The sequence below is a fragment of the Mesoplodon densirostris genome, chromosome 16 (assembly GCF_025265405.1).
Source record: "Mesoplodon densirostris isolate mMesDen1 chromosome 16, mMesDen1 primary haplotype, whole genome shotgun sequence".
NCBI lineage: Eukaryota > Metazoa > Chordata > Mammalia > Artiodactyla > Ziphiidae > Mesoplodon > Mesoplodon densirostris.
This window is the reverse complement of record NC_082676.1, coordinates 44,528,459-44,630,348: the sequence shown is the minus strand read 5'-3', so window position 1 is coordinate 44,630,348 and position 101,890 is coordinate 44,528,459. Positions and strand designations below refer to the sequence as shown.

Below are 101,890 nucleotides of genomic sequence, written 5' to 3'. Positions count from 1 at the left end.
ACTAAGGAGCCCACATGCTACAACTAAAGAGCCCACGAGCCACAACTAAGGAGCCAGTGAGCCGCAGCTAAGACCTGGTACACCCCCCCCAAAAGCCAAATCAAAATGATTGTGCCCATGTACACTCCTCCTGCAGCATGTGAGTGCCTGTCTTCACACCCTTCCTAGAACTGGGCATCATGATTTTAGTTTCCCTCTTTTAATGCTGGGGATACTTTTGATTGTTGTGCTAACTTAAGATGTGCTGGAATCAACCCATAAAGTCTCTGTGCTTGGCTGTGTTCTCACAAGTTCCCAGTCCTCCCAGAGATGAGAGAGGTATTCTAGCAGCTTGCCACCCTCTCCTAGGCTCCTGGGACCTCACCCACTGCAGAGCTGACTTCTGGACGCCCCTCTGGGAGGTCCCCTGGAGGAATTATTTATTAAATCTGGCAACCCTATCCCTGGGTTCCCATTCTACTTAAACATTTTGGTGTCCATCACCTCTCACCTAGGCTACAGCAGTTGCCTTCTAATCTCACCTCTATAATCCATTCTCAACACTGGCTTCTGCTCAGAGCCCCCCCTGCTACACTTATAATTCCATCTAAACTCCTTCAAAACACTACTAGATCCAAACCTGACCCCCCTCTCCGGCCTCATCTCCTACTGTTCTCCTGTCCCCTGCAGGCTCCTGAGCCTTCTGGTTGTTTCCTGTCAGGATAAGCTGGGCAGCCTCTTTGTACTAACTTACCTTCACTTAGAATGTTCTTCCCCCAAAGCATTCTCTGTTCAAATGTCAGCACACCAGAGATGCCTTACCAGACCGCCTTGCCCAAAAAAGCACTACCCGTGCCCCTCACTCCCTCTCCCCAGCCCCGCTTTATTTTTTCATAACACATATTACCTACCGTTATTTTATACTTTTACTTGCTTATAAATTTGTTTTTTGTTTTTCTCCATCAGGAATATCAGCTCAATAAAAACCTGAATGTTGAGTTTTTTACTGGTTTGTTTTTCCAATACTATCTTCCTGGTGCCTAGAATAATACTTGGAGCTTCATAGACCTGGATTTGTCAGGCTGTGTTGCACAGCAGTTAAGGGCACACACGTGAGCTAGTCTCTCTGGGTTCGAGTCCCTGCTCTGCTGCTTCCCAGCTCTGTCACTTGGGGCAAGTTAGTTAACCATCTTTTTTTACCATCTGTAAAAACAAAAATGACAATCTACTCAATAAGGTTTTGTGAGAATTAAGTGAATTAATTTGTGTAAAAACACAGGTGGTGCTTACAGTGTTTGTCACTGTTATAATTTTTGAGTGAATGTCACATATGTGGGTCATAGAGACAACAACCGGGCTTCCCTGGTGGTGCAGCGGTTGAGAATCCGCCTGCCAATGCAGGGGACAGCGGTTCGAGCCCTGGTCCTGGAAGATCCCACATGCCGTGGAGCAACTAAGCTTGTGTGCCACAACTACTGAGCCTGCGCTCTAGAACCCATGAGCCACAACTACTGAGCCCACGTGCCACAACTACTGAAGCCCACGCGCCAAGAGCCCATGCTCCGCAACAAGAGAAGCTACCGCAATGAGAAGCCCACGCACCGCAACGAAAAGTAGCCCCCACTCGCCACAACTAGAGAAAGCCTGCGCGCAGCAACGAAGACCCAACCCGGCCAAAAAAAATAAAAGAGTAAATAAAAAACATAGAGGGCTTCCCTTGTGGTGCAGTGGTTGAGAGTCCGCCTGCCGATGCAGGGGACGCGGGTTCGTGTCCCGGTCCGGGAAGATCCCACATGCCGCGGAGCGGCTGGGCCCATGAGCCATGGCCGCTGAGCCTGTGCATCCGGAGCCTGTGCTCCGCAACGGGAGAGGCCACAATAGTGAGAGGCCCGCGTACCGCAAAAAAAAAAAAAAACACGTAGAGTCAACAACCAACCCCTATCCATTGATATTTAGCATGTGCCTGTCACTCTTCCAGACAATGGGTATAGACATGTGCACATAAGTGAACAAGACAGATGTGACCCCTCTCTCGCCATGAGCTTTCAGGAAGTCGAGTAATTATTTCCAGTGTTAAAGTGCTGAGAGGAAAAAAAAAAAAGCACAGAATGTTATAGGAGATATAATGTAGTCTGAGAACCAGGGAAGGATTCTGGAGGCAGTGATGTTACTCTGTAAGCTTTGACTGGGTGGGAAGAAAGAGAACCATGTGTGAGAAAGCCCAGTGTAGAGAAAGAGCCTATAAAGGGACACGAGTGGGAAGACCAGCGTGGCTGGAGTGTGGAGGGCTGGGAGAGATGAGGCTGGAGGATTTGGCAAAGGCCACCAAGCAGGGCTTTGTGGGTCTCAGACAGGAGTTTCATGGGAACCATGAAAGGACTTGAAGTCGAGTGACTTTATCAGCTTTGAAGTTAGAGAGGTTTTCCCTGGCTGCTGTGTGGAGGAGAAACCTTCAAGTCTCTGTTCAACTGCCACCTCACCAGAGACTACCTCGTCTAAAATGGCATCTCCCAGACACCCCATCTCTGCCCCTCTCCACCTGCTTTACCACATTATGAGGCCCTGACATTGTACTACACTCTCTCATGCCTGTTCTCTGTTTACCCCCATTGGAATGGAAACCCTGCCAGAGCTGGGACTTTAGCGGGAGGAGAGACTGGCCACAGGGAGACCACTCAGAAGGCTGGTGCAGACAGCCCAAGCCCTAGGAGGGTTAGGAACAGCTGTCTGGCTCGTAGAGAGCAGAAGGCTAGAGGACTAGACTCCCCTAGATGCTTCATTTGCATATCACTTTACATAAGACTGAGAAAACAGTCATTGTCCATATCAAAGAATGGGGTGGGGAGGCAGTTAGAGATACTGGTAGTGGGGCAGGGGAGGACTAAGGTCCCTGCAGTTCCCAACAAGCCAGTTCTTGGTACTGTCACTGGTTATAAGTCATCAAGGGCTAAGAATTGGGTGTGGGACTGGAGGGAAATGGATAGAAATATCCATTGGAGAGAAATATTTCAGATGTAATGGAAAAGACTCGGTGGCTTGATGTGAGGTGTGAGGGAAAGGGAAGGTGTTGCCTTCCATTCTGGTTTGAACTGGGTGGATAGTGGTGGACTGCAGAGCGGATTTGTGGTTCAGATCATGAGTTCAGTTTAATTAATTAATTAATTAATTAATTAATTTTTGGCCGCGCCATGAGGCATGCAGGAGCTTAGTTCCCCAACCAGGGTTCGAACCCGCACCGCCTGCAGTGGAAGCCTGGAGTCTTAACCACTGGACCACCAGAGTTAGCTTTAAATGTATGTGTCCAAAGTGCCTGGGATGCCTGCAGGAGGAATCCACGAGTTAGATGGGAAACCAAGTTCCAAGCTGGGAATAGTCCTTGCGAGTCCTTGGCTTAAGAGGTGGTCATTGGACTGCATGATGAAATCATGACAAATTACTGGAGCCTTAGGGATTAGTGTCTTTTTCTTCTCTTTAGGCAAATTATCAGAAATGCTTACGTGCAAATGCTTTCGGGTTGCAACCTGGCTTTCCCACCTCACTTAGACTGTTCTATAACCCCCAGATACTTCGAGTAATGAAGGGTCCCTGTAAGGGAGGGGTCCTGAAGCTTTGGGGTACCTGCCTCTGCCCTTGAGAACGTGCTGGATGAGAGAAGGCAATTGAGGGAAGTATGCTGAGGACCCCCTACAATTGATGGAGGTGTCCAGGAGAAGTGGCCTGTAAGCAAGACTGAGAAGGAGCGTCCAGGGAGGTAGGAGGTAGGAGGAGACTGGGAAAGGCTAGCTTCACAGAAGGCAAGAGGAACTGCTGTTTAGAGGATCGTTATCACTAGCAATCAACTGTCTGCCAAATCCTGCTAATTCTTCCTCTGCAGTGTCTCTCCCTCCATCTCCACTGCCACCTGCTGGCCAGTAGCCCCCATTACAACTGGGTAACAGCTCTGGCTTCTCTTATCTCCAGCCTTACAGCTATCTCTACAGCCACCCCATTCATTCTGTTAGATTCTCCTTTGGAAAGTGGAGTCTGGACCATTCCAATTCCTGCTCAACAACTTTCAATAGCTCCCTGTAACCTCTGAACGAATCCCTTACTACCTAGCGTGGCATGCTGGGCCTTTGGCAGCCTGGCTCCAGGTGACCTATCTGTCTCAATCTGTTCCCTTATAAAGAAAATAAGCTGATCTACTCACTGTCCCCCACAACCCTCAGCTTCACTGAGGCCATGTCGTCTTCTTGAAGTGCCTACCCTTCATGCCTAAATTTTTCAAGGTCAGACTCAAACGACAACTTCCCTTGGAAGTCCTCCCCACTGGATCTGACACGACCTTTGACCACCGTGGCATCAAAACACTCTGCCCTGACTTTTTACCAAGTTCACAGCTCATTCCGCAATGAGATTAAATTCTTGAGAGCAAGGACTGTGTCATCTTTGCTCCCGTCTCTCCCACTCACGTGTAGGAACAAGAAGTTGCAGATTCAACTGCCTTCAGGAGCCAGGCAGATATGACGAATGTGTGAGGTCGCCCAGTAAAAGACAATTAGAAATGGTGGGGCTTATGGCAAGTAAGAACCTTCATTCTCCTGCCTAAAGTATTAATAATACTCAGAATATCAAAACATTATGTAAAGCACATCTGAAGGCTAAACTTGACCTAAAGATCATTGAGTTTGAGACTCTGAAATAGAGGTTCAAAATACACCCCTGCATTTAGCTGGTTCTTTAGAGCTTTCAAGCAATTTTACATCAGCAACTCTATCCCCACTTTACAGATGAGGAGAGAGAGGCTCAGAGAGGTGAGGTGAATTGCTCAAGGTCACATAGTAAGGAATTAGTACAAGGCTATGTTCAATCCATTCAGACTCTGGCTTGGCCTCGACTTCTAAGGATGATGGGAGGAGGGTCTAAAAAGATGGGCATCATTCACATTTTTTTAATTAAGACTTTATTTTATTTATTTATCACGCTTGCGGGATCTTAGTTCCCCAACCAGGGACAGAACCCAGGCCCCTGCAGTGGAAGCACCAAGTCCTAACCACTGGACCGCCAGGGAATTCCCCACTTTATTTTTTAGAACAGTTTTAGGTTCACAGCATTGAGGGGAAGGTACAGAGATTTCCTATATAGCCCCTGCCCCCACACATGCATAGTGTAGCCCCATTTTCAACATCTCCCATGAGAGTGGTATATTTGTTATAACTGACGAAACTACACTGACATGCTATCACCCGAAGTCCATAGTTTACATTATGGTTCACCCCTGGTGTGCATTTTATGGGTTTGGACAAATGTATAATGACATGTACCCACCAGTAAGTATCATACAGAGTATTCTTTGCCCTAAAAATCCTCTGTGCTCCTATTCGTCCCATCTCCCCGCCCCCAATCCCTGACAACCACTGATCTTTTTACTATCTCCATAGTGTTGCCTTTTCCAGAATGTCATATAGTTGGAATCATACAGTATGCAGTCTTTTTTTTAATTTTTAAAATTCATTTATTTATTGGCTGCATTGGGTCTTCGTTGCTGAGTGGGTTTTCTCTAGTTGCGGCGAGCGGGGGCTGCTCTTCATCGTGGTGCGCAGGCTTCTCATTGCGGTGGCTTTTCTTGTTGCGGAGCACGGGCTCTAGGTGCGTGCACTCCAGTAGTTGTGTCGCGCAGGCTCAGTAGCTGTGGCGCGCGGGCATGTGGGATCTTCCCCGACCAGGGCTCGAACTCATGTCCCCTGAACTGGCAGGCAGATTCTTAACCACTGCACCACCAGGGATGTCCCAGTATGCAGTCTTTTCAGATTTATTTTTTTCAGTTAGTAATGTGTTTAAGATTCCACCATGTCTTTTCATAGCTTGATAGCTCACTTCCTTTTAGCGTTGAATGATAGCCCATTGTCTGAATGTACCACAGCTTATTTAACCATTCACCCATTGAAGGACATTTTGGTTGCTTCTAAGTTCTGGCAGTTCTACATAAAACTGCTGTAGACATCCAGGTGCAGGTTTTGTGTGGACATAAATTTTCAACTCCTTTGGGTGTTTAAAAGGAGTGATTACCGGTTTGTATGGTAAGAGTACATTTACTTTTGTAAAAAACCACCAAATTGTCTTCCACAGTGGCTGTACCATTTTGCATTCCCACCAGCAACGCATGAGAGTTCCCACTGCTCCACATTCTCATCAGCATTTGATGTTGTCAGTGTTCTGGATTTGGAGCATTCTAATAGATGTGTAGTGGTATGTCATTTTTGTTTCAATTTGCATTTCCCTGATGACATATGATGTGGAGCATCTTTTCATATGCTTATTTGCTGTCTGTGTATCTTTTTTGGTGAGGTGTCTGTTAAGGTCTTTGACCCATTTTTGTTTTAATCGGGTTGTTTTCTTATTTTTCAGTTTTAAGAGTTCTTTGTATATTTTGGATAACAGTCCTTTATCAGATGGGTCTTTTGCAAATATTTTCCCTCTGTCTGTGGCTTATCTTCTCATTCCCTTGACATTGTCTTTCACAGAGCAGTTTTTCATTTCAGTGAAATCCGGTTTATCAATTATTTCTTTCATGAATCATACCTTTGTTGTTGCATCTAAAAAGTCATCATTGGACTTCCCTGGTGGCACAGTGGTTAAGAACCCGCCTGCCAAAGCAGGGGACACACAGTTCAAGCCCTGGTCCGGGAAGATCCCACATGCCGTAGAGCAACTAAGCCCGTGTGCCACAACTACTGAGCCTGCGCTCTAGAAGCCTGCAAACCACACCTACTGAGACCACGTGCCACAACTACTGAAGCCCACGCACCTGGAGCCAGTGCGCCGCAACAAGAGAAGCCACCGCAAGAAGCCCGCGAACCACAACGAAGAGTAGCCCCTGTTCACTGCAACTAGAGAAAGCCTGTACACAGCAACGAAGACCCAACACAGCCAAAAATAAATAAATAAATAAAAAATTTAAAAAAAGCCCGAGCACCGCAACGAAGAGTAGCCCCCACTCACCACAATTAGAGAAAGCGTGTGCACAGAAACGAAGACCCAACGCAGCAAAAAAAAAAAAAAAAAAAAAAAAAAAATCATCATTGCCACAGGCAAGGTCATCTAGATTTTCTCCTGTGTTATCTTGTAGGAATTTTATAGTTTTATGCTTTACATTTAAGTGTGTGATCCATTGAGTTAATTTTTGTGAAGGGTATAAGATCTGTGTCTAGATTAAATTTTTGCATGTGGATGTCCAGTCATTCCAGCGCCATTTGTTGAAAAGACTACCTTTGTTCTATTGTATCGCCTTTGCTCCTTTGTCAAAGATCAGACTATATTTATGTGGGTCTACTTCTGGGCTCTCTATTCTGTTCCATTGATCTATTCTTTTGCCAATATCACACTGTCTTGATTACTGCAGCTTTATAGTAAGGCTTGAAGTCTGGTAGTGTCAGTCTTGCAACTTGGTTCTCCTTCAATACTGTTTTGGCTATTCTGATCTTTTGCCTCTCCATACAAACTTTAGAATCAGCTTGTTGATATCCACAAAGTAGCTTGCTGGGATTTTGATTGGATTGCATTGAATCTATAGATCAAGTTGGGAAGAACTGACATCTTGACAATATTGAGTCTTCATTATTCACTTTTCATTCAACCAAAATTTCATTTGTCTAATGAACAATCTCTTCTTCACAGGGTTGTTTGAAATGTTTTTCATATAATAATTATCTAGAGATACTGTGAACGCTGTGACAATGTACCTGCTCTCAAGGAGTTTATCTTTTAGTGGGAAGGGGGCAGACAATAAACAAACATACAAATAAATTAATAACTTCAAGTAAGGGTTGTGAAAAAGGCATGTGATAAAGAGTGACAGGCAGTGAAAGGGTTATTTAATGTCAGGGAACTTCTCTGAGGAGGCAACATTTGAACTAAGACCTTCATGAAAAGGGAGAGTTGGCCATGAGAAAAATTTTTATTATTATTATTATTGTTATTTTTGGGGATCTGAGTTCCCCGACCAGGGACTGAACCCAGGACCACGCAGTGAAAGCGTTGAGTTTTAACCACTGGACCGCCAGGGAATTCCAAGAAAAATTTTTAGACGGAGGGAACAATGGAGATGAAGACTCTGGAAGCAGAAGTGAATTGGATGGATGGTTTGGAGAAGGGCATGGTGGCTGTAGTATAGTGAACAAGAGGTAAATGAGGTTAAAAAAAATAGGGATCATATCCTGTAGGGTTATTTTATTGAAAAAAATTAAGTATAAAATACACGTTGTGAGATAAAGTGTACAAATTTTACGTGCACATTTCAGTGAATGTTTATATCTGTATACACCCATGGATGTGACCTCATCCAGATCAAGATATAGAAGAGGAGTCAGCAAACTTTTTTTGGTAAGATGCCAGATAGAAAATAGTTTAGGCTTTGTGGGCTATGGTCTCTGCTGCAACTACTCAGCTCTGCTACTATAGCAGGAAAGCAGCCATAGTTGCTATGTAATGAAGAGGCATGGTCAGATTCCCATAAACCTTTAGTTGCGGACACTGAAATTTGAATTACTTGTAATTTTAACATATCACAAAATATTTTTTCTTCTTTTGATTTTTTCCTCAACCATTTGAAAATGTAAAAACCATTCTTAGCTTGCCAGCTGTACAAAAACAGGTGGTGGGCAGGACTTGCCCTTTGGGCCATAGTTTACCAACCTCTGATACATTTCTAGTATCCCTCTTGTGCATCTTTCCAGTTAAAACCTTTCTCTCCCAATGGTTATTGTTCTGATTTTTATCACCATCAATTAACTTTGTCTGCTCTTGAACTTTATATAATTGGAATCATATGCATTTACTCTCGTGTCTGGCTTCTTCAGCTCAACATAATGTCTGTCCTATGGGAATTTTAAACCATGATACATAATTTTCATTTAAGAGAACTAAGATGATCTTAAGTGTGAGAGCATCATGGTCTGATTTATATGAAAACGTCACTCTGGTTGCTGTGTGGAGAACGGAGTAAAGGGAAACAGAAGTGGGAGTGGGAGGCCCAGTCAGGAGTAATCCAAGCCAAAAGATGATGGTGGCTGGATTATAGTCAACGAAAATGGAAGACAGACTTTAGACTTGAGTTTGAGCTCACATATCCAATACCAGTTATTTCTGTGTTTCATAAGGTGTGAAAATACTAGTAAATTTCCTGAATAATCTTTCTGAGACTGGCATAGTGAATTGTCAGGTATAAACCATGTCTTTACCCTCAAGGGGTTAACAACAGTTTTGGGCGTGGGGTGGACAGACCATGAATCCAGATACAATGCAATCAGTTCTTTATGAAGCCCAGGAGGCTATGGGAGCCAGAAGGGGTATTAAACCAGCCTAAGGGTAGTCAAGAGAGATCGTCTGGGGGTTGTGGCCCTTGAGCTAAATTCTGAAGGAAAAATATTGAAAAAGGATAAAAAAGTATACGGGAAAGCCAAGAAATGTGAGATCTCTTGGGAGTTCAGTGTGGTTCTATGGAGTCTCAGAAATATGTAAGCTTGGCCTGGAAAGAAAGATTTTGAACTGGGCCTAAATGGATGGGCACTTACTCACTTTTTCAATCAAACAATCCATCCTGGATGCTTCTGTGTGCCCTGCGGCTCCAGCATAGGACAGAGGTAGCAAACTGACAGCCTGTGGCTGAATCTGATGTATTTTGCCCCTCTTTGCTTTATTTACACTACCTTCCTGGTCCTCCTAGGTTTTTGAGTTTTCAACTCCTGGTCTTTGCTGTAACAAAAACAGTACTTCAAATCAACGACACAGACAGAGAATCAACTCTTTGAGTAGAATGGGGAGGAGCTCAACTGAGTGGATGAAGAGGAGCTGAATGAGAGCTTTATCTGGGATTCTGTACCTGGCTCCTAGGGTGGGCTTTAGGTGGTAAATTTTGTAAGTGTTTGTATCCTTGTGACTTAGACTGCTTGGTTATGAATCTTCGTTCTGGACTCTGTCACTAGTTAATCTATGAGCCTCAAATCATCTGTAAAATGGAGCACTGCTGGGATTAAAAGAGATAATCAGTGCACAAAGTGGCCTCAGTAGAAGGTATCTGTTATTATTATTATTCGATTCCGGGGTGAGGGTATCATATTCTCAAAGGGGTTCTTAACCTAAAAAGTTGGCTAACAGATGGCATTAAGTGCTTAGGAGTTACTGGGAATACCACCCTTGCGTAAAACGAAGCAGCTCTACATAAGTGGACTGTCGTGGGAATCCAGAGGCCCAGGTTCCACTACTAATTTGCTGAAAGTACCTGAGAAATCGCTTCAGCTTTCTGGGTGATCTATTAAAAAAAAAAAAGTGGGGTGGATCGATCCGAGTTGGCAGCCGCAAAGCAGCCCCAGCGGCAGGTTCCATGGTGGAGGGTAAAAGCTTTCCGCCGCGGAGCAAGCGGCGAGCCTACGGGAGGACTACATCTCCCAGGCTGCCTTGCGCTTCGGACAGCGCCCTACGCTAGCACGCGAACCTCTCCGCTCCCCGAACCTCCAGTTACTGTCTCTCGCGAGAGGACGGGCCGCGCCGGCGGTAGCGATAGTGAGCTGTGGTGGTGGCGGTGGTGTTGGTGGTGGCGGCCGAGACGGCGGCGGCCATTTTGGTGAGGCCTCGGAAGCGGCGGTGGCGGTTCGCTGCGAGTAGCGTCTCCCATTTTTCCCACCCACCGCCCGCATCTCTGTGCCGCGAGAGGAAGCAGTGGAAGCAAGGCGGTGGCAGTAACCGCGGGCCCCAGGGGAATTTAAAGGCCGCGAAGGCGGCGGCCAAGAGGGGGCCCTCCCCCCTCCTCGGCGGGAGGGGGGGTGGTGCGCACGCCCCCGAGGACGCAGGTAAGGAGAGGGAGACAAGATGGCGGACGCCCCAAAGCTCCCCCTCCCCTTACGGGTGGCTGCGCGCGCATCTTTCCGCCACCGCCTCCCCTCCCACCTTCCCGGGGTGCTGCGCGCGCACCTTCGGCCGGGGCCCCGGGGCCGGTGCGCGAGGCTGTCGGCGCGCGCCCATAGCGACAGGCTGAGGGGGGCCAAGCCGGCCGGCTCTGGGCCCGGGCGCGTCTTCTCTCTCCTCCCGCCCGTCTGCGCACGCGTGCCTGAGCGAGCGAGCGAGCCCTGAGAGGACGGACCCAGGTGCGCTCCTGCCCGCCCACCAACCCCAGTCCCCCCTAAGGGGCGCGCGGGAAGAGGAAGGGGGGCGTGGGACGAGTAGTCGGGGCCCGCGCCCACCATATCCAGTCAGGAGCCAGAACCTGGCGGCACAAGCCCTCCCTTATCTCAGCCTTTCGCGGTCTGGTGGTGGGGGCTCCCTGATGGGCAGGGATGAGAGGCTTCCTAGTCCTGCGACCCTTGGGTGCGTGGGTTTGGGTTCTGGCGGGAGCCCCCGGGCGGTGCGCGCAGCCGGCTCTCTCCGCCTCCAGGCGCGCACGCGCGGGCCCCTCCCCCAGTCGCGCACGTTGGGTGGGGTGGGAGTCTAGGAGGGGGCGGGGCTATCTTAGGGCTAGTGGCAAGTTGGGGCAGAGGTCAGGGGTCACGGTGGGTCAGGCTGTGGGGCCGGCTGGGAGACGGTAATGAAGCCGGGGGTCGAGAGTTCAAGCTTCTTGGATTCTGGTTAGCTCGATTCCAGTGACTCTGTTGTGGAAGGTGGAGTGAATCGAAGGCTGCACCGTGGTTAAAGAATTTCCTTAAACACTGGGGAAACACTTCCGGGCCTTGTGTGGGTTTACCCTGCCTATTTCCGGAGTATGGTTCTTTGCTGTTCGGGCTTCCTTACCTCTGCTCCTCTAAGGTCTCCTGCTCTAGTTCTGGTGTTTGGGGAAGTGTCATATGGCGCAGGTATAGGAGTCGCAGGGCCTGCCCTGAGGAAGGGTGGATCCTCCTATGTTTAGCCCTCACTGGAAAGGAGAGCCGGCTGCCAGGCAGCCAGCACCTTTTGAGCTTCTGGACGTGACAGCTTTTTTGGCTTTGTTAATTTGTCCTCCATTCAGAAGTTGGAGCCTTTTACCCTTAAGCTTTTTAAACTTGTTTGCGGGGCTTCACTTCCCTGCATCTCCTCCGCAGCCAGAATCTCATGTTACTAGGGAATTCTGTTTTCACAAAACATGGTTTGTTTTTATTTTTCTGAAATGTGATTTTTTTTTTTTTACTACCGTTATTCTCTGCCGCCTTTGAACTGATTTGGGTGTATTTAAAAGCCTCAAAAGTTGGTGTAAAGAAGGCTTTGATGGGTGTTGGTAAATGTGGATTAGTTCCTCACTGCTGTTTTCCTCCCTGTTTGTTTCAGGCGTGATTCCCCTCAGTACGGCGGCACCGTGGAAGTACAGACTTTCACAGGGGGTGTGGTCTCAGCTCACACAGGTGAGGGCTCAAATACCATTTCATGTGCTGATGCTAATGGGAAAGATGTTTGAGATAATGATTGTGGTGCAATAACAGATCTGGGACTATGGAGAGAGAAAGATCTGATCACCCTGACTCTACCAAGGAGAGTAGCACGTTCTCTTGGTTTGGCATCAGACTGTCTAGGTTTGTCTTCCTCCTCCTACTTCCTTACTGTGACCTTATGTAACTCTTTTGGTCTCTTTGTATTCTGACTTCCTAACTTATAAAACAGAGGAAATATTAGAATGTAAACTACATTTATGTCAGCGGTCTTTTCTGCATAGCTGTGTTTTTGGTATGTAGAAGGAACTAAATAAGCATTTATCATAGCGTGAAAAGTATCTGGTTTATAAGGTAGATGTGGGGATTATAGAACACATCAAGTAAGTACTCAGTAAAGTATTTGACACATAGTAGATGCTCAAGAAATGTAAGCTATAATCACTGTGTTCAGTTATCTTTGTTAGTGTTATCCCTGTTTTTTAAGAAGATTCTTTAATCTTTCTAAATCCCATTTCCACTCTTTTCTACCTATTTTAGGTGCTCCAGAGGCCGGTGAACCTGAGTGGAGGCTGGGACGCCCTAGTGGGCCCCGGGCCCTGGAAGGCGGGTCCCGGTGGCCGGTGGCCCAGAATGAGGCCAGCTCCCAGCATGCCCTGCAGCCGGACGCCAGCCCCTCGGCCAGCAGCAGTGGTGACAACGACCCAGTCGTTCTTCAGGCATCCAAAGAGGAGCCTGGGAGTGGGACCATGCAGAGCAGCCCCTCCCCTGCTCACCCTCAGCTCCCAATCTTGCAAACACAGGTTTGAAAGTGGGGAGGGTTCCTTCTCTGCTTCTGCTTTGTGGGCTGCTGGCTTTGAGGCAGAAGAAATGTGGCAGGTCTTAGCCGTGTTTCCATGATCCTAGCTACCTGGGTAGCTGAGTTTGGAGAATCTTTGATGCTCAGGTGGGCTGTCAAGCCTGTTGGATACTCATATTCTACTTGACATTAGTGTAATGTTGATCTCTAAGAGCATGGAAATTCCTCGTTACCTGAAAAAAGTTGAATTAAGTCAGGTTGGAAATGGGGTTTGTGACAAAATGCTTTTAAGACTGCGTACTTTGAGAATAGCTTGGTTTCTTTTGGAGCTGGAATGAGGTAAGCCTTATGGATGGTGTGTAGTATTCACTCTTTTCTCATACTGAGGGAGTGCTGGAGGTAGGAGAAGAAAATCATGACTTTTAAAAAACTGGACAGACCTAGGTTTCCCGTACAGTAGGCTTTTGATGGTTATGGGTTTGATATTATTTTCCTGAGCAGCTGGGAAATTATGCGACATAATGTCTTTCTTCCTTTAGTTGAGGTAGGAATTTGAGTGGCACATTGTGAGGCTTGTGTGCCAGAGTGAATTTCACGAGTTCCCTCACTATCCACATTTAAGTAGGACTTTGTTCTCTACTTATTATTGCTTATGCGGTACCTTGTAATGGGTGGTATTTGAGAACAGTGACTAATCCTCCCTTTCCCCTCCTGCCTCTCCAGTAAAGGAAACTACCAAGACTGGTGATGAACATAAAGAGGTTTAGGTAATCTGGGACTTTTTGATGCTTTTTTTTTTTTTTTTGCGGTACGCGGGCCTCTCACTGTTGTGGCCTCTCCCATTGTGGAGCACAGGCTCCGGACGCGCAGGCTCATTGCATAGCTCACGGGCCCAGCCCCTCCGTGGCATGTGGGATCTTCCCGGACCGGGGCACGAGACTGTGTCCCCTGCATTGGCAGGCGGACTCTCAACCACTGCGCCACCAGGGAAGCCCTTTTGATGCTTTTTGAATTTGGTGGTAGCTCAGATTTATTCGCATGGGTGAATCTGCCATACTTGCTGTGAAAAGGAGGGGAAAATAGGGAGTTGTTTATGTGAGTGAAATCATTGAGGTTCTGAAAAGATCATGAAAATTTGAGGTCATGTGCTATAGTAGTAGTCTTGAATTCGGGAATTGTGTAAATGTCAGGCTCTAATTCCTCTTGCATGCCAAGTGTTGACTGGAAACTTGGCTTTGCCGTCTTGAGTACCTTATTAAAACTTTATCCCAAATGTTGTGTTTATAAAAATGAGGTTGATACCTTACTCCAGAGCTTTTTCTTGTGGAGATAGAATGAAGTAATGTACTTAAAACCCATGGTAGAGTGCCACTAAGCATTCATCTTATCTATCATTTCTCCCTTTTCTAGATGGTGTCGGACGGCATGACAGGCAGCAATCCTGTGTCCCCTGCCTCATCCAGTTCCCCAGCCTCTAGTGGGGCAGGTGGCATCTCCCCCCAGCATATAGCTCAAGATTCCTCTTTGGATGGACCTCCAGGGCCTCCAGATGGTGCCACAGTGCCCCTGGAGGGGCTCAGCTTACCCCAGGCTGCTGACCTGGCTAACAAGGGCCCAAAGTGGGAGAAGAGCCATGCTGAGATTGCAGAGCAGGCCAAGCATGTATGTATTGGGAAGGCCCATGAGGCTTCTTGGGAGTCTTCCTCCCTGAACTCCTATGTCCCGTGGGTATTTTACATTTCTTTCCTTATCTTTGATTTACAATACAGGCTCTGCTTTGATCTTGAGCAAGTTGCTTGAACGCTGAGCCTCATTTTCTTTTTTTTAAATAAGGATGGTGTAGTAGTGAATAGGCTATTAAAAGGTTTAAGTTAAAGGAGAAAATAGACACAAAAGTGCTTTGTAAGCTATGAGTCTCCTAAGATTTACTGGTTTCTACTTCACATTTTTCTCCTGTAGTCTCTGTTACACTTACCAGAGATAAACGTCGTCTCTGGGCCAGCAACATCAGCATTACCTGGGAACTTACTAGAAATGCAAATTTTTCATACCCTTCTTCTACCTACCCATTTAAAACTCTAGTCATGGGGTCCAGCACTGTCTTAAAAAGCACTACAGATGACTCTGATGCATGCTCGAACTTGAGAGCCATTGTTTAATATCCATGTCTTTCTTGGTGTTTCCTTGGTGACCATCAGGCCATTTAGTTCCTTGTCTCATCTGTGGCTGTTAGTTCCTTTGATTTAGTTTTTGTCAGGAGAGGACAAAAATAATGAGGGCAGTTGTCCTGAGTTTATAAGTCACCTCTGTTAAATAAAAATTTCAAGTGCTTTCATTTTTCTTTTTATGAGATACAATCAATGTAGAAACAGTGTTACCTTTTTGTAATACTAATCACTGTTAATCTTTTTGTGTATAACTGTTCAGTATTTTCCACAAAAAAGTACATTTTTATAAAAATAATATTTTTAAAAAACAGAAACAGGATTATGTAAATTGGATTTTATAGCATATTTCTAAGTACGAACATATACTCTTGTGTAAGTAGAATTCTGCGGCAGTGAAGGTCCCTTCAATGTATCTAGAGTCAGTAAGGAAGCATGCTTTCCTTGTTCTCTGGGAAGCTTCCCTTGGATATGTTTTCCTAAGTTTTGCCTATATTCATAAGGTATGGAGTGTGAAAAAGTGGAAAAAGCATGAAATCTGGTGTGTGGAGTCAGACCTATTTTTAATTCCCAGTACTTATCACCTCCTATCTGTGTAATCTCAAGTAAATCACTCAATCTCCCTGATCTTTTTTTTGCTCATCTGAAGAGCGTATAATATCAACTCGTAGGATTGGTATGTGGACTCAAGACAAGCATATAACACTCAGTCCAGTCAGTGCCTGTACGTAGTCAGAGCTCAGGGATTCAGCCGTGGTCATGAGGTGAAGTATATGTTAAGTAACTTGATTGACCTAGCTCTTCCTCATTAGGAGGCTGAGATTGAGACTCGGATTGCTGAGCTGCGGAAGGAGGGTTTCTGGTCACTGAAGAGACTGGCTAAAGTGCCTGAGCCTCCCCGCCCCAAGGGCCACTGGGACTATCTGTGTGAGGAGATGCAGTGGCTCTCTGCCGACTTTGCTCAGGAGCGCCGTTGGAAACGGGGTGTGGCCCGTAAGGTATGTCCTCAACTGGACCTACCACCTTCCATTTTGTTTTCAGGTTTGCTTTTTCGTGATGGGTGGGTTGGTTGGAAGGGAACCAAACATAATGGTATACAGTGCTTGTAAATGCTTCTAGTTTCGAGAGGCAAGCTCTGACTTCCCAGGTTTCTTGGCTTTGACTTTTCTCTTTACCCTGGACTTGGGGACGGGCCAAGGGTCGGCCTTGGAGTGTTTTCACCTCATTCCCACAGGTGGTGCGAATGGTAATCCGGCACCACGAGGAGCAGCGGCAGAAAGAGGAACGGGCCCGGAGGGAGGAGCAGGCCAAGCTGCGCCGAATCGCCTCCACCATGGCCAAGGATGTTAGGCAGTTTTGGAGCAATGTGGAGAAGGTAGGCAGCAGAGGTTGGGAAAGGGAAATGCCTTGGGGTTGACTGGTGGGTAGCATGGTAGCAGGAATGATCAAAAGTTCTCGAGAGAGAGTGGATAATTATTTCACGCAACTCTGATGACATTTCTTTTGTGTGCTGGATCTTTCAAGCATTGAGTTCTACGAGGAAGAGAGAAGTACAGTGGAAAAATATGGGCCCTGCATTTGGGGATTGCTAATAGGACTTCTTGACTCCCCTTGGCCATCTGTCCTTTGCAGCCCATTCAGCATACTTTTTCATGTGTGTGCCATTTACCTGCTTAAATACCATCAAAGTTCTCATTAACTGAATTGTTCTCATATATTAAGTTGTAATTGTTTCTTTTTTTAAAATATTAGTTTATTTTCTTTTATCTTTTTGGGCTGTGTCAGGGTCTTCTTTGTGGTGCACAGGCTTCTCTCTAGTTGCAGTGTGTGGGCTTCTCTCTAGTTGTGACGTGTGGGTTTTCTCTCTCTAGTTGTGGCGCCTGGGCTCCAGGGCACATGGGCTCTGTAGTTTGCAGCACGTGGGCTCTCTCATTGAGGCATGCGAGCTCAGTAGTCCTGGTGCGTGGACTTAGTTGAACCACGGCATGTGGGATCTTAGTTCCCTGACCAGGGATCAAACCCATGTCCCCTGCATTGTAAGGGGGATTCTTTACCACTGAACCACCAGGGAAGTCCCTGTAATTGTTTCTTAAGTATTACCTGGTTTCTGTCTATATTTTCATTCTTTTTTTTTTTTTTTGGCGGTACGCGGGCCTCTCACTGTTGTGGCCTCTCCCGTTGCGGAGCACAGGCTCCGGACGCGCAGGCTCAGTGGCCATGGCTCACGGGCCCAGCCGCTCCGTGGCATGTGGGATCTTCCCAGACCGGGGCACGAACCCGTGTCCCCTGCATCGGCAGGCGGACTCTCAACCACTGCGCCACCAGGGAAGCCCTATATTTTCATTCTTGTATTCTGCCAGTTCCTTTTCTTCTTTCCACTTCAAACATTCTTTTGTATGTCCGTGGCCATTTACACATGCTTTTTCTGCTGCAGGGGATGCCTTTTTCCTCATTTCACTTAGGGAATACCTATTTAATCTTTAAGATTCAGCTCCAGATACATTTGTAAGTCTTTCCCCACTGCCTGAGACTAAGCTGGCTCTTCTCTATCCTGTACTTCCTTTCTGCTTTCCTCAGAAGCACCCTTAAGGTCATTTAGCTCTTCCCTCGTGAAAAGCCAGCCCAGGGCCTAGCATAGAGGAGGCTTCCCTAAATGTTGAGTAAGAATACATGAGTAAAAGATTATCTTGGTGATCCCTCCATTTCATGCTTGTGTCAGGTGGTGCAATTCAAACAACAGTCCCGGCTTGAGGAAAAGCGGAAAAAAGCCCTGGACCTGCACCTGGATTTCATCGTGGGGCAAACTGAAAAGTACTCAGACCTTCTGTCTCAGAGCCTCAACCAGCCACTAACCTCCAGCAAAGCTGGTTCTTCCCCTTGCCTTGGCTCTTCCTCAGCTGCCTCTAGTCCTCCACCCCCAGTTTCCCGGATGGATGATGAAGGTGTGTGTCCTCTTTAGCTCTGTTACTCTTCCTCATGTACCCTTTCCAGAGCTGAAAACCCACCCTGTGGCTTGCAGGGCCCCGTGGACTTTGTGACCTTGTTCTCCTGCTATAGATGGGGACTTCCAACCCCAAGAGGAGGAGGAAGAGGATGATGAGGAGACGATTGAGGTTGAAGAACAACAGGAAGGCAATGATGCAGAGACCCAGAGGCGTGAGATTGAGCTACTGCGACGTGAGGGAGAACTGCCACTGGAAGAGCTGCTCCGTTCCCTCCCCCCTCAGCTGCTAGGAGGGCCTTCCAGCCCCTCAAGAACCCCCTCATCTCATGATAGTGACACCCGAGATGGGCCTGAAGAAGGTGGTGAAGAAGAGTCCTCTCAGGTGTTGAAGGTATGGGCAGACGGGGATAGAAGGTGGGTTCAGAGTGGGAGCAGAGGGAGAGCCTTAAGGACTGAGTTCTTCCAGTCTATAAGGTTGGTTGTGGTTTTTAGGAGTCCTCCCTGGTCTGAGCAGTTGGGCTCTCATTTGAGAATGGATAGGAAAGAACCTGGGTTTGGGGCAAGTTACAGTCTGAGATGGGCAGATTTCTGATGCGTGGAAGAGTGTACTATACTCTTAGAAGTGCTGTGTGAGCTTGAAAAAAAAGTTACTTTGGTCTTTTTCGCTTCTGTGAAATGGCCCTAATACTCACTTGCTGGTTTGTAGGTTCGGAGCTGAGACGGTAACCTTGAAGTCTCTTCTGGACCTAAGCTTTCTGTTTTCCCATGTGTCCGAGTGCATGGGGTTGGTGTTGGGGGCCTGTGTTTCTCTTCTAGCACTTTCACAGGTCCTCCCCCGGGCAGTGGGGCCAGGATTTGGTAGCTGGTACTGAAATTGAAAACCCTTGATTGTATCCTTGCCCTGGGACTGTGTCAGTGGCAACTGTCATTCAGTGGGACAGAGAGACTATTCTGTGACATCTTATTCAACGTTTTGTCTTTCTCTTGCTGCTCTAACCATAGGCCTTCTCCTTTTTCATCCTCTGCCAAACAGGTAAAGCCCCCAGCCTCCTCTGTCACACAGCGCAACAAACAGCCTTGGCATCCAGATGAGGATGATGAAGAGTTTGCTGCCAATGAAGATGAAGGTCAGGCCTGTTCTCAGTCCTGTTGCCTCTTACCCCTTGAATTGTCTGGACCTAATATTTCAGACTTTCTCACCTCTTCCACTTGGACTGTGTTCTGAGCCTCTGTCCCCGTTGATCTTGGTTCATTCTCTTTCCTAGCGGAGGATGAAGAGGATACCATAGCAGCTGAGGAGCAGTTGGAAGGGGAGGTGGATCATGCCATGGAGCTGAGCGAGTTGGCTCGAGAAGGTGACACCAGACATTTTACTGAGTACCCACTTGGTGTCTCTGTGCAGAATGCCAGAGATAAAGAAATGAATAAGATACAGATTTATAGATGGTTATAAGTAGAAAATTATGATTGGTTATGATGGAAGTTTGAACGAAGTGATGTGAGAGCTGAGTAGAGGGAAGAACTATTGGAAGAGGATAGTGGCCATGTTTGATCTGAACCTTAAAGGGGAGGTTCCTCAGATTGATAACTGTCCTTCCCAGTGGAAGGCAGGGCCATTCACAGTTCTGGCCCATGTTATAGGGCTTGGCTGAAAATAGCTGCTGCCGAAAGTAAACTCTTTTGCCTCCCCTCAGACCTGGGCCTAGCAGTGTCTGTAGAAGCTGAGGTAAAATGAACTGGCACCACTCAGACCTCCCCTTCTTCCCCATGAAGCATGTAAAGGCTTATCCTTCACTTCTCTTCTAGGTGAGCTGTCTGTGGAGGAGCTACTGCAGCAGTATGCAGGAGCCTATGCCTCTGATGCCTCTGCCCCAGGTTCTGGGAGTAGTGAAGAGGAAGATGAAGATGAAGCTGAGGCTAACAGCTCTGACTGTGAACCAGAGGGGGCCACAGAAGCTGAAGAGGCTACTCAAGAGGATAGTAGCAGTCAGTCAGGTGAATGTGTGGTCATGAGGCAAGAGCTGGGGAGGGCAAGACTGGAGGAGTAGGTATGGTGAACACTAAGCCTTGATCTTGTGCTTTAGACTCTGCTGAGGAACAGAGTGAGGATGAGGAAGATGAGCATTCAGAAGAGGAAGAAACAAGCAGGAGTTCGGAATCAGAGGAATCTGAGTCTGAGGAATCTGAGGAGTCCCAGTCACAGAGCCAAGCAGATGAGGAAGAGGAGGAAGATGATGACTTTGGGGTGGAGTACTTGCTTGCCAGGGACGAAGAGCAGAGTGAGGCAGATGGGGGCAGTGGACCTCCCACCCCAGGGCCCACCACCACTCTAGGCCCTAAGAAAGAAATTACTGACATCGCTGCAGCAGCTGAAAGTCTCCAGCCCAAGGGTTACACCTTGGCCACTACCCAGGTATTTCCAGGTCCAAGCTTCTGCTTTTTCATATCTTTTTTCTTTTTTTAAAAATAAACTTACTTATTTATTTTTGGCTGCCTAGGGTCTTCGTTGCTGCGTGCGGGCTTCTCATTGCGGTGGCTTCTCTCGTTGTGGAGCATGGGCTCCAGGCATGCGGGCTTCAGTGGTTGTGGCACTCGGGCTCAGTAGTTGTGGCTGGCGGGCTCTAGAGTGCAGGCTCAGTAGTTGTGGCACACAGGCTTTGTTGCTCCATGGCATGTGGGATCCTCCCGGACCAGGGCTCGAACCCATGTCCCCTGCATTGGCAGGTGGATTCTTAACCACTGCGCCACCAGGGAAGCCCCTGCTTTCTCATATCTTGACTCTCCTGTTTCTCAGTGACAGATTCCTCAATTCCATTGTGTTACCTCTCCTCCTACCTACTAGGTGAAGACACCCATCCCCCTGCTCCTACGGGGCCAGCTCCGGGAGTACCAACACATTGGGCTGGACTGGCTGGTTACTATGTATGAGAAGAAGCTTAATGGCATTCTTGCTGATGAGATGGGGCTAGGCAAGACGATCCAGACCATTTCCCTGCTTGCGCACTTGGCCTGTGAGAAAGGTAACTAGGCCGGGCCCTTCTTCTTGGGTCTCCTTTGGCCAATATCCTGGGAAGCTTATTTAATGACTTCAGCTGTAGCACGGTGAAACAGTCTCTTGCTGCTAAGTAGCTTCATTGACTCTGGTCAATAACTGTATAGAGAGGTCATTGTAGGCACTAGGATTCCCCAACCCCCCCACCCCCAAATTTTGACTTAGTTGATTTACAATTTTTGGTTAGTTTCAGGGGGTACAGCAAAGTGATTTGGTTATATGTATGTATGTATATGTTCTTTTTCAGATTCTTTTCCTTTTAGGTTATTGTAAGATATTGAATGTAATTCCCTGTGCTATGTAGTAAATTTTTTTAATCTATTTTACATGTAGTAGTGTGTATCTGTCAATCCCATACTCCTAATTTATCCCTTCTCCCCTTTCCCTTTGGGTAACCATAATTTTGTTTCCTGTGTCTGTAGGTCTGTTTCTGTTTTGTAAATATGTTCATTTGTATCATGGTGCTAGGATTCTTAGGAAGGGCCATTAGGACAGAATTGTCAGGGTTTTATACCTGAGTTCCAGAACCCCAAAGTTTGTATTTCCTTGCCATCTCTCATCATTTTTAAAATTCCTCTGCCCCAGATCTCTACGAATCTTACTTTATTTTTTAAAACTGAGGTATAATTAACATTTAACACTATATTTCAGATGTACAATATAATGATTTGGTATGTGTATACACTGCAGAACGATCATCATAGTAAGACTAGTTAAGGTCCATCATCATACATAGTTACAAAACATTTTGTTTTTTCCTGTGGTGAGAACTTTTAAGATTTACTGTTAGCAATTTCACATGTGCAATACAGTATTATTAACTGCAGTCACCGTGTTGTACATCTCTCATTCTTTTGCTAAACAGGTAACTGGGGTCCCCATTTGATCATTGTCCCCACCAGCGTGATGTTGAACTGGGAGATGGAGCTGAAACGTTGGTGCCCCAGCTTTAAAATCCTTACTTACTATGGAGCCCAGAAAGAGAGGAAGCTCAAGCGGCAGGTTTGCTTCCCCATGTGATTGCTCCCTTCCCCTATTGTTTCCTATACTTTTAGGCCCTTTCCTCAAATGAGTTCCTTTCCCTTCCCTTTCTGTTACCCCATTCTGCTCCTGGGACTTTTCTCCTTTCTCCCAACATGATTTCTGTCCCTTGAAGATCTTAGGATGTCTTCTTTTTGCTTTTTCTTTTCACCCCACTTTCTGTTACTTTCTCCTGATACTGCAGGGCTGGACCAAGCCCAATGCCTTCCATGTGTGTATCACATCTTACAAGCTGGTGCTGCAGGACCACCAGGCCTTCCGCCGCAAGAACTGGCGCTATCTCATTCTGGATGAGGCTCAGAACATCAAGAACTTCAAGTCTCAGCGCTGGCAGTCATTGCTCAACTTCAACAGGTGGAGATGGAGATGTCTGAGATTCATGGGAGGGTTGACTTGGCCTGCGGGTGGGATGCTTGGACAGTTGGGACTTTGCTGACCATCCTCCCTGTAATTCCCTGTCTCTTTGCAGCCAGAGACGCCTGCTCCTGACAGGAACACCCTTGCAGAACAGCCTCATGGAACTGTGGTCCTTGATGCACTTTTTGATGCCCCATGTCTTCCAGTCTCATCGCGAGTTCAAAGAATGGTTCTCTAATCCCCTAACTGGCATGATTGAGGGCAGCCAAGAGTACAATGAAGGTCTAGTCAAACGCCTTCACAAGGTAGGGCCTGTACCAGTTTGTCAAGGGCATTGGGAATGGCAAGGAACTAAGGGCAATACCCAGAAAACCCTTAGGAAGAGGGAAGTCAGTGCTAGGCTGAATTTACCCAGTTGTCAAGCTGCAGTGTTCCAGTAGCTAACTCATTGCCAGATTGGGTGACCTCATCTTAGTCATCATTCTGCTTGTTTTCTTTAATGGTAGCATTTCTGTTTTTATTCTTTGAGTAGAATGATAACGCTGATCAGTTTCTGGCTTGGGTTTCTCTTTACCTGACTTTCCACAACTACGTATTTTTGTTGTGTTCTCTTTTTCTTTTCTTCTTTTATTTATTTTTTTATTTTTGGTCTTCTCTGGCTCCTCTTCCTTTGTCCAGTGTCCAACTTTTAAATAACATCTCTCAGCATTCTGATCTTTACTTTTTTTTTGTCACCCAGTTTACTTATCTCATCGGCATACTGATTTATATAATTCCTTGACTCTGTAGACCACTCAACCTGTATTTAAATTTCTGGTAATGTCTTTAATTGAAAGTTCCTCTTTTTAAAAAAATTTTATTTATTTATTTATTTTTGTTATCTGCCCCCAACCCCTTTGACCCCCATCTGATGGACATTTTTATACAGAAAACAATAAAAATTTCCCTCTCAGGGCTTCCCTGGTGGCGCAGTGGTTGAGAGTCCACCTGCCGATGCAGGGGACACGGGTTCGTGCCCCGGTCCAGGAAGATCCCATATGCCGCGGAGCGGCTGGGCCCGTGAGCCATGGCTGCTGGGCCTGTGTGTCCAGAGCCTGTGCTCCGCAATGGGAGAGGCCACAACAGTGAGAGGCCCGCGTACCGCAAAAAAAAAAAAAATTCCCTTGAACTCACTCTGTTATAAGCCAAACATCTCAAGCCTTATAGCTTATTATTTCTACTCCATTTTGGTCAATCACACCATCATTTTGGTAAATCAAACTATCAGTAGAAACCAAGAAGTCTTCCTTAACTCTACTTCCTCCTTTTTAAAATTTTAAAGTGTTTTTAATATTATTTGTTCCCATTTTATTGAGATATAATTGACATATAGCACTGTATAAGTTTAAGGTGTACAACATAATGATTTGACTTATATACATCATGAAATGATTACCACACTAGATTTAGTGAAACTGTACCTTTATTTTCTCTTTTTTCACTTCTTCCATGTCAACTTGGTGACTGTGTCATATCAGATTTTATCTCCTGAGATCTCAGATTTGCCTTTGGTTTTCTATGCTGCTGTCAGTGCCACAGATTAGTTCTCAGCTTCTTGGCTGGATTTACTTTCACAATGTTGTAAATTTACAGTTACTCCTTGGAACTGTAGTTTGACTCATCCCTTCTGCTTAGTTAGTTGCTCTGTCCTCAGTGCTTTCTTTATCACTTCTTGTGTTGTGGTAATATCTTTTTGTTCCTCTCTTTTCATTATAGTAAATTACTTGAGAGGAGGGCTTGCATCTGATTCACCTTTGTGTGATTGGTTCCCGGCATGCTGCATGGCTCCATGAGTGTTTACTGATGGGCTAAGCCAGCGCTCTGCTGGTCATCAGGCCAAGACCCAGGTAGAGGGTCTAGGCCGGGGCATAGTGCCCGCTGTTCTCCTGTCAGCCTCCTGCTTATTTGCTTTTAGGTTTTGCGGCCTTTTTTGCTGCGCCGAGTTAAGGTGGATGTTGAGAAGCAGATGCCCAAAAAATATGAGCATGTTATCCGCTGCCGGCTCTCCAAGCGCCAGCGCTGTCTCTATGATGACTTCATGGCACAGACCACGTAAGGGAGGACTGAGGGTGGGCCTGGGACCCTACAGTGGAGCGGAGGTGACTATCAAGATGTCCCATTTATTTCTCCTTTTTCCCAGAACTAAGGAGACACTAGCCACGGGCCATTTCATGAGCGTCATCAACATTTTGATGCAGCTGCGAAAAGTCTGCAATCATCCAAACCTGTTTGACCCTCGACCCGTTACCTCCCCCTTCATCACTCCAGGCATCTGTTTCAGCACCGCCTCTCTGGTGCTAAGGGCCACTGATGTCCACCCTCTCCAGGTAAGCAGTTGCCTCCAAGGTTATTGGCCCTACTCAACCCTGCACCTCTTTTCTTTATGCTGGAGTCTGACCTTTTGCATCCTTACTTGCCCTGTCACCTCAGCACTATTGGCAGTTTCATCGTTTTCTAACTGTGTCACTTTGGGCAAGCTGATTATTAACCTTTAACCCTAAATTTGCTTGCCCTTCAAAACTGGGGTTATAAGGCCTATTTTGCAGTATGTTTGTGAGAATTGTGTTAATATTTTTAGAATTGCCTGGCATATTAATAATGCTTAAATATTTTAACCATTTCTAAGCATATGGTACAGTGGCACTAAGTACATTCACATAGTTGTACAGCCATCACTATCATCCATCTTCAGAAATTTTTTCATTTTTCTAAACTGAAACTCCATACCCATTAAATAATAACTCCCCATTCTCCCTCTATTCCTAGCACCTGGCAGCAACCATTCTACTTTCTGTCTCTGTAAACTTACTCTTCTAGGTACTTCGTGTACGTGTGATCATACAGTATTTGTCCTTTTGTGACTGGCATATTTACTTAGTAGAATGTCTTCAAGCATGTGTAAGGATTTCCTTGGGTTGGGTAATATTTTATTGTACATGTTTTTGTGTATGTGTATACATGTATGTGAGTATGCACATGTATACATTTACATACATAGAGACAAATACCACGTTTTGTTTATCTGTTCATCAATGGACACTGCAGTTGTTTCCACCTTTTGGCTACTGTGAATAATGCTGCTGTGAGTATAGGTGTACAAATATGTGTTTAAGTCCCTGCTTTCAATTCTTCTGGGTATATATACCCAGAAATGGAATTGCTGCATCATATGATTATTCTATTTTTAATTTTTTGAGGAACCGCTATACTGTTTTCCATGGCAGCTGCACTATTTTACATTCCTACTAGCATTTTGCAAAGGTTCTGAGTTCTCTACATCATTGCCAACACCTGTTCTCTGTTTTTTTTGATAACGGCTGTCTCAGTAAGTGAGGTGGTATCTCATTGTGATTCTGATTTCCCTAATGATTAGTGATGTTGAACATCTTTTCACGTGCTTATTGTATATTTTCTCTGGAGAAATGTCTGTTCAAGACCTTTGCCAATTTTTAATTTTTTTGGCCACGCCTTGGGGCCTGTGGGATCTTAGTTCCCCGAGCAGGGCTCGAACCTGGTCCCTCAGCAGTGAAAGTGCAGAGTCCTAACCACTGGACTGCCAGGAAATTCCTGCCAGTTTTTAAATTGGATTTTTTGTTTTTTTTGTTGAGTTGTAGGACTTTGTGTGTTCTGAATGTTAGCCTCTTACCAGATACATGATTTGCAAATAATTTTGGTCCTAGTCTATGGGTTGCCTTTTCAGTTTATTAATAGTGTCTTTTGATGCAGTCTGATTTATCAGTTTTTTTCTTTTATTGTCTGTGCTTTTGGTGTGATATCCAAGAAATCATTGCCAAATTGGCTCCTTTGACACTATGCTCTTGTGTTCCTTCTTATGTCAGCGGATAGACATGGGTCGATTTGATCTCATTGGCCTGGAGGGTCGTGTCTCTAGATATGAGGCTGACACATTTCTACCCCAGCACCGCCTTTCCCGCCGGGTTCTGCTAGAGGTGGCTACTGCTCCTGACCCCCCACCGCGGCCCAAGCCAGTCAAGATGAAGGTCAACAGGTACCAGGGCCAAGGAATAAGGAAGTGGGTTCCTAGAAAAAAGTGCCTGCAGCCAATTCCCGGGGGGGATTTGGGGTGGAAAGGAAAGAGTTGGAGGCTAGGCTGGAATGTTCATATGGATGGATGAAAAATACTTGGAGGGATAGGGGGATAGAATAACCAGAAGATGGTTTGTGGAGAGGCCCTTGTGTTTGTCACTGATTTTTTTTTTCCCTCCTCTCTCTGCTTTGTGCTTTTTCTTTCTTTTTTTTTTTTTTTTTCTTTGTGCTTTTTGATTATCGGATTTCTTTCCCTCTTTCTCCATTGGGTCTTACCTTTCCCTCCTTTGCTTTTATAATCTTTCTGTTTTTCTGCCTCATCTTCCTTATTAATTTCTTTTCCTACTCTTCACTCTCTCTCCTTCCCTACCCGTCCCCTTGTTTTTTCCTCGTAGGATGCTGCAGCCAATACCCAAGCAAGAAGGCCGGACAGTGGTGGTGGTGAACAGTCCACGGACTCCCCTGGGCCCTGTCCCAGTCCGACCCCCTCCAGGCCCTGAGCTCTCAGCCCAGCCCACCCCTGGCCCAACCCCCCCAGTGCTGCCAGCACCACTGATGGTGTCGGCCTCGCCTTCTGGGCCCCCACTCATTCCAGCATCCCGGCCCCCTGGCCCTGTTCTTTTGCCCCCACTGCAGCCAAATGGTGGGCCTCTCCCCCAGGGTGAGTTCCAAGGGAGCCAGGATGCTGGGGGGTACTTCAGGCAGATTGTTCGGATTTGGGGAGAAGTAATGAAATTAGTGTTTGAGGAGCTGGATTGGAGACAGGGGTGTGGTGTTTGATGGGCTACAAGGGATTATGTATGGAGGTTTCTAGGACCAGGCTGAGGCTTTAGTCAAGGTATATCTGACAGGTGTTTGCCTTGTGTTTACAGTGATGCCATCCCCTCTGGGGGTCTTGAGTGGGACCTCACGACCTCCCACGCCAACCCTATCCTTGAAGCCGGCCCCACCTGCTCCTGTTCGTCTGAGCCCTGCCCCGCCCCCAGGCTCCTCCAGCCTGTTGAAGCCCCTTACAGTGCCACCAGGCTATACCTTCCCTTCTGCTGCTGTCACCACCACCTCTACCACCACAGCCACGGCTCCCACTACGGCAGTACCAGCTCCTACTCCTGCTCCACAGCGCCTCATCCTGTCTCCCGATATGCAAGCTCGCCTGCCCTGTAAGTTCCCAGGGCTCTGTGAGGGTGAAGGACTTGAGGTGGGAGGAAAGCCTATATGCCATGGAGCTGGAGAAGAAAAGCTCAGGACCATGAGTGTGTCATGGTAGCTAACATATGTTAGGTATTTTGCCAGGCATTGGTAATTCATAATCAAGTAAGAGCCCTCAAGTAGTTCACAGTCTCTAGTGGGGGAGATGACCCATAGATGAATAAATAGTGGTAAGCCTCGCAGTAGAAAATTATTTGGGGTAAAAGGGCAGCGTAGAGGAGGCAGGTGGTGATTAGCTCAGTATGGTGGAAAGCTGTTAGAGGATGTAAAGGAGATTGCAAAGCAAACAGGTGGGATTGGAAGGAGTAGCATGTCAAAAGCTCAAAGGCTGTAGGTGGAGGCTAAGGTTATTGGAACATGGTAAGTTGAGGGGGAGGGTTGGAGAAACTGGAGACTTGTGCCTCATGAAGGTCTGTGAAGTGAGTTTGAACAGAGTGAGCCCCATGTGCATTAAGCCTCTTCTTTATTCATAGCAGGTGAAGTGGTCAGCATCGGGCAGTTAGCCTCACTGGCACAACGGCCAGTGGCTAGTACAGGGGGAAGCAAACCTCTCACCTTCCAAATCCAGGGCAACAAGCTGACTTTGACTGGTGCGCAGGTGCGCCAGCTTGCTGTGGGGCAGCCCCGCCCGCTGCAAAGTAGGTAAAACCCACCCCCTGTCCTGCCTTTTTCCTCCTCTTCTTTGTCCCTTTGTTTTTGTGGCTCTTTTCAGATGTCAGCCTTTATGTTTCTTTCCCTGCCTTTTGGTGGGTGGGGCCAAGGGGAATGGTTGGAGGGGGTCTTTTGATCAAGATAGGTATGAGTTTATTCTGGAGAAGTTATTCCCTCTTCGTTCTTTCTCTCTTCTCTTGCCTCTGCTCTCCTCCGGCTGATAGCTGCTTCTTTCTTTCTTTCTCTCTTCCCTTAACCCAGGGAATGTGGTGCACCTGGTGTCAGCAGGGGGGCAGCACCACCTCATCAGCCAGCCTGCCCATGTGGCCCTCATCCAGGCCGTGGCCCCGACCCCTGGCCCTACCCCTGTCTCTGTGCTGCCTTCTTCGACCCCCAGCACCACCCCTGCCCCCACTGGCCTCAGCCTTCCGCTTGCTGCTAACCAGGGTGAGGCTTCTGGCCTTCCTACTTACTTAGCCCTGCTGGCCTTGGTCCTTCCAGGCATGCCCTGGGCTACTGTCTGTCTAGCCTTCCCTCAGTGTTGTTTTCTTTTGCCAGTATCTCTGATATCTGTCTGCTACCCTCTCCTGCCCTTGGACTTCTTCCATCCTTTGGGTCTCTTGTTTCTTTTCTACCTTCCCCTCAATCTAGCTTCCTCTTGCAGTGCCACCAACCATGGTGAATAATACAGGCGTGGTGAAGATTGTAGTGAGACAGGCCCCTCGGGATGGACTGACTCCTGTTCCTCCGTTGGCCCCAGCACCCCGGCCTCCGAGCTCTGGGCTTCCAGCTGTGTTGACTCCACGCCCCACATTAACCCCTGGCCGGCTACCCACACCTGCTCTGGGTACTGCCCGGGCCCCCATACCCACGTCCACTCTGGTGAGGCCACTTCTCAAGCTGGTCCACAGTCCTACGCCTGAAGTCAGTGGTGAGTTCAGGTGGCTGAGGCCAAAAATTTTTTGTCACGAATGGAGATAGGGTGGCCCAGAGGGTTTCTAAGTCACAGTAGATCCTTTTGTTATCAGTATACTGATTTGCATTAGCCCCCAAAATGGTCTGCTGAGCCCTTGCCTAATTCCAAGATACGTAAGTTGGAACTTTGGAGGGAAAGGAAATGTTAAATTGTTAGATTCCTTGAATCTTTGATCTCATGGTGTGGGAGTGAAGGTCTTCTGGGAAACAGGTGAAGCTTGGGGGTAAGGGAAGAGGTGGGACAGGGTAATAGAAGGAGCAAGAAGAACTTGGGGGCTAACTTATCCTCTGTCTCCACAGCTTCAGCACCCGGAGCTGCTCCCTTGACCATCTCTTCTCCTCTCCCCGTGCCATCCTCACTCCCTGGGCCAGCCTCTTCTCCAATGCCAGTTCCCAACTCCTCTCCCCTTGCTAGTCCTGTGTCTTCTACAGTCCCAGTTCCAGTATCATCTTCACTCCCCATCTCTGTCTGCACAACGCTTCCGTCCCCAGCCTCAGCTCCACTCACCATCCCCATCTCAGCCCCCTTGCCTGTTTCGGCTTCGGGCCCAGCTTTGTTGACTAATGTGACTCCAACACTGGCACCTGTTGTCTCAGCGGCTCCTGGACCTCCCTCTTTGGCACCAGTTGGGGCTTCTCCATCAGCGTCAGCCTTGACTCTAGGTTTGGCCACAACTCCATCCCTGTCCCCATCTCAGGCACCTGGTCACCCTCTGTTGTTGGCTCCAGCCTCTTCACATGTTCCAGGGTTGAACTCAGCCGTGGCCCCAGCATGTTCACCTGTCCTGGTGCCAGCTTCCGCTCTGGCCAGTCCTTTTCCAGCAGCATCAAATCCAGCTCCAGCTCAGGCTTCCCTTTTGGCTCCAGCACCTACTGCATCTCAGGCTCTAGCCACCTCTCTTTCTCCCATGGTGGCTCCACAGACAGCAATCCTGGCTCCTTCTCCAGCTCCTTCTCTGGCTCCTCTTCCAGTCCTGGCTCCATCACTAGGTCCTACTCCTGTCCTGGCTCCATCGCAGACTTCGGTTCCACTTCTGGCTTCATCATCTACTCCAGGAACTCCTTTAGCCTCAGCTTCCTCACTGGTGCCAGCCTCAGCTCCTGTGTTGGCTCCATCGTCAGCTCAAACTCTGGTACCAGCCCCGGTTCCGTCACCTCTCCCGAGTCCAGCTTCTACGCAGACACTGGCTTTACCCCCAGCTTTAGCATCCACTCTTGGCGGATCGTCTCCATCTCAGACACTCTCTTTGGGAACTGGGAACCCCCAAGGTTCTTTTCCAGCTCAGACATTGTCATTGACTCCAGCAGCATCCCTAGTACCAGCTCCAGCCCAGACACTGTCTTTGGCACCGGGACCACCACTGTGTCCATCTCAGACGCTGTCTTTGGCTCCAGCACCCCCTCTGGCTCCAGTTTCTCCGATGGGCCCAGCCCCAGCTCACACACTGACTTTGGCTACGGTGTCGTCATCTGCTTCACTCCTGGCCCCAGCTTCAGTGCAAACACTGACCTTGAGCCCTGCCCCAGTGCCGGTGCCCACCTTGGGCCCAGCGGCAGCTCAGACTCTGGCACTGGCCCCAGCCTCAACACAGGCCCCAGCTTCCCAGGCATCTTCCCTCGTCGTTTCGGCAACCGGTGCCGCTCCCTTGCCTGTCACCATGGTATCCCGGCTGCCTGTTTCCAAGGATGAGTCTGAGACACTGACATTACGCTCTGGTCCCCCCAGCCCTCCCTCCACTGCTACCTCGTTCAGTGGTCCCCGACCTCGACGCCAGCCCCCACCACCACCTCGTTCCCCTTTCTATCTGGTAAGTTTTACTGCCTCAAAGGAGAGGGAACAGGAAATTGAATTTCTTTGGAGTGTTGCTACAGAGTGGATGGAACAAAATAATGTCACCTTTATCTTGGTAAATTACAAAGCCTAGTTTTGTGGACCTAATACTTGAATGTCACTGGACAAAGCCCTTCCCTGGGCCTTTACTCTTATCTGTAAAATGGGAAGAATAATCCATGTCCTACTTTTCACAGAGGAAGTAATTGAGGACATAATGTGCTTTTAAAACTAATAATCACTGATGTGTTCAAGGCTTTCTTGTTACATTTGGTCTCTTTGGTTCTTGCTTACTCTTGAGTTAGTGTTGGCATCTAATTGCCCCATTTTACAGATGAAACTAGCCTACCAAATGATGTTTTAAAATTTATACAACTTGTGAGAACACAGATGTGCTGACTCCATTGCTTTCTCTTCTTCCCCACAAGAGGCAGTCCTCAGAGACAGGAGGATTTTTCTCAGTTGCTAAAACTGTCACCGTTAAGTATTTGAACTTCTAGGGGAGAAAGGACACCACGGAATACAGTTCCCTAAAGATCATGAGCGTTTGACTTTGACGGTCATTTGCTGTAGTTTTTTACCTCCATGGTGATTAAGTGGGAAATAAAAAGAACTCTGTCCCTTCATGAACTTTCTGGTAGCCATTTTTTTCTATCATATATATAGTTGTATATATATTTGGTTAAATAAAAATTGCAACTCAGAGTAAGTAACCCAGGACCTAATAATGAGAAAGATGTAGTGAGTCCTTCCAGGCCCTCTTGTCTTTTTCTCACTCTGATAATAGAGCTGCTTCTTATTCTCGGCCCCAGTCCCCCACCCTCCATCTTTGCCACTTGCCTCCACCTTTGGTCTTTCTCTAATGCTGCCAGGTTGGTCTGGCTTTTTGGAAGTAGAGAGAGGAGAGCCTAGATCCTAGCCCAAGGGTGCAACCCCATGGTCTGTGTTAAATTTTTATTGCTCTGCAAGTAGGAAGCAGCTTCTTGATACTTTTTCTTTAAACAGTTTGAGATATAAATCACATACCATACAGTTCACCTATTTAAACCATACAATTCATTGGCTTTTAGTATATTCACAGAGTTATGCAACCATGACAACAGTCAACTTTAGAACATTTTCATTGCCCTAAAAAAAAAGAAACCGCACACCCTTAACCATCATCCCTGACCTTTCCATCCCTCCTAGCTCTAAGTAACTTGTATCTGTAGATTTACTTATGGAGTCGTATAATATACGGTTTTTTGTGACTGGCTTCTTTTACTTAATATTTTTGAGGTTCATCCATGTTATGCTATAATTGACATATATATATGTATATATATCAGTACTTCATTTTTTAAAAATTGTTGAATAATATGCCATTGTATGAATATACCACATTTTATATATCTATTCATCAGTTGATTGGGGGACATTTGGTTTGTTTCTTCTTTTTGGCTGTTACGAATAATGCTGCTGTGAACATTCATGTATAAGATTTTGTATCTTTTCATATGTTTTCGGTTATATTGGATGTAAATTTAGGAGTGGAATTAACTGGGTTATGGTTAACTATGTTTGACTGTTTGAGGAACTGACAAACTGTTTTCCAAAGTGGCTGTACCATTTTACATTCCCACCAGCGCTTGTGAGGGTTCCAGGTTCTCTACATCTTTGCCAAAAACTTGTTATTATTTGTCTTTTTTGATTATAGCCATCCTAGTGGGTTTGAAGTGGTATCTTGTGGTTTTTAAATATTTATTTATTTGGTTGCGCCGGGCCTTAGTTGCAGCAGGGGGGCTCCTTAGTTGCGGCTCCAGGGCACTGCAGTTGCAGCTTGCCGGCTCCTTAATTGTGGCATGCAAACCTTTAGTTGAGGTATGCATGTGGGATTTAGTTCCCTGACCAGGGATTGAACCTGGGCCCCCTGTATTGGGAGCGCAGAGTAGTCTTATCCACTGCACCACCAGGGAAGTCCCTTTTGTGGTTTTGATTTGTATTTTCCTGGTGGCTAATGATGTTGAGCATCTTTTCAGTGGTTGTTAGCCATTTGTATATCTCCTTTGAAGAAATGTCTATTCAAATCCTTTCCCTTTTTTAATTGGGTTATTTTATTCTTTTCCTTTTTGTTATTGAGTTGTAAGAGTTCTTTATATATTCTGGATACAAGTCCTTTTTCAGGTAGATGATTTGCAAATATTGTCTCCTTTGCTGCTACTTAATGATTTTTCCCTCTGCTAGGATGCTTTCCTTCCTCACTTAGACCACCAGGAGCCAAGAGGTCAAGCTTAAGGTAGCAGTCAGGAAGGGAGATTTGGGACACTGCTCTTTTTCAGGACTATCTTGTAGGGTCCAGTCTCCTTCATTATTTGTTCCTTCTGATAACATTTATTGAGAGCCTACTTTGTGCCAGATACTGAGTTGGATACTGGATGATTACAGTGAGGGGCTTACAGTTTAGTGGGTAGAAGATGTTAATCAAAGAATCCTATACATGTAAAACTACAAGTGTGATAAGTGCTACAAAAGAGTTAGGTGATTTTATAGCCTGTGAAACTGGAAGCACAAAGATGGGAAAGGATTGGGTCAAAGTCATACAGGTATCCTGTCAGCCAGGGCACTCCCCTTTTCTCTCTTGGGGTTACCTAGATGTCTGGTTAGCTGTTCCCATCCCACCCCATTCCAGTCTGACCTTTGACAAAAACCTGCCATGGATTTGATTAGCCTCTCTGTATCCTGGTCAGTGATTTGAGGAGGGATTTTAATAATTGTTTTGGATCTACTGCAAGAAGATGAATTAACTTGGATATTCCGGATTTAAGTGTTATATGGGAAAACTGACACAAATCATCCATTCTATAAGTTTGTCAGACATGGATCTTAATTTTGAATATTCAGGCATCTGCTTTGGTACCATACAGGGAAGATCAGTTTTTTTTTTGCGGAGAAGTTATTTCATTTAACATTGGGAAAAGAATAACTCCCATTATTGACAATTTGGAAGAACTAAAATAGTGTATTGTTGAATCTTATGGTTTCCACAGATTATGTTTAATTCTGGGAGGAGCTGCCAGGTTTTCTATAAGGACGCTGATCACATTTTCTGTGTTTTTCTCCTCTTATCCTCAGGACTCTCTGGAGGAAAAGCGGAAGCAGCAGCGGTCTGAACGCCTGGAACGGATTTTCCAACTTAGTGAGGCTCATGGGGCCCTGGCACCCGTGTATGGGACTGAAGTCTTGGATTTCTGTACCCTGCCCCAACCTGTTGCCAGCCCCATCGGCCCTCGTTCTCCTGGCCCCAGCCACCCCACCTTTTGGACTTATACCGAGGCTGCCCGCCAGGCTGTACTGTTTCCCCAGCAACGACTAGACCAGCTGTCAGAAATCATTGAGAGGTTGGCAGGGCTAAGTGCTAATGGGAAGTGGGTCTTGGGGCCTCTGAGTGGATATAGTGGTTAGGGCTGGTAAAGGTGCTAACTTCTGGGGCCATTCAGAGTTCCATATTTTATACTGCTTGCCTTCTTTTTACAGGTTCATCTTTGTCATGCCTCCTGTGGAGGCACCTCCCCCTTCCTTGCACGCCTGCCACCCACCTCCTTGGCTGGCCCCACGTCAGGCAGCCTTCCAGGAGCAATTGGCTCGTGAGCTCTGGCCCCGGGCTCGTCCTTTGCACCGTATTGTGTGTAACATGCGTACCCAGTTTCCTGACCTGAGGCTTATCCAGTATGATTGTGGTGAGTTCATTGGCCAGTGGGGGTCTCTTGACCTCTTTTCTTGTCTTAGCCTGAGGACTGTTACATCAAAGGGATGCTGTACATAAGGTCTCTGTGGATTTCATTAAACATTAGATAGTCTTTTAGGTTATGCTTCTGGGTGAGATGAAGAAATGTAGGCCTCATGATAGATTCTTGGCATTCATGAATTTGACTTTGATGAAAGTTGAAAATGTTTGCTAACTCATTTATTCAGTGATTATTTTGTGAACATGTTACATCATTTGGGATACAATGGCAAATGACATAGCACAGCGTGGAGTTTTCAGATTTATGGGGAAAGGTTTGTGGTGGTATAAGACTGCACAATAAATAGTAGATATTGGGTAATTCCCTGGTGGTCCAGTGGTAGGACTCCACGCTTTCACTGCTGAGGGCACAGGTTCCATCCCTGGCTGGCGAATTAAGATCTCGTAAGCCACGTGGCCAAAAAAAAAAAAGTTAATAGTAGATTTTGTTTTGGGGAAAGATTTGAACAAGGATGCTTGTCTTTTGAATAGAATCTTATTGGTTAGAAGAAATTTGGCTGCAGGTAACAGAAAACCAACCAACGGTGGCTTAAACCACAAGATCATTTATTGTTTACTAAATGAGAAATGCCGAGAATGGTGGTATATGGCTGGTTCAGCAGCAGCTTAGTGGTGTCTTCATGGACCCAGGACTTTACCTACTATCCTTAGCTTTTATCTTTTTATTCTCATGGTCATGGTCTTAAGATGGCTGCTATAACTCCAGGGAGCACACCAGTGCTCCAAGCAGGAAGCAAGGGGTTGAAACAAAACACTTCTCGCAAGTCTTTCATTTTTTTCTGGGAAAGAAAGCCCTCCCAGTCGACTTTGATTCAAAATTCATTGGCTCAGATTGGGCCATATGCCCATCCTTAGAGTAATCACTGACAGAGGGAAAAAGGAACTGTGGCTTATTTAGAACAATTAATGATTCATTTTCTGGGGTTGGTTTGGGGTGCACCTTCCGTGGGAATCAAGGGATCTCTGCCAGGTGTCCATAGGATTAATCGGGTTCTGTTAACCGAGAATGGCTGTTGGACAGTAGTGAATAGTTTCTGCCACAACTGTGCACAGGTATTTCCATAGTAATATGTTTGCAGATTTCTTAAATGTCTTAGAACATAAAGTCAGCAGAATTTTTATTAATATGTGTTCAATAAATATTTTGGTAAAAAAATAATTTTATAACATTTGAAACCATTCAGAATAGGTGAATTGAAAGTCTTTGTTAAAAGTGTTCAAACTGATTGAATCACTATTTTCGTGTTTGATGGGAGGTTAAACTAGATAACCTCATAAGATCCTGCCTTTCTGGTTCTTATCTCAGTGACCTTCCATCCAAGTGAGCTATGACATCAATGGATTTGTTGATGTTTATCTTGTGAATGGCTTGTGCTGCAGCTGGTATAACTCAGTGTAGTACTTGAAGGTCTTTTCTTGCTCATACACCATTGAGGATTTCTTTTTTCCCCCTGAGGGTCTGTATTACCCTACCCCTAGTTAGACTGAAAGAAGTCAGATCCAAGACAGGAGTAGACTGAAGAGGAAGAAACCTTAAGGGAAGAAAATATATAAAGTTAAATATTTTTGATTCCCCTGGGTTGATCGAAACCCTGGCGTAAAACTTGATCTTTCAACTACACAGGCTTCCAGTGCTGTGTTTTTCCCAGTCCAGTTTATAGCTAGCTCCCTGTACCCCTTCATATCTCTTTAGGAAAGTTGCAAACGTTGGCGGTGCTGTTGCGACAGCTCAAGGCGGAGGGCCACCGGGTGCTCATATTCACCCAGATGACCCGAATGCTGGATGTGTTGGAGCAGTTTCTCACCTACCATGGCCACCTCTACTTGCGTCTGGATGGGTCTACTAGAGTTGAACAGAGACAGGTAACCCAGGCATCTCCGACCCTTAGAGGCTCACCTCAGCTCTGTCTCCTTTTTCCAGGGCTCAGAGTCCCAGGAGGGGCCCCCACTAAGCCTTGGTCTGTTTTTGGGGATATGTCTCCCAATACTATCTTTTTTTCCTTTTCCTCTAGGCCTTGATGGAACGATTCAATGCAGACAAACGCATATTCTGCTTCATCCTTTCAACTCGGAGTGGGGGTGTGGGCGTGAACCTGACGGGGGCAGACACTGTTGTTTTTTATGACAGCGACTGGAATCCTACCATGGATGCTCAGGCCCAGGATCGCTGTCACCGAATTGGCCAGACCCGAGATGTCCACATATATAGGTACTGCCTAGTCTCCCCTTACCTTACTTCCCCTTTGCTAATAGGGTTTTTTTTTTTTTTTTTTTTTTTTTGCGGTACACGGGCCTCTCACTGTTGTGGCCTCCCCCGTTGCGGAGCACAGGCTCCGGACGCACAGGCCCAGCGGCCATGGCTCACGGGCCCAGCCGCCCTGCGGCATGTGGGATCTTCCCGGACCGGGACACAAACCCGTGTCTCCTGCATTGGCAGGCGGACTCTCAACCACTGCGCCACCAGGGAAGCCCGCTAATAGGGTTTTATTGATGTATTTGGCTGTTTATACATGTCCTTTATCACCCCCTAGGCTTATCAGTGAACGGACAGTGGAAGAGAACATCCTAAAAAAGGCAAACCAGAAGAGAATGTTGGGAGACATGGCAATTGAGGGAGGCAACTTCACCACAGCCTATTTTAAACAGGTACTAAGATCTTCCAGTTTGTGCAAGAGAGAACTGCTATGCCTGTAGGAGTTACTACTGCTTATTAAAAAGGATGCTTTGGCCTCCACAGATCTGCCTCTTCAACTAGTGGTGCTTCTGATACTACTAAGAGCTATCAGCTTCATAGCTATAGACCTGGGACCAACATTCTGTTGGTTCTGACACTTTTCATATGTTCTTTCCAAAGCAGACCATCCGAGAGCTGTTTGATATGCCTCTGGAGGAACCATCTGGCTCATCTATACCCTCTGCCCCTGAAGATGAGGAAGAGACTGTGGCCAGCAAGCAGACCCATATCCTGGAGCAGGTGAAAAAAGAGTGGGCAGGGACTTCACCGGCTGTCCAGTGGTTAAGACTCTGTGCTTCCACTGCAGGGGGCACGGGTTCGATCCCTGGTCGGGGAACAAAGATTCTGCTGCAGAAAAAGAGTGGGCAGTCCCTAGAGTAGAGCTAATGGTTGCAGTGTGTGTTGTCTCTCAGTCTTTTGAGTTTGTCCAAGGGGAAAGAACTATTTCTGCTGCTTCCCAGATTACAGTTGGCCTTTGATAGTTGTGAGTAGGTTGCTTATTGGTTCACATGATTTCATAGATAGAACACAGGATATGGAGTCCACGGTTCTAGGTTTGAACTCCAACAGTGCTTCTTAATAGTGTTCGTTAAGCCACATCCATTTAATCTTCTGAGCTTCACTTCCCACTTTTCTGAAATGCTAAATTAGAAGGAAGTAACCGAAGGTTAAATAGCATAGTGGATGTAAGAAGTGCTTTGTATATGGTGTAAAACTCTCATTTCCCAAACATTAATGCATACTAGAATCACTTGGAAGGCTTTGAAAAAGATTGATTCCTGGGTCCCATCTCACAGTCTACTTAAATCATGATTTTGAGTGGTGAGGTCTGGGCATTTGTATTTTTTCAGACGTAGACAGATGTTTAGGAACTGAAGGTGTGGATTATCATGGAGAAATTTTCCTCTACCAAGTGCCTTCCTCTCATGCTCTAGGCTACTTCCCTCAGTGACTTTGGTGTGATCTCCCTGGATATTCATCTCAGGGGAATGATCATATATTAATCTGTTGTCATGAGGCATCTCAGTGCAAAAAAGAATTGTGGATTATTTTGTATGCAAAACTTCTGGGATTGCTTTTTTAAAGAGATTTGAGGCTTACTTGAATGGAAAGTAAGTGGAACTAGAGGTCTCTAAAACAGTTATTTTGTCCCTGGTGGCACTCCTGGTTGAATCTGTTCCATTCTGTGTGGACCACTGTGTTGCTTTGGTAATTTTGGGGGCCCAGAAGAGAGTTGAGTTCTGATGTAAATCTGGTTTGGTGTAAACGTGGCCTCAAACATTTGCCAGAATCAAATCACAGGATGTAAAGTTCTTTAATTCTCATGGTTATTCTTCCCCACACCCTCATAGGCATTGTGTCGGGCAGAGGATGAAGAGGATATCCGTGCGGCCACCCAAGCCAAGGCTGAACAGGTGGCTGAGCTTGCAGAATTCAATGAGAATGATGGGTTTCCTGCTGCTGATGGAGAGGAGGCTGGTCGGCCTGGGGCTGAAGATGAGGAGATGTCCCGGGCTGAGCAGGAAATTGCTGCCCTTGTAGAACAGGTCAGTGTTGGATCCACTAGTTCTCAACCTCACCCTCCACAACTCCTTCCTCTGGACTCTGCAACCTTCTTTCTGTCTTCTCTGGTGAAAATAATCAAGGGTGATGGGCCCTGGGCACCAGGTCCCTATGTTCATCATTGCTGCTCTTCCCCACAGCTGACTCCCATTGAGCGCTATGCCATGAAATTCCTGGAAGCCTCATTGGAGGAGGTGAGCCGAGAGGAGCTCAAGCAGGCAGAAGTGAGTATGGGGGTGGGGACAGAAGTGGAAAGTGGCTGCTTTCCACCCACTCCCCATGCCTCCCTCTGACCACTCCTTGGGCTCTGTTTTTGGTAGGAGCAAGTGGAAGCTGCCCGCAAGGACCTGGACCAAGCGAAGGAGGAGGTGTTCCGCCTACCCCAGGAGGAGGAGGAGGGGCCAGGGGCTGGGGATGAGGTTTCCTGTGGGACTGGTGGAGGCAGCCACCGGCGCAGTAAGAAGGCCAAGGCCCCCGAAAGGCCAGGGACTCGCGTCAGTGAGCGTCTTCGTGGAGCCCGGGCTGAAACTCAAGGGGCAAACCACACTCCTGTCACATCCACGCATCATCCCCGCAGCACCTCCACACCCCCCCGCTGCAGCCCTGCCAGGGACCGAATTCCCCGGCCAGCGCCTAGGCCTCGACCCACTCCAGCTTCAGCTCCTGCTGCAATTCCTACCCCAGTCCCTGCCCCAATCTCTGCCCCAATCCCCATTTCAGCCCCAAATCCAATAACCATGCTTCCTGTCCATATCTTGCCTTCTCCTCCTCTTCCTTCTGCACAGATTCCTCCCTCTTGTTCTTCTGCCTGTACCCCTCCTCCTGCCTGTACCCCTCCACCAGCTCATACCCCACCTCCGGCCCAAACTTCTCTCTTAACTCCTTCCTCCCCTCTCTTGCTTGGTCTACCTTCTGTGCCCATTTCCCCACCAGTCACCAACCTCCCCTTGGGCATGGGGCCTGAGGCAGAGCTGTGTGCACAAGCAATGGCATCTACTGAGTCCCTGGAGCTGGCTGATATGGCCAGTTCCGAGACTTCCCCAATTACTCTTGTGCCCCCTAAGGATCTGTTGCCAGTTGCTGTTGAGATCCTGCCTATGTCAGAGAAGAACCTTTCTCTCACCTCTTCTGCACCTAGCCCAAACCTGGCAGCTGGCAGCGTCCCCAACGGTCAAGAGCAGGAGGTGCCCGAGCCTGCCGAGGCGACCATCCTCTCAGTGCTGCCTGATGGTGAGGAAGTGGCCACGTGTCTGAGTGAGAGCAATAGGCTGGAGCTCCCACCCTCAGCAGCATCTGAAGAGCTACTTCAGGAGCCACTGGAGGCTGACAAGAACTCAGAAGAGCTGGTGGAGGCCCAGACCCCAACGTCTACCCCAGAGAAACCCCAGGAACTTGTTTCAGCTGAGGTCGCAGCCCCATCAACCTCATCCTCGGCCACCTCCACACCTGAGGGTCCTTCGCCTGCCCGGCCCCCTCGGCGTCGCACCAGTGCCGATGTAGAAATTAGGGGTCAGGGGGCTGGTCGGCCAGGGCAGCCTCCAGGTCCCAAAGTGCTTCGCAAGCTGCCAGGACGGCTAGTGACTGTGGTAGAGGAAAAGGAACTGGTGAGGCGACGGCGACAGCAGCGGGGAACTGCCAGCACCCTAGTGCCTGGGGTCTCTGAGACTGGTGCCAGCCCGGGAAGCCCATCTACCCGCAGCATGTCGGGGCCAGAATCCTCACCTCCCACCAGTGGTCCCTGTGAAGCTGCTCCCCCATCCACACTGCCCACCCCAACCCAGCAGCCCTTCATAGCTCGCCGTCGCATTGAGCTGGGGCTAACTGGTGGGGGCAGCCCAGAAAATGGAGAAGGGGCACTACTTGCCATCACCCCTCCTGCTGTGAAACGTCGCAGGGGGAGGCCCCCCAAGAAGAACAGGTCTCCAGCAGATGCTGGGCGAGGGGTGGATGAGGCACCTTCATCCACCTCTAAGGGAAAAACCAGTGGGGCTGACTCAGTCCCTGGGGCTGAGACCCTTGTTGTTGCGGAGCCTGTCCTGGCACCCCAGCTTATTCCTGGGCCCCAGCCTCTTGGACCCCAGCCAGTTCATAGACCCGAGCCTGTCATCCTATCACCTGTGGAGAAAAGAAGGCGTGGGCGGCCCCCTAAGGCCCGAGATTTGCCCATTCCTGGGACCATTTCCTCTCCAGGGGATGGCAGCTTAGAGAGCCGGACACAGCCACTCCCGATACCGCCACCCCTGCCACCACTCCCACCACTCCTAGCCTGTCCCACTGCTACTGTCGCCAACACTGTCACCACTCTCACCATTTCAACATCCCCACCCAAGCGGAAGCGGGGCCGACCTCCCAAGAATCCACCATCACCTCGGCCCAGCCAGCTCCCTGTCTTGGACCGCGACAGCTCTCCTGTCCTTGAGAGCTGTGGATTGGGGAAGCAGCGGCAACCCCAGGGCCAGGGGGAGAGTGAGGGTAGTTCATCTGATGAGGATGGAAGCCGCCCCCTCACCCGCCTGGCCCGCTTACGTCTTGAAGCAGAAGGAATGAGGGGACGAAAGAGTGAAGGGTCCATGGTAGTGGCTGTAATTCAGGATGATCTGGATTTAGCGGATAGTGGGCCAGGGGGGTTAGAATTGACACCTCCCGTGGTCTCATTGGCTCCAAAACTGCGCTCGACCCGGCTGCGTCCAGGGTCTCTAGTTCCCCCACTAGAGACTGAGAAGGTGCCTCGCAAACGGGCAGGGGCCCCAGTTGGCTGTGGTCCTGGGCTGGCAAAGCGGAGCCGCCTTCAGCCCCCAAGTCCCCTGGGGCCTGAGGGTTCAGTAGAGGAGTCTGAGGCTGAAGCCTCAGGTGAGGAGGAGGAAGGGGATGGGACCCCACGGCGCCGGCCTGGCCCCCGCCGGCTTGGTGGGACCACCAACCAAGGGGACCAGCGTATCTTGCGCAGCAGCGCCCCTTCCCACTTGGCTGGCCCTACCATTAGTCACAGAGGCCGTAAAGCCAAGACGTGAGTGGGCTGCCCCCCTTCACCTAGGCTTTCTGCCATGGCCCCTCTCTCTCCATGACCAGGCCTGACTCTGTTAACCACTACTTGAAGTCTTTTGAGGGGGGAATCCTCCAGGGAGACATAGGGGCCTTCTCCCTTCTTTCCACCAAAGTAGGGGATAGGCAACTGGTTGTCATGGAAACGGGGCTCTTCACATATCCCCTTCCCTTCCACCCCACATGGCTGGGCAGTGTTAAGGGTGGCAAGATAGTCTTTGTCCCCACCCCCTTGTACTTGATTTCCCCAGCTATCTTTCTCAGCCCCCCACCCTTAGGGGAAGGGGGAGGGGCTTCTCTACAATGAGTTTTTTTCTTTTTTTCTTTTTTTTTTTTTTTTTTTTTTTTTTTAAGAAGAAAAAAATAATAAACTTAGTTTCTGTATGAGCATCCGCGTAAGGAGGCTTCTGATTTTCTGGTCTGGTGGAGGGTTGGGTGGGAACTTGGGTATCATTTTTCTCTTCTCTCTTGCTCTTGCTAAGACCCTAGTACCTGATCTCTAACTCAGAATTATGTATCTTTGAGGCAGAAATCTCCATGCAAGAAGAGGGAAGAATGGCAAATCTTATCTGGTAGGGTACCTTTCCCTAAAGTTTCAATTTTAAGTCATTCAGACTCATACTTTTCCTCTCCTCCCTTCTATTCCCTTGGTTGCTGGACTTTCCTTGGGAGCTATCTGATGCCTCAGACTTTTCCCTGCTTTAATCCCTCTTGCTCAGGTGCTTTCACTCCCTTTCCAGAAGGCAGGCATTCTACCTCCAGTTACTCCATCTAGCCAGACTGGTTTGAATCAGCCACACCCCCTTCCGAGCTTCTGGGGCTCTTCGGATGGTGGCTGGCCACCCAACCCCACCCCTGGGCTTGCCTTGGAGCCCTGAGTCAGCTCCATCTCCACCCAAGCCAAATCAAACCTGAGGCAGGAGCCGAAACTCACAGTTCCTCAAGGCCTATAGCCAGGTAAGAGTCCCCATTTGTTTTTAACATTTTCTCTGATCTCAATTCCCTGGACCCTCTCCTTGTGTTCTCCCCTGGTGACTGTACTGTGTTTACCTCATCTCAGTTCTTTCCTCACATCCATTCTCCTGCAGCTTTGTGGCACATATCATTCTTGGCTCTTGCCTCTTCTCTTTAACCTTTCCTATCCTTTGTTACCTGTGTTCTGAGAACTGCAAATGTTTTCATTTTGTCTAGGGTGAAGGGGAATGGTTGGGGATGAAGGTAGAAAGGCAGTTTGATGCCAGGGCTCTGAGGGCTTGGGAAACAGGGAGATGAGAAATGATTAAGTAGGGCATCATTATGCAGGTTTCTGTGTGGCTTATGAGGTCATTTGGACTCAGTGTTAATCTGGTTGTGTTGTATGACCTGGGTGAAATGGAGAGAGGAGGTGGAAGGGAGTCAGCATAGCAAGGGAGGCTCTGATTTGGGGAGGGTGAGGTGTTTCTGAAGTTGAGTTTCCTCAGCTACAAAGAGAGCTTAGATGGGTACTTTTCCTCTCCTTTCCCCCATCCCCAGGACTGTGTTTTCACATGAAATGGCTGATTTCCTTAAAGTGGAGTACAGGACCTAGGGTGCCATTCTCTGATTCCTCCTTAATATTTGAGGGCAGCCTCTAAGGAACTTGAGGGCCCTTTGAAATGCAGTTTAACATCACTGCATTGGGTAGTCTCAGACTCCTAGCAGGTTTTGAGATTCTGTGTTTTTCTACTGCCTCTTAGCATGCACCTGTCATTTTGCTTTTCCCCACTTGCCAAAACAGTAAGTAATACAGATAATGCTCCATTCACACCAGCTTGCCTTCAAAGAGTGGGAACCTTAGGCTGAGGAAAAAGGATTCCAGACACACATTTCCTCTCAGTCTATGAGCCACTAGGGGAATTCCCCAGGTAAGGCAGCATTCCAGAGAGTTCGACTAGGCCATAACATGATCAGAGAGACGGGCAGAGTCTGAGCAAGACTCTACCAGGGGTTCAGTTGTTGGGCTTACAAGTATCTTGACTGTATCGCCCACAGGTGATGGAGGACGAGGAGAAGGCAGTGGAGAGCTTGGTGAGCAACACAGAAGCTGCTCGTTCTCCATCCCCCATTCGCTGCTGCTCGCTCCGCCTCCGCTACTTGGCAGCTACTAGCATTATATGTGGCTGCTCTTGCCTGGGAGTCGTGGCCCTTGTGTTTGCCATCAAGGTGAGGAAAGCAATTCCTATGGGAGCAGGGGTGTGGGTGTAGTAAGGCAGTGGTTCTGTATACCTGATCTATCTACATTGATCAAACAGTTAAGAAGTACCTGCCAGAGCCTGGCTGTGGGCCTGGTGCCAGAAATAGGAATAAGACATGGTTCCTGCCGTCAAAGGGCCCACAGTCTAGCAAAAGAGATGGCTGTGAAAATAGGTAATTATTAATGGAATACAGCTCATCAGTACTATGATAGAGGAAGCACAGGGTATTCCAGGAGCTATGGATGTGTATATATATGTATGTAAGTACATGTATGTGTATAATAGAGTAGGTGACAGGAAAGGCATCCTAAGGGAGTAAAAAGAAGGTAATCTTAAAGGATGAGTGAATAAGGGTAAAAACGCATTCCAGGAGAAGGGAGCACAGGCAGCCTATACAAAGGTAACCTGGACTATTAGTTCAGCGTAAATGAACCAGTAAGGAATAGTGAGAGATGAAGCCAGAGGATCCAGATTCCCAAGAGCCTCCAGTGCTGTGCTTAGGAGTTTCAGCTTTATCTGGGAAGTACTGGGGAGCCTTTCAAGGATTTTTGCAAAGGAGAATGACATGGTCAGATTTGTGTTGCAGTAAGGTCCACTCTCAAGCCCTATAAAGAGGATGAATGGGAAGGGGCAAGACTCAGGGCAGCCGAGCAGTAACTAGAACAATCTATAGGAGTTCGGAAGAAACTCTGAAGTTTTTGAGAGGGCTTCACCGTTTCAAAACGTCTAACAGAAACCGCACGTGTACCTTTTGGAATTTCCTCGACCCTAGCTGTATTTTTATCAGAAACTGTTTTCTTATCATCATAATTTCTGGATTTCATTAGGGCAAGATCATAAAAAGAATCCTTAGTGAAAAAGATGAGGCCCATTGGGCTAACGAGAATGGAGTGTTGTTTGGTTGGACATGAGTGAAATACTCCAAGATTGCTCACCGTTTCTTGCCAAGAATTCCAAATTCTGAATGAATATGAAATGAGTAGAAAAGGATGGGGAATAAAATGAAAAGTATTTTCCCATATGTGATCTGAGCAAACAACAGCCGTCCTGAAAAGGAGGCAGAGCAGAGTGGGCACCTTACTTTGCAGTTGAGACATGAGAGTTAGAAACTGGAAAGGGAGGTGGAGGGGTTGGGTGTGAGATTTTGAGCCAAGACGAGGATGTAGGATTGGAGTGGGGCAGAGGGCATTTTGGGGCAGAAGCAGGGGGAGAACCTAACCAAAAACCTGCCCCCACAGGCGGAAGAGCGGCATAAGGCAGGCCGGTTGGAGGAGGCAGTGCACTGGGGGGCCCGGGCCCGGAGGTTCATCCTGGCCAGCTTTGCCGTCTGGCTTGCTGTCCTTGTTCTGGGCCCGCTGCTTCTATGGCTGCTCTCCTACGCCATCGCCCAGGCTGAGTGACCCTAGCTGGCCTTTGCTGAGAGTCAGCCGAGACATCCTGAATCCTGCAATGCGGCATTGCTAGGGTCTGGTGCCAACAATGGTACTTCCTGGCTGGAAGGATGGTGCCTCTCTCAAAGGGCTTTGGAAGAGAGAGGCAGCAGCTGAGACTGATGAGGGGAGGTCAGCCTGCTCTGTTCTTTCAGTGCCCACCATCCCCTATTCCCCCCAATCTCCTTCATCCTAGGGGCCTCTAGGAGGTGGGGTTGAAGCCCAGGCCTGATTTTATTAGTATTTGTTTTGTAATAAAAATCTTTTTTAGTGGCGCAATGCTCCTGTCTAATTGTTCTTCCCCTGCTTTTCCCTGGGCCCTTAGTGAGAGCCAGACTGGACATCTGACTGATGGCAGAAGCCTGCATCTCCCCTTACCTAGGAGCTTCAAGAGGAGGAAAGGATTTTTTTCCCCCTTTTCCTTCTTCTTCTGGAAGTTTCCCTCCTTGGAAAGACCCAAGCTTCTCCCTTACCTATCAACAGAGATCCTTAGGCCACAGAGGAAAAGTCGTAGCAGCTACTAGTTATTGAGTGCTTACTATATTCCAGGCTGTGTGCTAAGCATTTTATATTTCTTAACTTCTTCAGTCCTCAAAATCACTCAGTAGTAGGTACTACTGTTTTTATTTTATAGTTGAGGAAACAGGCACAGATTATGCAAGGTCACACAGCTAGTAAGTGGCAGAGCTGGAATTCAACCTAGACAGTTAGTTCCAGAGCTGAGAGAGGAGTGAAAGGATTGGATAATAGCAACCACCACCCTGTATGTAGAAACTTGTATGATTATAATGAATTTTCATATCTTTTATCTTGGGCCTTGTGATAATATTTTAAACATTTTTAGAATTGTGAGGTACATAAAGCAAAATATCCAAAACAGAATATACAGCTCAATAAGTTAACACAAAGAAAACATCTGAAAAACCACCATTTAGTCAGTTTAACCAATTTAACATTGCCAGCACTCCAAAGCCTCCTTTATACCCCTCCCAACACTACACCTTCGTTTCTTCCCACAGGTAACTTTCTGTTTGTTACCCACAAGTATTCTGACTTCTAACAATGTAGTTTAGTTTTGCCTGCATTTGAACACTATATAAATGGAATCATATGTATTCTTTTTATGTCTTGCTTCTTAACATTGCTTGTGAGATTGATCAATATTTGGTGTAGCTGTAGTTTTCATTACTGTATAGTATTCCATTATATGACTACATTACAATTTACCGATTTTCTGTTAGTGGATTTTTGGAATGTTTCCCATTGGGATATTATGAATCATGCTGCTTTGGACATTCTTGTATATGTTTTTTGAAGTACATGTACCCTGGGAATGAAATTTTGGGGTTATTTCACCAGCAGAGAGACCAACAGAGCACCTAAAGGAATTAGAGATGTTGCACACTGAAAATTAAAGGGGAAGGAGGGGCACATGATGGTTGTTTTCAGTGTTCCGAAGTGTTTCAGGAAGGAAAAGTGAAGGGAATCCATTGTTGGTCCAGAGGTTAGAACTACAACAATGGGTAGAAGCCATATAAACAGCAGTGGTTCTGAACCTTGACTTCACAATGGAACCTCCTGGGGAGCCTTAAAAAGTAACTTATGCCTGAGCTTTACCCCACCAGAGATTCTGATTTAATTTGTGTGAGGTGCTGCCTGGGCATCAGGATAAATCATGTTAGAGAGATTTTTTACAAAAAATTTTTAAAGCTAGTATTTGATTAATTAGCAGCTTCAGTTTACTAGAATATCCCATTTCCCCAAACTGATTACATGAGGTCTTGCTATTTTTTAACTCTTTATTTTGAAAAAATTTCAAATCTATAGAACAATAACATTACAATGAACTCATGTGTACTCTTACCTAGATTTATAATGTTTAACACTTCACCACATTTGCTTTATATCTTTCTAAATAAACATGATTGTTACTGCTGAATCATTTGAGGGTAAGTTGAAGGCCCTTCATCTCTAAATACCTCATGATCTATATCTCCTAAGAACAAGGATATTCTCTCACATAACTACAGTACAATTATATAATTCAGAGAAGTTAACATCAGTACAATATTATCTTCTAATATATAGTCCATATTCAAGCTTGCCAGTTGTCCCAATAATGTCCTGTATAGCAATTTCTGCTTTAGGGTCCAGTGTGGGAACACTTACTGCATTTAGTTTGTCATACCTCTTTAGCATTCTTCAATTTTTAGCAGGTCCTCACCCTTTCTTTTTTTGTCTTTCATGACATTTTTGAGGTGAGGCCATTTGTAGAATGTCTCTCAATTTGGGTTCTTATGACTGAATTCAGGTTATGCATTTTTGGCTGAAATATTACATAAGCTGTATGTCCTCAATACATCACATCGAGAGGCATATGTCAATTTGCCCTTTTATTGGTGGAGGTAACATTGACTTACTTGATTTTAAGGTAGTGTCTGTCAGATTTCTGCAGAGGTAAAGATACTTTTTTTCCTTTGTAATTAAAAAGTTATCTGTATAGGGACTTCCCTGGTGGCGCAGTGGTTAAGAATCCGCCTGCCAATGCAGGGGACATGGGTTCAAGCCATGGTCCGGGAAGATCCCACATGCCGCGGAGCAACTAAGCCTGTGCGCCACAACTACTGAGCCTGCGTGCTGCAACTACTGAAGCCCGTGAGCCTACAGTCCATGCTCTGCAACAAGAGAAGCCACCACAGTGTGAAGCCCACGCACCGCAATGAAGAGTAGCCCCTGCTCACCGCAACCAGAGAAAGCCCGCGCGCAGCAACAAAGACCCAACACAGACATAAATAAATTTACCAAAAAAAAAAAAAGTTACCTGTATAAATACCTCAGCAAATTTTTACCAGTAACTTTTTTTTACCATTTTGCCCAAGTCAGTTATTCTGAGGCTTACAAAATGTTGTTGTTTTAACTTTATCATTCTTTCTATATTTATTAGTTGGCATTCTACTATAAAGAAGGTCTTTTTCATTTATTTATTTACAATTTTTAGTGTCAGTATGGTCTCAGATTGTTTTTAAATTCAATTTGTTATACCCATTACTGTTATTAGCCTTCTTAAATTGTTTTGTTGAGGTATAATTTACCTACAGTAAAGTACACAGATCTTATGTGTGCCAAATGGTGAATGTTTTTACACGAACACACCTGTGTAATCACCACCTAGGTGAATAGAACATTTCTAGTACATCAGAAGGCTCCCTCATAGCCCTCTCAGTCTCATTATCCTTTTTGTCCCTGATTTCAACCTGGTTCTTGTGTCTAAGTCCCCATCTTTCTTCACTTGCTTTCTGGCACAAATTATTCCAGGCTCATCTTGTACTTTCTCTGCTCCAGCCTGGGAATTGGCCATTTCTCCCAAGGAGCCCTGGTTTCTTTTATTGAGGACTGTTACTTTGAAGTCAGTATCTAGACACTAGCTATGCTCACTCTACTGGGACATTATTGCTTCTAGGCCCTTTCAGAGGTTAGAGCTAGAAAATAATTTTATCTATCTTAAGTCATTTCTTAAAATCATACCTCCAATTTCAATCAATCATAAGGTGCTCTCCTTTCCCAATCCCAAATTCCATATTCCCACAGTAAGAATCTAGGCTGCCAACTACATCAATGTTTATTCACTTGCTCAATTTCAAAATAACTATCCCATTATGCTACCAAACAACAAGTCTACTAAGTAAAGTACAAGATTTCTTTGCAACTATTTTGTCTTTAGATTAGTGGTATAAGGTCAAAGTACTCTGTTAAAAAGTTACTTGGATTCGTTTTTCTCCTCTTACATGCTTGCAATCCCAAAGTGACATTTCTAAGATAGAAGATTAAATGAATTCATTCTCTGCCTCCTGGAACACAACCTCCACAAGGGTAGGGAGCTTATTTTTTTTCATTGCTATTAGTCTAACTCTTAGACGCTCAACAAATATTTGTTGAATGAGTAAGTGAATGCCAGGGTTGAGCTGTGCAGAGAAGATTTATGAAGTGAGTCGCTTCTGGCAGAATCTCATAACCTGGTAGGCTTCGAACAAAGTGTGATATTCCCCAAGGCTTTCGGGAGGTGGTGGTGAAAGACTGGGAAAATGCATAACCCAGATGGTGAGCACTAGGGCTTTGGAGGTATTAAAAAGTCGGAGCAGGGGCTTCCCTGGTGGCACAGTGGTTGAGAATCTGCCTGCTAATGCAGGGGACACGGGTTCGAGCCCTGGTCTGGGAGGATCCCACATGACACGGAGCAACTAGGCCCGTGAGCCACAACTACTGAGCCTGCGCGTCTGGAGCCTGTGCTCTGCAACAAGAGAGGCCCGCGCACCGCGATGAAGAGTGGCCCCCACTTGCCACAACTAGAGAAAGCCCTCGCACAGAAACGAAGACCCAACACAGCAAAAATTAATTAATTAATTAATAAAACTCCTACCCCCAACATCTAAAAAAAAAAAGAGTTGGAGCAGCCACAGGACGAGAAAGCCTCTTCTGGCTGACGGGCCGTAGCTCGTACAAGTTCGTACCAAGTAGCCAAGTTGAGGTCCAAGCTGCATACTCTGCCCCTCAAAGCAGGCGCTTTGGACTAGGCTGCTAATATTTTTAAAAGCCGAATTCAGATAGGGATTCTGAGAGACTGAGGGGACCATGCCCAAGTCCGGGAGTTGGAGGCGCAGCAAGTCAGGCGTCCCCGCTTCCCTGCGGTCACGCTTACCGGTAAATCTAACTTCCGGTTCCCGTTCCAGGCCTCCAGCCCCACTTGTCAATAAGCTCCGCCCCCTGCTGGCCCCAGCAGATGCCGTGTCCTGATTGGCCGTCTCTGAAGGCCCGCCCTAGCGTCTCAACCTCAGGTAACTCCGAGCTCCAACTCCCGCGCCAGCCTCGGGACTCTCGGCTTCTTATTGGACTACCAGTTTCCAATCGGAAGGGTTTTTGAACCTCAGTCTTCGGGTGGCGCTGGCCATTGGCGGACAGAATGGGGGCGGGGCCTGAGGTCGTCGCCGGCACTGCCTGTGGATAAGGTAAGGGACTAGAGGCGAACCCGGCGACAGAGCGGCTTCGCGTCGACTCTGACTTCTCTCCCCGCCCCCGCGGGTGAGCCCGCGCGAGACCCCGCGCCCCCTCCCAGCGCCCGCCCAAGTGCGCCTGCGCAGCAACAGCCACCATCCCGACTGCCCCTTCCCCTCTTGCTCCACACCTTTTCCCTTCCTTTCCCCCGCCCCCCTCCCTACCTTGTCATCCCGTCCCGACCCCTAAGGCCCTTTCGTGGGGTCTCCCTAGTCCCTGTCCTTCCCCCACCCCGTCCGCATCCCACAGGATCCTGGCTCCCCAGCCGCAAGGGCTGCGCCTCCGCGAGCCGCGATGTTCATCCTCTCAGAGCCTGTGGGCCTCCCTGCGTTCACTTCCCTCCATTTCCTCCACACAGGCCCCCACCTACTTCAAAATGACGCTGGACGTGGGGCCGGAGGACGAGCTGCCCGACTGGGCTGCGGCCAAGGAGTTTTACCAGAAGTACGACCCTAAGGACGTCATTGGCAGGTGAGCCCACGGCAGGGAAACAGAGGTCCAGAGAGGTCAGATCCTAGACAGGGTACACAGTTCCCTCTGAGAGCTGAAGAGTTCTAATTGGGAAGGGTCAGTGGTGAGTGGAGGATCATTTGGTGACTAGACTCTTTTTCTGGGTCAACCCCCATTTTTTCACGAATTCATTCATTTATGTGTTCAACAAACATAATTCAAGCACCTACTGGGTGCCAGACACAAAGATAAACATGGGGAGTGTAGAAGAGATGTTTATGCCTTGGAGGTACTCCAAGTGATGTGACTGAAGGAGACACATGAACATATAAAAAGTATCAGGCTGTGTAAAAAGTGCTGCTGGGTCTCAGAAAACCACAGCTTCCCAGAAGGGATATTTGGGTCTTGAAGGATGAGTAGGAGTTCAGCACACACCAAACAGAAGGAAGCCGTCACCTGTAGAGGCAGTGGCCGATACATTTATTCATCAAGGTTTCCTAAGCATGTACAATGTGCTGGGTGCAACTGTGCTAGGCACTGGAGATGTAAGACCCACACCTTAACATCTTACAGTATTTCTGTTCTCCTGGAGTTTATGTTCTAGTGGTAGAGAGAGACAATAAACACGAAAACAAGTTAAAGTTCATTGTAAGTGCTAGGGAGAAAATAAATAGGCTTATGGAACAAGAGTAATTAATGGAGCTGAGACTTGGACAATGAGAATGAACAGGTCATGAGCTGAGGCAGGATATATTCCGGGCAGAGGGAACTGCTGTGTTCGAAGGCTCAACATAGGAAAGGGCCTATTCAAGCAACAGATAGAAGATCGTAGTGACTAGAATGTTGTAAGAGTGGGAAAAGGTGGAGGAAATTAAGTTGGAGAGGTAAATAGAGGTTGGATTATGTAGAGCCTTGGGCCAGGATAAGGAATTTTTTTTTAAATGAATTTATTTATTATTTATTTTTGGCTGTGTTGGGTCTTCGTTGCTGCCTCGGGCTTTTCTCTAGTTGTGGCGAGTGGGGTACTCTTCGTTGCGGTGCACGGGCTTCTCATCGCGGTGGCTTCCCTTGTTGCGGAGTATGGGCCGTAGGCGCGTGGGCTTCAGTAGTTGTGGCTCGTGGGCTGTAGAGTGCAGGCTCAGTAGTTGTGGTGCACGGGCTCAGTTGCTCCACGGCATGTGGGGTCTTCCCTGACCAGGGCTCGAACCCATGTCCCTTGCATTGGCAGGCGGATTCTTAACCACTGCGTCACCAGGGAAGTTCCAGGAATTTTTTTTTAAGATTTTTTTTGATGCGGACCATCTTAAAAGTCTTTACTGATTGTTACAATATTGCTTCTGTTTTATGTTTTGGTTTTTTGGCCGCAAGGCACGTGGGATCCTAGCTCCCCAGGGATCGAACCCACACCCCCTGCATTGGAAGGCAAAGTCTTAACCACTGGACTGCCAGGGAATTCCCTAGGATAAGGAATGTAAAGTTTATTCTGATGATACTGGTGGTTTCCAGTAGGGTAGTAATATCATCTGATTTACATTTCTGTGACTTGGGGCCTAGGAACTTAACCTTTCTATGCCTCAAAGTTTCTCCATTGTAAATGGGAGAATTAAAAAAAGAGCCTACCTTGTAGGTTGCTGTGAGGACGGAAAGAGTTAATATGATACTCTTAGGACACATCCTGGCACATGGTGAGTGCTCAATACAGGTGTGTTATTACATTTTAAAAAGATCATTCTGGCTCTTATGTGGAGAGTGGATAGGAGAGGGGCAAGAATGGAAGTATAGAGACCAGCTAGGAAGCTATTGATTCATTCAGGCTAGAGATGGTGATGATTTAGACTAGAGTGGTAGTGGTAGAGATGGAGAGAAGTGGATAATTTAGGTGATGGCTTGAAGGAAGACTTGATACAATTTCCTGAAGGATTGGATATGGACCACAAGGGAAAGGGAAGAAAACAAGAATAAATTCTAAGGTTTGGATTTGAGTGCTTGAGTACCATTTACTGAAATGAAGAAGACTGGGGAAGATCAGTCTGGAGGGAGGTGTGAGCAAATCAAGAGTTCCACCAACTGGAGCTGTCCAATGGGCATGTGAGTCTGGAACTCAAGCAAGAGTGCTGGGCTAGAGCTGTTAACTTGGGAGGCATCAGCATATAGATAGTAGTTGGCAAGAGAAATGTAAAGTAGTGAAAGAAGCCTAGGCTCAGACCTTGGGGCATGTCACCATTAAGGAGTTAGAGAAGGAGGAGCCAAAAAGGGAAACTATAGAGATGCCATCTGTGAGTTAGAAAGAAAAACACAAGAGTGTGTTTGGGACTTCCCTGGTGGCGCAGTGGTTAAGAATCTACCTGCCAATGCAGGGGACATGGGTTTGGTCCCTGGTCCAGGAAGATCCCATATGCCGCAGAGCAACGAAACCCATGCGCCACAACTACTGAGCCTGCATTCTAGAGCCCGTGAGCCACAACTGCTGAGCCCACATGCCACAACTACTGAAGCCCGTGCGCCTAGAGCCCATGCTCTACAACAAGAGAAGCCACGGCAGTGAAAAGCCCGCGCACTGCAGCGAAGAGTAGCACCCCCGCTTGCTGCAATTAGAGAAAGCCCGTGCACAGCAACGAAGACCCAATGCAGCCAAAAATAAATAAATAAATAAATAAATAAATAAATATTTTAAAAAACCCACTAACTTTAAAAAAGGAAGGAAGAGTATGTTTCTGGAAGGTTGGTGTGGTCTGCTGTGACACATGCTGCTGAGGCCAGGAAATCCAATGGTGGTGTGACCGTTAGATTTGTTCAGACTCCTTTTAGATAGCACATGGAGATGTCAAAAAGGTTGTTGGAATCAGGAATTCTGGAGAGAAATCAAGGCTTGAGACAGCGTAGCAGGAAGCATTTGCACATAGTTGGTATTTAAAGCCCCTGGGGGGAGTTCCCTGTGGTCTAGTGGTTAGGACTCTGTGTTTCCACTGAAGGGGGCATGGGTTTGATCCCTGGTCAGGGAACTAAGATCCCACATGCCGCACGTGGCGTGACCAAAATTAAAAAAAAAAAAAAAAGCTCCTGGGGCTGGGTGGAGGTCACAGGGAAGAGAGAATACAGGGAAAAGAAGAGAGCTGAGATCCAAGTCCTGAGATGCTGCAAGGTTTCAGGACCAGGTGAAGGAAGATGCACTGAGGCTAGGAAGAGCCCTTAGGTAAAAACAGTGGTTCCACTGCCAAGGGCACAGAAGGACCAGTTTTGAAGAAGGCAGATCAGAGAGTAGGGTCCTTATCATTTCATTCCAAGATTACTGTGGTAGCATCATCCCTCCTCTCTCTCTTCTACCTTTTCCCTCTTGTTTTTCCTGCACAGTAAATTACCTGCACACTTAATTAAATTACTTTTTCCAGAGTACCAATTTCAGACTTGAAGCTTTAAAAGAGCTTGACGCATTCTGGAAATTGGTGATAAGTTATAAGTCACTGAAACAAAGGTTGAAGAGCAGGATTATAGCCAGGGATGAGGCTGAAAAGAGACTAAGAAGTTGGTGAAGGTCTTGAGTGACAGATGAAGGAATTCAGATTTGATTTTTATCTTGTAAGTAATAGGGAGGCAGTATGGAAAGAAAACAAGAATTTTGAATGCATTCCACAGGTAACTAAGGTTGAAAGTATTAGGTATCATTTAAAAAGAGGACAGGGGCTTCCCTGGTGGCGCAGTGGTTGAGAGTCCGCCTGCCGATTCAGGGTACACGGGTTCGTGCCCCGGTCCGGGAAGATCCCACATGCCATGGAGCAGCTGGGCCCGTGAGCCATGGCCATTGAGCCTGCACGTCCAGAGCCTGTGCTCCGCAACGGGAGAGGCCACAACAGTGAGAGGCCCACATACCACAAAAAAAAAAAAAAAGACTGAGCTAAAAAGAGGACAGTTGCTTTAGGGGTACTGCTGAGGAATGAGGGGACACAGAACTTAGTAAAGAATTTAAACAGGGAAGTTTTTAAGCAGCGAATGACACGATTGGGGCTGTTTTAAGAAGCTAGTTCTCAAAGCAGTGTGGCAGATGGGTGGCAGTGGTTGAGATTAGCAGCAGGGAGATCAGTTAGGAGGGCATTGTGGTGGTGGGGATGGAGTACTAGGAAACAGATTTGAGAGAGAATACAGGATGGGCTGGACTGGTTGGATGTTGTAGATTGTGAAGGAGAGGGCGAAGCCAAGAATGGCACCAGGGTTTCTAGTTTGGGAGTCGGATTGAATGGCATTGCTATTAATTGAGATCAGGAATTGAGGAGCTAGTGTCGGGAAGATGAAGTGTTCAGTGGTCATGATGACAGTGAGAGGTCTCTAGGACCCTTGGGAAGCAATTCATTCAGTAAGGTGTGTTGGCCTGACATCTGGGGGAGTTCCCTGGTTGCCTAGTGGTTAGGTTTACGGGCTTTCACTGCCATGGCCCGATTTCAATCCCTGGTTGAGGAACTGAGATCCCGCAAGCTGTGTGGTGCGGCCAAAAATAAAAAAAAAATTGGCGGGGGGGTGGGGTAGACATCTTGGCATGAATGTTGAAGTCATAGAGGTGGATAAGATTACTGAGAGTGTATATAGCCTGAGAACAGGGCCAAGGATGGGATCCTGGGGAAGTCTTAACATTTAAGGCGTGGGCAGAGAACAAGGTACTGGGGTGCATCAGTAGGAAGAGTTTGGACTTTGAGTCTGAAGACCCAGGTTTCCCATGTAGATAGTCATGACACATAGTAGGAAGGCTTAATTAAAAGGGAATGCTCCTACAGGTAGGAGCTTCCCTGGTGGCACAGTGGTTGAGAATCCGCCTGCCAATGCAGGGGACATGGGTTTGAGCCCTGGTCCAGGAAGATCCCATGTGCCAAGGAGCAATTAAGCCCATGTGCCACAACTACTGAGCCTGTTCTCTAGAGCCCGCGAGCCACAACTACTGAAGCCCACCTGCCTAGAGCCCATGCTCCACAACAAGAGAAGCCACTGCAGTGAGAAGCCCACGCACCGCAATGAAGAGTAGCCCCTGCTCACCTCAACTAGAGAAAGCCCGTGCGTAGCAACGATGACCCAATGCAGCCAAAAAAAAAGAATAAATAAAATAAATAAATTAAGAAAAAAAAAGGGGGAATGCTCCTACAGGTAAAATGCCATAGGATACCAGCGAAGGGAGTGGTCCCTCCCTCCTGGAGAATAAACAAAGAATTGGTAGACGCAGCATTCATTTTGGGCCTTAAAGCGGGGATTCTTTGCTCTATGGCTCCAAAGGATCTTTGACCACCCCCGCCCCGCCCCAAAATAATAAAAATGTTGGATATATGTGGCACAGGTCTCCAGCTTTCCACAAATTCTCAGAGGTTCATTAAAAGATGAGTAATAATTAGACCAGGGACCTCAAACTCAGGTGCCCTTGGTAGTTGGGCAGAAAATGAAAACTGTGAAGTGGCCAAGAGTAAAAGTAGGAAGTGGTGAGCATTGTGGCAGCTGGAGCGTTCTTGTTCCAACTAAGGTTTGTGAATTCAGATTTGTACATAACAGTGCACTGGCCACAGTGTAATATATCTGTGGGCTTTGTTTGCCTGGAGGGTCAATAGTTTGCATCCACTGATTGAACCAGAGATGTGGGTGACAAGCATTTCAAGCAAAAGGAGTTACATAAAGGCAAGGAGGCCCTGGGAGCACAGCAGTGAGGTTATGTGAATGGCAGCCAGGGAACCAGCATGCGAAATGTAGTATGAGGTCAGATCCTGGAGAGATTTGCACCTTAGCCTTAAATACCTGTAGGGTCACACGGAGTTGGTGACAGAGCCCAAGTAAGGAAATCCCTCTCTAGGACTTCGTCTTTTTTTCTTTTTTTTGGCCGTGCCATGCGGCTTGTGTGATCTTAGTTCCCCGACCAGGGATCGAACCCAAGCCCTCTGCAGTAGAAGAGTGGAGTCCTAACCACTGGACCACATGGAATTCCCTAGGACTTTGTCTTTACAAAGCCAAATGGGCTTTCCTGTCTCTACCTCAGTAACGCCTTTCAGCATCCCTTCAAGATATTGTTGGCTACGTTTCAGAGCAGGTGAAGTGGAAGCCCAGCGACCTTATGTCAGTGGGTCACTTGGAGGTTAGGCTAGGCTCGCCCATGGAGGGAGTGGCAGAGACTGGAACCCAGGACCCCTTCCTGCCTGCCCTGTGAGCTTTCTGTTGCACATTGCTGGGTGCCCAGGTTGCTTGCTGATGCTGCTGTGAAGCTCCTGCAGGCCAGGGTGAGCTCCTTGGGAGTTCGCCCTGTTGTCTAGATGGGTTTCCAGAGTCTGGCGTAGTGGGTGTGAGGCTGCCGAGGCTCTACTCTGCGTGGAAATGAGAGAGCAGGAGGCCCTGACTTGTGCGTTGTCTGACTCTGGCAGAGGAGTGAGCTCTGTAGTCCGCCGTTGCGTTCATCGAGTTACTGGCCGTGAGTTTGCGGTGAAGATCATGGAGGTGACAGCTGAGCAGCTGAGTCCTGAGCAGCTGGAGGAGGTGCGAGAAGCCACGCGGCGAGAGACACACATCCTTCGCCAGGTCGCCGGCCACCCCCACATCAGTGAGGCTGCATTCCCTGCTCCTGTTAGCCCTGCCCACAGCCCACTTCCCCCAGCACTGCCTCCACGCCTCTGCTCCCTTAGTCCTGGCTCCGCTGCACCTCAAAAGTGTGGCCAGCCTTTGGGTCCCTACTGCATCCTTTGGTTCTCCTTCCTACCCAGTAACAGCCCACTGCTGCCTCAGGGTGGAAAAGGCCCTTTAATGTGCATCTGCTCCTTTCCATCTCTGTCTCTCTGCCTTTCTGCCTCTTTCCCCAGTCACTCTCATCGATTCCTACGAGTCTTCTAGCTTCATGTTCCTGGTGTTTGACCTGTGAGTATCTCCCAGCCCCAATCGAGAAGCCTCCTCCTCACCTCCATGTATGGCCCCAGCCTTACAGCACAGTGGGCTGAAGACTACCCTGCTCACACCTTCCTCTGCTCCCGCTCAGGCCTGCCTGCCAGCTTAGGGCTCTGGCCCTTCTCCCTAGGTGCCCAGATTGAGGCAAGTTCTTCAAGAGTCATAGTGACCATCTAAGTACAAAGGGTCTTCATGAGACCGTTTTAGGAGGAGAGTGTTTATCCATGAGCTGACCATGTATAAATAGACTCTCCCTCACCAGTCTCCCGGTGTTTAACACCCTCCACTGGAGTCTCTCTCTGCCCATCAGTTCTTTTTCTGGTCGGTCTAAAGCTGAATGTCAGATATTATACCGTGCTATAATGCAAACCAGTTGCAAAGGTACTTCAAAAGAGAATGGTTTGGATACCAGATGTGTAAGAGAAGCCCTTGGAAGAAATTTACAAAGTCTTCAGACAGAAATGACCCTCTGCAAAAGTCGAGGGGAAGTGGGAAGTGTCCGTTACACCACCATGCAACTTTGCAGAACCTGATGTGTTCTTTATTTCAAGGATTGGCGCAGAGTTGCAATTATAACCTGTTTTTAAAGACAAGATAAAATAAGCAAAATTCAAAATAAAGTCCCATGCAACTTTCTTGCTACTATTAACTGTAAAATTTTGGTCCGTGGTCTAAATAGATTCACTTCAGAAGGCGTTTTGTGAGTGTATTCTCAGATAACACAGACTTCCTGTAAATGATTCTTATCACAAGGCATTTATTCTTGCTAAAATAGCCCCCTTGTGGCACAGTGCAGATATTTAGGCGGCCACCCCATTGGGCCAAAGTGCCCCCCGACATCCGGTTCACTCTTGGAGTGCTCTGTCTCGAGACCCTTTCATTTGTCTACAGAGGGATCTCTGTACTGGCCTCTTCCGTGGTATTTTCTGTGAGCACTGGCTTCTTTTCTCAGCCGCCACTGTGAGGTGCACCTATCTCCCAACCCCTCCTATCCCTTAGGATGCGGAAGGGAGAGCTGTTTGACTATCTCACAGAGAAGGTGGCCCTCTCAGAAAAGGAAACCAGGTAATGGCTGAGCCTGCAACTCCTGGGATGAGCAGGGGGTGGGGCAGGGCAGGGAGAAGCAAAGGAGACTGTGCCTCCCTCAGGTCCATCATGAGGTCTCTGCTGGAAGCAGTGAGCTTTCTCCACGCCAACAACATTGTACACCGAGACCTGAAGCCTGAGAATATTCTCCTAGATGACAATATGCAGATCCGACTTTCAGATTTTGGGTTCTCCTGCCACTTGGAACCTCACGAGAAGCTTCGAGGTGAGGGGACCTGGTACCCTGAGAGGCTTGGGAGGGAAAGAGGCTCAGGCCTGGGGCTGGTTGGCTGGGTCTGAGAACTGGGTCCCAAGTACCAAGGAAAGGAAGGTCAGTGAGCGCTTGCCACGTCCCCACTGGGTGCAGAGCCTTGTGTGCAAATCAGTGTGGGCTTCCTGACCTGGAGGCAGACAAGTGAGCAGATCATGGCACACAGCAGGCAAGAGGCCATGCCAGGAAGCCAGGAAGGAGTACCTGATTCAGCTGTAGGAACCCACAGAGGAAGGGGCTTGGACCTCGGCCTGGGGAGGCTGGGCTTGTCACAGGAGGAAAAAGAGGGAGCGAGGGATGCTAGGGCTCAGCTGTGCCTTTGGGGTCTGGCGGAGGCAGGTCCACAGTGTGCTGCTTAGGTGCTATGAGGAGCCTGGTGTGGCGTAACAGCCCTTCTCACCTGGTGCCCACACATTTGTTGTGACAACCATTTCTAGTGAAAGTGGAAAACTAAACAAAGTTCAACTGTGAGACTCCTCAGAGCCTTTAATATACTACTTCCTCTCCTTCAGTGGCTCTGCATTGGACTTACTAATAGCTAACATTCACTGGGCACTTATTGTGAGTAAGGCACCACGCTGAGTCTACATGGCTTATTTCTCTAGATCCTCTCAACAGCTCTGAAATAGTATTTGTGTCTCTATTTTATAAGTGGGCTTAATGAGGTGAGGTGACTTGCCCAAGGTCACGTAGGTGTGATTTGAACTTGGGCAGTATGACTCCAGAGTTCATGGTCTTAAACTGTGGACTTACACATCTTCCAGATGCTGTGCTTTGTGTCCCTTTGGGCTGCCACATACACTTACCTATTCTGAATCATTTTTGCCCCTGCCCACTCCAGCCTCTCCCTTGGCTTGGATAATTCAACTTTTACTTTAAAGTTCTATGTCAGGTTAGAGCCCTTGCTTTTTGCTCTTATATCTCCCCCACTTCATGATACATGTCTTACTCTGTTATTTATTTGCTTTCTGGTAGGTGGTGAGCTTGGTAAGGGCACATCAAATTTGCCACTGTGTCTAGTGTGGTGCTTGGCACATGGTAGGCGTTCAGTAAATAGTTTGAGTTAGAATGAATTTCCCAAGAGAAATTCAATTTCTCATTTCAGGCCTATTAAGATCTCTTGGAAGTGTGCCATGGATCACAGTTTGGAAATTGCTGGGATGGAAGAATTGGTGCCAGAAGAAACTAAAAATGTAGGCTTAGATCAAGTCATGGAGGGCTCTGTGCTGTAGGAATCTAGACTTGATCCTGAGGCCATGATGGGAAGCCAGGGAAGGGTTTTAAACGATTTACCCAGAATGTGCCTTAAGAAATCCCATATTCCTACTCATTCCCCTTGGTGGAATTAGTTAGTGGTGGTTCCACTAACTGCAGTAGAGGTTATAGGAGGAGGAATAGACTTGGGCAGAAAAGAATGCAGAAAAGATTTAAGTTTTGTTTTCTGTGTGTGTATATATGTAAAAACGTAAAAAGTTGTGTGAGGAGTGGGTTGGCTGGAGGTTTGAGGAAGGCAAGTGATACAGTTGGATAGCACCTTTAAGTCAATCTAAAAATCAGGTTTTCCCAGGAAGGCCACCAGGAGCCTTGGTGGGTCCTTGAATTGTTCAGCAGGGCTAGGGTCTAATACTGAGACTTGGCAGAAGGCAGGCAGGAGCAGAATGGGAACACTTGGGGCTCTGGTGGTGTTGAGGCTCCAGCAGAGGTCTGGTGTTAAGGGTCCTTGAGGGGGCTGTGACATCCCATCAATCTCAGGCCTCTCTCCCCAGAGTTGTGTGGGACTCCAGGGTATCTAGCACCAGAGATCCTTAAGTGCTCCATGGATGAAACCCACCCAGGCTACGGCAAGGAGGTCGATCTGTGAGTTTCTGGTCTCCCCCTTCCCTCCTCCTTTGTGTAGTGTCCTTCAGCACATTCGCTCACCTAGTCCTCCCTGACTGTGGTCTCTTTCTCAGCTGGGCCTGTGGGGTGATCTTGTTCACACTCCTGGCTGGCTCGCCACCATTCTGGCACCGACGCCAGATCCTGATGTTACGCATGATTATGGAGGGCCAGTACCAGTTTAGTTCACCTGAGTGGGATGACCGTTCTGACACTGTGAAAGACCTGGTGAGCTGGGGCCGTGAGAGGGCAAGGAGGGAGGCCCAAGAGCTGTCCTTCATGCTCTGGCATTTCCCGTAGATCTCGAGGCTGCTGCAGGTGGATCCTGAGGAACGCCTGACAGCTGAGCAAGCCCTACAGCACCCATTCTTTGAGCGCTGTGAAGGCAGCCAACCCTGGAACCTCACCCCCCGCCAGCGGTTCCGGGTAAGCCTGAGAGTGTCAGGGTCTGGGCCTGCTCCTCTGTCCCATGATTTTTCTTGTGGTGGATGTGCCAGTGGAGCTCACACTGCCCCCTTTCCCAGGTGGCAGTGTGGACAGTGCTGGCTGCTGGACGGGTGGCCTTAAGCATCCACCGTGTACGGCCGCTGACCAAGAGTGCACTGTTGAGGGACCCTTATGCGCTGCGGCCAGTGCGGCGCCTCATTGACAGCTGTGCCTTCCGGCTCTATGGACACTGGGTGAAGAAGGGTGAGCAGCAGAACCGGGCAGCCCTCTTCCAGCACCGGCCCCCAGGGCCTTTTCCCATGATGGGCCCTGAAGAGGAGGGGGACTCAGCTACTATCACTGAAGACGAGGCCATGCTGGTGCTGGGCTAGTACTTCAGCCCTGAGGAATCCCAGGAAGCAGAACTCTCCAGGAGGAGGATTTTTATCATTCCAGCCCCTCTGGGCTCTGGTCTCAGGCCCCCATGCCTGGCCAGGCCTGCCACTGATCAAAGTATCAGAGACCAGCCCTGTACACCTACCCACACTGGCCAAGGCTTTGAGATCAGAGCTGAGGTGGAAGAGAGCCACCCAGAGTGCCATGCCTGGCCTTATCCATGCTGCCTGTGCCACGTATGCAATAAAATCTGCTACACGTCAGGGAGAACCAGCGTCCTGTGTCTGGTGCCTGGCTTCAGCAGGGAAGCCCAGAAGGTGCTCAGGAGGGGGGCGGGGTAGGGCCACTTTAGTCCAGACCTTTATTGGGGAAGACGCTGGGGCTCACTTGGTCTTGTTCTTGCCTTTGCCTGGAGGTAACCGGAGGGGCCGCTCAAGTGCGGTCAGCTTGCTGCCGAGCCTTTCCTCACTGGCCTTGAGCTGTTCCTCCACCAGTTTTTGGAGCTGCTCCAGTTCCTTGTTCATCTGGGTCTTGATGTAGGCCCGGAGGACAGAGACCTGGCCTGCAGGGGCAGGGAAGAAGGGATGGGTCAGAAGACATGCCCCGACCTGGCCTGCAGGGGCAGGGAAGAAGGGATGGGTCAGAAGACATGCCTTCTGGGGCTGAGGGATTGCCCCTAGCCAGGCAAACGCAACTTTCCAGGGTGCCCCTGGGAGCTACACTAGTGGCAGTGTTGCTTCAATTCAGGAAATGTCAGCCAGCCCGTCTGTGAGAGAAAGATGGGCAGAGTGGCTATGCTGCTGCATTTTTTGGATTGCTACTTAGTAGCCTTGTGACCTTAGGCAGGTGACTTAACCTTTCTATGCCTCAGTTTCCTCTGTGTAAAATGCACATAGTGATAGCACCTAGCAACTAGGATTGAGAGAGGATTAAATGGGTTAATATATGTAAAATGTGGGAATTCCCTGGTGGTCCAGTGGTTACAACTCCACAATTCCACTGCAGGGGGCACGGGTTCGATTCCTGGTCGGGGAGCTAAGACCCTGCAAGCCACACGGCACAGGCAAAAAAAAAAAAAAAAAAAAAGTATATATGCTTAAATGGGGCCTGCCTGGCACATAGTGTTGTCAAATGTGTGCTGGCTATTATTGTCATTGGGTTGTTGTTTTTTCTTCCCCCTAATTTTTATTTATTTATTTGTTTGTTTGTTTGTTTTTGGCTGTGTTGGGTCTCCGTTGCCGTGCGTGGGCTTTCTCTAGTTGTGGCGAGCGTGGGCTACTCTTCCTTGTGGTGCACGGGTTTCTCATTGTGGTGGCTTCTCTTGTTGGGGAGCACAGGCTCTAGGCATGCGGGCTTTAGTAGTTGTGGCTCACGGGCTCTAGAGCGCAGGCTCAGAAGTTGTGGCGCACAGGCTTAGTTGCTCCACGGCACGTGGGATCTTCCCGGACCAGGGCTTGAACCCGTGTCCCTTGCATTGGCAGGTGGATTCTTAACCACTGCGCCACCAGGGAAGCCCTATTGTCATTGGTTTTATAATCCTTTTCTGGGACTCCTGCCTCACCCCCAGCAGCTGTGCTTTTATCTGTTTGCCATCTTGGACTTCTGCATAAGGAATCATTTGGAGAAAGGACACCATGACTAAAACAAAAAGTCAAGTGCTGATATGGTCTAAACCCTTCATTTCACACCTGCCCAAAGTCACAGGGAACCCTAACCCCTCCAGGTCCTCACTTGGCTCTGGCTCTGGCTGGACCACTGTTTCTGGTTCCTCCTCATCTGGGGTGACTGCCTGCTCCTCCACCTCTTCGCCCTCTTCTTTCTCTGCAAGCCAGAAGGCAGGAGGAGGCTTCAGCCCCAGCCCCAGCGCAGTCCAGCCCTCGCCCCAGCATTCTCCCTTACCCGTCTCATCCTTTGGCCAGAGCTCGGGTGCCTGTAGCCCCATGTAAGTCAAAGATAGATCCAGCCGCACCTGGGAAGAGGGAGGAAGACGTCTGCACTGAGGGAAAGGGGGGAGATGAGGAGTGGCCTCTTGTAGCCCATGGCCCAGTACCTGGGGTGTGAAGACATATTTGTAGAGCTTGAAGTGGCGGAAGTAGGTGTTGACCACATAATCTGCCAGGGCCAGCAGCTGTTCCTCCTTAAAGAGGTTGATACTGAAGGGGGGCCGCTGTGGGGATGATTGGGAGTTAGAGGACTGACCACCTCCTGAAGCCCTCACCTTTTCTCCAAGTGCCCAGCAATCCAGGAGCAGGAAGAGCCCACTGTGGCCTTCAGAGGAAGATGAGGGTCATGTGTGTAAGAGAGGGTGGGAGGCTGGGCTAGACCTTATCTGGGGAGAGAGTGAAACTGACCCTGATTCCGTGGCAAAAAAGAACACTGGTGAAGTAGCGGTAACATTCCTCCACGTTGCCCAAGGGGGTTGCTGGGAGGGAAGGCAAGATGTGACGGTGAGTACCCTCCCTGATAATCATTCATTTTAGTCACTCAACAGCTACTTATTGAGCATGAGCTTTAGAAGTAGAAAGATATAGGCAACAAATATTGAGTACCCACTATGCACTGTTCTGGGCACTGAACCAGACAAGTTCCTGCCCTTAAGCGTATATTCTAGTGGAAGTGACGGACAATAAACCAAGAAATACATAGTTTAGCTCTCGTTAAACATTCTGTAGAAAATTAGTTCCAGGAGTAAAGCAAGAGCTGTTTTATTGAGCACTGTGCATATATCTACATATATTATATATAATATTTCTCAGCACAGTTTCATAACATTAGTGCTGTAGCCTTATTATAGATAAGGAAATAGAGGATTTCAAAGGTGAAATAACTTGGGTGTGATACTGCTGCTAGTGATGACGGAACAAAGATTCCAGGTGCTAATCCTGCTTTTACTTCCCCTGGTCACTTGTGCCAGCCTTCTCCTCTCCCCTGGACTCAAAGCCTTCGGGGGCCTCCTCTTACCAATACAGGCCTTGTGAAGATCTTGGAGCAGGGCACAAGCCGTTGATGTCTGCTCCAGGGAGAAGCCTTGTTGGCGGCAGAAGATGAGTGCATGGGAGAAGAGGTCCAGGGTGATGGCGTCCCGCGGGCTCTGCGCAGGAGAGCCTAGTCCCAACACCTCGGCCAGCACCCTTGGGAGGGAGAGAGGAAGGAAATGAGTGACAACCGGAGCCTCTCTTCACCGCCCCACACTAGTGTACAACAGGCTTTGGAGCCAGGCATTCCTCATGCCTTCCCAGCCCACCCACCCCCCAGCCTTCCCCAAGAACTAGCTCTTATTCCCCTCCCTGCTCCCCCCGCATACTCCCTCATCTCCTCAACGTTGGCTGTCTTCTCCAGCCTGTGCATGGAATGGATGTCCAGGTACTTCCTGTCATAGGAAAAGAGGGGAAAAGGTGTTGGTGGCCATTTTTTATTAGTCTCATGACAGGGCTATGATGGCTAGAGCATTGGACTGGGAACCAAGAGACCCGAGTTAGAGGTTTGGCCCTTCCACTAAATTGCTGTGTAACCTTAGGCAGGTCACTTCCCTCTCTGGGCCTCACTTTCTCCATCTATAAATAGAGGGTATAGCCAAAATGAACTCTTATGATCCTCTTCATTTCTCAAGCGTAGGGTTAGGAAACTTGAGTTCTGGTCTCTGCCACTCCCTTACCGTATAACTGGGCAAGTCTCCCTCCGTGAGCCCCAGTGTCCCCATTTGTACAATGCTCCATAGAGGCACTGATACTACATTTACATTCTCAGTCTTTGGCTCCCCTCTTCTCACACTCTCTTTGGACTGGGGCAGCAGGAGACCTGACTTAGTCATCTCGGGTAATTGCATCTCTGGGCCTCAGTCTCATCTGTAAAATGAGGATACCGTCGCTGTTTGACAGGATTGTGGGGAAGTCCTAAAGGAATAATATAAGTGTGAAGGGTAACTTTCCCCCAAAGCTCTTCACACTCACCATATGCAGATCCGGGGCTGGGGCAGTGGCGGCTGCAGAGAGAAAGCGGATTGGGAAAGGCAGAGCTGTGTTGTTCATGGCCCCTAGTTCTTGAGCCGTTGCGAATCTCTAGCGGGCCTAAGAACGCGCTAACTTGCCTTCTCATCTTAAAGACTAGCTACGAGGGCTTCTCTGGTGGCGCAGTGGTTGAGAATCTGCCTGCCAATGAAGGAGACACGGGTTCGATCCCTGGTCTGGGAAGATCCCACATGCTGTGGAGCAACTAAGCCCATGTGCCACAACTACTGAGCCTGTGCTCTAGAGCCTGTGAGTCACAACTACTGAGCCCACATGCTGCAACTAGAGAAGCCACCGCAGTGAGAAGCCTGCACTGCAAAGAAGAGTAGCCCCCTCTCGCTGCAACTAGAGGAAGCCCGTGCGCAGCAACAAAGACCCAACACAGCCAAAAAATAAATAAATAAATTTATAAAGACTAGCTACGAGCAATGCGGGCGGGCTGGGCTTCAGCGACCCCTAAGTACTATTCATGAGCATATTAACAAGGGGGTGTCACACACCCCTGTCTTTTCACCAAGGCAGCCCGGGAAACGTCTTGAACGTTAGAAAGCATAACGACGGGTGGCGCCCTGCTGGGGAGCCCTTTTATAAACATTTATGAGCGGACGACTCTGTCCAGTCCTCACCGGGAACAAGTTGGCTGCAGGATCTTCATCCGCATTCACCGAAGCCACGGTCCCCGACTCGGTATGCACACCTGTTCTCATCCGCGTGGCCGATTCATCCAATGACCTGAGGTCTTTCTTGGGTTCTCTCCGCAGTTCGTAGTGCTGTTCAAGCTCCGATTGCATTTTCAGTCCCTGGAATTGGCTGGACTTCCGGCGGATCATCTTGTCGCTCCTCTGTGCCGCGGGGCACCACAGGTTCTGTCCTGCCTCGGTTCTGGGACAGCCGGTTCTCCGGCAGCGGCTGCCAAGGCCTGGCCCTCTATCGACGCTTCAGCCAATCTACGCTGCAGAGAGGCCCGGTGCAGCCAATCCGTTGGGGGCGTCTTCCTCCGTCTCAACGGTGACCGTTGCTAAGGGGGTTCTTGGAGCAAGAGAGAAAGTGTACGGCGCTCGCCAGTGAGAATTGAATGCACGTGCGTAATAAGCTGCAAGGCCCGCCCCCGTGCCCTCGCTTCAAAGTTGCTATTCTGAGGCAGGCGATGTCGTTAGGACTGGAGAGTGGAAGTGTGCTGTCGGTTACCATAGGAACTGTCTAGTGGCCAATCACTGAGAGAAAGAGGCGGTGTTCAGAAAGAAACCAAATGGGACCCGAAAGGCGGGACAAAGCGCGACCAATAGAAACAGGAAGTGGAGAAGATTTCGCCACATCCGGTACTGCCTGTGGCGCCTGCGCTCTCTGCTGGGGAGGCCAGTGACGTCCAGGGGAGTCCAAGATGGCGGCGATGGGGTGATTCTGCTGCCGGTGAGGGGCCCGGGGCCGGCGGGGCGAGGTCCAGCAGGTGGGTGCGGGGGAGGCTCGGGGCTGCGGAGCTCCGGCCGCTTCCACATCTCTGCTCTCTGTCTTCTGCAGGTGACGGAAGCGTCGCCTCCGCCTGCCTGACGTGCCTCAGGAGAGCCAGCGCCGCTCCTCGCCGCCGCGGCCATGTCTGGGCCTGGCAACAAACGCGCCGCGGGCGATGGGGGCTCGGGGCCCCCAGAGAAGAAGCTGAGTCGCGAGGAGAAGACCACAACCACGCTTATAGAGCCCATTCGTCTTGGGGGCATCTCTTCCACGGTTCGTGGGCTCCTGTTTCAGGCCTCACAACTTAACCAGAACTCCCATCTCTGTTCTCCGTCCACGTCGTCCAGAACCTTACTCCCAGTTGCCCAGGTTTAGCAAGATCCACTTTTCAGAACACTCTGTTGAAAGAAACCGAGGACACGATGTCTGCCTTCCCTTTACAGATAGGAAAACAGGTTCCCAGAGGGCGTGTGACTTGTCAAAGATTTCAGAGTTAGGAAGAGGCTTGAAGCAGAACGTGACCCTCCTCACAACCGAGACGCTTTCTCTGTGGGTGTCTGAGCCTCTTTAAATCCTGTTAGCAGTTAGTCTGGGGATACTCCCTTCTCCCATCCATTCCATTTTGCTTTTCTTTGTCTCTTCCTGTGATTGGGTTCTTGGTCCCTGCTTGACCATCTTCTCGGCCCCTTTGTTTCCTTGGTAGGAGGAGATGGACTTGAAGGTTTTGCAGTTCAAGAATAAGAAACTGGCAGAGCGGTTGGAACAGAGACAGGCTTGTGAAGATGAACTCCGAGAACGAATTGAGAAGTTGGAGAAGCGGCAGGCCACAGATGACGCCACACTCCTCATTGTCAATCGCTACTGGGCCCAGGTGGATGCCTTTCTACTTTCCAAGACCTGGCCTTGATCCAGCTGCCAATCCTCAGACTCCTCTGCTAGGAAAGGAGTATCTTGCTGGGAAGCACCTGAGGGATTCATAACATTTTTGGTGCTTTCTTCCTTCAGCTGGATGAAACTGTGGAAGCCCTTCTCCGACACCATGAGAGACAGGGGGAGCTGTCTTCAGGGACAGAGGCGCCTGGGACCCAGGAGGGGCCAACACGTGATGAGACCCCTCTCACAGAGCCAGGGACATCGGAGCTGAGGGGTAGGGCCAGAGCCCTGGGATCTGGGAAGCTTAATTAAGTTCTGGGGAAGGTCCTGGAGAGGAGGGAACTTTGACATTAGGCTGCTGAATTCCCTGCCTGCGCGCGCATGCACGCACACACACACACACACACACAAATTGATTTCATATCTGGGCAGCAAAGGGCAGTGGATAAGAACACAGGTTTTGGAATCTGAGTGACATGGTTAAGAGTGCAATTCATGTTTTGACACTCTTAGTTCAAGAAAGTATTAAATGTTGACTGTGTAGTTGACATTGTTGTAGCTTTGGAGGAGACAAAGAAAATAAAAAAGAAATACTTACTGCCGCAACCCTTAGGGAGAAAGTGATTATAAACCATAAGAAAAAAGTATAGGGGTTCCTGAATGGGAATTAGTGTGTGTGCACACTAGTTTAGCTTGGGAAGGCAGAGAAGGCCTTCCCTGAGGAAGTGATTTGGTAGCTCTCTGGCTTTGAGGAAATTACCTCACTGAACTGCAGATATTTCACTTTTAAGATGGGGATAACACAGTACTACAGGTGTTGGTTATGTTGACTCAGTGAGCCATAGAGAGTTGAAGGAGGCGATCTGGACCTTGGTACGGAGTGGTGATAACTGTTAGACCATTATCCTCATGAGAGTCTGTCCATCCCTCCCAGAGCCCCTGCCAATGCAGCTGCGGCCACCTCTCAGTGAGCCAGCCTTGGCTTTTGTGGTGGCCCTGGGTGCGAGCAGTAGTGAGGAGGTGGAGCTGCAGCTGCAGGGCCGCATGGAATTCTCCAAGGCAGCTGTGTCCCGTGTCGTGGAGGCCTCTGACCGCCTACAGCGCCAGGTGGAGGAGCTCTGTCAGCGAGTATACAGCCGAGGTTAGTTCTTTGTGCCCCCACCCCAGAGGTGTCCGACTCCATTTGCATCTTTATGGTATCCCCTCCTCAGTGCTTCTGGCCCAGAGGCAGCCACAGTTCCCCAAGGAATAAATCAGCCATGTTTTCAGGGGAAGGGTTAGGCTGTTGATGGTGGCTCTCATTTTGATTCCTGGAGTTGAGCTCTAGAGAGATGGGTGGGAGGAGTTGTTGATGCTGGGGGAGCCTCCCCCTTGTGGCTGGAGACCTCTTGGGAGCATTGTGCACAAATCTTGGTGGCAGTTGCTGATCCACAAGGCATAGCAGCAAGTGCCCAGGCTTTGCAGGCAGACTGACTTCTCCCAGCCTTAGTTCTGTCAGTCCAGCCTGGGCGTTCTGAGCAAATGGCTCTCCTCTCTGAGCTGGTTTCCTCCTTTGTGCAGTGGGGTCAAAGACTTCTGGCTTTGTCATGAGAAAATGGCAAGACAGCTGGTGGATCACACTGGGCACATAGCAGACTCCAGGATGAGTTAGTACTTTGACCCATTGCCCTGGACTTGGCTCTTACCTGAGCCCTCCCTTCCCAGGGGACAGTGAGCCCCCCAGTGAGGCGGCTCGGGCACGCACCCGGGAGCTGGGCCGTGAGAACCGGCGACTGCAGGACTTGGCCACCCAGCTACAGGAGAAGCACCACCGCATCTCATTGGAGGTGGGAGTTGGGCTTTTAGGGTGGGATTAGAACCAGGGCAGGGTTTGGATTAGATGGGCACCCAAGGATCTCAGGGAGCCGGGTCTCTTATCTAAGCACCTGTCCCCTTCCTTGTCCCCAGTACTCTGAGCTCCAGGATAAAGTGACATCTTCAGAGACCAAAGTGCTGGAGATGGAGACGACAGTAGAAGACCTGCAGTGGGACATTGAGAAGTTGCGGAAGCGTGAGCAAAAGCTCAATAAGCACCTAGCGGAGGCCTTGGAGCAGGTAGGGTCAGACACTGGGTCACATGGAGCCAGAGCAGGGTACTTGAGGCCCTCGCTTCTCTCCTCCACACCCATCTGTTCCTCTGTCTTCTCTCCACAGCTCAACTCTGGCTACTATGTATCTGGGAGCTCCTCAGGCTTTCACGGGGGCCAGATCACACTCAGCATGCAGAAGGTGAGCAGCAGCATTCTTCCTCGTCCCTCCCACAACCTTTTCTCTACCCTACCCTTGAACGTCCTCTCAGAATTAAGGACAGACGTCGAACTATGGTCTCGGAGGTCTTTCCCCGTTACTCACAGTGCTCTTTATTTCATTCTTTCATATGTGTATTCAGTAAATAATTGCTGAACACTAAGTGCTAGGTACTGTGTAGGAAGCAGGCATTTTGGAGAACGAAACAGACAGGAATTAAACCTTTCATGGAGCTTAAGTTCTAGTTTGGGTAACTGACAAGAATTAGGTAAGGTCGTACGTACATCAGCTGGTTAAAAGTACCACTTAGGGGCTTCCCTGGTGGCGCAGTGGTTGAGAGTCCAACTGCCGATGCAGGGGACACGGGTTCGTGCCCCGGTCCGGGAAGATCCCACATACCGTGGAGCGGCTGGGCCCGTGAGCCATGGCTGCTGAGCCTGCACGTCCGGAGCCTGTGCTCCGCAGCGGGAGAGACCACATCAGTGAGAGGCCCGCGTACCACAAAAAAAAAAAAAAAAAAAGTACCACTTAGAAAAGAGATGTTGGGGTATGTTGGAGTCAACTGGCATTCTCAGTTGTGTAGCTGAGAAAGGGCCTTGCTGTCGCTGTCTCATTCCTTGTCCTGCTTTTGCTCTCTCAATTCTTGGTCGTTGCACACTTTTTTGGTGCTACAGGGTCACTGGGCCCTGTCTCCCCTTGCTCAGCTTGCTCTTCAGGTCTTCCAGGAAGGCTTCCCTGACCCCCTGTCAGTTACAAGCCTTGCTTCCCAGCACTGACCAGGCAGTACTGAGTTTTCTCCTACTTGCCTGGGAGCCCTTAGGAAAGTGCCTGGGTCCGGCTTGTCCCTGGGCCTTCAGAGTACATCACTGCTCTGCAGAGGGGAGCTTGGGTAGGGCATATGGTGGGGCTATGAGGGAAGCATGCGTCCTGGCCTGGCCCTGCCTCCTACTGCCCTTCCCACTCCTCAGTTTGAGATGCTGAATGCAGAGTTGGAGGAAAACCAGGAATTGGCCAATAGCCGCATGGCAGAGCTGGAGAAGCTGCAGGCCGAACTTCAGGGGGCTGTGCGGACCAATGAGCGCCTCAAGGTGAGCTGTGTTTGGGGCTGGGAGGGCCTGAGCCTGCACGGTAGGAGCTGAGCTCTGAAACCTCTTGCTGATTGCCTTTGGACATCCCTGCCCCTAGGTAGCCCTGCGGAGCCTTCCTGAGGAGGTGGTACGGGAGACCGGGGAGTACCGAATGCTGCAGGCTCAGTTCTCACTGCTCTACAATGAGTCTCTGCAAGTGAAGACCCAGCTGGACGAGGCCCGTGGGCTGCTGCTGGCCACCAAGAATTCCCACCTGAGGCACATTGAGCACATGGAGGTATGCCCTTGGAACAGGGGCCGGGGACAGGGGTAAAGGCCAGACCCTTAGGGTAAGGTTGTTCCTGGGTCAGGGGTGTCAGAGGCCCTGTGTGCCTGCCAGAGGTCCCTTGGGAGTAAATTCTTCCTGAGCTGCTGAGGCCTGAGGTAGGGGGGGCTTGCCGGGAGCCAAGGGGTTGTGTGGGTCCTTAATGCCTCAACCCACAGAGTGATGAGCTGGGGCTGCAGAAGAAGCTGCGCACAGAGGTTATCCAGCTGGAGGATACGCTGGCCCAGGTACGCAAGGAGTACGAGATGCTGCGCATCGAGTTTGAACAGAACCTGGCGGCCAACGAGCAGGCGGGTATGTGGTGAGGACAAGGTTGAGGTGGGGCCTTATCTGGGATTGCTGGGCCCTGGTGTGGCCAGATGCTTATCCAGATGTAAGAGGTTAAGTCCTTTGTTCTCCCAGAGCCTCATCTCTCTGTGGAAAACGGGGACCACACCACCTGGCTCAAAGGCACAGTGAGGCTTACAGCCAGATGAGGTGGCTCATGGAGCAGATCAGCCAGAACGGGAGCTGTCACCCTCATCCATGCTTCTCTGGCCTTATGGTGCCTCTCTGAGATACTAATTCATTTTTCACAGATTTATTGAACACTGTATGATCCAGGCTCAGTTCTAGGCTTGGGGATGATACCAGTGAACAAAACACGATGGATCCCTGTTGTGGAGCAGTGTTATAGTGAAGGAAGATAGACAACAAAGGAGGAAAAAATTGAACGTGTATATTAGGTTGTGACAAATATATCAAGAAAAATAAAGCAGGGAGGGAAGATAGGAAGTATTATGAGAAATGCCAGGCAAATGTAACTAAGAAGATGATGTTTGTTTAAAAAGCCAGAAGAAGTGGACTAACTTACTTTTGTGAATTTACAGTTAGTTGTGTGTTCCTTCGAAAGGAAATTTGGAAATATTTTTAAAATCTGCATTAGCAGAAATAACACACATAGGCAGTGTCAAGTTATGTTTAGGTGAATTCTCTTCATTTATTTGATGAGATCACACTCTACATAAGGCTTCAGTTGTTATCTCCTTTGTAATGAGAGTGATGGCTCTGGCCCTGCCTCTTCCCCCACTGAGGGGTTGGGCCCCTAATCCAGGGACCAACCCAGCCTTGGTTTCCTGTACTCTTCCAGGGCCCATCAACCGGGAGATGCGCCACCTGATCAGCAGCCTCCAAAACCACAACCACCAGCTAAAGGGGGACGCTCAGCGATACAAGCGGAAGCTGCGGGAAGTGCAGGCTGAGATTGCCAAGGTGAGGAGGGGGCTGCCTGGGGAAAGCTGCGGCTAGACCCCAGTGAGCACGTCTCCTCTCAGCCCTGTTCTCTCTCTGCTTTGCAGCTCCGGGCCCAGGCCAGTGGCTCTACCCACTCCATCCCCACCCTGGGCCACCCGGAGGACTCTGGCCTGAGTGTCTCAGCCCCAGGGAAAGAAGAGGGTGGGCCAGGCCCTGTTGGTGCCCCTGACGCCAGAAAGGAGATGGCTTCAATTCCTGGTGCTGCCATTACTACCTCCTTGGTGAAGAAGGAAGACCTGGTCCCTTCTGAGGAAGAGGCCCAGGCCCTGACCCCCGGGGCCCAGGGCCCCTCCTCCCGGGGCCGAGAACCTGAGGCCAAACCCAAGCGGGAGCTTCGGGAGCGGGAAGGGCCTGGGCTGGGACCCCCATCTGTAGCCTCAGCTCTCTCAAGGACTGATCGGGAGAAGGTCAAGGTGGAGGAGGCCAAGAGGAAGGAGTCAGAGCTCCTCAAAGGTCTCCGAGCAGAGCTCAAGTGAGGCCCTGTTCCCTTCTCCTTCCCACCCCTGCCAATTGGCCTCCAAGCCTACTCACCAAGCCTTCCTCCTGTGCCTCCCCCAGGAAGGCCCAGGAAAGTCAGAAGGAGATGAAACTGCTGCTGGACATGTATAAGTCTGCACCCAAGGAGCAGCGGGATAAGGTGCAGCTCATGGCAGCGGAACGCAAGGCCAAGGCTGAGGTGAGGGCAGGTAGGGCCTATGGGGTGTGCAGAGAGGCTGCCCCAGGGGGTTGTAATGAGAGCAGAGCCCTAGGTCAGCAGGAAGCAGTGACAAGAGAGCTCCCTCCTTCTGGTGGTTATAGGTCGATGAGCTACGGAGCCGCATCCGGGAATTAGAGGAGAGGGATCGGAGGGAGAGCAAGAAGATTGCGGATGAGGATGCCCTGCGGCGCATTCGTCAGGCAGAGGAGCAGATAGAACACCTGCAACGCAAGTTGGGTGCCACCAAGCAGGTGCGACCCTGTTCTGGTCCCCTTGTTTCTGAATGTTGGAATTCCCTAAACCTCCTGTTGTAGCACATGGCCTGGGTCCATTCTGTGGTTCTTTGCTCAGCCATGTTTTCCTGTGGTTTCCCCACTGTCATCTTGTCCATCTGCTACATTCCATCTTGTCCCTGCCCACTTGCTGCAGGAGGAGGAGGCTCTGCTCTCAGAGATGGATGTGACAGGCCAGGCTTTTGAGGACATGCAGGAGCAGAATGGGCGGCTGCTACAGCAGTTGCGGGAAAAGGACGATGCAAACTTTAAGCTGATGTCAGAGCGGATCAAGGCCAACCAGATTCATAAGCTACTGCGGGAGGAGAAGGATGAGCTGGGCGAGCAGGTTCTTGGCCTCAAGTCCCAGGTATGGCTGCCCTGGGCTTGTTAGGGTGGAGCTGGAGAGGCAGGGGCTCCCCAGCACTGAGTCCCCACCCCTGTCCTCAGGTGGATGCCCAGCTGCTGACCGTGCAGAAGCTGGAGGAAAAAGAGCGGGCCTTGCAGGGCAGCCTCGGGGGTGTGGAGAAGGAGCTGACACTGCGCAGCCAGGCCCTGGAGCTCAACAAGAGGAAGGTGAGGCCAGACCTGTGCGAGGGGACAGCAACCTGGGATGCTGGCTCACAGCCTCACTTTGTGACTCTGCCTAGAGAACTTGAAGCAGGTGACCTGGGCCAAAGTCTGGCTCTGCTTCATCTCACAGCCCAGCTCATGTCTCTGACACTTACTGTGTTCCAGACTGTGTGCTGGAGGACTTTCCATGCTTGGTCACATTTCAGTCTGAAAATAATCCTACAACAGTTTTTGTTGTTACTTTTCATAAGTGAGAAGACTGAGGCTCAGGGAGGTAGCTGACTTGCTCAAGAAAGAGTGGAACTGGAATTTGGGCCCGGGTCTCCTTGGCTCCACAGCCCACAACCTAACCACTGCATTGGTTAGCTGTGAAATGGGCATGGTGGTCTCTCATGTAGTTGTATTAAACCTAAGAAATGTTTCGCTTGTGGTAGTTGTTCTTCTTCTGAGGGTAACAGAGTTAGGAATGATCTGTGGCACCCTCTTGGTGACATCACTCCTCTAGCTTATGGTAAAGGTTTAAGATTAACATTGACTTTCATCTTTTTTCCGCTCCTGGACTTTTTTTCTTCTCCATTTGGCTCATTCATTTAAGCAGTATTAGTCATACCTTTGCTGTATACCAGGACCTGCACTAAGTGCTGGGGAGATAACGGGAACAAGACCGCCTTGCTGGAAGTGGAAACTTCCAGTTTTGAGGGGCAGATAGCAAGCCATTAATCCCACAGACAAAATAACATTATTACAGATCATAGCATGTTTTTTTGGCAGGGGGCATGCTGCACAGCTTGTGGGCCACAGCAGTGAAAGCCTGGAATCCTAACTACTAGGCCACCAGGGAACTCACAGTATGTCTTATGAAGGAAATGGAGGTGGATGAAAGAAAAATAGGACAGCCTGTCTCAGGAGGTGACATTTGAGCTGAGGCCTCAGGGGGTTGCAGGAAAAAAATATGTGTGTTGAGGGAGTTGAGGGGAGCAGAGAGAGGAGCCCGGTGACGCCTCAGGGACAGGAGAGAGCGTTATGTAGGTGAGGAACTGAAGGTGTTGGGAATGAGGTAGACTAGGAGGAGGTGAGGGTTCAGAGGTCAGGAGACAGAACCAGTTCCAGTGAAGATACTGGACTTATCCCGAGAGCAGGAATCACTGGATGGTTGACACAAGCATCTGTGGGCCATGGCTCCACATGCCTGACTCCCCAGGCTCAGGCAAACGGCAAACGGTGCCCCTCCTCCCCACTCCACCCACCTCAGGCTGTGGAAGCAGCTCAGCTGGCCGAGGACCTGAAGGTACAGCTGGAGCACGTGCAGACACGGCTGCGAGAGATCCAGCCTTGCCTGGCAGAGAGCCGGGCCGCCCGTGAGAAAGAGAGCTTCAACCTCAAGAGGGCTCAGGTGTGTGGCGGGCAGGGGGTGGAGGCGGGGTGGGGGCAGGAGGTTCAGATTGAGGACCCTTGCACTCAGCCTAGCCCCTCTCCTGCCCCAGGAGGACATCTCACGGCTGCGGCGCAAGCTGGAGAAGCAGAGGAAGGTGGAGGTTTACGCAGATGCCGATGAAATCCTCCAGGAGGAGATCAAGGAGTACAAGGTGGGGCCTTGGGGCTGGGTTGTGCTCCAGGAATCTTAGATGACCTAGGAATCTTAGGTGGGAGGTTGGTGAGAGCTCTGGTGGGTAGTTTGGGGAACCCAGAAATAAGGTAGGATGGCAAAACCTGGGCAGAGAATTGTGGAGAATCAGATAACTATCAAGTATGGTACACATACTATGTGCCAGGCAGAGTGCCTGGCTAGGTGTGAGGGGGCTAGGCACTAGACCTGGTCTCAGATCTCTTGAAACTGACAGTCTGTTGGAGGAGGCAGCCAAGTAATTCTCCCATCTGAGTGATGAGCAGTGTGATGGCAGAGGCCAGAGGGGCTGTGGGAAATCGGGGGAGCCCCTTAACAGCCATGGTGGTCAGCAGGCTTCCTGGAAGGAATATCATCCAAAGGAAAACTGAAGAGTGAGTCAGGGTTGGCCGTGATGAATGGGGATGAAAGGGTTCCAGCAAAGGGAAAGGCAGAGGTGGAGGCCCTTAGTTGAGAGAGGCGTGCTGGAGGACAGAGCTGGACAGTCGTAGTTGGAGGACAGAACATGGGTTTTGTGCTGAGTGACAAGCCTGGTGGGGGTTGGGCAGTGTTAGATCCTGAAGGGTTTGTAAACCAGGTTGAGCTGCTTGGCATATCCTGGAGTCAGTGTGCAGAGAGTGACGTCTCAAGGATGTTGAGGATGAGGTGCCTGTGGGACTTCTTGGGAGGCTGTCTGGGAAGGCACTCAAAGCGAAAGGGCTGGTCTGGAGGACAGGAGTTTGTGGGGGATTGTCAGCAGAGGCAAAGGTAGAAGCCACATGTAACTGTCGTCACCCAGGGAGGGTCTGTGGCATGACACGGAACAGGGGTCACTCCCCCTGAGGAGCCTCGAAACTTAAATGATGGACAGAGGAAGAGAAGCCTGTAGTTTAGGAGGAAGGAGAGCGATCTAGAGGGAATTGATTGGGGAAGAGTTTCAAGGAGGCAGGGGTGAGCTCAGAACTGCCAAGAAGGCAAATGAAGCAAGTGTTGAGAGATGCCTCTTGGATTTGGCAGTCTTGGTGGGAGTTCTTGGGCAGAAGTGGAGGTGGAGGCCAGATCACCTGGACTCTCACCTACTGGAGTGAGGAAAAGGTGGAGAGTGAGTCAGTAAATAGACAACCTGTTGAAGCAGTTTAGCCTTGAAGGGGCAGAGGCAGCTCGAGGCAGCCATGAGGGAGCAGGGAAGGGTTTTTGGAGAAACAACAGACTTTGCAGCCTGTCAAATGCTGATGGGTAGGGTTCTGAGAGCTAGGGAAGAGGTGATGCTTGTGGGGAGTTGCTGAGGTGGCAGGCAGGGCAGAGGATGAATGTAGGGAATGCTGAGTTGAGGGAATTTCTTGTCTGGAGTTGGAAGTGAGACCTGGTGGCAGGTGGGAAGTTTCAAGATAGGAGAGGAGATTTGTAAAACCTCCTTAGAGATAAATGAATCCCAGGCCCCAGAGCAGGATTTCTGGGCAGCACCAGGGATGGGCCCAGTTGAGGGTTGAGAACAGCAGATTTCTAGTGGCACTGCCATGCCCAGCTGTGACTCACCAGATGCAGGTGGAGAGAAGGTAGACAGTCGGCTTAAGCCAGGATTGGGGTTTTGCCAGAGAAAGCCAGAAGGGCAAGAGATGAAGCCCCGGGGCAGAGGAGCTCAGGTTGGAGCCTGTGGGTCATTGACCTTTAGAGGGGACATGTGACCACTGGCCATCACCACCCAGGTTAGAGTCTAGACTGCTACTTTCTAGTTTTGAAACCTGGGCTTTTGAGCCTCAGTTTCCTCATCTGGAGAGTGCTTATCCCTACCTCCTAGGGCTATGGTGAGAGTTAGGTGCAGTCTGCTCTGTGGTGGCCTTAGTCTGGACCACCTCTTGCTATCAGCTTGGGATCCAGGCCCTGTCAGGATTGTTCCTGAGCTGATGCCTTTGCCCTGCCCAGGCGCGGTTGACCTGCCCCTGCTGTAATACCCGCAAGAAGGATGCAGTTCTCACCAAGTGCTTCCACGTTTTCTGCTTCGAGTGCGTACGGGGCCGCTATGAGGCCCGCCAGAGGAAGTGCCCCAAGTGCAACGCAGCCTTTGGTGCCCATGACTTCCACCGTGTCTACATCAGCTGAACCCATAACTCAGGGGACTTTGGAACACCCACGGACCCTGGGGGCTGTGCCTCCAGTCCCTCCCCACCCCACACCCAGTGGCCCCCACCCTCCATTCCAGATCCTGTGGGCCCAGCCCCTCCCCATGTAGTTGGTTTTGGGGGCCCCAGTGCATGCTAGTGGGAGTGGGATTAACCAAGCTCAGTTTCACCTTTTCCCCAAGGTCAGAACTACAGCCTAGGGGGCACTTGCCCTGCACAAAAGGTCTGTTGTGAGAGGCCTGAGGGGCCCAGAGCACTCAATGGAACTTCCTGGAACCTGGCCCTAAACCTTCTCCAGCTGACTCCACGGACCCATCCCAGCCCTAAAGGGGAAATTCCCCAGGCTGTGACTTCCCACACAAGTGGAAGTTCACTACCTGCTTACACACCCACAAGTAAGGACCAGGAGTGGGTCAGATCCTCAGCTCCTTGCTCTGAGACTCGGCTCTGGGGCCCAGGGAGTTTCTTTACCTCTGCTCCCCAGACCTGGGCAGACCTTCCCTCGTGTGGAGTTCCTTGGGCTCTTTGGTCTGGTCTTACACTAAGAGCACCTCCTTGGTGGGGGCACTGTCTTCTGGGAAGCTCTAAGGTTGCTGCAGTCACCTTGCACTCATCTTGGGAGTGCTGAACTAACATCATCCGTTTCTATTCTTTTTTTTTTTTTTTTTTTTTTGCGGTACGCGGGCCTCTCACTGCTGTGGTCTCTCCCGTTGCGGAGCACAGGCTCCGGACGCACAGGCTCAGCAGCCATGGCCCACGGGCCTAGCCGCTCCGCGGCATGTGGGATCCTCCCAGACCGGGGCACGAACCCGTGTCCCCTGCATTGGCAGGCGGACTTTCAACCACTGTGCCACCAGGGAAGCCCCGTTTCTATTCTAATCAGACCCCTCCCCATCTCTACTTCGCTCCCAGGCCCCACTTAAACCCACCTGATGCTTCCCAGGGGTCCGCTGGGTCCCTAGCCCTGACCCTGCTTTCATCCTGGTGGCCTTAACTTTGATAGAGGCAAAACTTCGAGGGGGAAAGGGACAGACTAGCCTGCTGGGCCGACTTCCAATCATTCCAGGTAGAAGAGCTTCATCTAACACCCTGTGACTGAGCCTGTACCCACAATGCTTTCTGTGCTGCCTGCCCAAGCAAACTCTACCGGGCTGTGAAGGCAGTATGCAGGGGCCTGGAAGGTGGAGCTGCTGAGAGGTGCAAGGCTCCAGTGGGACCCACAGCCCCTGCTCTAGAGATGTCTTGTATAGGCTGTTAATTGTTTTGAATAAATGTCCAACCCTCAAGCCTATAATCCGGGTAGCCAGGCTTCCTGCCCTAAATGTGGTTCCGGATTTTGGCTGTTACACTTGTTCCCAGCGCTGCGCTGGCTGGCGTGTGAACCTGGAGGGCCTGCACATATGAGACCCCACTCCCAACACCTGGTTAGACTGGGCCTGTGGGAGGGGCGCGTCTGCAGGGAGAAAGCGTCGTGGTCAGCACTCTTGTCACCAGCCGGCCCGTCCTGTTCCCATCGGGAGGGGCTGACACACCCTGGATCTCCACAGCTCTGCTGGCCAGGTCCGTGCTTGCTCGCCACAGCCTGGGCAGTCATCGGCGGCAGGGATGCTGGGAACCCCGAAGTACATCCTGGGAAATGTAGTTCTGTATTGGCACTTGTAGGCAAGATCCTCGGAGGGGAGAGCTGGGTCCCCGGTTGTGGTGGCCAGAGGCGGGCCTGGACCCAGTCTGTGGGCCGTTTCTCCCCAATGGCTTCACCCGCCCTTCCCCCTCGGAAGGACAAACAGGACGCCTCAGCGTGTGACTTATTTCATTGTGACCTGCACTGGCCACTGGCCTTGTTCTCGGGAACCGTATGTCCAGCGGCGCCTGTGGGTTCATTGTGCTGTCGGGTCCGCGGCCAGAGCCTTCACTGGGGGTCGCGCACGGGCCGGTGTTGACCGGGCGTGGTGCCGGAGCTGGAGCTGGAACTGGAGTCATGGCCACGGGAGTGGCCCCGACTTGTCAGCAGTCACGCCCTTGCGCGACGCTGCGGCTTTATCAGAGGTCGCACCTTCGCTGGGGCTCGCGGCCTTGTCCGCCTTAGGGCTCCACCTGGTGCCCAAGGTTTCGGCGGGGCCGCAGCGGTTGGACCAGGTCGCAACAGAGACGGAGACGCGGGCTACAGTGACTTCCGGCGCAGGGCTGGCGGCAGTGGGCGCGCTCGCCGAGGCTCGAGCCGTGGCGGGGGATGGCATCGGGCCGTCGAGGAAGTGTCCGTGGCTCCCGGCAGTGGTGGCCAGGGTGGGAAAAAACGCAGCATATTGTATCATAGAGATGCCGTCTGGCTCTGAGAGGAGCGCTGCGCCCTAGAGCGGGCCGGGGTCTGCGAATCTTCTGTGAGCACTACCCTGTTTCCCAGGAGTCACCTCCACGTGGGCTCCTTAACAAATGCAAGTGACTGCGACACCTCCCCAAATATCTCTCCTGGGCTAGTCTCCATATCCAGTAGGGCTAAAATCTCCGAGTCCTCATGCTTAATAAAGTATGCCCAAACCACTTTCTCAAGCTCCAGACCAAGGGAGTGGGATAAAAATCCCAGAATTTGTGGGAGGAGCAAGCACTGATGCTGCCGGAAGAACAGAGTAAACTCACCATAAACGTTGGTTTGCAATGAGCCTGCCCAGTGCTGGGAGGATCTGCCTCAGGGGCTGGTCAGCCCCTTCCACTCAGGATGTTTGATCCCTTACAACCCCCAGTAACCTCAGTGGCTGTGTGATACCCTGGGCCCTTGGGATGGGCAGGCCAAAGCTCCTCCTGAACCAATCTTGACCTTGACTGGTCTCGGGGGGGGGTGGGGGTAAGCAGATGTTGGCCTCAGTGGCAAAGTTACGTGTTTTAGCCAGAATTAAGGCTACTGTCTGTGATTGGCCCCAGGGTCCAGGGGAGCATTTGACATTACCCACTCTCTTTAAAACTTCCCTTGGGCCCTGTGGTGCTACACTTTACTGCTTTTCCTCATACTTATTATCTTCTCATGGTCCTCCTCCTCTACCTATAAGCTAGACCCTCTCCTTTCTACTCTATTGCTCTCCCTGGGTGTGTTTATCCAGGACCCAGCTAGCAGCTAGGCTGCTAAGGCCCATCTCCTCCAACCCAGTTGTCTTTCCTGAGCCCCAGACCTGGTAAATCACCATCATTTGTGGCCAGGGCTGGGGGAGGGGGATAAGATCACATCACTCTCCTTAATCCCTTCTCCCCCAATGGTGCCCTTATTCCAAAGTTACTCAAACAGGATGCTCTACACTCCAGGCTCTGCTCTCTCCCTTTTCTCAATTTCCACTCCACTATGCTCTAAGCCTACACCTAACTGTTATGCACCCTCTATCCCCCACCACACCTGTTATGCACCCTCTATCCCCCACCACACCACTGGCCCCTACACTTACTATTTCCTGTTCATGTAGCCCTCAACCTTCAGGTCACTTCCTCTGCCAGTTTCCTGACCCTCTGCTGTGGCAGGTACCACGTCTGGATACACAGCCCCTTCTGCTAAGTATGAACCAATGTGCTCCAGTGTCTGTTCTTCCCCTGTAGTCCCCTCACTTTGCTGAGGATCTTCCTGTGCTGAGGTACCTCAGTGTCCCCAGGGAATATAGAATAGCCTTCATTACTCGCTTCTACATGAAACACAATTCCCTCCTCTTTCCCCCTTCTCCACCGCTCCCCCACCACCACCGCTGCTTTCCAGATGGAAAAGGGGAAGGAGAGACAATTGAGTCTGCCTTGGGAGTCTGGGTCAGAGAAGCACAGGGAAGGTGGGGAGACAGCTTCCTGGCTGGGGCAGGGGCCCCCGGCAGACTGGGGCAGAGGCAGGCAACGGGTTAGAGCAAGTATTGACCTCCAGCAGCTGCTCAGGGGCCATGGCCAGGTCTAGGTTCAGGAGATAGCACTGAGGCAAGCCTGCAAGGCGGATTCAGCAGAGCAACCCCTGCCTGGCCCAGACAGTGTGGAGCCCAGGCCAGGCCCAGGCAGGCCCAGCGGTGGGGGAGGAGAGGCTTGGTTGGGTGCAGAGCTTGCTCCTGGCCATTTTGGTTTCCCTCAGCACCTTGCATCTTAGGCAAATGGCTGCCTCCTGTTAGCCTCAGCCTCTCCACACGTTGGGGGCTCACGGGCTACATCCTGAGAGTGAGATGACAAGCCAGGTCACCACCCACCTCTGCTCGGGGTCTAGGAGGCTCTGGTCCAGAGGAAGGGCTGGGCCAGGTCCAGGACCCAGGCGAACCAGGGGAGGTGGCTGCCGGCTTCTGGAACTAGAATCTTAGGTACTTTGCCTTGTGGCCATCTGGGGAGGGTGCAGGTATTGGGGCCCAAGAGGCCTCCCTGGGGCAGCACGGCTGGACCCGAGCCAGCCGGTGCCAGAGTCACCAGGCTGCCACTCAGAAGTCGGCATGTCGTGCTGCTTGGCTCTGCCACCTTCTCCACACATTTCTGCCCGTCTCCCAAGGGGGCAGATTTTAAAACTCTGTAAACCCTCAGGCTCCCACCAGCAAGCTCTGGATGGGGATTTTAGGCCTCTGGGAAGAGGGCTGCAAGGGCGGCCTGGGGCTGGGCTGAGCTTTTGAGGTTACACACGGAAGCTGCCCTGGGAGAGGACGGGCTCTCTCAGCTTGCTCTAGGCTTGAAAGAGAAGACAGAAAACACCTGGGAAATCTTACTCCCTTTATTCTCTTCAACTAATCAACATGACCACCAGTGACACAACACTGTTATTGACACACAACACTCAAAAGTGGGGCCTCTCTTCACTCCAGGGGGACAAGTCAGGTGAGTGGGGCTTCCCTCACGGGGGCAAAGGAGTCGGGGCTGCTCACCTGAGGGGCGGGTGCCGTGGAACCCACCTCTTGGTTGTGATGGTTTCGAGTTGCCCCACCATTCAGGATTCATGCCCATGCTCCCTTCTGACCTCCATATCCGTAGCAGTTTCAAGTTTCAGCCTAAGCTCAGATCAGTTTCTATTCTCCCCTCTGCTTTCACCAATGACGCTGTGACCCTGTGCCGCACTCCTCCACGAGGACACTTCTTAAGAGTCAGGCTTGCGTGGAGTTGAACGAGAGGGTTTGGCTACACTCTGCCTTCCAGACCCAGTTCGGGTGGGAAAGTGCCACGACCCCTGGGCCTTGGCCTGAGCTGGTCAGAGGGACTCTGGACACTGCCACCTCCCCCAGCCTGTTCCCTGTTTAGTTCCTCCCAAGATGTAGCTTGCTCTGGGAGGAAAGTACCCAGCTAAAAGAGTTTGGGGAGGTGGGCAACAGAGACCAGGTCACGCCCCAAAGGTCTCTGACTCCGCCCCCTTTCTTGCTATGAAACCCCAGACCCCAACTAATCGTGTCCACATCATCCATTCAGTACCGGAGCCAAGACCTCTGGCCCTCACCCTACAACATGCGAGCATCCTACTACGTATGCTACACCCTAGTCCTCAATTGGCCTTCAGTCAGCCTTTGACCACACTGACCATCTTCCCCTGGACTGACCCTGGAGCCCCAAGGGCTCTCCAGGACCCTTCTGGAGACAGATTCCTCAGACCTGTTTCTGAGAGGATCTGCTTCTAGCTTTACAAGGGGTTTGTCTCTACAACTGAAGTTTCTTTCTGCTGCCATCTTACAGGGAAAAAAACCTGCTTGGAGAATCGTCTCCTCTTCCTCAGTCTCAGAGGGACACCCCCTTGGTCCATGCTGTCAGTAGAGGCAGGCAGCCTTCTTCTCCCCTCTTGGTGGTGCTCTCTGACCTGGCACTTGGGTGGGGCGGGGCTTTATGCAGATGTTAACAAGGGTCTCCCCGTAGTCATCCAAGGCCTGCCTTTTCCTTCTCCCCAGCAGGCCTTGCTTCTTCCTCCTACAGTGTTCTAGACTTCAATCTTTGAATTTGAGGGTCATCCCTTTGGGAACAGGATAGACGAAGGGTGAAGGACTTTCACCTTTTGAACTTTTAGGTAGTGGAATCAGAGGTCTCTTCCACAGGTTTGTAGGAAGCTGGGTCACCCTCTCCAGGGATGTGACTCCTCACCTGGCATCTCAGTCCTCTTACTTCAGGACCACAGTGCGTTACTGGGGCCAGCGTGGGGTCAGTGGGCACTTCCTTTGAACCCAGCACTGGACGGAGTCCTCTCCTTCTTTAAGGGTCTCTAGAGTTAGGGGATGGGGTTCTTGTTACGGATGTTTCAAGAGTTTTCTCTCTCCAACCATTTTAGAAGAAAACAGTCTGTTTCCCCTGACACACACTCCCAGTCATGTGAGCGGGTTTGGCTGGGTTAATGAAAGTATGTCACTGTGTGTGGTGTGTGAGGGCTGGAGACAAGCCTGGCCAGGGAGTGTGTTTTTCATCCTTCCGTCTCCCTCTGAAGGTTTCTGGCTAAGGAGGAGAGGAGCCAAGTGGGTGGAATCTGTCCCTTTGCAAACCCCCAGTCGGGCTGGGTTGTTAACAACCTCAGAGGGCTCCAGGTACCAGGGTGAGGTGGTCAGGTGGTCAGGTCTCCATATACTCTTCAGGGACCCACGGTCCAGTCTGTGGGGTGTTTGGACACCCATCACAGTGTGCAGGCTGGCTTGTCCTGCCAGCAGCCTTGCTAACAGCTCAGATGAAAGAGTGAGGTTTAAAATCAGGTTGCTGGCTAATCAAAGCTCTCTATTCTGTCAACTTGCTGTCCCTCGTTGCCACAGAGAGCCCACACATAGCTCTCTTGACTTGGAGAAGTCTGGGGAGGATTTAACCACACACAGGCCTTGAGTCTCTGAAGGGCTTTATTCTTTGGAGGTCGACTAGCAGCGGTTCTCCCTCTCCGACTGAGGACAGAATTTGAGGAAATGGGCTGCCACTGCAGCAGGACTGGTGGCAGTTAGATTTCAGGAGAAGCCTCCTGACAGTGAGACCTGAGAACGTGGCAGGAGGGACCCTCCATCCCTGGAGGCCTCTGAGAGTAGACGTCCCCAGCTGGGCTGGGGAGAGGGGAGTCCTGCCTGCTTTGGGGGTGGGGGGAACCCTGATGGCCTGAGCTGGGATCTGCTTGTACTTGCAGTTTAACAAGCTCCTGGAGACAGGGAAGACTGGGCAGCCTGGAGTTTGTTGGGTTCCATCGGAACAGTTTCTCCACCTTGGTCTGCTTTCCTCAAAGCACTCTAACAAACCCCCTACTCTTCCTAATTTTTGTGGTCTCCTTATACTTAAAGCTTTTATGCACCCCAAACTTCAGCCTTTAAAAAGGCTGGATATTTTTTTCCTTCCCCATTTTTGGGTTCTTTCTGATCAGGAATTCCACGGGCCTCTTCCTTTCACACACCACAATCATCTAAGACTGCCCTCGTACCCCAAGGAACCCCCAGTGTCCTGAGCTACACCTTCTTTTCCTAGTTCCTGGGTCATTTCTCCTCTGTGGATCTGAGGGCTCCTCATCACTTATTTTTCTCCTGTTTTCTTCCTTTTCTGGTTCCACCCCATTCCCGTGCTCCTTCCCAGACGAGCAGTTTCCTCAGTGTAATTGTCCGCGGCTCTGGGAGAGAGGTTCCCTCCCATACTCCAAGGGGAGAGAATGCTGTGGAGCAAGTTCATGGGAGGTTCTTCTACACCTTCTAAGGGTCACTCCTCCCAAGTCAACGCCATTGTCATATTCCCTGCACTTCCCTGACCCTATAGTTTCACAAGGATTTCAATACAGTTTTATAGGGTTGTCTAGAGACATATTGGGACCTCTTCCTACAATTAATAGGGCTTTTATCCACTATGGTTTATAGGGTTTTTCTGCTACAGACTTAAAGGGCTTTTTTTTTCCTACGTATTTATAGGGTTTCTAACCCAACAGTTTTTCTCTACTGCCTTGTAAGTGGTTCCCACCAACAATTTTAAAGGGTTTCTCATCACTGATGTAAAAGCACTATTTTTACCCACCATTCTTTATCCTCTGCCTCTCTACAATCTGATAAGAGTTTTCCTCCTTTCCCCACATAATTTTTGGGGAGATCCAGTGTTCCTCTCAGGAGAGAGAAGCCCCTGGTCTCCAGACCCATTTCACAGGGTGACCCCTGGGTGGCAGCTCCTATGGAGGAGGAGGGCTGCGACTTCTGTGAAGCCGTCTCCACACTCGGGGCACAAATAGGGCTTTTCTTCCAAAAGGGTTTTGGGGCTTCCCCCTTCCCCGTGGCTGCTGCTCTCTGTGGGGATGGGGGCTTCCTCCTCACTTTCCTGGCTTGTGGACAGGGTGGCTGGCTCTGGGAGGGGGTCCTCAGGTTTGGGGGACTTTTCTTGGGTATGGGTCTCCTGGTGCCGGATGAGGGCTAGGCGATCGAGGAAGGAGGCCCCACAATCTGAGCAGCTGTAGGGTCTGGCCCCCAGCGGGCTCCTGAGGTGCTCCAGGAGGACCGAAGAGCTCTTCCCCAGCTCCGGACTCTTCTGGGGTTTCCCGCCAGCGTGGACTTTCTGGTGCAGCAGCAGCTCAGAGCTGAGGCCAAAGCTTTTTTTGCATTCGGGGCATTTAAAGGGCTTTCCACTTAGGAAGGGACTGGGCCCTGCCCCTTCCCCTAGGCCAATCCTATAATCAGGAAAGAGAAAGGGCTTTTCGTTGCCGTGGGTGAGCTGATGTTGGAGGAGCACAGCGCGATCCAAAAAGCTTTCTCCACAGTGGGAACAGATGTAGGACTTGGAGGACAGCAGACCCAGCCTTTGGCTGAAGCTCTCCTGCCCATCAGGCATTTTAAAGGGCTGTCCTGGGGGGTCAGCTCTGCCCTCCGCCGCACCTGGATAGGAATTTCCTCCAAAAGGGAGCCTGGGGGGTCGAAACTGAGGCGGCTTGGGGGCGGGGTGTGCAGGGAGGCCATCTGAATTTTTGTAGGGGTTTTCTCCAATATGGATCCTCTGATGCTGCATGAAAATGCCCTCGTCATTGAACCCCTTTCCGCAGACGAGACACTTGTGTGGTTTGGCTCCAGGGGGTGGGGTCAGCAGGGCAGGGTCCCCGAGCCCCAGGAGGCTGTCGCCCTGAGCTCTTCGGGCGGGGGTCTTGCCCCTTTCATGGATCACTCGATGCTGCTCCAGCTCGTGCGCCTCCAAGAAGGCCTTCCCGCAGTCGGAGCACACGAAGAGGTTCTCATCCATGTGGGTGCGCACGTGCGTAATGAGGTTCGAGCTCTGGCTGAAGCTCTTGCCGCACTCGGGGCACTTGTAGGGCTTCTCGCCCGTGTGCGTGCGCCGGTGCTGGATGAGGTGGGAGCTGCGGATGAAGCTCTTGCCGCAATCGGAGCACTTGTAGGGCTTCTCGCCGGTGTGGATGCGCTGGTGGCGGATGAGGGTGGAGCTCATGATGAAGCTCTTGCCGCAGTCGGCACAGATGTAGGGCCGCTCGCCGCGGTGGATGCGCTGGTGATTGATGAGGTTGGAGCTGACGCTGAAGCTCTTGCCGCACTCGGGGCACTTGTAGGGCCGCTCGCCCGTGTGCGTGCGCTGGTGCCGCAGCAGCGTGGCGCTCAGCGTGAAGGTCTTGCCGCACACCGGGCACTTGAACGGGTCCTCGCGCAGGTGAGTCCGCTGGTGCTTGATGAGGGTGGAGCTGTGGCCGAAGCTCTTGCCGCACTCCAGGCACTCGTAGGGCTTCTCTCCGGTGTGCGTGCGCTGGTGCTGGGTCAGCTCCGAGCTCTGGATGAAGCTCTTGCCGCACTCGGTGCAGCGGTATGGCTTCTCGCCGGCGTGGATCTTCTGGTGCTTGAGGAGGTTGTGGTTCTGGCCAAAGCGCTTGCCGCACTCGGGGCACTTGTAGGGCTTCTCGCCCGTGTGGGTGGCCTGGTGCTGGATGAGGTCCGAGCTGCGGTAGAAAGCCCGCCGGCACTCGCCGCACTTGTACGGCTTCTCGCCCGTGTGAGAGCGCTGGTGCTTGATGAGGTTGGTGCTCTGGGTGAAGGCCTTCTCGCATTCGGTGCACTTGTAGGGCTTCTCGCCCGTGTGCGTGCGCTGGTGCTGCACCAGGTTGGAGCTCCAGCTGAAGCACTTGCCGCAGTCGGGGCACTTGTAGGGCTTCTCGCCCGTGTGCGTGCGCTGGTGCTGCACCAGGTGTGAGCTCTGCGTGAAGCTCTTGCCGCACTCAGAGCAGGTGTTGGGCCGCTCGCCTGTGTGGATGCGCTGGTGCCGCAGCAGCTTGGACCACTGGCTGAAGCTCTTGCCGCACTCGTTGCAGATGTAGGGCTTCTCGGCCCCGGAAGGGCGGCCTTGCACCAGCTCCCGCAGGCTGGGCTCGTTGGCCGGGACCACCGGGGGGCTGTTCCAGGTGGTCAGAGTCCCCCACTGCCAACTGGCCTCACAGGCCTTGGTCCAGTCAGACGGGGTCGGGACTACCTCGGGGGTTGGGGGGTCCAGAGGGGTCTGGTGGTCTGAGGGGTTGGAGTGACCCAGCGGGGCTGGGGGGTCCTGGGGGACTGAGGGATCCTGGGAGGGTGTCTCCAGGGGCATCTCGTGTGGGTCCTTGAATTCTGGACTCTGAGTTGGATCTCCCAAGATGACCTCCTCCCCAGAACTTTCCTGCTGAGGGCTCTCCTCTTCGTTCCCACTGCCGGCACCTACAGAGAGAAAGGGAGTCTCCAGCCCCCATTTCCTTTCAGAACACGGCCGAGCATCACTTCCCTCCCCTGGGTTTCCCCCAGAGTCTGAGCCCCTCCCTGAACTGGGGCTACTGTCTTGTCAGGACCGCAGTCCCTTCTTGTGTCCCTCACCTCGATGAGCATCGTCGGGGCTCAGCTCAGGACCCTGCAGATGAGGGCCCCACAGCGCTGCCTCGGGCTCCATCCCAGAACTCAGGACTGCCCAGTGCTCCAGGGACCCTGGGGAGGGGAGGGGAGAGAGCACACCATGGGAGCTGACCTCCCGCCTTCCTTTACTCCCCCAGCCCCACTCCCCCACCTGCCCACCCCCCAGCCCCTACTTCTCCTGATCTGAACTGCAGTCTCCTACCTCCCCATTTTTCTGGGCATCAGTTCTCACCGCGCCCAACCACCCCCGCCCCCCCCCCCCCGCCCCCGCAGGCCAGATTCCTGCTCCAGATCTTAAGATCACAACGAAGCAAATAGGTGAATTTAAGAGTGTAATTAAAAGCTCATCAGTCATAACCCTTTGAACCCACACTGGGGGCTGGAGAGGTATTATCTGACACCCACAGGGGAAGCAGGCTCTCACCCTACCCCTCTGATGCCCAGAGGCTGGGAAACCTGTTATTTTGCTAATCAGAGGAAGTTCATTAAAGACTCTAATTTTCCTCCTTAAGGGGGTTGCTAATTGGGACCAATAAACTTTCCTTATGAGCCCCATAGACAACCAAGACTGCCTGGAACACTTAAAGAGTTAAAAAAAGAAAGTAACCACCCTGATTTCCCTGAGGGGACAGGGCCCTCCAAAAGACTGGGGCACTTTCCCGTTATCCAAGCACAGAAAGAAGGTCGAAGCTCGGGCCAGAGGTAGGGAGAGGGGGCAGTTTAAAGCCATCGGGGGCTTCTGCAGGAACTACCTTGAGAGGGAATTGGAAAGGAAAAGAGAGGCGGGATGAGTGTGTGGAGACCACCTGGCAGCTGACAGCTAGCTGACAGTGCCCGCTGTGCTGTCCTCATTGGCGCACCCGATCCTCCCCACAGTCCTCTGAGGAGACCCAGGAATCAGGTTGTCCATTTTCCAGATTAGGAAATCAATGCCCAGGGAGATTTCTCCAAAGTCGCAGGCTGGGAAGTGGCAGAACTAAGACCAGATATGCAAGGCTCTGTGTCTGGCTTGTCGCAGCCTCTAAGAGAGGGAAATGACCTTGAAAGTCATGTGAAACTCATGAGCGTGGGCAGCTGGGGAAAGAAGCTCAGACAGAGCCTGCTGGCCATGGGAACGGGATGGAGAAATTCCTCGGATCAAGAGGTTTCCCTGGCTGTAAAAGGAGGGGTTGGATCCTGACAATCTGTAGCTGTGAACTAGAAACAGAGTACTCCCCACTGAAGCCTTCCACTACCACTCCCATCCTGGTACCCCTTCCTCTAATCCATCTTCTCTTTCGTTACTGCTGTATCCCATCCCTAACACGTAATAGGTGCTCAATAAATTTTGAATGAATGAGATGCCCCTTGCTCCTAGAAAACCTGTTTGGTCCAATGCCTTTAAAAGGGATGGCAGCAGAGGAGCAGGAGTTCAGAGTAAAACGTAGGCAGCTGTCACTCCAGAGGCAGTGATATGATTCCATGATGAGGGAACAGGGCCACAGGAGCTAAGTGCTAGGAGGAGAACTCCCCACAAAGTTTAGACCCGTAAGAGAGACCCTGGGGAGGGCCTGGGCTTTGAGTGGCCATGTGGGATGACCACTGTGTGTATGGGGGCGGTGGTGCAAGGACTTGTGAGAAGGCAGCAGGGTGGTGACCAAAGTGAAGCAGGAGCTAGCTGAAGCCTGCCAAACAGCAGTAGGAGAGATGTTAGGAAGTAAATGAATTTCTTCATCTCCGCAGCTCCTTAGGCTATGAGAATCCCCCACCCCCATCTGTAAGTGTCTTTGGGAAGGTGGAAGCAGGGACTTCTGCCAAGCTGGGGGCTGCCTGACTATGTTGAAGATGCCTGCTGTGTTTGCTGAGGACAGGTAAGAATTTATGTACCATAATCGTCTCTCGAGAAATTCAAACTCAGCGATCCAGGGTAGAAGGGAAGGGGTTAATGACAAGGCCGACATGGAGTATGAAAGTGGGGAGAACGAGGGAGGCAAGAAGTGCTTGGGCCTGCAGCGGCCTCGACCTCAGGCCAGCCCCACTGAGGAGGGAGGGAGGGAGGGAGGGAAGGAGAGGAGGAGGCTGCCTCACAGAGAGGTGTGGAGAGCGGCCCAGGGTGACCCTGACATGGAGGCAGCCGCGGGAATACAGCCACCCTGGCCCCGGCCCCCCGACGCCCACACCAGCCCGGACCCTGGACTTCTGCTCCAGCCGGTCCCCACGACCCTCCTTCCGGCTCCCAACCCCGAGCCTGGAATCCTCCCCTCCCCCGCCCGGGGCACCCAGGATTCCCGGCTCTCCCGCGGCGCCCCGGCCCCCGGCCCGGCCCTCCAGGCCGAATTCCCTCTTCCCAGAATGCTCACGCCCTCCCCTCCCCCACAGCCAGACCCTCGCGCTCTTCCCAGAATCCTCGGCCCTCACGGCCCCTTCCCGGCCCCCACCCCTAACCCGGGCGGCCCGGGGGCGGGGGAGGGGGCTCAGTCCCGCGCCCGGCCACTGCCTCTCGCGCCCCATTGTTCCCCGGCGGCCGTCCCGGGCCCTCCGGGCCAACCCCCCGGGAACCCAGGCGCCCCCAACTCACGGCTCTGGGGTCTGGGAAAGGCCGGAAGGCAGAATCCAGCCCCAGGGGACTTAACCCCTTGAATGCCCTGCCTCAGGGGGCGGGCTAGATGCCGAGGACTCTGGGGTCCTTCTCAAGGGGTGATCCCAGGCTGAGGACCCGGGGACCAGTTCAGGGTGACTGGGACGGAGCAGGAAGTGACCCCAGCTTCCCGGGCCCCTCTAGCCTGGAGTCAGAGCATCAGCTCTATGGGATTTAACCCTTTGCCTTCCACAGCCTGGGAGAAAAAGAGGACGGGAAACAGGGAGGTGGCTGAGACGACGCCCCTCTCTCCGTCTCCAGTGGAAGCCAGTTCTCTGGGGAACCCAGATACCAGTGAGGGGCTCCGGATTTCTGGCCACCCTCCATTTCACAGGGGCTCTGCCTGCCGCTCCCAGAAAGCCCTATCTCAGATTTGTTGGCTGCTGGTCTCCGGGGCCTGCCTTTGTTGGGACTCAGACCCAGGCATGGGACCTGGATGCCTGCATTGTGGGGTGGGAGCCAGGGCTGGCAGGACAGACCTGGAGACGGAACATCCTACAGACCAAAAATGGCTTAGGTGAAATAAGAAGTCACAGCAACAAGCATTTGGGCTGAGGGGACCAGCGCAGTCAGGAGAGATTTGTGGCAGCCTGTGTCCCTAGTCCCAGCCTCACTGGGAAGTGTGTGCTGGCCCCTCTTCCCCAGTTAGTTCCCCTCAGAGGAGGAAACTGAGGCCCCGTGGTGGCAGGAGGGAGGAGGGCAAGAACGTTTCCCAGTAGCTCCAGGGGCACCCAACTCAGAGCAAGAGAAAAACCCTGGTGGCCTCAAGTCCAGGTTATCTAGGCCCCCAATTTTTATAGCCTTTTTTTCTTTTCCTCCTCATCACGATCGATGATTATCCCCATTTTACAGGAGAGGAAACTAAGGTGTGAGAAGTGAGGGAATGTGCTTAAGACCATGCCATTATTTCAGTTTAACACATTGGTATATGGAAGCCTATCATTTCTGGGCACTGTGGGGAACGTAACGGCAGGGAGACCTCGGAGCTGAACAAAAATTGGGCTCTCTACCCTCAAGAACTCAAGAGGTTTGATTGTGTTCGTGTGTGTGTGATAAACACAAAGGAATTACAAATCACATTCACAAAGAGAATGTGAAAAGGGCTATCTGTCCAGAGATGTGAGGGAGTGAGGGAAGGAACAAACTGTCAGAAATTGCTAAGGGGACGCAACTCCTCTGGGCCTACATCTGCGGTTTAGAGAGTGTGACCAGCAGAAGAGGCCCTGCTGGCCCTGCCTCTGCTCCTTATCAGAGCTGTCTCCTTCCACCTTCCCTAGCAGGCATATCTCCATCTTATCCTTGGCTTCTGTCACCTTTGACACCTCAGTCTCGCCTCAGGGCCTTTGCTCCTCCTGGCCCCCCTTCCCCTGCTCTGTTTCTCGAAGCACGAAGCACTGAAGCACGTATCACCTCTGACACTGCCTTCCCCTCCCGCACACACACGGGGTTAAGATCAGCTCCATCAGGGCAGGGGCCTGGCCTCTTGTAATCACTGCTGTCTCCACTGCACCTAGAACAGTAACTGGCTGGTAGTAGGTGCTCAGTGCGTAGAATGAAGTCATCCTTCTGCCTCTTCCATCTGTTTCTGGATTAATCCTGGACAGATGGGGCAGAGTTGGGCAGAGCCTCCACTGCACAATCACATTCGTTCCCAGATATCCCCACTCTCCCCTTTGCTCTGAGGGACAGGTGAGAAGGAGGCCGACTTGGGATCAGAGAGGCTTGTGGGCAGATCCGGCCCTCAAGGCTCTCTTCTGCCCTCCCAGGGCTGCAAAAGCCTGACCTGGCCCTGGGGCAGTAAGTCGACAGGAAAGCTGTACCCTGGAGGCTCACAGAAGGGTTGAATTTGGCCTACAAGGTTTTGGGGTTTTTTAAAAACTGAATTAATTGCCACATTTAAAAATTGGTACATTTCATATAAAAATTCAAATTTTGGAAAATCCAAAGATGTGGCAACATCACCCAAATTTTCACATGGCAACAACTGGCTGGGCGGTAGCTTCCTTCTTTAGAGGGGCACTGGCTTTCCAGTTTGTCACAGTCCTTGTCACTCCTCTTGTATTCCCCAACCGTGAGGCTGAAAGGTGGAGCATCAACAGTGAAAACTGTTGATGCTCCAGCACCCACTTAACTGTAGCTATTGATTCTATACCCCTTGATCTGTGTCTACCAGGTTCAGAGTAATAAATAGGAGGATGATGTCTGCTGACGTAGTTCCTTTGATTATTCACTATGTGCTGGGCACTGTTCCAAGGGTTTACATGTAGTAACTCCATGAACCTTCAAAACAACTCATGAAACCAATATTATTATTATTTGAGGATAGAGTAAGTCACTGTACACAGCTTACTAGTGACAGAGATGGATTCAGACCCAGGCATGCTGACTTCAGAACCATCAGGGCTCAGGTTGGTTGCGTGTGTGTGTGTGTGTGTGTGTGTGTGTGTGTGTGTGTGTGTGTGTGTTTCTGGGACCATAGGGTAAGCCTCTCAGCCCCGCCATTCTCTCCCCATCTTGCTCCACAAGCTGGAGAGAGGAATAGGGAAGGGCAGGGCACTCCGGATGGGCCAAGCCATTTTCCAGAAAGTTTCCTGTCCTGCTTCTAGGGAGGCAAAGGGCGCTCTGACTATAGATGATAGTGTGCTGTCCTGTTGCCTATAGTCAGCTGGCACAGTGGCCATGAAGGAGACCCTCCTGGCAGGGGAATTCCTGGAAGGATGAGGATTGGATTGACCCCCTGCCTTTCATGGACAACCCACCTCCATGTTCTTCTTGGTCACAGCTCACGAGCCTCCCACGTGGTCCCTTCATACAGGGCCTTGTGCCCCGAGGCCCAGGTTGCTTTGAGAACAGTGAGGTCCTGGAGGTAGATCCTGATCCAAACCCTACTCCATCCTCACTGCCAGTATGATCTTGGGCAACTCACTTTGCCTCTTGGAGATTTAATTTCCTCTTCTTTGGAAAGAGGATGAGCCTTGGTTTCCAAGGGACGGGAGGGTTAAATGAGATGATGCAAGAATTTGGAGCTGACCAACTCTAGCCACGTCTGCCTCAGTCTTCCTCATCAGAGGGCACAGCCCTCAGCCTGGTGGGCAGGAGAGCCAGGAGTCTGGAAAACTGGGTAATGTCCTGAGTAATCTGGGAGGACTTGGGGCCACGACTAGACACTCCAATCCCCTGCTGTGTGGATGGGGACGCTCTCAGGGCAGGATGCAAGGACTGGGAAGGTGAAGCTGGAGGAGGCCACTCACCTCACCACCCCAGGCACCTTGTCACCAGGACAGCTGTCTAACCACAGGCAGAAAGGCTGCCAGACACTGCCACCAGGAACGGATGGGGCACATCTTCCCCGGAGATGTGCATGCCCACAGGGAATATTGGGAGCTGCTATTCAGGAATGTGGTCCTCAAATGCGGGACAAGAGCTGGGTCTGGGGACCCGGGAGGTCCCTACCACCTCTGAGAATCTGAGATTCCAGACTCAGGAACTGCTCAAGAGCCAACGGTGGCTCCTAAGGCTTGTCACAACAAGTCCTTCCCTCCTGGTGCCTCCCGACCACCGTGTCCCCTAAGGCTCAGAACCAAGTCCTTCCTTTACATTCTCTTCCTCAGAAATCTCCTGTTGCATGTGGTCAGTTCCAAACCTTAGCTGTTAGCTGCCCAGCTCTGCCCCATCCTCAAAGCCTTAGCTCCCTCTCTCCGTTTGCCGAACAGACCCGTCCACTTCGCCCTCATCCCAGATTCACCGGCTCCTTTTCCCTACACGATACCAAGCCTGAGGGGTCCATCTTCTGTACCCCTTAGCCAGTAGGTCCTCAGGCCTATGGCACCCCTGCTGAGTCCATCCACCTCTTCCATCACCCTGCCCCAGGCCACTGCAGCCCCCTGGTTCTCACTCCTGAATTACCACAGTGACTTTCCAGCCAGCTGTCCTGCTTCCAGTGTCCTTCACTTCTCCCCACCCATCTGGCGCCCGTGGGTCTCCCCAAAGGCACTGCAGTGTTTGCCCTCAGAATGACTCCATGGTCCTCATCCTCAACAGAGATGGTTTGTTTTTTTAACTTTTGGAAATTACAGAACTTTTCTATTTTTATAAAGTTAAAATAACTTTGATTAAGCTACTGAAGACCACATATATCATTGTATAAATAAAATTAACTTATATATTAAGTAAATGTGTATATTATATATATGTGTATATTATATATATATAATACAACTGAAGAGAAATGAAATCTTTGTATACTCTTTTGAAACCAAATATTTGCATTAAGGTATGATCTGAATGAACTCTAGTCGCTAAGCTTTCAGGGCCTCAGTTACCACCTCTGCAAAATGACATGGTCGCTCAGATGTTCTCCAACCGCAAGAGTCCGACTCTGTGAATAACTTTTGTGTATATCTTGACTATTCTGGGGAGTTTGCATAAGTACCTGGAAATAGTTACTTCTGGGGAGGAGAACTGAGAATCTGAAGTAAGAGCAAGACTTAGCTTTGTAATCTTTTGTTCCGTTTGATGATTTCCAATTTAGAGAAAAAAAAAAAAAAACAAGAACAACCACTTTTTAAATGGAAGGTTAGGAGTGGAGATTGTGGGATTAAAAAAAAAGTTGATTTCCTTTTCAGGTTTGTACTAATCCAAGTCAGATTAGGTCGATTCAACTGATTTCCTACCCATATGTGACACATGGACTAACCTTCTGGAGAGGTTCCCATCAGCCCTGGGAACAAATGCTCTACTGGGGCCTAAGCAAGGGAAAGGAGGTTGAAGACAGATGGAGGAGAGTATTATATTGTCACACACATTAAAATTCGTTTTAAAAAATTGGGAAGCACTCAAAAGTTTGAAGCCTGATTCCACCATTGACATCCCCCAAGGAACCTAGAACTGTGCCTGTAGAACAGTGAAGTTCAAACCCCCGGAGGGCCTGGCCCTATCTGAATGCAGCCTTTCTGCCTCCCTCACAGGTAATCCCCACCCTCGCAGGTACTAAGGGATCCACCCCACCCATCCCTTGACAGAGTAAGGGCTGTCCTGCTTCTAGGCCTTTCACCAAACCCTGACTCCCTCCCTCTCCTCTACAGCGCTTCCCCTCCTCCTGTCCACCTAGCTGAGTCTGGTCTGTCTGCAGGGTCCTGATCAAATACCAGCCAACTTAAATCTAGGCCCTGATAGTAGCTCACATTGAGTAAGCATTTTACAACTTATACTTTCATTCACATGAAGGCATTTGTTTCTACTGATACCTTTGAGAGGCAAGTATTATCATCCTCTTTTTACTCACGAGGGAATGGGACTTCAAACAAGTCAGATAACATGTTCTAGGCCACAGATCAACTGTGAAGTCTTGGATTTCCCAGCTTTAAGACTGGGGCTTCTCTCCTTTGAAATCCAGCTAAATCCTGCCTCTTCCTTCCCTGACTACAGTGTCTCCTAGATAACTACCCTCACCTTTGTCTGGGTCTGACCTCAGGGATTCCTAAGTTCTACTTAACACCTTTGCCACATCTGGGTGCCCACTGTACTGTTATTTATTTGATTATTTTTCCTTCAATTTGACTCATTTTTCTTTTTCTTCTTTTGGCCACAGTGAGCAGCTTGCAGGATCTTAGCTCCCTGACCAGGGATCAAACTCAGGCCCCCTGCCGTGGAAGCACAGAGTCCTAACCACTGGACCACCAGGGAATTCCCTGACTGATGCCTTCTGACTACTGAGAGGTTCTTGTTTTGCTTTGTAGGTCTGTTTATTTCCAAATACAGGTTCATAAGCAGAACTATGAAGTCAAAGATATGCAGCCTTTCTCTAAGATTTATGGCCTCAGATATTAAAACGACCCCTTTAAGTTGGTACCATAAGGGAGATGAGGGAATCTGGCAGTTGTGTTTGTTTCTTTATTTGTACCTTGCTTGGTTTCAACAAAGACTTGAAGCATTGCAACAGGTGCCTGGCATCTAGTAAGCCTCACAGTCGCTAAAACGCTGGCCATAATTACTGACAGTAGCACTAGTAGAGTATCATGATCAAGATAAAAAATAAAATGGCAAAGCGAAAATAAGGGGTGAAATGATAACATGAATCCAGGGTTGGTATACAATACATATGTATAAAGCTCTGTTTACAACTACTAAAAGTGGGTTACAGATTTGCTGAGCTTTCTAGAGGCCGAAGCAAATATTGGTTACAAAACTCACGTGAGGTTTGGGAGAAAGTTCTCCTGTGAGTCCTCATCAAGATGACATTTTGAGATGCCGAGGGCCATGTCTTCAACCCATCCCCTAATTCTGGATCCAGTCCAACACAGAGACAAGATGGCAAACAAAGCCCCGACGGGGCATGGTAAGCAGCATGGCTGCCATAAATTCAGCCGGTTTTAAAGACACTATTACAAATTACACATCCCACTCATAATCCCAGTAAGGGGATTAACTACAACATGCATCTTTAGGCTTTTTGGGGTTGGTAGATTAGATACACAGTATCTCTTCCTTGTCATCTCCAGGGGCCATTCACAAAGAATGAAACATGGTGGCCCTAGAAATACCCAACTGATAAGAAGATGGTTTTGTTTCAAGCTTTAAGGGGGATAATATTTGGAGGTTTTGTTTGTCTCGTTTTTCACCCTTGAGATCTGATCACTAGATTTGGAAAAAGACTGCCTTTTACAGGGGCAATCAAGCTGCTCTGGCTTATAGCTGTTCTATCTCCAGATCATCTGTCCAGCTTTCTTTCCCTTTTCTCATATGTCTAGGGCCTATAACCTCAGAGGGCTCAGGTTTGACCTCCTTCCTTCCACTTTAACTAATATCTTTTTTTTTTTTTTTTTCCCAGCCACACTGTGCAGCTTGCGGGATATTAGTTCCTGGACCAGGGATTGAACCCAGGCCCGCGGCAGTGAAAGCCCCAAGTCCTAACCACTGGACCGCCAGGGAACTCCCACTGATATCTTCTGTACCAAGCATTTTCCATGAGTTATTTTAGTTTTTGCCATAACTCTGGCACATGGCTATTACTGCCCCTATTTTATGCTGAAGAAGTAGAAGTTCAGAGATATATGAAGTAGCTTGCCCAAGGTCACCCTGTTAGGTAAAAGCTGTGATTACTGCAGGCTGATAGGACTCACTGTCCTTCCTCTTCCCTACACCATGCCATTTGACGGTCTGGTTTAGAATTCCAGCTGAGTTAAACATCAAGATTCCTGGCCGTTGGTTTGTGTTACTGATATCTTTCCCCTTTTTTGAAAATCGTGGTTTCATTTGTCTTTCTTTTATGCCTCTTCTCCAAGGAGTCAGGTGGCTTAGAGCTCATTGGCAAATTTTCTCATTTTCTTCATCCAAGTCAGATCAGATGTGACTTAGTTCAAAGCAGCATGATGCTTTCTTAAAATCTCACACCTCCAATGTCAGGTTTCAATTTTCTCTCACCAGTGATGGTTATAAAACAAACCTCAGGGACTTCCCTGGTGGCACAGTGGTTAAGAATTTGCCTGCCAATGCAGAGGACATAGGTTTGATCCCTGGTCCGGGAAGATCCTACATGCCGTGGAGCAACTGAGCCTGTGAGCCACAACTACTGAGCCTGAGTGCCACAACTAATGAAGCCTGCTCACCTAGAGCCCATGCTCCGCAACAAGAGAAGCCACCGCAATGAGAAGCACATGCACCGCAATGAAGACTAGACCCCACTCGCTGCAACTAGAGAAAGCCCGTGCGCAGCAACAAAGGCCCAACACAGCCAAAACTAAATAAATAAAATAAATAAATTTATAAAAGAAAAAAACCTCATAATGCAAATAAAAACAACCATGAAACACTGTTTTTAACCTAAGAAGTTATCAAATATAAATAGTCTGATTATATACTTTGTGGAGAAACAAACAATCTCAGACATGATTAATAAGAGGATACATCTGCACTGCCTTTTGGAGGAAGGAGAAATTTGCTACACTGATCAAAATTCAAAATGCCCACACCCTTTGACCCAACAATTCCATTTCTAGATCCTACAGGCTTGGTGACACGTGCACACAAAGATGTATGCACAATCATATGCACTGAAATGTTGTTTTTATAGCAAAAGACTGTGAATAACCTACATGTCCACCAATAGGGGAACTGATTAAATAAATTATGGCATATCCATATAATGGTATACTCAGCAGCTGTGAAAATAAATGAACTAGTTATGTACAAACTGACTCGAAACATTCTCCAAAATACGTTGCTATGTGAGGGCTTCCTTGGTAGCGCAGTGGTTGAGAATCCGCCTACCAGTGCAGGGGAGACGAGGTTGATCCCTGGTCCAGGAAGATCCCGTATGCTGCAGAGCAGCTAAGCCCATGCGCCACAACTACTGAGCCCATGTGCCATAACTACTGAAGCCCACACGCCTAGAGCCTGTGCTCCGCAACAAGAGAAGTCACCACAATGAGAAGCCCACGAACCGCAACGAAGAGTAGCCCCTACTCACCGCAACCAGAGAAAATAGCCCGCGTGCAGCAACGAAGACTCAATGAAGCCAGAAACAATAAATAAATAAAATTTAAAATTTTATTTAAAAAAAATGTTGCTATGTGAAAAAAGCCAGGGGAAAAGCAAGTATCTACAGTGTGCTATCATTTTTATGTTCTTCTAAAAGGAGATGCTTGCATATGCATAAAGTATCTCTAGAAAGATACATAAGAAATTGGTAACATGCTCACCTCAGCAGATGTTGATAGGGGATGGGGCAGCCAGAGGCAGGAGGCTGGCTGGCTTTGCACTTTTATCTTTTTATACCATTTGAATTTTTTTTCAAACTATAAAAAGAAGTGAAAAGGAAAAATGTAAAAGAAATCTTATTAGAAAACATCTCCCCTGTATTGTATGGACATGGTTTTCCTCACTGGAGAAAGTGTGTATGGTCTTTGAACCAGTGTGGCCTCACGCTCCTTTTCCTGCCTTGGGTGCATTAAGTGAGATATTCATGTCCTAAGCAGTCCTGACTAAACCATTAACTTGTCCTGGGAAAGCCCCACACTTTCTTGCAGAAGTGACAAGATGGACAATGTCTAGCCCTCTCAAAGCTTCAACCAGGCAGTGGCTTAGGACATGGGGAGGAGGATGAGGGGAAGAAAGTTGGTGCCCACCAACTCCAGTTCCTCATCTCCCATTGCCTCTCACCCCTTTCACTCACAGCTTCCAGGCCCACCCTCTCCTGGGCTGCTCTCCTGCATGCCTGTCTAGTTGCTAAATCCCTAGAGAATGAAAGG

At 49.8% G+C, this 101,890-nt stretch overlaps 6 protein-coding genes and 1 non-coding gene across 16 annotated transcripts; 5 read left to right on the top strand and 2 right to left on the bottom strand.

Moving 5' to 3' along the window:
• Positions 1-10,500: 10,500 nt before the first annotated feature.
• SRCAP (Snf2 related CREBBP activator protein) lies at positions 10,501-43,533 on the top strand. Of its 8 annotated transcripts, none has more exons than XM_060120026.1 (34): positions 10,533-10,805; positions 12,250-12,323; positions 12,888-13,150; positions 14,557-14,808; positions 16,124-16,309; positions 16,546-16,686; positions 18,031-18,253; positions 18,369-18,646; positions 19,289-19,382; positions 19,521-19,610; positions 20,062-20,250; positions 20,340-20,668; positions 21,098-21,275; positions 22,173-22,309; positions 22,533-22,702; positions 22,818-23,010; positions 24,660-24,796; positions 24,885-25,071; positions 26,584-26,753; positions 27,187-27,452; positions 27,664-27,951; positions 28,474-28,638; positions 29,316-29,582; positions 29,927-31,434; positions 34,569-34,834; positions 34,971-35,173; positions 36,935-37,104; positions 37,254-37,450; positions 37,773-37,887; positions 38,096-38,215; positions 39,328-39,522; positions 39,679-39,762; positions 39,859-39,906; positions 43,321-43,533. In XM_060120026.1, the coding sequence occupies exons 3-34, from the start codon at positions 13,097-13,099 to the stop codon at positions 43,456-43,458; spliced, it is 7,038 nt and encodes a 2,345-aa protein (XP_059976009.1). In that variant the 5' UTR covers positions 10,533-10,805; positions 12,250-12,323; positions 12,888-13,096; the 3' UTR covers positions 43,459-43,533. The 8 variants fall into 8 exon arrangements, 7 of the variants coding, with proteins under 7 accessions (XP_059976006.1, XP_059976009.1, XP_059976008.1 ...); XM_060120025.1 differs by lacking the exon at positions 43,321-43,533 and adding an exon at positions 40,677-40,894 and having other exon boundaries at positions 39,859-39,994; XM_060120027.1 differs by lacking the exon at positions 43,321-43,533 and adding an exon at positions 40,677-40,853.
• LOC132477175 (small nucleolar RNA SNORA30/SNORA37 family) lies at positions 19,068-19,198 on the top strand. The gene has a single exon (XR_009530200.1). It is a non-coding gene; the product is annotated as a small nucleolar RNA SNORA30/SNORA37 family (small nucleolar RNA).
• Positions 43,453-46,498, top strand: TMEM265 (transmembrane protein 265). The gene is made up of 3 exons (XM_060120029.1): positions 43,453-43,537; positions 44,591-44,761; positions 46,032-46,498. Exons 2-3 carry the CDS (start codon positions 44,594-44,596, stop codon positions 46,191-46,193), a joined length of 330 nt encoding a protein of 109 aa, XP_059976012.1. The 5' UTR covers positions 43,453-43,537; positions 44,591-44,593; the 3' UTR covers positions 46,194-46,498.
• Positions 46,499-51,144: 4,646 nt separating this feature from the next.
• PHKG2 (phosphorylase kinase catalytic subunit gamma 2) lies at positions 51,145-62,936 on the top strand. Of its 2 annotated transcripts, none has more exons than XM_060078054.1 (10): positions 51,145-51,226; positions 51,631-51,743; positions 58,103-58,278; positions 58,535-58,589; positions 59,616-59,681; positions 59,765-59,928; positions 61,740-61,830; positions 61,926-62,079; positions 62,152-62,277; positions 62,376-62,936. In XM_060078054.1, the coding sequence occupies exons 2-10, from the start codon at positions 51,649-51,651 to the stop codon at positions 62,667-62,669; spliced, it is 1,221 nt and encodes a 406-aa protein (XP_059934037.1). In that variant the 5' UTR covers positions 51,145-51,226; positions 51,631-51,648; the 3' UTR covers positions 62,670-62,936. The 2 variants fall into 2 exon arrangements, with proteins under 2 accessions (XP_059934037.1, XP_059934036.1); XM_060078053.1 differs by lacking the exon at positions 51,145-51,226 and adding an exon at positions 51,232-51,299.
• On the bottom strand, positions 62,845-67,549 carry CFAP119 (cilia and flagella associated protein 119). The gene is made up of 9 exons (XM_060078055.1): positions 67,307-67,549; positions 66,624-66,655; positions 65,978-66,043; positions 65,635-65,804; positions 65,025-65,095; positions 64,724-64,840; positions 64,573-64,642; positions 64,405-64,494; positions 62,845-63,235 (listed from the first exon to the last, which is right to left on the bottom strand). Exons 1-9 carry the CDS (start codon positions 67,508-67,510, stop codon positions 63,057-63,059), a joined length of 999 nt encoding a protein of 332 aa, XP_059934038.1. The 5' UTR covers positions 67,511-67,549; the 3' UTR covers positions 62,845-63,056.
• Positions 67,550-68,039: 490 nt separating this feature from the next.
• RNF40 (ring finger protein 40) lies at positions 68,040-80,545 on the top strand. Its single transcript, XM_060120302.1, has 20 exons — positions 68,040-68,090; positions 68,199-68,402; positions 68,833-69,000; positions 69,135-69,276; positions 69,937-70,143; positions 70,707-70,828; positions 70,950-71,096; positions 71,196-71,270; positions 72,257-72,376; positions 72,474-72,653; positions 72,860-72,995; positions 73,831-73,952; positions 74,039-74,466; positions 74,553-74,670; positions 74,793-74,942; positions 75,121-75,333; positions 75,414-75,539; positions 76,789-76,929; positions 77,021-77,122; positions 79,063-80,545. The coding sequence occupies exons 2-20, from the start codon at positions 68,271-68,273 to the stop codon at positions 79,237-79,239; spliced, it is 3,006 nt and encodes a 1,001-aa protein (XP_059976285.1). The 5' UTR covers positions 68,040-68,090; positions 68,199-68,270; the 3' UTR covers positions 79,240-80,545.
• Positions 80,546-83,947: 3,402 nt separating this feature from the next.
• ZNF629 (zinc finger protein 629) lies at positions 83,948-92,759 on the bottom strand. Of its 2 annotated transcripts, XM_060078738.1 has the most exons (3): positions 92,583-92,759; positions 89,990-90,097; positions 83,948-89,836 (listed from the first exon to the last, which is right to left on the bottom strand). In XM_060078738.1, exons 2-3 carry the CDS (start codon positions 90,060-90,062, stop codon positions 87,303-87,305), a joined length of 2,607 nt encoding a protein of 868 aa, XP_059934721.1. In that variant the 5' UTR covers positions 90,063-90,097; positions 92,583-92,759; the 3' UTR covers positions 83,948-87,302. The 2 variants fall into 2 exon arrangements, with proteins under 2 accessions (XP_059934721.1, XP_059934722.1); XM_060078739.1 differs by lacking the exon at positions 89,990-90,097.
• Positions 92,760-101,890: the final 9,131 nt, after the last annotated feature.

What these genes read in the sequence shown, in the direction of transcription:
- SRCAP (XM_060120023.1), top strand. Translation starts at nt 13,097, where the DNA reads ATGCAGAGCAGCCCCTCCCCTGCTCACCCTCAGCTCCCAATCTTGCAA. An exon ending in TCCCAATCTTGCAAACACAG is followed by an intron (nt 13,151 to 14,556) that starts GTTTGAAAGTGG and finishes TCCCTTTTCTAG; the next exon opens with ATGGTGTCGGACGGCATGAC. An exon ending in TCCTACGCCTGAAGTCAGTG is followed by an intron (nt 29,583 to 29,926) that starts GTGAGTTCAGGT and finishes CTGTCTCCACAG; the next exon opens with CTTCAGCACCCGGAGCTGCT.
- TMEM265 (XM_060120029.1), top strand. Translation starts at nt 44,594, where the DNA reads ATGGAGGACGAGGAGAAGGCAGTGGAGAGCTTGGTGAGCAACACAGAA. An exon ending in CCCTTGTGTTTGCCATCAAG is followed by an intron (nt 44,762 to 46,031) that starts GTGAGGAAAGCA and finishes CTGCCCCCACAG; the next exon opens with GCGGAAGAGCGGCATAAGGC.
- PHKG2 (XM_060078054.1), top strand. Translation starts at nt 51,649, where the DNA reads ATGACGCTGGACGTGGGGCCGGAGGACGAGCTGCCCGACTGGGCTGCG. An exon ending in CGCCGGCCACCCCCACATCA is followed by an intron (nt 58,279 to 58,534) that starts GTGAGGCTGCAT and finishes CTCTTTCCCCAG; the next exon opens with TCACTCTCATCGATTCCTAC. An exon ending in TACGGCAAGGAGGTCGATCT is followed by an intron (nt 61,831 to 61,925) that starts GTGAGTTTCTGG and finishes TCTCTTTCTCAG; the next exon opens with CTGGGCCTGTGGGGTGATCT.
- CFAP119 (XM_060078055.1), bottom strand. Translation starts at nt 67,510, where the DNA reads ATGATCCGCCGGAAGTCCAGCCAATTCCAGGGACTGAAAATGCAATCG. An exon ending in CAGCCCCGGATCTGCATATG is followed by an intron (nt 66,044 to 66,623) that starts GTGAGTGTGAAG and finishes TTCCTATGACAG; the next exon opens with GAAGTACCTGGACATCCATT. An exon ending in AACGTTGAGGAGATGAGGGA is followed by an intron (nt 65,805 to 65,977) that starts GTATGCGGGGGG and finishes CTCCCTCCCAAG; the next exon opens with GGTGCTGGCCGAGGTGTTGG.
- RNF40 (XM_060120302.1), top strand. Translation starts at nt 68,271, where the DNA reads ATGTCTGGGCCTGGCAACAAACGCGCCGCGGGCGATGGGGGCTCGGGG. An exon ending in TGCAGGCTGAGATTGCCAAG is followed by an intron (nt 73,953 to 74,038) that starts GTGAGGAGGGGG and finishes TCTGCTTTGCAG; the next exon opens with CTCCGGGCCCAGGCCAGTGG. An exon ending in AGTTGGGTGCCACCAAGCAG is followed by an intron (nt 74,943 to 75,120) that starts GTGCGACCCTGT and finishes CACTTGCTGCAG; the next exon opens with GAGGAGGAGGCTCTGCTCTC.
- ZNF629 (XM_060078738.1), bottom strand. Translation starts at nt 90,062, where the DNA reads ATGGAGCCCGAGGCAGCGCTGTGGGGCCCTCATCTGCAGGGTCCTGAG. An exon ending in CCCCGACGATGCTCATCGAG is followed by an intron (nt 89,837 to 89,989) that starts GTGAGGGACACA and finishes TTCTCTCTGTAG; the next exon opens with GTGCCGGCAGTGGGAACGAA.